Raw genomic sequence first — 135248 nt, forward strand, 5'->3', positions numbered from 1 at the left:
CACTCATAAACATCCTGGGCAGAAACGGCCAGCCCCAAAAATGTGATTAACCTTTAACAAATAGTCCTGCAGCACAGCCTGGCCCAACGCATATAGAAAAATCAGATCAAAGGAGCCATCTCCACACCTACTGAAAACCATTTAGGATGGAGGGGAAAAAAAACATCATCCATAACCAGTCACATTATACCAAGAATAAAGGTTGAAGGAACGAAAGAGGAGACCAGAAGCCTTGAAGGCTGCGTGCCAGGTAAATTCTGACCTGCAGGAAAATGAACATTTCATTGGCTTGTTCAGAAAAGCAAGTTACCCCCTCATCTCATTTACCAGCCTGGGACGTTCAAAACGGGGGGTAGGCCCGGGGCTGCTCTGTGCTCCCACAGTCAGCTTCAGCCAGAGTGAGGAAGATGAATGACTTGGAGACCTCATGGGTTATGGGGACCTGTCTGGAACAGAATGCTAAAGGGGCAAGGAGATAAAGTGCCATGCACTTCTCATCCCCTAGAGAAGCAGGCGTAGTGGTCTGAGGGATGACATAAATGTGGAGGTGTTCACAGCAGCTTTCTCAAGAGGCCTCAGGTCAGATATCAGGGGCTTGCTTTCTCACCTTTTTACAGCCTCTGCACAGCAGAACAGGAACTACTGGCAATTACCCAGTGAGTTTTGGCCGTGAAGACAGTATTTCCAGCCAAAAGCTCTTGGGTCTGATGTTTTCAGATAATTCCAGCCATGTAGATGTGTATAAAGGCTACCTCTGCGTCTCCCTCCTTCCTCTCCACCTCCTCTAAAGGCCCTAGCCCCTAGACCTTGTGAACAGAGAGAAAGGCTACATTGGAGTGTATGTATTGTTAACACGTAGCTTTATTTCATCAGTGCTCCATTTTTAATGAGTATTGGACTCAGTTCCTAGGGATGGTCTGACCTGGCAGTCTTCTGTTCGAAGAGGAGAAAGCTTTATTTAAAAACAAAACCCAAAACACTTCAGATTAGAAAATATGAAAAATCATGGGGGTAGGGAGGTCATCCCTTGAAATGATTATAAGCAGTACAGTGTGGAAATAATGCCACATTGGGAATCAGGAGACTTGGGGACTAGTCTGGGCTCTGCCACATATTAGCAATGACCTTGGGCATGTCACTCACCTCTGGGCCCTCACTTCCCCCCCTGAAGCATTTAGCATGGTTATCCTACAAGGCACCTGGCAGGGACAAAGACCTAACAGATGTCCCCAACGTTTGCCATCAAGTCCATTCTGTAGACATATTTGGTGTCCTCTCCATTTGTGATGGAAACTTTAAGAATGTCCAGGAAGAAAGACCAGGAATATATTTTAGGCAAGTCCAGCATCTCTGGCCATCCCATAGAAGATGCCTCTGGCTGCAATGAGGTTGGTTGGAGAATCAAATTCAACTATCGTCCCTTTGTCCAGGACCAGGACCCTAGCCAAAGAAAAGAAGTGGTCAGGTCTCCATCAGCTCAGATCTGGCTTCGTGGTCCAACCCTGCCCTTCTGAGTACAGCTCAGATCCCTCAGTGACATGCCAACCCTTCCACTTCAGTCAACCCGCCCAACACAAGCACCATGCCACATGTGCACACTTGCAAGACTGGTTATTTTAGCCACTCCATTTGCTGTTCTGGCAGATGAGGCAGTTTCTAGGATCAAACACAAGGTCCTATTCATCTCTGCTAGTCAGGGCTCTGAAAACCTTCCTTAATGAGCCCTTCCCCTCACCAGGGTCACAGGGGTGTGCACAGGGAGCCACGGGCCTGTATGTATCCATCTGCTTTGTGCCAACTCACAAAGGCACACGGTGGGAACGGCTGCAGTGAGGCCTGACGCTGGAATCTGGCTACAAATCTGGCCGCTGCTGATGGGTGGATCTCCCCCCGCCCACACATACATAGTCAGGCCTGGGCCTGGGCTTAGACTCTCTTGCCAACTAAACACAGGGTACACCTAGTGCAGAGCTGACAAGCTGGCTCCCAGGGTGAGGTGGAAGCAGAAGGGGCTCCCCCACGTCCTAGGAGATGCTCCCCAGTAGGAGGGCCTGGACTGCATGCAGTCGACCCACCTGTGGGGCTCCTGGAAGAGCCCCTTGGGAAGAGGTGTGTCTGTGAACATCACTGCCTAGCCACTGCCCACTCACTTCAGTGGCTTCCCTTTGCTCTTGGGGTGAGGACTAAATGCTTTCCCATGGTCCCCAGTGCAGCAGAGTGAGGCCTAGCTTTCTTCCCCTCCTCTTGGTTCTATTGCCCCTTCTCCCTTTCAACTCTTGTGCCCTCTTACCTCCAGGCCTTTGCACATGCTACAGCCTTTTCCCGAAATTTCCAGCTCCCTCCCTATCACGTCTCCTTGCTACTCAACTTTTACTCGTCCTTTAGGGCTTGGCTGGTGCCCTGAAGGATGAGAATTCAAGCCTGGGCCTGGGCTTAGAATCTCTTGCTAACTAAACACAGGGTGCTCTTAATGCTGGGCTGACAAGCTGCCTCCCAGGGTGAGGCGGGAGCAGGATTCTAAGCCCAGGCCCTTGGCTCCTCCACTGCCTGTATGGATTGGCTCCTCTGCCTACACATGTGGACCCTTGCTTCCTTCCTGCAGGCTCTAATTACATGTTCAGTAGCGTGATTATGTCATTAATTTCTGCCTGATCCACTCAAATGACTGAACTCCCAACCTCCAAGGTCAATTTGAGGTTTTGCCCCTCAGGGCTGCTGGTAAAAACCATTTTCAGTTAGGCATGGGAAGAGATCCTGTTGGTCTGGCCCTTTCCCTTGTGTGGACCCAGGGCTCAAGCCTTCCTACCCACTCTTCTCCCAGTGGGTCTCGGATAGGAGTGGAGAGGGGGTATATGGTGGGGATGGAACAGACAGTAGCATCAGGCATTCTCAGCTTGGTTTCCGAGCCCCTGGGACCTGTGTGGGGACACTTGAGAGAGGGACAAGGTCTGCCCATTGCCCTGTCCGTGTGTTTCCCCTGCTCCCCACACCCTACAGGTGTTTGTTTTGGGAATGAAACCTTGTCGAGGTACTCCCACCATACTACCTCAGCATAGATTCTTTGCAGCCTCCTGCCTCTTCCTCACCCTGAGCTCCTGTGCCTCCAAAGGAGCTAGCCTGGCAATCCAGTACCAGCTCACTTCCATCAGGCTTCTGAGTCCCCCAACCCCTATCCTGTCCTCCAGAGCTACACCTTGACATTAGGCACAATGAGAGAATAGACCACATTTTTTCCTTTTGGCTGAATGAGCTGACTCCCCAGGGAAGCTGTAAGATACCAAGAGCAAGGCTTCTTCCCTAATTCTTTGAGAAGCTGGTTCTAGGGAGAATTACAACAAGGGGTTAGGGAGGAAATGAACATATTCTAGGATCACCTGCACTTTTAATACTTCATTTCACTGATTACTTACAACAACCTCAAGAGACAGTTTCATGAAGGTTTTGCAAATTGCCCAAGGTCACACAGCAGCAGAGCCAGGCTTGGGACTCCACCCTCTGCTTTCCCACAACAAAGCATCTACTGTGTATGACGGTGTGTCTGGCTCACCGAGGCAGGGACCCAAGAATCGTATACCTTTCCTCAGTGGCTTCCTGGTCTATATGTCCACAGGGTGGGAATGAGGAGCAAATGAAGCCATGGGCAAGGTGCTCAGGAAGTGACAGGATTTAGCATGAAGGATCTGGTTCCCCTCATCTCAGCATTAAGGGCTGGGGTAGGGGAGTGAACCGAGCCTCAGGGAGCCCCAACATGTCGATTCCCGACATTTTTACCTCCAAAGTGTCCCTGTGTCTCAGAAACCATCACTGTGCACCCAGTGCCCAGGTGAGCCATGCTGTTATCCCCTTCCACACCGCAGATAATCCCCTAAGGCTCCCACATCCACATATCCAGATGATCTGCCTGTCCCTTCGCCTGCCCCTCCCTGCTCGGGTCCCAGCGCGCTACCTGGTATAGTCCATGATGGTGTTCAGCCTGTGCGCGATGGTCAGCACTGTGCAGGTCTCAAACTGGGTGCGGATGGTGGCCTGGATGAGGTCGTCAGTCTCCAGGTCAATGGCGGCCGTGGCCTCGTCTAACACCAGGATTCGACTCTTGCGAAGCAGGGCTCTGGCCAGGCACACGAGCTGCCGCTGGCCCACACTGGGAGTAGGGAAAGCAAGGAAGTCTCCAGCTGGGTGCCCCCAACCTGCCCCCCAGGCTTTCCTCCCCAAGCTGTTTGTCTCCGCTCCTTTTCATTAGCCTCGGGCTGGCTCTCTGTCTAACCTCTCCCATTTCTGCCTTAGCCCAGTACTCCTGGAACACAGAGCTGAGGTCTGGACACCACCGGGATAATGAGGGGCCTTGAGGTAGAGCCAGTACTTAACAATGTGAAATCCCCAGTCTCTCCGTGGCACCCCCGGCTCCCTCCTTCTGTGCTTCTTCCCCCGTCTCTCTCTTTAGCTAGTGCCACCATGCCTCTGTTTCACTCTGTTAGTCATTTACACCTTAGTAATCACACACTAGAATGACTCCTCCTGGTATTTGCATACATCATGCTATCTTGCTGAGCCTAATACCACACAATTCAGCCATCTCCTGCCCCCATAGGGAATACAGATCAGGGCTCTATGGTGGGAACTCAGAAGGGGCAGGGCAGAGGAGGATCTAGGGGGCTCCCCATGTCTAGTCACTGGAGAGGTGGAGGAGGGGTGAAATGCATATCTTCAACCCCTGCCTTGGAAGCCAGAGCTAAGGAACAAAGCAAGGCGGTGTTCCCAACTACAGAGGCTACAGCACCCCCACACCCAAGGAGAAATACCTCAGCCCTTCCCAAAGGGGTGAGTCACTCCAGCCCAAGTGAAGACCAGGCTCTCTTTCAGCCCATTCCCGCAACTAATGAAGGTTTTGGCAGCAGAATGAGCTGCCAGATAGAATTTAGGGCTGATTTATGGTGGGACTGGCACAGGATACAGGTTATGCTTAAAGTGACTACAAGCTCAGGGAGGGAGGAGGGGAGACAGTACATTTCTGTCTCAGGTCCTGGTTGATGTGGGGATGGAGGGGTGATCTGGTGAGACGTGCTGATGACAAGCAGGGATTGGAGAATGGGCCAAAAAACAGCTATGGGGCATAGGGTCTGGTAGCCTAGGCTTGTCTGCCAGCCACCCTCAACCTGGTTGTGTAAGTGAGATCCAGGGACTGGACACATTCATTCTTACAAGGCTGACTCTGGAGGTGGGGGCATCCCACCAGTGGCTATGATGCAGCAAGTAAAGGCTTGGGGCAAAACCTCCCACTTCCCTGAGTCCTTGCCCCACCCCTTGCTAGCTAAGTGGCTTTGGGCAAATCATTTTATACTTTGGAGCCTCATTTCTAGCCCACAGGACTGCAGTAAAGATTAAAGGAGATAGCGGAGGCCAACATGCCTTGAACACTATTAAGTTTTTCCAGTATTCATGTATGGATGTGAGAGTTGGACTATAAAGAAAGCTGAGCGCCAAAGAATTGATGCTTTTGAACTGTGGTGTTGGAAAAGACTCTTGAGAGTCCCTTGGACTGCAAGGAGATCCAACCAGTCCATCCTAAAGAAAATCAGTCCTGAATGTTCATTGGAAGGACTGATGTTGAAGCTGAAACTCCAATACTTTGGCCACCCGATGCGAAGAGCTGACTCATTTGAAAAGACCCGGATGCTGGGAAAGATTGAAAGCAGGAGGAGAAGGGGACGACAGAGGATGAGATGGTTGGATGGAATCACCGACTCAATGGACACGAGGTTGAGTAAACTCCGGGAGTTGGTGATGGACAGGGAGGCCTGGCGTGCTGCGATTCATGGGATCACAAAGAGAGTCGGACACGACTGAGTGATTGAACTGAACTGAACTGAACTGAAATGTACAAGTTTTTGTTTTTGTTTTGTCTGGAGAGAGTCCACACAGGTATGGACTGAGTAGAAAAATAAGAATAGCTAAATTTCTCAGGAGTGTATCCAGTCTAAGTGCTTTCCATTTCATCACAAAACCCATAAAACCACCCTGTCCAAATGATGGCCACTAGCCACACATGACTGTGGGCTACCTGAAATGAGGCAAATCTGAATCGAGATGTGCCGCTGCTGCTGAGTCGCTTCAGTCGTGTCTGACTCTGTGCGACCCCACAGACGGCAGCCCACCAGGCTCCCCCATCCCTGGGATTCTCCAGGCAAGAACACCGGAGTGGGTTGCCATTTCCTTCTCCAATGCATGAAAGTGAAAAGTGAAAGTGCTGTAAGTGTAAAAATACACACAGGATTTTATACTTAATATGAAAAAATGCAAGATATCCATAACAGCTTTTATATCAATTACATGTTGAAGTGATTTGAAATATCTAATATTTTAAAATATCTAATATTTTAGATATTTTGGGCTAAATAAAATACATAATTCCAAAATTTAATTCATCCGTTTCTGTTTTCAGTGTGGCTGTTAGGCAGCACGGTGCTAAAGGAATGGAACTGTTGTCCCATACTCCTTTTAGAGTTAAGAAAACGAAGGCACAGAGAGGTTAAGCAACTTGCCCCAAACCACACAGTTAACACAGGCACATGTATCTCAAGCTTTTAGACTCAGTGAGAAGTGACTCTGAGTCTCTCTGATACATGACCCAGTGGCTGGGGATATAAAATCTGGGGCTATAAGGAAGCAAAGAAAGGCCTGGAGAGCTCACTTTGCCCACTTCTAAACCAGAGACAAAATTGAAACCAACTCGGAAAAAATAAAAGACTTCCCTAAAGTTCTGTATGTTTCCTCTGGTCTTCTCAACATTCGGTCCACAGCCCCCTCATCAGGCCAAGCACAGCACTGACAACCTCACAAGAGGAAACTGACTGGGGCCTTGGAGTCTCCCAGACCTAGCTGAAAGCCCAGGCATGTCTTCTCCCAGCTGTGCCCCTTTGGCCCTAGCTCAGTCTCTCTGGGGCTTGTGTGAGGAGTCAGTGAGAAGCCTGGCACACAGATATGCTCAATACAGTAGAGTGCCCCGAGTTCAAATCACTAGGCCATTCAAATATGACCTAAATCGAATCCCTTATGATTCTACAGTAGATGTGGCAAATAGAGTCAAGGGATTAGATCTGGTAGACAGAATGCCTGAAGAACTATGGACAGAAGTTAGTAACACTGTACAGGAGGCAAGGACCAAAACCATCCCCAAGAAAAACAAACACAAAAAAAGGCAAAGTGGTTGTCTGAGGAGGCTGTACAAACAGCGGAGAAAAGAAGTGAAAGGTGAAGGACAAAGGGAAAGATACACTTTTCACTCACCTAGAGCCAGACATCCTGGAGTGTGAAGTCAAGTGGGCCTTAGGAAACATGACTACAAACAAAGCTAGTGGAGGTGATGGAATTCCAGCTGAGCTATTTCAAATCCTAAAAGATGATGCTGTGGAAGTGCTACACTAAACTTGCCAGCAAATTTGGAAAACTCAGCAGTGGCCACGGGACTGGAAAAGGTGTTTTCATTCCAATCCCAAAGATGGGCAATGCCAAAGAATGTTCAAACTATGGTACAGTTGCACTCATTTCACATGCTAGCAAGGTAATGCTCAAAATCCTTCAAGCTAGGCTTCAACAGTATATGAACTGAGAAATTCCAGATGTACAATCTGGATTTAGAAAAGGCAGAGGAACCAGAGATCAAATTGTCAACATTGGTTGGGTCATAGAAAATGCAAGGGAATTAAAAAAAAACAAAAACCCACTTCTGCTTCATTGACTATGCTAAAGCCTTTAACTGTGTGGATCACAACAAACTGTGGAAAATTCTTAAAGAGATGGGAATACCAGATCACCTGACCTGTCTCTTGAGAAACCTGTATGCAGGACAAGAATCAACAGAACTGGTCATGGAACAATGGACTGGTTCCAAATTGGGAAAGAATTATGTTAAGACTGTATATTGTCACCCTGCTTATTTAATTTATATGTAGAGTACATCATGCAAAATGCTGGGCTGCATGACTCACAAGCTGGAATCAAGATTGCCGGGAGAAATACTAACAACCTCAGATATGCATGTGATACAACTCCAACGGCATAAAGTAAGGAGGAACTAAAGAGCCTCTTGTTGAAGGTGAAAGAGGAAAATGAAAAGGCTGGCCTAAAATTCAACATTCAAAAAATGAACATCATGGCATCCAGTTCCATCACTTCATGGCAGATAGATGGGGAAAAAATGGAAATAACGGCAGATTTTATTTTCTTGGACTCCAAAATCACTGTAGACAGTGACTGCAGCCATGAAATTAAAAGATGCTTGTTCTTTGGAAGAAAAGCTATGACAAACCTAGACAGCATATTAAAAAGCAGAGACGTCACTTTGCTGACAAAGGTCCATATAATCAAAGCTATGGTTTTTCCAGTAGTCATATACAGAGGTGAGAGTTGGACCCTAGATAAGGCTGAGTGCTGAAGAATTGATACTTTGGAATCCTGGTGCTGGAGAAAACTCTTGAGTCCTTTGGACAGCAAGGAGACCAAACCAGTTAATCCTAAAGGAAATCAACCCTGAGTAGTCACTAGAAGGACTGGTGGTGAAGCTGAAGCTCCAATACTTTGGCCACCTGCTGTGAAGAGCCAAATTTCTGGAAAAGACCCTGATGCTGGGAAAGACTGAGGGCAGGAAGAGAAGGGGGCGACAGAGGACGAGATGGTTGGATTGCATCACCGACTCAATGGACGTAAATTTGAGCAAACTCTGGGAGATAGTGAAGGACAGGGAAGCCTTATGTGCTGCAGTCAGTGGGGTTGCAGAGTCTGACACGATTTAGTGACTCAACAACAAGATGGGAGTGGGAGGGCAGGAGAGGGCTGGCCTGGTATCATTTGATGCTACATCCTCTAATGCAGCGGAGTGCTATTCCTGACCCACCCACTCCCAGCTGTTACCTGAGATTCTCCCCACCCTCGGAGCACTGGAAGTCCAGGCCTGCGGGCTGGGAGCTCACGAATGTGTGCAGGTGGGACAGCTCCAAAGCTTGCCACATGTCTTCCTCCGAGTAACAGCCAAAGGGGTCCAGGTTCATGCGCAGGGTCCCCGAGAACAAGATGGGGTCCTGGGGACAAAGCAAGTCCTCAGAGGGAGGCAGCTCAGGCCCCAGAGGGAGCCATGGGCCCCGAGGCCAGGGAACAAGAAAGGGATTGAGGTGGCAGCATTTCCACTGTGTCCCCAACCCTCCAGGAGGGAGGCAATGGCCAAGGAGATAGAAAAATGCCTGTGGAGACATGATAAACCTCAGCTTTGCCAACCCAAAGTCCTCTGCTAAAGTAGAAACCTTGAGCTGCTAATCTGACTCCAAAGTGTCCAGTCGGCAGAAAAATACTCCAGAGAAGCCAGAAAAAGTGAAACGTAATTCAGAGCTGTGAAACCAGGAGAGCAGGATAGAACACCTCTGGTGTGGGCCGTATGGAAGAGTCTGTGGTTCTGTTGGTCTAGGAGGTCAGAGGACAGGGTGATATTGAGCAGGATACATCTGTCCCTTCCAGACTCATCACACGTGGTCCCTCTGTGGCTCTGCTCCTGCTGTCCTGCTCCCCAGCTTCCCAGATAGAGGTCCCAGTCTTGAACCTCAAGCTACAGGACAAGCGTGGAGCCTGCCCCCAGGGTCACTGGTCAGTGTGACCAGACAAAGCCAGACTGGTACCTGGGGGATGATGGTCAGCTTAGAACGCAGGTCATGGAGCCCGATGTCAGCCACATTGAGGCCATCGATGTAGATTTCGCCCTCAGCCGCCTCCAGGATGCGGAACAGGCAGAGAGTCATGGATGATTTGCCAGCCCCAGTGCGGCCCACGATCCCCACCTGGAGAGGGTAGGAGGCTGTCAGGCAAAGGCTGGGGAGTTGGTGGGTCTGTCTCCAGGACTCCCCTGGAAGGCTAAGCAGACCTCTAGGCTGGGTACCTGCCATCCCACAGACCCACATTCCCCAGGCACAAACCTGCCCCACACGCACCTTCTCGCCACCATGCACTCGCAGACTCAGGTCCTTCAGCACCAGCTCCAGGCCTGGCCGGTAGCGCACGGAATAATTTCGGAACTCCACCTCGCCCTTCAGTGGCCAGCCTGCTGGCGGACGGCTGCCCTCCACCACCCAGGGGGCCTGGTCACCAGGGGAGGACAGGCTCTGCATCAGGGGGCCATCTCTTCCCCAGCCCAGCCCTCTTCCGTCTTCAGTCTGCCTCTCTTCCCAGGCCCCTGCCATCCTCACCTACCAGGGAGCCTGGCGGGGAGCCCCTGGCACTTGTGTGGCCCAACCTTGTGGTTCAATGACTCTATCCATCTGACATTATTCCCCATAGAACTTTGCCCTCCTCTACTCCCCTCATGCCCAAGATCCCCGAGCAGCCCCTTCCACATGCCCCGACTCCCCCTTTCACCATTCTTTATTATTGGGTGGCTACTCCATGACAGGTGGTGGCGTAACAATGGCAAACTAGACAAAGTCCTTGTCCCTGTGAGGCTCACATCCTAATCTAAGGAGGCATACAGGTAACAAATAAGTAAGTCTATATAATGTCAGATGGTGATGAGTATGAAGAAGTGCCTGGAGAAGTCCCTGCTGTTTCGTACAGGGTGGTCAGGGAAGGCTTCCTGGAGGAGGTGATATTTAAATAAAGACCTGCAGGAAGTAAAGGAACCAAACAAGTAGCTATCTAAGGGAAAGGCATGCCAGGCAGAGGAAACAGCAAGGATAAATACCTCCAGGTGTGCTCTGGAGCACAGTGACAAAGGTGAGAGGTAGGAGACAGGTAGTGGAAGACCCCACCATGTAGGGCTTGGCAGGGCAGTTTAAGGACTGTTTTTTTGTTTTTTTACCTTGAGTAAGATGTAGGGCCATGCACAGAATAATAATGTGATTTGGTATGTTTTTAAGGGATCTCTCTGCTGCTACTTGGGGAGGCAGAGGGTAGGATGTTTTGAAATAGGGGAGTCAGAGCGTCAGCAATCAGTAAACAAAACGGCCAGTACAGATAATCTGCTCTCCTGCTCCTGCTGCTGCTGCTGCTAAGTCGCTTCAGTCGTGTCCGACTCTGTGCGGCCCCATAGATGGCAGCCCACAGGCTCCTCTGTCCCTGGTATTCTCCAGGCAAGAACACTGGAGTGGGTTGCCATTTCCTTCTCCAATGCATGAAAGTGAAAAGTGAAAGTGAAGTCACTCAGTCATGTCTGACTCTTTGCGACCCCATGGACTGTAGCCCACCAGGCTCCTCTGTCCATGAGATTTTCCAGGCAAGAGTATTGGAGTGGGGTTGCCATGCTCTCTTGAGGAGGTATCAAAACAATGGGTAGGATTGGGGGCAGAATTTTTGAGGCTGTGGAGAAAGGATCATGTATGTAGACAGGGGAAATTGTAATGCTAGGCATGAAGAGAGAATTTGAAGATACCAGAGAATGGGGGGAGGAGAGGGTGATAAGAGAAGCTGGGAGAAGACAGGGACAGATGGGGGCCCCAGGGGCAGGAGAGGCCAGGTTGGGAGGAACAGACGGGGTGGGGGCTCAGCGGGGGCTGACAGGGCAGGAGCTCAGGTCACAGAAACCATGAAGTGCCTTCAAGAAGCAGCGAGGGCTATTTTGTCCAAATAATGCCGAGAGGTCGAACTAGAGGAGAACAGCGAAGCCTCCTTACCTCTGGAACCAAGGAAGTCACTGCTGAGTGCATCCAGCGGAGCGATAGGGCCAGAAACCAGGCTGCAGGAGGCAGACAAGCCACCAGGTGACGAGGCAGGGGGAGAGCACCTATTTCAAAGCTAGTTTCATGACAAAGGAGAGCAGAGAAATGAGATTCAGGATACACAGGAAAGGGAGGGTTGGCTTGAGAGTCTAGAATGGAAGGCACCAGTGCATATTTTTGCATGTGGATGGGAATCATCCAACAGAGGGAGCAAGAAGGATGATGCAGCAGGTAATTAAGGACGTGACGTCCTCGGGTGGCCACGCGAACAAGTAGAGGGAGTGCACTTTGAAATGAGAAGAGACGTTTCCTGTTAAAAGAGGAAAAAGGTGAAGGGACGCAGGCAGGTTTGAAAGTCCAGAGGCAGGAAGGCTGAGGGAGTTCACATCTCATAACCTATTTCCTCATTGAACTGTTAGGCAAGGTCGACGGCTGAGCACAGCGAGTGGGAGCTTAACGAAAGGGAATGGCCAAAACAAATCTTTCTGAAACTGGAAACACATGCTTCCTGGAGAAGCAAGATGGGAATACCCTGCAGCGGCGTGTGGTTATAAACTTGAAGTAAAATCAGTGATTTTCTCCAGCAACATTTTAGCAGCCGAGCACCCGCATGTAGAAGGTAGACAGATGGGCTCAACTGGAGAGAGGATGACAGAGAGGAGCGCAAGGGAGTTGAGAGTGTTGGCACTGGGGGAGCACAGAATCCAGGCTGGATGAACTCATGGACCGAGGGACAGAGGCAGGTCACCGGACCGGGGGTCCCAGGGAGGACAAAGTACTGTGACTGAGGAGGGCCTGAAACACGGGAGCTGTTATCTACTCATCAGGAATTGTCTTGTCCAACTCTGAACCCTCTACACCTCCTCACATAGACCTCTGGTTGACTCTCTTTAAGGACTGAATGAAGAGCCACCAGAAGAGCTGGCCTAGGGGGATGTAGGGATGGATGGTGGGCCATCAAGCACCCCTACCCCCTATTCTCAACTCTCCCTGCCCCAGGCTGATTCCGTACCCACCTCCATCTCCGTCTTGGAGTACTCCTTGACTCTCTCCACAGCCACAATATTAGACTCCAAGTCTGACATCGTTCGTATCATCCAGTTCAGAGCCAACGTCACCTAGCCAGAGGGACTGGGTCATAAGTGGGGCAATCTGTACTCCCTTGACATGGCTATGGGAGGAGCTCAGACTCCTTCTTTATGCTCCTATCCCAACTATGACCCAGGTGGGCCTGGGCAAATCCATAGCTATGCCACCTGGGGCTCTAATCACAATTGTACCTCAGGCAGTGACAATGGCCCCCCATCCCAGTGTTTCTCAAACAAAAGGCTCCCCATCCCAGTGTTTCTCAAACTTTAACATGCGCAAGAAAGATTTCCCAGGGAATCTTCTTAAAATGTAGCTTCCGATGCAGTAGGTTTGTGGCAGGACTAGAGCATCTACATTTCTAACAAGCTCACAGATGATGTAACTGGTCCTCAGACCACACTTCGTGAATCAAGAAGTTTTGATAGACATGCAAAAGCCAGAGCCCCAGGCCTATTGTATCAGAATCTACAGTTTAAGATCTCCAGGTGATTCATCGGCATACTGAATAGTTTGAGAAGACTGACCTGTCTGGATTGTCCTTTATTTATCAAAACTCAAAGACTTGAGTCACCTGAGGCATTGCAAATATGATCTGCTTCACAAAAATTCTATTTGCAGCTGTTTAACCTTTTGACAATATCAGCTGATATCAGGGTGACCTGCTCAGGCTCTAGTTACCTGCTCCAGGTACTTTCTCTGCAGGCTTGTGAAATAAGGTGTAGCCTAGCTCTCCATGTCCCTGCCCCAGGACCCCTGTCAAGGTTAACCTCTAGATCTTGTGCAGGCACAGCAAATTTCTATTTGTCTCTTGGGGCCAAGCTCCAAGGTCATTTCTCCAACACACCCAGGTAGAGACCTCCTCTGGGTTCTTACCTTTTGTCCTTCCTCCACTAAGACCTGCACACCCCGAAGTATCATCCCCTGCTGGTGGGAGTGACTCTCCATGCTTGACTGGGAGCTCACAGTTTGGGAGATCAAAATCTGTGGCTGGTCCCCATTTTGGGTAGAGTGGGGTACTCAGGAGATGCTTATGAAACCTGGCCTCTGCCCCGGGGTGGCCCTACTCTGGGGCTGAGACCTCTGTGTACCTGTAGGGCATAGGACACAGACAGGCCCACCAGTCCTGGGCTCAGGCTGCTTCTTCCAGTCACAGCGAAGAGTGCAGCAAAGAGCACAACACAGTTGCCCACGAACTCCACTCGGATCCCCAGCCACCTGTAGAGATCAGGCAAGAAGGAAATGGGGCAGATGCAAGAAGGGGGCTGTTTAGGGGAAAGGAGGGGCTTGGACCCGGAACACCAGGCTCTCTCCTGCAAAGACCCTGGCGGAAACTCATGGAAGGAGCAGGGGCTGACGGAGTGCTTTCTGACCTATTGGAGGCAATGTAGGGGTAGCAGCTCTTCTGGTTGGTGTCCACCTTAGCATCACTGATGGTCTCAAAGTCCTGGCTGCGGCCGTAGGCCCGGATGACGCTGGAGCCAGTCACCGTCTCCGAAAAGTGGGAATAAATGGGCGAGCGGCTGACAGATTCCAGCCGCTTCAGCTGCCGTGAGGTAGCCACATAGAAGCGCTGACAGAGGTTGGAGAAAGAACTTAGAGTCAGGACCCTGGAATCCCAGCTCAGTCCGGCGTGTCCTCTGGGCCCATCTGCGCCACCTCCCCCTCTGTCCCACTGCCCCATAAGACCTCACTCCCTTCCCTTGCCCGAAAGAACCCGAGACTTGGGGTCCTGATATGGTTCCATGAACTCCCCCCACTCTCTCCCCTCTGGTCAGCTCTGCTCAGTCCTTTAGGCCACTTTGTCCACAAAGCCTTTCCCAATTCCCTCTCAGCTCCTGGCCACTCACTCTGCAGGCCTGAATTATCGCACTAACTTCATTTTGCCTCCCAAGTCAGTGACAATGCCTGTCTCCACTTAGGGGCCTGGCAATGTGTTCACACAATCAAAATTTTGCCAGATTTGCAAAAATAAGATAATTTCATATTCTTTTTCTTAAAGAACCTCTCCCCACTCCACCCCTCGGTTGTTTAAATGTCAGCCCCACAAAACCACAGTCTGCCTCCGTCTGCCATCCTCTACCCTGTGGGCCCCAAGATGGCCAGGCCCATGCAGGATGTACAGCTGAAAGTCCCTGTCCCAGGACAGAGTGCAGCCCAGGTCACAGTCTTCACACACAGGCCTGAGCTTCTGCCACCTGTGGGTTACCTTCATCAACTGATTAATGGCAGGACAGAGGATCAGCAACACAAATGCCTTTTACAGTTAGCTGTATCTGAATATTCTCACTCATCTATGTTAAAAACCATGTAAGTTTACAAGATATGCATCACATATCATATATGCATCATATGATATGGCATGTAAGTTTAGATGATACCTAAAAGCAAGGGAAGGATAATGTGTCTTAAACTGTTGACAAATAGCCAGCAGGAAGGAGTTCCAGGGCCAGTCATAATTTACAAGGATTTAATTTTATCCTATTGATAACTCTATGAGGTGGGATCTAAGATTCTATTTTACAGGTGAGGAAAATGAGTTTCAAAAAGGTGTTTACTGAATCAAATCCAGCTGTGAAGGTGAAGGGGGTGTGCCCTTCCTACATCTGCCACAGGTGGCCCCCAAGAGAGCCCGGCCCACACAACAGCCACGCTCATGCTAAGTCATGCCCACTCACTCAGGGCACACCTGGACAAAGAGGTAGAGGACAGCCAAAGGCAGAATGACCACGGCAAAGAGCGGCGTGCTGGCCACGATGACCACAAGGGTGGAGATGGAGTTGTAAAAGGAATTCAGCAGCATGAGGATGGTGGGAGCCAGAATCTCATCAATGACGTAGACGTCCTTGGAGAAGCGGTTGAGGATGCGGCCTGAGGGCGTCGTATCAAAGAAGGACTGTGGCGAGCGCATCTTGTTGTGCAGCAGCGCCTGGTGAAGCAAGCGGGCAGCTTGGACACCACCCACCGCCATCGTGATAGCAGACAGCATGACCAGGAGCCCTGATGGAGGAGGCAGAGGGGCACTTGTTCACCTGGGCCAGGTGGCAGAATGCAGGGCGAGTTCCAAGATGAGGGATCTCCTCAGTGAACTAGGCAGACTCAAAAGCAGGGCGTAGCTAGGATGAGCTAGACAGGTCTAGAGGCAGGTAGACTGCGAGGGCGGGTCAGGGAGTCACTAGGGTTGTGACGGTAGAGAGAGATTCAGAGGCAAGGGCATGCTTTGGGGGACCCAGAAGCACAGAGATGAGGAAGGGAACACTGGCGCCCCTTCTAAGTATCTCTGCAGGCTTACCTTGCAGAATTCCCAAGGCGGCGTAGACACCTAGTCTGTAGGAGGTGCTGTTCTGCTGGTTGTCCGCTGCAGCCTCATCGGTCCAGGCACTGAGCCACACGTTGGCCCCAATGGCAGCTGCGCTTTGACCCCCATACAGCAGACAGATGACCAGAGTGGTCCAGAATCCCACAGCCTTGGCGTAATCCCAGTACACGCTCAGCTTCACCTGTGTGGCCACAGCGGTCAAACAGAGGACTCCCATGAGCCCCAGAGTGCTAGGGGCCTGCTAGCCTCTCCAGCCTTCCTCGCCCACCCTACTCACAGTGCCCATCTCGGTCTTCTCCTCCTGGGTCAGCACATGGCTCGCCTTTGCCTCGGTTGCCGGCACGGCCTTTTCTGCCGCACCTAGGCGCCTCCTAGGCACAGACCGACCCTGGCCCTCTCCTTCCGAGGACATGGCACTCATCTGTCTGTGGAGGCAACGGGTCAGGCCCAGAGAGGTGGCCTCCAGCACAACCACAGACAGACCCCCACCTGGATCCTCGGGGACTGTCAGGGAGAACACCCACCTGCCCCACTCCACAGCAGGGCGTGGGGGCCCTGCCACCATCTCCCGGGGGTGGACAGTTCTCAGGAGCTCACCTCATAAACTGCTTCTGGACCTCGTATGTCACGGGCTCATTATCTGTTAGGTCTGTGTGATTGCTGAGCGTGTCTTCAATCATCAACACTCCCTCATCCTCTTTGTCCTCCAAGGCTGCAGTGGGGAGGCAGAAAGGAGAGGTTGGCAAGCTCACCCTGCAAAGCCCTGCTATCCCCCAGTCCCACTCCAATAAAGAGGCCTGAATGGATAAGCAAAAGAGAAGATGAGAGGGACTGAGAGGGCAGCAAGAACAACAATAAAAATAAATGACCAATTTTGTGTTGAGAAAAAAAAAAAGAGGCAGCAAGAAAGACTTATGTTAGACAGGAAGAAAAGCTTCCCATCAGGGACTATGTGGAAGAGGATTCAAATATAAGGGTCAGGAGCTTGGGCTCCGGAGTCAGCCTGGCTGAGCTTAAATCCCACTTCCTCACCACATGACTTTAGGCGGGCATGTAAAGTGGGGATAATAATAGTACCTACTTCATCGTGCCATTGTGAGGATTAAAGGAAAGAATGTGTGTCAAGAGCTTGCAACAGGCACAGCCCTTAGTAAATGCTCGAGACATGGTAACTGCATATACAGAAGCAGACAAGAAAGCCCAGGAGAAGGTCTGAGAGCCAGCCCGGAGCCTGAGGTTGAAGAGCCAGGACTGAACAACAAGGGGGTCTCAATGTCTCAATATGCTCCACAAGAAGGGAATTTTTCTGTTTGTTCATTGCTGTCTCTGTAGTACTATCAAGACTGCTGTCTCACTATTGCTGGAATAGTGCCTGGACAAAGTTAGCTGCTCAATAAATAAATATTTGTTGATAAATAAATGACTTTTCTAAGTATTTCCATAGTCAAAGGTATGGTTTTTCCAGTAGTCATGTATGGATGTGAGAACTGGACTATATATAAAACTGAGCTCCGAAGAATGGATGCTCTTGAACTGTGGAGTTGGAGAAGACTCTTGAGAGTCCCTTGGGCTGCAAGGAGATCAAACCAGTCAATCCTAGAGGAAATCAGTCCTGAATATTCACTGGAAGGACTGATGTTGAAGCGGAAGCTCCAATACTTTGGCCCCCTGATGCAAAGAACTGACTCACTGGTAAAGACCATGATGCTGGGAAAGATTAAAGGCAGGAGGAGAAGGGGACGATACAGAATGAGATGGTTGGATGGCATCACCAACTCAATGGACATGAGTTTGAGCAAGCTCTGGGAGACGGTGAAGGACAGGGAAGCCTGGCTGCAGCCCATGGGGTCACAAAGAGTTGGACACGACTGAGCGACTGAACAAGCAAAAGCACTTGCATGTTTATTCAGCAATTCATCTGTAAAACAGCCTTGCTGTACAAGCTGGGCCTGGGCCCATAGGCCCTTTCAACACATAGGAAGACTGAGGGAAGAGGAGGAGGAGGAGGGATTCGACGTCATCCAGTTTACTTTCCCTCTTGCTGATGTCTGACATCACACGGGTGATCCAAGTACTCCAGAACCTTCCTGCATAACACCAGGGCTGTCCAGAGACGCTCAGATGCCCCAGGACAGGGAAGATGCAGGGAGGGGAGGGGAATATGAAGAGCCAGGAATGGCAGATACCTGGACTGTTGTTGGCTTCCTGGTGCTCCTTGTCCTCATCAGGTGCATAGTTGCGGAGGAAGTTGGCAAAGGAGCCATCCCGCTGCAGCAGGGCCGAGTAGGTGCCCATCTCAGACACGTGCCCGTCAGATAGCACTATGACAAAGTCCGTCTGGGGCAGGAAGCTGATGCCGTGAGTCACCAGCACCCGGGTCTGGGGAGAAGGCAGCAGGCTATCACGCCTACTGTCCTCAGCACACACCCTTGGCACGTGCGGGGCCACGGAGCAAGCGTGAGGTGCTTGAGTGCCAGCAGCAGGAGCAGGCACATCAGGGACTCAACCTGTGCTCTCCAAAGGCAACTCAGCGCCCGAGGGGCACTGCCTACCCTGCCCCAGGTTTCCCCGGTTGCCCAGCCTGTTCCATAGGCACTCCATATGTCCAGGTATCACTAAACCCCTTGGCTTCCCACCAGTCCTCTCCTGTGGCCATAGACTTCATTTTAGCCCGCTTAGCCTCTGGGAACCTCACCTTTCCTGCCAGCACACCTTCTGGCCCAATGACTTGGTCAAAGATATGTTTGGCCACATGGGAGTCCACGGCTGACAGTGGGTCATCCAGCAAAAAAATGTCGGCATCACTATAAACAGCTCGGGCCACACTGACACGCTGACGCTGGCCCCCAGACAGGTTAATGCCCTGATGGAGAAGGGAGGTGAGAAGTGTGTATTGGGTGGAAGAGAGCCAGGCCATCACAAGGGGGACAAAGGCCCTGTCAATTATCATTCAGCAAGGCAGACCTCTAAATTCACATTTCATATGCCTGGTCCTGTCCCTGGGAGGCTCTAAGGTCATGGATGAAGGGGTGGTAGCTCTCAGAGTCCCCCCAGAGCAGCTGAGGACAACTTGCTCCCTGCCCAGCTGGTTTCCCTACCTTCCACCGTCTTACTCTAGGAGGCTGGAAATCCCCAGGAGGTAATAGACCTTTTAGTCTCCCATTGCCCATATGGTCTGCAGATGACTTTTGTAACAATTATCACTTCTGGTCCTCATGTCAGTCTTTCCAGGGAGGTATCATTAGCCCCACTTTCTAGATGAAGAAACTAGAGCCCAAGATGTTAATGACTTCATCCGAAGTCCAAACTATTAAAGGCAAAAGCAAGAATGGAAATCCAGCATCCACCCCAGAGTTCATCAACCCTGAGATCATTCACATACCAGAGGGAAAGTAAGATCATTCTTAAACCCATTATGCAGAAAGTCAGACATATAGCAGCAAGGCAGACCCCAGTGGGCAGACCCCAGAGGCACACCTTGCTTTCCTGCCACCAGCTCTCCTCGTTCCCTCTGGAACAGGCTCAGCTCTTTAGGTGTACCCTGAGAAACTGACCCCTGGGGACAGCAAATGTGGGGTGGGAGCTGCAGCTGCCGAGAAACGAGGGGTGGCCACAGCAGCTATAGTGACTGAGACGTGTGAACATGTCTGCATTCGACCAACCAGGCTTCCTTCAGTGCTACTATGCTCTGGGCACAAATCAGGCTTGTGAGGTCAGTGTGGGTCCAGGAGAGACAGGAAGGAGGAGTGAGACTGTAGATGGGGAGGTCTGCTCTGGGTTCCTATCATCTCAGACTCCTACTTAAAAGTTTCTCATCCCCACTGCCAGACTCAGGCCCAGATCATTTCCCCAGACCAACACGAGAGCCTCGCCACTGGTTCCTATGCCCCTGGGCCCCTTCACACTGCAGCCAGGGCAGCTTTTCAAAATGCAATTCATGTCCCTGCTTAAAACTCTTTGCTGACAAATTGAACATCCAAATAAAAAATGATGGTAATGGATTATAATCCACCGAATCACATAAGCAAACATGAGCCCGCACTGATAGAAAGAAACTAAAGAATAAACAAAAAGGGAGGAGAGGAAAGCTCTTTCTTAGAGTAAAATGCCAACTAATAATCATAGAAAGAATGGAGTTACAAAATCAACATTTGGCTCACATCATAGTAACATTGACTCAGGCAAAAATCAATGAAGGTTATAAAATGAAATCATCGATGGACGATATCATCTCAAGCAAGAGATCAAAGTTAACATTAGTCAGTAAGACATGAACTGACATCATGTGCCTCCCGATAGGACGCACCAAGGATACAACATTACTTTGGTTTCCCAACCCCCTGCAAAAAAAAAAAAAAAAACAAACAAACAACTAATGGTGTTCAAATTGAGAAACTTTTTGCCAAACATCTGGCCTGTACTCTTCAAAAGTGTTGATATTCTAAAAGACAGACTGGGACTCCCCTGGTGGTCTACTGGTTGAGAATCTGCTTTCCAGTGCAGAAGAAGCAGGTTCAACCCCTGGTTGGGGAACTAAGATCCCACATGCTGTGGAGCAACTAAGCCCTCGCCCTGTAACTACTGAGCCTGCCCCCTTCAACTCGAGAGCCCACGTGCTCTGGAGCCTGCGCGCCGCAATTAGAGAGAAACCTGCGTGGCGTAAGGAAGAGCCCAGAGAAAGAGCTCTTAGGCCACGACAAAGAGCCTGCACGATGCAACAAAGGCCCCACACAGCCAAAAGTAAATACATAAATACTTAAAAATAAAAGACAGAGACTGAGAAACTATCCAGTTTGACAGAGAATGAAGAGATATGACAACTAAATGCAACTCATGATCCTGGATTGAATTCTAGACCAGGGAAGAAAACAACGAAAAAAGACTGGGATAAACGATGACATTTCAAAGGTCAGACAGTGATTTTTAGATAGTAGCACTGTATTAATGATAAATTTCTTGATTTTGATAACCATAGATCCGTAAGAGAATGTCTTTGTTTTGAGGGAATATACGTTGAAATCTTTAGTATCTAAAAAAAAGAGGTGAAACTCTAAAACTCTTAGAAGAAAACACAGGAAAAAAGTTTCATGACATTGGACTTGGCAATGACTTTATGAATATAACATCAAAAGCACAAGCAACAAAGGTAAAAATAGAAAAACTGGATTACATTAAAACTGAAACCTTCAGTGCAATCAAAGGACACAGTCAGCAAAGTGAAAAGGCAGCCTTCAGAATAGAAGACAATATTTGCAACTCATGTATCTGATAGGGGGTTACTATCTAGTCTATATAAAGAACTCCTACAATTCAACAACAAAAAACTAAACAACTTGATTAAAATGTGGACAAAGGACTTTAATAGACATTTCTCCAAGGAAGATATACAAACTGCCAACAAACACATGTAAAGGTGTTCTGAACATTACTCTTACTTATCTCATACTTATATTACCTTACTTATGTAAAGGTGTTTCGACATTACTAATGACTGGGAAATGCAAATTGAAAGGTCAATGAAATATCACCTCACATCCATTAGGATGGTTATTATCAGAAAACAAAACCAAAATAACAAACAACCACTCCAGAAAACAACAAGTGTTGTCCAGGATGTGTGCAAGTTGTAGCCTTTGGGCACTGTTGGTGAGAATATAACATGGTGCAGCCATCATAGAAACCAGTTATGGCAGTTCCTCAAAGAATAAAAACATAGAATTGATTTACAAATTCCGCTTTAGGGTATCTAGGGTCTTAAAAAGACCTTTGCCCACCCACATTCATAGTAGTATTAGTCACAATATATGAAAGGTGGAAGCAACCCAAGTGTCCATTGAGGGGTGAATGGATAAGTAAAAGCTGTTGTTTAATGGGTACAGAGTTTTAGTTTTGTAAGATAAAAAGAGTTCTGGAGATGGGTTGCACAACAGTGTGAATGAACTTAACATTACTGATCTATATACTTCTAAAGATTTTTAAGTTAAAGATTTATGCTATGGGGACTTTCTTCATAGTCCAGTGGTTAAGAATCTGCCTTCCAATGCAGGGGACAGGAGTCCAACCCTCGCTTGGTCGGGGAACTAAGAGCCCACATGCCATGGGGCAACTAAGCCTTTATGCCACAGCTAATGCCACCACACTCTAGAGCCCACGCACTGCAACTGAAGAACCCTCCACCACAGCCAAGCCCCGGCACAGCCAAAAAAGATCCACGTCATGTATATTTTGCAGCAGCCAAAAACTAATAAATTAATACAAAAATAAAACCTTTCATTGATATCCCAAGGTTTTTAGGGTACAGATCAAAACCTTTACTAAAGTCATCAAAGCTCTGCATATTACCCTGCATCTTTTGCACCTTGCTAACCTCCAGTCACAGCAAATTGCATCGAATGCCCTCCATCCTTAACCCTAACACTAACCCTCAAAGAAGCAACAGTTAGAACCGGAGATGGAACAACGGACTGGTTCCAAACTGGGAAAGGCGTACGTCAAGGCTGTGTATTGTCACCCTGTTCATCTAACTTATATGCCGAGTACATCATGTGAAATGCCGGGCTGGATGAAGCACAAGCTGGAATCAAGATTGCTGGGAGAAATATCAATAACCTCAGATGTGCAGATGACACCACCCTTATGGCAGAAAGTGAAGAAGAACTGAAGAGCCTCTTGATCAAAGTGAAAGAGGGGAGGAAAAAGCTGGCTTAAAAACTCAACATTCAAAAAACTAAGATCATGGCATCCAGTCCTACTACTTCATGGCAAATAGATGGGGAAACAAGGGAAACAGTGACAGACTTTATTTTCTTGGGCTCCAAAATCACTGCAGATGGTGACTGCAGCCATGAAATCAAAAGATGCTTGCTCCTTGAAAGAAAAGCTATGACCAACCTAGGTACCATGTTAAAAAGTAGAGACATTACTTTGCCAACAAAGGTCCATCTAGTCAATGCTATGGTTTTTCCAGTAGTCATGTATGGATGTGGGAACTGGACTATAAAGAAAACTGAGCTGCGAAGAATTGATGCTTTTGAACTGTGGTGTTGGAGAAGACTCTTGAGAGTCTCCTGGACTGCAAGGAGATCAAACCAGTCAATCCTAAAGGAAATCAGTCCTGAATATTCATTGGAAGAACTGATGTTGAAGTTGAAGCTCCAATACTTTGGCCACCTGATGCGAAGAGCTGACTCATTGGAAAAGACCCTGATGCTGGGAAAGATTGAAGGCAGGAGGAGAAGGGGATGACAGAGGATGAAATGGTTGGATGGCATCACTGACTCGATGGACATGCGTCTGAACAAGCTCCGGGAGTTGGTGATGGACAGGGAAGCCTGGGGTGCTGTCATGGGGTGGCAAAGAGTTGGACACGACTGAGGGACAGAACTGAACTGAACTGAACCCTTAAAGGTTTTCCATCACCCTTGGTAAAAGCCGTAGTCCTTACAGTAGACTTAAGGCTTTATGTCTGCTGCCTGGATACCTCACTGACTTCACTTCCTCCTCCTCATCCCTGCTCATTTCATTCCAGCCACACTGTTCTTCTCGCTGGTCCTTAAATGCCCCAGTCACACTCCTGCCTCAGAGCCTTTGCACTTACCGCTCTCTCTGCCTTAAATGTCCCAGACAGGGCTTCATGTTCCCAGATACAGACCACTCCTTCACTTTGTTCGAGTCTCCAGTTCTCAGTGAGGCTTTCACAAAGCATACTGATAATACAACCTTGCACATCCTTTCCTCTTAGCATCCACTTAATATTATACATTTTACTGATTTACCTTGCTAACATATCTTTCCCCACTAGAACGTAAGCTATATGAAGGCAGAGATTTTAGTCTGGTGTTGGTACTAACGTATGGGCTGCCCATGTGGTGCTAGTGGCAAAGAACCCACCCGGCAATGCAGGAGACATAAGAGATGTGGGTTTGATCCCTGGGTCAGGAAGATCCCCTGGAGGAGGGCATGGCAACCCACTCCAGCATTCTTACCTAGAGAATGTCATGGACAGAGGAGCCTGGAGGAATCAGTCCATGAGGTCACAAGGAGCTGTACACGACTGAAGTGACTCAGCATGGACACACATTTACTAATATATAATATTGCCTGGTATGCCATATAGTAGGTATGTCATAAAATCTGATACATGATAAGAGCTTCTTCCTTAGCTGTTAAGATTCAGCTCAAAAGTGATACTTTTCCTTATGCAGACTATCTCCTTTACTCCTTCCCAGTACCTTGAACAGGCCTTCAGCCTGGCCTCCAGGACATTGTACAGCCCCTACCCATTTCTAAGTCACCTTCCCCCAGTAATAGATCTGCTTTACCAGTGCCTTGCACAGAGCTAGGCATGACATCATTAATAGATGAATGCGTGAATGAACAAATGCTTATTTGGATCTGAGCTGGACTGAGGCTGACCGCTGTGCGTGCTAACTCCCCCAGAGAGTGAGATAAGAGACTGTACCTTCTCTCCAATCTCTGTCTGGTCCCCACCAGGCAGAACCTCCAGATCAGCTAGCAGGGCACAGGCCTCCAGAGCCTTCTGGTACCGCTTGGGGTCCAGGGCTCGACCAAAGAGCACGTTTTCCTGAAGAGTGCAGTTCTGGATCCATGCCTGCTGGGGCACGTAGGCCACGGAACCCTGGCCAAAGGAATTTACCTCAGGGTTTGCCCAAGGCCTGGCCAAGCTTCCCTTCCCAGTAATCCCTGCCCCTCTCACCTTCATATACACCTTGCCTTCCAGCTTCTCCATCTCTCCCAGCAGGGCAGACAACAGGGAGGATTTCCCGCAACCCACAGGCCCCACCACGGCCACTAGTGCCCCTTTTGGCACCTGGATATCAAGGCTGGGGGTAAGGAGACAAGTAGCCCAGTCAGAGGAGGAATTGAGGTTTTGTCCTCCACCTTCCACCTGAAGACCCAAGCTCTCCTCCCTTTCAGACAGCACCCTGGCAAGCTGAGGCTCTTCCTGTTTCCCAGGTCAAAAGCTGATGAGTGGGAGCAGGAGGGGGGGCGGTCCCGCTACGATCTGAACTGCGGTCCACTTTAGGCAGCTAAGAAGGGAAGGAGAAGCTGGTACCTGTGCAGGGTGGGTGGCAGGTCCTGGGCCCAGGTAAAGGTGCCATTGTGTATGATGACAGCGTAGCCTGGGAAGACAGAGGTGCACAGGGTCAGGGGGCCCAGGGCAAGGGGGAGAGGGTCCCTGGGTGGAAGAGCCCTACGGAAAGGAACCAACGGGAGCACAGGAAAGCTTGGGGGTGGGGGTGGGGGTGGCGGGGAGGAGTAAGAAGCGCCCTAGAGGAGGAAGGTGATGGCGGGCCCTGGGGAGGGGTAACAGAGTGAGAGCAGATGGGAAAGGAGGATGAAGCAAAGGAGGCCACAAGAGAAAGGTTAAAAGTTTGAAACAGAATTTTCTGGAGAAGTGGCTGGGTTAAGGGAAGCCCAGGTAGAGGCTGTCTGGACCTGGGGTGATGGTCTTTCTTTCCACACACTGAGGGTCAAGTTCATCTTGGCTCAGGAAATGCTGGATCCGTTTCAAAGACACACTGGTCTGCATGCAGAAGGGTGTGAGTCAGCCCTGGAAGCTATGCCTTTCTTACACCCATCTCCTCTTACCCTTGCTGGCCCCCACCTTCCTGGGTGAGGCTGGGCCCCCTGAGGGCCCAGATGCTGGTGCTGGGTCCCTTCTCATGCCTGATTCTTGGCTGGCTCCCACTGCCAAAGATAGGGTCCATGTTGGTAAGAGGAGGCTGTCTCCAGAACTTGGGTTTCCAGAAACCCTACCTAAATGACTCCAAATGGCCCATGAGTCTGCTGACCAAACAATTCTTCATAATGCCAAATGGCCCTCCCCTGATTCCAATAACTTTATCCCCGACCCTAAATAGCCCCAACCTGCCCAAACTCCACTAGAACCCCAGCCCTACCCAGGCTTACCTGGGCCAGGTTGCTGATTAACTGGGGCAGCATGTTGAGGGGAATTTTTAAGATGTTGAAAAGGGACACGGACACAAAGGCCTTTTCAGCATCCAGCACGTTGTTCTTGTCCACGGATACGTATACTCCGAGGGTGGTCAGGGTCACCTGGGCAGCGGTGGGGATGGGTGTCAGGGTGGAGTCTGCTGGGTTCAGAGGCCCAGGCTGACCAAGCAGAAGACGGGACACCAGCCCAGGTATGGGCGCCTCACCAGGAAGGGGGTGCAGACCCAGATGAAGGTGGATATGGCGTGGAGGTAGGCGACCTGGCGCATCAGCCGGAGCTCATCCTGCCGGATGCCCTCCACCTGCTTCAAGAAGCTGGGCTCCCAGGCGTATAGCTTCAGCACCTTGATGCCACCCAGGATCTCGCTCATCAGCTTGATGCGCGAGTCCTTGAACTTCATTTGCTCTACCTACGGAAAGTGTGGCAAGGGCGTCCCTGAGCCCCTCCCCAGACCTCTACCAATAGGGGCACACATCTTCTCTGCACTCACACACACACGGCAGCTAGACTACCCACCACTCCTCCCTGCCAGCCTGTACTGTACCCCAGCCTGGAATGCCCAAGCCAAGCTCCCTTCCTCTCTGCTGGACAAAATCCTGCTCCAGCCTCAGTGCCCATCACTGACCATCCCAGGCCCCTTCCCTGGGTTTCTAAGGCATGTTCTTATAGGGCACCCTGAACATGTATGCCGTCTCAAATCCATGTGAGCCTGAGGGAATAGATCCCTTACTTCTCTTTTTTACCCAGTCCCCAACCCAAGGTGTAGCAGGCCACACTAATTTATTCATTCAGCCCCAATTTATTGAGTACCTACTATGTGCCAGGCCACGTGCTAGATGTAGGGCAGATAATGATAAACAACTGAAGGCCCCAGCCATCATAAAGCTGGCAGTCTGATAGGAGAAGTAGCTAGGATGCAAACAATCACCTGAATAAATGCTTACGCTAAATCAGTATGCATACCCCAATGGGAGTAGCAGGATTCTGGGAGAGAATAATTTGGGTGGGAACTGGGAAATCAAAGTTTACGCTGGGGTGAAGGAAGGGAAGGAACTGGGCAAGCAAGGAAGGCTGAAGCACATTTCAGGGAACAGTATGTATGGTAGCCCGGAGGCATGCCGAGCTTGGTGATTTGGAGGAAAGAACGGCCAGACTGGCTGAAATTTAGCCATATTCCAGGAGGGGAGGGTTTGAAAGGTGAGCAGGGGCCTAGTGGGTGGTAGTGGAAATTTGTCATTTATTTTGTGTACAGTGGGAAGCTAGGGAAGGCTTCAATAAATGTTTGCCAATAAAGGACTGAATGACTGGCTATTTACACTAAGTGCAATGTGGTGGAGAAACTCTCGTTAGACCAGAAGAGGCAAGTTCTGTCTGATTCTGGATTGCTGTAATCTCTCTGGGCCTTGGTTCCTTAGTTGCAAAATGAGAATGTTTCTAAAGCCTCTCAGGGTTGTAAGGCAAGAGTAAGCTAAGGTTTGTGAAAGTGGCTTAGAGCCATCTGTACTCAGTAAGCAAGGTAGTGGGTAAGGCCCAGGTTAGTGACTGCACTCCTCCAGGCACCTGGCCAGGGCTCCAGGCAGGAATAGCTCAGTCTGTTAGCACCCACCTGGAAGGCACGCATCTTCACAGCCACAGCTCCGTTGAGTGGGATTAGCAAGATCATGAGAGCAACTCCAGCCAGGACGGAGGGACCCAGGTTCTGAGGATGCACGATGCATAGATTAGACAGACAGACAGACCAACATACAGAGTATATATAGACAGAGCCCAACAGACAGAAGCCTATTGACCTGAAATGCGGGGATGGGCCCGAAGCAAAAGTTAGTGGTCAGCCAAACAGATGGACAGTGAAAAGAAGACATACAGATGAAGCCAAAATTGCAAAAACATTTGCAGAAACAGCCAGCCATCAGATAATGACAACAGACAGGGACAATCAGGCAGCCACTGAAGGGCATCCAGACACACAGAGAGGCAAATACAGATAGACAGGCAATGACAACCTGAGTCACACCCACCTTGTCTCCAAGGCCCTCTTCCCTCCCCTAGGTTCTGTGAGAGGGACAATCTCACAGGCTGGAAAGACTTGATTGCAGACACCAGCATCCTCACAGTTCTGTCCCCTACCCCTCTGCTGACCCAGAATAACTCTCTCTTGTCCCATCTGAAGGAAGGAGAAGTCAGAGGAAGGAGGCAGAGATCAGGGTTCAAGAGTCACCTGCCAGAGGAAGTACACTGCCAGGATGATCTGCAGGGGGGCTGACCACAGCAGGTTGATGAAGGGGACAACGTCCATGAAGCGCTGCGCATCCACTGACATGAGGTTGACAATTTCTCCTACAGTGGACTCACGTTTGACTGAATTGCTGATGACCAGAGCCTGCAGGTGGACAGTTGGCTGATGGACTGGTCACGCGAGTCTCTTCAAAGTTCCCCAGGGCTGGCCTCCCCAGCCCCTCATTTGCTGCTCCAGCTGACCTTCCTATAGATGACACCTATGATGCCCGTGCGAAACCTCAACCCCATCACAAAAATGCAGTGGTAATACTGGTGTAAGATCAGGGTCTGCATCACGGAGCACACGAACATCAGCCCGGCCACCAGGAAGCCCCACCAGGTGGGGGCCGTGGGGTTTGAAATAAATCTGATCAGGATGCTGCAAATGGAGGAGAGAACAATAAGCGTGGGGAATCTCCCCTAGGCTCTTCCCCCTACTGCTGCTCTCTTCTTGCCCCTCAGCCTCCACTCTCTCAAGCCTCTCATTTGGAGGCTGCTGGCCCTCCACAGCCCCAACCCAGACCACGAGAATCAGCCCAGAGCTGGCGCAAGACTCTGTCTCCTCACTCCTCTCTTCCTCCACCTCCTTTCCCATCTCCCACGGCTTCCCTCCGCCTACCTCGTTATTACGCTCTGGCCGCCAACCTCACTGGCCTGCCTGTTTTGCCTCCTTGGACCATGTGGCAGGAAGCAATGCCACATGTCTGTTGATTAGACTTTCCTGCACCTTTTCTTGGACTGCTGAGGGCTCTGAAGTCCAGCGCATGACTACACAGGCTCTCGCCACTGAAACCTATCCTCTTCAGTATCAGCAGCCCCCAGAGCTGCCCAGTGACCTTCTCCAGGACCCTAATCTAATTCCTCTCCCACAGTCCTCTTCACCTCTTACCTTCTGATCTATCCTCACTCCCCACCTCTCTCAGCAGTGGCCCACTTACTTGTTCCCATTGAGAACTCCCTGCCAACTACAAACTTCCCTGCAAACATTCACCCTCTTCCATCTGCCTCAGGACAGGAGGCGTCCTTCTGACTTTCCATGCTGGATTTTGCCCCCTAAGCCCCAGATCCCACCCACCTCTTCAGGAGCATGCTTTATCATTGGCCCCCTTTCGCCTTATCCCCAGGAACCTCCTCTCCACTGGCAGCTCTGTGCCTTGGCCGACTAACATGATCAAGTCTCTTCCATGTTAGGACAAACCTCCCCTTGGCCCCATGGAGCTTCCTCCACAGTCATGGCCAGGCCTCTTCTGCTGTGGGTTGGGTGTGACTCCCCCAAAGACATGCTTAAGTCCTAACCCCTGGTACCTATGCTACTGCTGCTGCTGCTAAGTCGCGTCAGTCATGTCCGACTCTGTGAGACCCCATAGACGGCAGCCCACCAGGCTCCCCCGTCCCTGGGATTCTCCAGGCAAGAACACTGGAGTGGGTTGCCATTTCCTTCTCCAATGCATGCAAGTGAAAAGTGAAAGTGAAGTCATTCAGTCGTGTCCAACTCTTAGCAACCCAATGGACTGCAGCCCACCAGGCTCCTCCGTCCGTGGGATTTTCTAGGCAAGAGTACTGGAGTGGGGTGCCATTGCCTTCTCCGCTGGTACCTATGAATGTGACCTTATAGAGTCTTTACAGATGTAGTCAAGTTAAGATAAGGTTGTACTGGAATAGTCTGGCCCTGATCCAGTGACTGGCATCTTTATAAAAGAAAAGCGAGGGAGATGTGCACACAGAGACACAAATGCAGACAGACAGACAGACAGACACACACACACGGGAAGATGCCGTGCAAAGACGGAGGCAGAGATTGGAGCGATGAGTCTCAAGCCAAAGAAGTCAAGTCTGCCAGCACCACCAGAAACTGAACAGATCTCGCTCAGAGCCTCTCGAAGGAACCAACCCACTGACACTTTGATTTCAGACCGTGCTTCCAGAACCATGAAAGAATACATTCCTGTTTTCAGCCACCCAGTTTGTGGGACTCTGTTACCCTAGGAAACTGAAACCTTTAATAGGAAGTTTCTAGACCTTCATCGGCCCTGTCTCCGCTGCAGACACCCTTCTCTCAGGCCCTCCCCTTTGCTTCAGCCTCTGTTTTTGGCAAAGTCGCCAACAAGCTCCATGTTGTCTTCCTCAGGCTCTATTTTCCTGGTCAACTCGCTTCACTGGGGGCCATGGCCTCCCCTGGATGCATCCTCTGTGCCCTGGTCCACAATCTGGATTCTTTTCCCAACTTTGGCCCCTCCAGGTTAGTCTTCTGCTCCCCCATACCTGTCAGAATGCCCTAGGACTCCGTCTGGGGCCTTCACATGAAGGCCCCTCTCGGGATGGGGTCAGCCAAAGAGATGGAGCCCTGGGCTTCCATGATGACTCTGAAAACTCTCTGACTTCCCTCTAGCTGGGAGTCTCCCTTGGGGGCCACCAGCACCTCAGGCCTGACATGGCGAAGACACAGCTCACCACCGTGCCCCGTGCCCCGTGCCCAGGTCTCTCTTCCTGCTGAGTTCACTATCTCAGCCAAAAAAAAAAAAAAAAATCCCTCATTCTCTAGCTATCCAAGAGCCCAGGTCACCTTTGTCCCCACCCTTTCCCTGACACAGGCACCCATTTCCAGAGTAGCTCCTGAACCCAGCTCATTCCTGACCTGGACTTTCCTCAGACCTAGTTGGCCCACTTCCATCTGGCTACACTGCCTTACGCCACCCACACTACCAGCAGGGGATCCTTCCAGATGCAAGCCAGATGCCCTCCCTGGCTTCAAATCTTTCAAGGATTTTCTTAGCTTTCCCTCTCTCTCTTTGCTGTTCTGCCCCTCCCTCCAGTTACCTTCCCTCTAGCATTCGTAAGTGCTTGGAATTCCTGAGTCATGCTGTCTCAGGCCTTTGTGACTCTGAACCTTCACCTCCTTCTTCACCTAGTTAGTTAGCTGCGGGTCCTTCCAAACTAAACAACTTCCCTGGCTGGCAAGAGAACCCTGCCCCTTCCCAGGGTAACTCTGAGGGCTTTTTCAGACACCTGAGTACACCTATGCCCACACGGTGCTCTAACAGATTTACACACTGGTTTCTCCCACAAGACTTTAAGACCATATCTTATTTATCTTTGTATACCTAGGGTCTGGCACTATTCTGAGACCCTGGAGGCTCAAAAAATGTTCATTGAATGAACAAATGCACAAATTCATGAATGGAGGAGCAATGGAGTGAGGGCTCCTTCCCATTCCCTCACTTGAGAGCTGCTTCTAGCCCAAGCTACTCAGGGGACAATTGGAAAGGGCACCATAGCTGGAGTTCAGAACTCTGAACTCAAATCCATCTCCACCAGCTGCGTGCCCTTGGTCAAATCACTTCATTTCTCTGAGTTCTTATTTCCTCATTTTTTGTTGTTGTTTTTTGTTTTTCTGCTTCCTCATTTGTAAAATGGGAAATCCTCTGTAGGACTGTTGGGAGGATTTAAAGAGAGTATGTTTGCTAAAGTATACATCGGGGTGCCTGGCAGCTGTACTTTGGCCAGGGAAGTTGGATGCGAATGGGGAAAGGAGGTGCAGAGGCTCTGCCACTTGCCAAGGGTCCCACAGAAAATGGGGATGGCCCCCCAGTTCCTGGACTGGGGCTCTTTCCCCACTCTTCGTCCCCCAGGCCAGCCCCTTGTCCCAGGAAGGGCTGTGCGGGAGGGAGCGTGGACAGACCTGAGCAGCTGTGGGTTGATAAAGGACAGCAGATCCTGGATCAGCTTGAAGCCCATGCTGAGGAGGAAGCTGGAGCTGAAGGTGGCCATCAGGGCCCGCAGGAAGGAGGCCTCCCGAGCCTGGGGTCGGCCCTCAAGCAGCATCTCACCCTCGCTGGACGGTTTCTTCCCAGAAGCCTCTGCAGCCTGGCGTCTGGTCCGAGGAGGAAGGAACAGTGAGTCGGAATGGGTACAAAGGCCCCATGAAGCCAAGGGCCACCAGGGCTGTTGAAGAGCAGGTAAGGGGGGAAGCTGCTTTTTTGGCTCTCAGGATTGGGATAGACAATGCAACTTTCCAGCTGAGAGTCCCCAAGTGATTCTGTCTTCAGGTTCTAGAGGATATACAAAGAGGTGTCTTAACTGCTCCCCAAGAACTATACACCCAGCAATTTCCAGCATCTGCCTCTCCAGGGCTGCTGGCTCCAGGGAGAATGCTATGAGAAAGGAGACTTGGGCAGGGCTGGCTAGTGGCCTAGTCACTGGGGGGCTGAGCAGGGAGGGAGTGGAGGTGTCATGAAGGGACAGAGATGGGGTGCAGCAGGCTGACTGGAGGCCGTTAGGTCTCAGAGGCTCCAAGCCATGAACCCAAGACGCGGATGACCAAGTCCAGGTCCCTGGTTCCTCCATAGCCAGTTGGCCATCAGGGGCTCAGACAGAACCAGCATGGGACTTCTGGGACCCAGACTGTGGCTGGAAGGCAAAAGGGTTTGGTCCTGGGGGGGATGTGGGTGAAGAAGGAGGACTCAGAGTCTCAGATTTTTTGTCTGAGTAGTCAGCCAGAGACAGACTCCTGGGTCAGTGGGAAGGCCCTCAGTCAGACGGTAATCTCCTCCAGCTGCTGGCTCCACATAAAAGGCAGGATTAAGCGGGGATGCTGGCCCTAACCTTCTCCCCCTGGTCCTTGCCCCTCCTGAGGGAAGTCTCTGGAATCCACCCTTCAAGTCAGTCAGGGCAGTTCAGGAGTGGCTGCAGGGGGCCAGACAGTTGGGTGTGGATTCTGCCCGTGCCACCACCAACTAGGGCACCTTGGGTGTGTCATCAAACCTCAGCGCTTCAGTGATGGCATCTGCCACACAAAGACATTAGAGCTTGTGCAGTAGGGCTGTCAGAGACCGACTGGGTTAATCTTAGAACCGTCCCTCAGACAGAGTGTTAGTCGCTTTGTTGTGTCCAATTCTTTGCGATCCCATGGACTGTAGCTATCAGACTCCTTTGTCCGTGGAATTCTCCAGGCAAGAATACTGGAGTGGGTAGTCATTCCCTTCTCCAGGGGATCTTCCCAACCCAGGGATTGAACCCAGGTCTCCCACACTGCAGGCAGATTCTTTACTGTCGAAGCCACCAGGGAAGCCCCTTGGACAAAGTGTTGTGAAAGTGTCAGCCATTCTCCAGCTGGACCCACACAGGCCTAAACTGCACACCCCAGGACCACTTGCACCTGTTTTTCCCTCCACCCCCAGCCATGTGATCTACCAACCTCGCTTGCAGGAGACCCGGGCTGTGTGAAGGGTCTGGGGTGGAGGGGTGCAGGGACTGGGGGAAGGGGAGCCTCACCGCGCTGCCTGATCTTGTTGCTTCTTCCACTCCTCCAGCAGCCTCTGCATCACCATCTGGGAGCGGTCCTCCTTGTTTAGGGACCAGAGGTCTCGCTCCTCCAGGGGCCGCCTATAGCCGAGGATGGCCAACCTGGAGTGGGCAGGCAGCACTACACTGGGTCAGAGTTTAGGAGCCTGGGGACAAGGGTCTCCAGACAAGAGGATGTCCCTGGGGAACAGTAGCCAAGAAGAGTGTCTCTTTTATTCCTACAGTGAGCAAGATGGGGGTCACTGACTCCCACTCCAAGTTCCAGCCCTTTCTCCCTGCTTCTCAGATGCCCCACTGACTCCTGGGCCCTGGTGATGAAATTGATGCTGACTGGGGCCCTGAGTGATGACAAGACCCACTGGATGGAGCCCTAGCCCAGGCGCTTCCTCAGTGCAGTATGGCTAATGAGCTGTCACCAAGGTCACAGACATAATTCTCCTGCTTCAGCTACTCTGAGAGATGCCCAAGGAAATGACAGCTGCAAGCTTATCCCTGACCAAAGAGCTGGGAACTAATTCTCCCTCTAGAACCCTGGGCCTGTCCTCATAGCCTGCCCTGGGATCAGAACTGGACTAGGCCTGGCTTCTGTACTCAGTCCCCAGCCCAAACAGACAGGTTTCCCCACCCTTGCCTGCCCCATGCTCACTGGGGTGCACAGTTCCTCAAGCTCCTGAATTCTTGGCCTGCTCCCATTCCTCTCTCTAACTCCCCAACTATCCATCCCCACCCCCCAGATTCCCAGGCTTAGGAAAGAGAAAACTTACTTTGTAAACCACCAGAAAGACAGGCGGGAGAGGAAGCCAGCTCCAGCCTCTGGGCAGGGGTTCTAGAAGGTGAAAGAGTGAGACAGGGGAAATCAGGATCCTTCCTCTCAAGGCAGAGCAGAGGGAGGAGGGTGCCTCACTCCCTTCTGCTCCAAGCCCCAGTTTGCACACTCTGGAAGTGACAAGAAGATCAAATGAACCGGAAGGACTGGGCTGAGCAATGGGCTGTGGAACCACCTTTACCACCCAACTCCATTAAAACTTACAGGGTCCATATTCTTGGGGGAGAAAAACGGTGGCTTCTCTCTGAAGCAGGAGAGGATGAGGGCAGACAGCACCAGAGCAAAGTAGGTGTAGAAGGTCGCGAAGCGGAAAGGGTCTGAGATCTTGCCCTGGGGGAGAAAGCGGAGCAACACCATAGCTTGGGGACCCCTGGGCCTGTAGTCCAAAGGACTTCTTGGGGCACCAGATCCCTCTGTGTAGGAGTCAGCCCCTGGGGGTCCCGGGGTCGCCCACCCAGAGGGCTCTGAGAGAAGGGAAAGATCATAGAGGTCTGCTATTTGGTGGAGACTTTCCCCGCTCACCTACATCCCCTGTGTAATTGAAAGAATGAGGCTTCAGATGGCTCAGGAACTTGCCCAAGATCACAAAGTAATTGGACTGTTCCCAGCCTGTGCTCTTCTAAATACACTTGACTGATTTCTCTTGAGATAGAGAAATAGGGAGACACTAGATTGATCCCTGGTGCTTCTACACCACATCACCTTCCCCCCACTGCCACTGAAAATCAAGAGGAAGACCAGGGACTGCGGGAGGTGCGAGAACGGGGGAGAACAAGATAATGGGATTCCAGGGAAGCCAAAATTGTTCATGGGTGCACACACGTTCTCACTGCACAAACACTGCACTGGACGGTGGCGGCAACCACGGCAGCAGCTACATTACACGAGCAGCCAACAAAGGGCGCATCTTGCTGCATTTCCCTGGGTACACTGACTCTCACCCTGCTCACCAGCCTGCTTCTCAGCAGAGATGCCACAAGCAAGAAATGACACAAAAGGGACTGAATAGCGGAGGAGGTCCTGGGAGCTGAGGAGGGGCAGAGAGGAGGAGCCTGGGAGCCAACCATGCCTTGAGCTCTGGGGCCAATCCCTAGACAGCGGTGGGACCTGGCGGGTTTCTCTTTTCCCCTTACCTGTGTCAAAGCTGAAAGGATCTTGGAGCGGAAGGGGATGATGCCACAGACCACACACAGGAACCAGAAGATGATGAGAACACCCGAGGACCGAACCCCCTGCAGCCGCTCATACTGGATCAGCAGGGTGGCCAGCAGCTGCACGGGGGGAGCAGCAGGCGCTGGGCCAGAGCACACGTCTGGACCTGACTCCACTCCTCCCCACGCCCCATGGCTAGATGTTTCTGGGGTTACCCTCTTCCAGGGTGTCCAGCCTTCTCCTCAGAGCCCATGGTTCCCCCATCAGCATCCCACAACCCACCCAGATCCTCCACCCAGATCCCCTGGTCCCACACTGACCATGGTGACCCCCACCACCAAGGGGGTGACAAAGAAGATGGGGGCAGGGGCCCAGCCGTGGACCAGGCCATGGAAGGAGTAGAAGAGGTCAGCCCAGGAGACACACCACAGCAAGACGCCCAAGGCCTATGAACAGGGCATAGGTTGGAGCCTCCACCCTCAAAGAATCAGAGACCCCCCCCTGGGGAGGGGCCTTTGGTCCTGAAATAGATCTGCCCAGGCCTGCCTTCAAGGGCCGGGCTGGGCACTGGCTGGAAGCTTCTCCAGAGTGGGGAGAGCATTGTTGGAGACCTTGACTGAACTTCCCCAGAGATTATCTCTTTGGGCTGTAGACCCAGCTGGCAGGCCCTGAGCACAGGGCGGGTGAGGCTGGGGAACCCTGTCCAGTCACTGAGGGTGGGAGAAGGGACTCATTCACGTTCCGGTCCCACCCACAGGAGAGCCCCGAGCCTCTGACCGTCTTGAGCCTGGAGAGGCGCGAGAGGACGATATAGCCCTCGTGGTGGCGCCGCAGGTGGAACAGATAGCAGGGCAGGGCGGCCCACAGGTAGGCGCAGGGGACCCAGGCCAGCACGGAGTTCTGGAAGCAGGGAGTGAAGTCCGGGTTGTCCGTGTGCAGGGACAGGTTAGAGTCCTGGGAAAGGAGATGGGAATTCAGGGGCAGCAGTGGGCTCACGCTCCAGGAAGGGGGCTGGGCCAGAGAGCTGCTCCATGCCCCCTAGCAGGTGGAAGGCGTGTGACCTTGAAAGGCTAAGTGTGCAAATGAGCAGGCATTGTCCCAAGTGTGAGCTCTCCCAGGAGGCTAAGGGTGCTAGTTTCCTCATTTCCTCATATTTTCTCTCTAACTGACGTATAATTCAAGCACAATAAACTGCACCCATTTAAAGTGCACAATCCAATGAATGACAGTTGTACACACCTGCAAAACTGCTACTCACAATAAAGATATCAAATATCCCACCATTATCCGAGTTCCTTTGTGCCCCTCTGCAGCCCATCCCTCTCGGGGCAACCACTGATCTGCTTTCTGTCATTCGAGATTTCCACTCTTTTTTTAAAAATTAATTTACTTTATCAAAGCAGTATATGCACATGGTTGAAGAGTCCACTTCCCCTCTAAGTCTCCCAGGGAAGGGATAGGGAGCCTCTTTCAGCTTTAGTTGCCTCTCTGTTAAAATAAGGGAGGCCATCCCCCACCCTGCCTACCTCCCTCAGTGGGAGTGAACTCAAAGGAACAAAGTGATGTGGAGAGAGCTTTGTAAAACAAAGCCCTGGTGACCCATTGTCTCATTTTGCATAGGACTGTCCTGGTTCTAGCACTGAAAGTCTTGTGTCCTTGGGAACCACTGAGTCCAGACAAGATCCCCACCCTCCGTTTTGTCTTTGCACCTAAGAATTTTTTTGGAAATGGATGGGGGAAACTATTCAAACATATATTTTACTAAAATTGGTTTCCCCCAAGGCCACCAATGAACTAATCTTTTTTTCCCTTCTTGCAAAGTATTAGACATTCTTTATGAGCTTTCTAGCTCATAAGATATAAACAAATAAAAAACAGGCCTCACCCACAAGCCCATCCACCTAGAGACAACACCAAAGGACAGAACCTCCTACCTTCTAATTGCCAGTTTAAAGAACTAGCATTTTTATTTTTCTCAAAGTTATAACACGCATATAATTTTAAAAGTCTAACTGTGGAAAGGAAAATGTTACCCTGCTTCATTATTCCCCACCCCTAGCTCCATTTTCCTGGGGTAAATATGTTCAAACATGCTAACATTGTTCCGGGAGCTACCTTCATGTTTTTAAGTAATTTGCTTTCATTATTATTACATGATCTACCACTATTTGGTAATTGCTATTTTCTTTTGCCATTTTCTTCTCACTGGAAGGTAAGGCTTTTATCTCCCTCTCCACTTGAACTCCCTTAGCCTTCCAGTGTAGAAACATCACAGGCTATTGCTAAATAAACTTCAGAGTTCACATATTTTAGACTATGTAAATATTGTTCACTGCTAAATTCATTGCTACTGACTCTACTTCTTTCAAATAGTTTGACCTTAGGCAAGATGCTTGAGCTTTACCTCTCTGGGCCTTAGTTTCTTCGAGGGTAACGCTGGGATGATAACATCTCCTACAGGGCCCCTCCCACCTGGCCCCTCAGCCATCAGTCTAGCCCAAGCTCTCATCTCTTCTTGAGCAGTTTCCATGGGATTCTCTTCCTTCCTATGCCCTATGGGCCCAGATCCCTGCCCACACTCTCCTGGTCTTCCCCTTCCTTCCCGGTCTTTCTTTCCTTCTAATCCTCCTTGTTGGTTCCCTCTCTTGGCATCAGAGTGCCCCTAAGCTCAGTCCTTTCCTCTTCTCCATCCCCTTTTCCATCTGCACTCAACCCCAGGGCAATCTCATCCAGTCTCATCGACGTGCTGATGGTTCCCAAGTTTATCTCTTCCCACGCGCGCATGCATGCTAAGTCGTTTCAGTCGTGTCCAGCTCTTTGGGACCCTATGGACTGTAACCCACCAGGCTCCTCTGTCATGGGATTCTCCAGGAAAGAATACTGGAGTGGGTTGCCATGCGCTCCTCCAGGGCATCTTTCTGATCCAGGGATTGAACCCACATCTCTTATGTCTCTTGCGTTGGCAGGCAGGTTCTTTACTATTAGCCCCAACTTTACCCCACCGCTCTCCAAATCCTCAAGTCTATATCCAGCTGCCTACTGGACATCTCCACTTTACACATCGTACAAGAGCCTACAAGGCCTCCACAGCGCACCTTCCTGCCAACCTGTGGCCTCTCTTGCTGCTTCTCCCTCCATCACTCCAGCCAGTGGCCTCAGTACTACTTCCGAACACACCAGGTATGTTCCTGCCTCAAGGCCTTTGCACTTGCTGCTCTCTGTCTGGAATACTCCTCGCTTAGACATCCTTGCGTCTTTATTTCTCTTTGAGGCCTACCTTGACCACTCTGTTTATTACTGTCTCTTGCTGAGGGCAGGAGGAGAAGGGGACAACAGAGGATGAGATGGTTGGATGGCATCACCGACTCAATGGACATGGGTTTGGGTGGGCTCCAGGAGTTGGTGATGGACAGGGAGGCCTGGCGTGCTGCGGTTCATGGGGTCACAAAGAGTCAGACACGACTGAGCGACTGAACTGAACTGAACTGGACTTGCACCCTATCTCCGGCATTCCGTTAACCTTTCCCTGCTTTTTCTTTTCCCTATACCTTCCACCTTCTAACATGCTATATAATTTAGTAGTTTAATATGTTTTCCTTCATTTCTTCCTGCTGGCATATGTGTTTCTTGAAGGAAAGAATCTTTATTTCATTTACTGATGTATCCTAACTACCCAGAGCAATGCCCAGCACATACTAAGTGCGCACCAAAAATTTGCTTTAAACAGATTAAACATTTGTTGAATAAATGAATAAACAAAAGGATAACCTTATACCCTCCCTCTAAACCTTCAGTGGGTTCATACTGACCAGAAGACGAAGCCCAAGCATGGCATTCAAGTCCCACAGCTGGCCTTGAATTTTCTATCTAGCTAGCTATCTAAACTGGAGAAGGATATGGCACCCCACTCCAGTGTTCTTGCCTGGAGAATCCCATGGACGGAGGAGCCTGGTGGGCTGCAGTCCATGGGGTTGCGAAGAGTCGGACACGACTGAGCGACTTCACTTTCACTTTTCACTTTCATGCATTGGAGAAGGAAATAGCAACCCACTCCAGTGTTCTTGCCTGGAGAATCCCAGGGACGGGGGAGCCTGGTGGGAGGCCATCTATGGGGTCGCACAGAGTCGGACACGACTGAAGCGACTTAGCAGCAGCAGCAGCAATGCTGTCTATGGGGTCGCACAGAGTCGGACATGACTGAAGTGAACTAGCAGCAGCAGTAGCAGCAGCAGCAGCTATCTAAACTATTAAACATATGCCTGAGTTCTATCATCTTAAGAAAACAGTTCGTGGAGTGGTCTGCACACCCTGCTTCCCCTTCCTCAGCCTGTCCCCACTCTTTAATTCCATCTGGGTCAGCACTCTGCCTCTAATGCACCTGCCTACAGTCGCAAGATTTCTGAAATGCAGTTTTGTGCCCCTTGCCTCATGTCCCCAGACCCGCTCCTGGAGCCAAGTCCAAGCACCCCTCCTGCCTTCCCACTGCTCCTTTCCCCCAACGCCAAACTCACTTCACTCTAAATCGCACTCCTACACCTCTTTTCAGTCGGGTCCCTCTTTCCACTTGTCAAAATCCCAGTGATGACAGGGCAGGGTGGCGGGCCTAGCTTAGGACCCACCTCTCCCAGCTTGAGCATCCTTCCAGCTCTGAACTCAGCACTTAAAGACCTAAAGAACCACCTTCTAGAATATGTATTCCACTCGACGATGCTCTGGTAAAGGCCTGCTATGGGCTTGGTGGGGAGGTTGGGGAGGTGGGGTGGTGGGTAGAAGTACACTTGGGACAAATGGTTCCTGCCTCTAGGGAGCATGAAGTCCACCAACACCTGCTTTGGGGGCGTTTCACTCAAACCCTGGAAAGCAGAGGCTGTGCCACATACATCTTGTATTCTAGAACCCAGTACTCAGTAGTCACTCAAGCAATGCAAGCCAAGGACCAGCAACTCTTGCTGGGCACTGGCACTCAGCCCAGGGCTGAGGGCTGGATCATAGAGCGGGATTATACTGTAGGCCTGGTCGGGCTCTTCCAAGGTGGGGGAGGCAGACACCCCGGCCTGCCTGGCTTTCCTCTTTAAGACATTTCTCACCCAAGTATAATATCCTTACAGAGAAGCACACACAGCTTAAGTATACACCTCAGTGAGTTTTCACACACTGAACATGCTTGTGTAGCTAGAACCCAAATCAAGAAACAGGACATGGCTGATGCCCGGAAGCTCCTCTTGGGCTTCCTCTTGGCCACTCCTCATCCCGGGGGAATTCTGTTCTGCGTTCCAAACACATGTGATTTTGTCCACGTGGGACCTTCCTATAAAGGAAATCACACAGCCTAGATCTCTCATGTCTAGCTTCTTCACTCTGCACTGCATTTGAGGGGTCTCACCCTCGGTGTTGCGTGTGAGGATTCTTCCTCCCCATTTTTACACGTGGTCCATTGTATGAAAGGACCATGTACTGATCCCTGCCACCCTCAAGTGGCAGCCACACCCTGTTTAACCCATCACAAGCCCATTAATCCCATCCCCTTCGTTACCAGTCCGATAGCTGGCCCAAGGCCATCTCCAACTCTATCACCTGGTCTTTGGGCCTGGAGGGAGGGAACTACTGACCTCTCTGGGCCCAACTCGAGCTACACCTTCTAGAGAAAGCATTTCTGGGGTGCCCCAGCCTCCAAGCGGCTTTGCTTTGCTTTGTTTTGTATGGTCTTGGCACTCAGGCAAATTACTCATTACCTGAGTGATCGAGGCCCTTTATGTTTCAGCAGCATTTTATTATAGCACTTAAGAGGTCATTATTCCAAAAGAAAAGAAGAGAAACAGTATTAGGCCTGGTTTGCAAAAGAAAAAACAGGTTCCACTTGCTCTGGTAACAGGTCCAAGGACACCTGGCAGTCAGGAGCTGGGAGGAGCACCCAGGCCTTGTTAACACCAAGCCACTCCCATCTCGTGCTGCTTGGGCCTGCACCTGTGAATATATATTCAGGGTGGACACTGGGCCTTACTGTTACTCCTCTCCTCTCCTGCCCCACACCTTCCAACTCCCAGCACGGGGTCAGGTACGAGGAGCAGCCCAGATTGACCCTGTCAGTCAAGGTCTATTCATCCACTGACGAGGGAGAGTGTGTGGGGGGGATCGGAGCCCGAGTTCAAAGGCACAACCAGGACTCACGCTTATGATGGGTCAAGGGCAAGGCTCTTTGAGGCAGGCAGGGAGTGGCTATGAGAACAGACCCTGATGTAAGGACCCAGTGTGGGTCCTCACTGGAGGAGCTGTGGAATCGTGGGTGAGCTGTGGAATCATAGGTGAGCTGCCTCATTGGAGCTGTGGAATGGTGGGTGAGCTGTGGAATCGTAGGTGAGCTGCCTCATTGGAGCTGTGGAATCGTGGGTGAGCACCTTCATCCCTCTGAACCTGTCTGTGCGCGTGAGTAATGGCAGTCGGGATAGCATCCCAGCCAGCTCACTTTGGGGGGAGAATGAACAGCAAGGCGCCTTGACTCAAATAGGGCAATACTGGAGGAAGCAGGTGACAGAGCAGAAGCTGCTGGGACCTTGTTGTGGTTTCATAAACTTCCATTGTGGCAACAATCAAGAGATCTTAGGAGGACCAGATGAGCGTTTTGATCCACGGGGAGATCCGGCCTGGGCTCAGCTGGGCAGAGCCCTCTCCAGGAGATAGCATACCAGACCATGCCTCTGTCCCCAGACATCTATTTACCTCAGACATTCTGCTAAGACCTGAGGACTTCCCAGATGGCTCAGGGGTAAAGAACTGACCTGCAAATGCAGGAGACACAAGAGACCTGGGTTCAATCCCTGGGTCAGGAAGATCCCCTGGAGGAGGAAATGGCAACCCACTCTTGTATCCTTGCCTGGAAAATTCCATGGACAGAGGAGCCTGAGGGGCTACAGCCCGTGGGGTCGCAGAGTCGGACACGACTAAGCATAGCACAGCACAGCAGCCTGCTAAGACAATGACAGGAACCAGCACATACATGTCCAGAGCAGGACTCCTGCCTGTCCCTCCTCCAAACTGCCCGCCTTGACGCAGGGCAATGCTTTCCTTCTCTCAGGCTGGAATCCTCCAAGTCATCCTTGGTTTTTTCTCTTTCTCTCACAATTCACACCCAACTTTTCAGCAAATCCTGTCTGTTCTACCTTCAAATTATTAGGTTGAACTACATGAAAGGATTATATCCAATGCTTTTTATCTATAAAAAGGCATCTTCACCTGGATCTCCCTGATAGATCCAGGATCTAACTGCTTCTCTCCACCCCATTCTCTCGCTTGATTTGTGGCATCACCCCCTCTCTCGTCTCCCTGCTTCTGCTCCTGCCGCTCACCCAGGAGTCTCCTTCAGTACAGCAGTTAGAGGCACGTCTTCATGAAACCTAAGCTGGACGTCTTAGTGACACACCATGTCACTGCTCTGGTTACAACCTGTCAAGGGCTCCCCATTTCACTCAGAGTAAAAGTCCAGGGTGCCCTTGAAACCCACATGATCTGCTCCCCTGTCTCTCTGACCTCAGCTTCCCCACTCCCCTCTCTCACCTGCCTCCCGCCCGCTGTGCAGTCTCCAAACGTCAGGCCTGCGCTTGTCTCCAGGCAGTGGTGCTGCTTCATGCCCTCATCACCTGCAAGCTTGTGCTCAGATCTCAGATCTTAAGGACGCCCACCCTGACCTTTCTAATTAAAGCTGGAATTGTAACCCCCACCTGGCTCCTGCATCCCCAGCCCTGGTAGCCTGTCCTCTTTTCCCATAGCCCTCCCCATTATCCAGGATACCATAACTATCTAGCATAGTATATAACTGAGTTATTTGTTATGTTTATAATTTTTCTGTCTTCTTCCACTGGAATATGTGTTCCGTGAGGACCAGTTTGTTAGTTCTGCTGGGTCAGCTAGGCAGTCCCACTGCCTAGAAGAGTTCCTGGCACAGAGACCACACTCTATGCATTTGTGGAACAAAAGAAAGAAAGAATAAATGGACAAATAAGTTAAAGTTACCCTCCAAAACCCATATGTGCTGCTGAATGCCCAGGAGCTCAGACTGTTGTCTCCTTGACACCAAGGCACTCGAGAGGGTCTCTGACCCAAACAAAGCTAAGTGTAAAGGACAGGGTTAGTGGAGGTCATGGACCCCATACGACTCCTTGCAACCCCACAGGGTCGGATGGGTGATCCCTTCTCAAACCACCAGCCCCCAGTCCCCATTCTGAAGAACACCAGCTGGGCTGGGAGCCAAGACCACAGCCCTCCCCCACTGCCACCCACACAGTTTTCACGGCAACAACAGCTACCTTAACAATGTGATTAAACAGCTGGATGGGACTGATAAGGTCTGGCACCCAGAGTGGACCACATACCGGGGAGCCCCTTCACGGGCACCAAGACTGAAATCCCTACAGACCCCTACCCAGCAGGGGACAGGTGGCAGTAAGGACCCAAGAGCCCTCTGCCACAGAGCCTTTAGGGACTTTCCAGTCCCCGGGAGCCCCAGGCTTTTTGATAGCCTCTGTCAAGAGAAGAGTAATTACTTCCTTAATCCTGTGTTGTGGGGAGAAGGGATCAACTGACAAGTTCATTATCTCAGCAGAAATGGAGGTACAGAAAAAGGGCATGGGCCTGTTCACACGCACTAACTGTAGCCTTTGGAAGGGTCTGGGTCTGGAGGCAAAAGTCTGTGGCTCACAGCCTGGCTGGCCCTTCTGCTTCTGAATGGGCCTTGGCAACCAGCAAGAACTTCAGGTACTTAAGCACCACTGTGTTCCAAGATTATTTTTTAATGTCCACAACAGCTGAGACTCATGGCTGAAAAGTGACCAGCCCCGGTTTGCATGGACCTGAACCCAAGCCGTGCAGCTCCAGAGTCTCAGTCCCCGTCAGGGCTCCAACATGACAAACCACCCTGGGGATAGAACATGTTGTGTCCAGATCACCTGAAACATTAAAAATCTCCTTTCAGCCACACAGCCTGCCCTCAAACCACCTCCTTGCTGTGGCTCTTCTCACAGGGCAGAGGGAAAGGGGCTGCCGTCACCGGGTAACAGACTAGCTGGCGCTCTGGGAGCCGCGGGACTAGAAACCTGACTATCCAGTTAGAAGGAGAAATCCAGTCCACGGATTAGCCCCCATGAGCCCCCACCCCAGCCCAGGAACGCCTCCTGGATCCAGCCCTGGAAAAGGAACAGCTCCAGGTGGGGGAGGGGAGGTTCCCCCCACCCCACCCCGCCCGCAGCAGTGACACATCCAAGCCTCACGGCCCCACCCCAACAGGGATCCTGCTGCATCTGTGCCCCTGGGTCAGCCGCACCAGGGCGGGGTGGACACCACCCAGGTGGTCTGACCCTGCCTCCTCGGCCAGTCAGCTGGCAGGCCCCACTGGGGCCTCCCTCCCTGGGGGCTGGTCCCGGGCTCCAAGGTCATTTCCTGGTGAGAGGACCAGCAGGCGGGCTTGGCAAAGTTCCCTCCCAAGTGCCACTTCCTTGACTCATTTCCTGCCCTAAGTCTCCAGCTCTCCAGACCAGGTCCGGGACATCAGGGCTTGGGAGAGGCCAGCCTGGGGACCTAATCTTTCTACCAGGAGCCAGAAGTTCAGAGGCTCTGTATTGGTGCCCCAGGTGGGATGGAGAGAGGGATTCTAGAGCCCCTAGCTTGGCAGGGAGGACTGGGTTCCTGGTGGGGGTGGCGTTTGGTGTCCAGTAGGCTGAGGGGTGTCTACCTCCTATCTACCTGCCTAAGCCATCCCTGCCTCTGCCAGTTTCCCAAATCTTTGGGGGTTACTATCTTCATTTGAGAATCAAAATACATTGAAATCAGAGCCTTTTCTGTTACTCATATGTTATGGTGGCCGCCTATTCCGACTGTGCAGTGACCCAGGAGGAGGCTGGGGAAGACCCTGACATCCCAGAGCCCTAAAGTCCACAGAAGCCTAGTCATAACCCCACCCCCCTACCCCCGAGTCTGAGGCTCAGGTCCTCAGAATCAGAACGGAGCAACTAGACCTGAAGGAGGTCCCAGCTGGAACTCAGAGAGGGTGAGCAATTTGCCTAAAGTCACACAGCTAGTGAATAACAGAATGGCACTAGCTGGAACAGAGCGGGAGACACAGGGAGTGTCTAGGGACTAGAGCCCTGCCCCTCCCTAGGGTGAGTAAACAGCCAAGGGAACAGTGAAAGTGAACAATGGTGCCTGACCAGCAGGAGACCCTCAGGACTCTGCCAACAGCTGCTACTAGAGTATAGCACGTGTAGAGTGTGGAGAGGGTCAGGGAAAGAGGTCTGAAAATCTCAGAGGAGGAACTGGTGAGCTTCCTATTGACCACACATTCTCTCTTCCCAGCTGGTCGCAGAATTTCAGGGCAGGACTCCGTCTCCTTCCTCCTTCCACCGCCCCCACCAAGTGGTTACTAATCCTGTGCTTGAGCCCCCCAGTGATGGGGAGCTCACTATTGCTCAGGCAGTCAGTGCCATCTTTGAACAGCTCTCCTGGTTAGGACCGTTGGATTTCTAAGCCTGCATCAGCCTCCCAGGAACTCCCTGGAGCCATCAGATGAAAGCTAATTCTGCAAATAGGTCAAGACCTCCTTAGGGCAAACAGCTGAAGGCCCTTGCTCTGTGCACCCTCATCACCACGTGGGTGTTCCCCTAATCCTCCAGGCAGGAGGCAACATGGTGCATCAAACGGACACTTCCACCTTCTTTGTTCTAGAGGCATCTCTGGATCCATGATCCCTGGGCCACTTGGCCACAGTTCATTCTCTTGCAGTTTATTTCCACACACTCCCAAACATGATCAGAGGATGCTGGTAATACATCGCAAGGCGGGTAGAGGTAAGAGAGAGTCAAAGAAAGGATGAATCACTCATCCAGTGCACAGTGTGTGAGAGTACAAAGCATGCATGCACATGTCCAGCGGGGTTAGGAGTCCCCTTGGGCTTCCTACTCTCACCTTTAGCTGGGGCTAAGGCAGATGGATTTATCCACAAATTACCCAGGAAACAGCCAGTGGGAGCCCCTGGCCCAATGGCCTTGCCAGCCCCTTTTTTGTAGGTCTTCCCAAATCTAGACCTGCTAACCTCATCTCTTTTCCTCGTTATTCCTCTTCCCAGGGATATCATGACCCATGAACATCTTACCAACAGGGAGTTTTAAGTTCTCAAATCATTTCACATTCTGTTTCTAATTTGATCTCCATATGTCTTGTGAAATAGTTAGGAGATGGGTTATTTCCCCATTTCACGGGTGGAAAAACAGGCTGGGAGGATAAGCTAGCAAAAAGGCTGGGTAGAATAAACAAGTGGCCCAGAGGGACCTAAACCATGTCTCTCGCCCCTGCTTTACACCCTTGGCTCATGTATTTTCTGGCTGCCCTGAACCAACTTCCAACAAAGTGGGTCATCCATAGGCCTCAAAGATAAAAGGTTCAGGGACAAGTATACCTGACACACGATGAGTATGAGCTGCAAACTAGCACAGCATCAATGAGGAACCCTGAGCTCCACGTCTTGTGGGTAACTGAGCTAGAGCTGAGGTTGTAGCTCCAGCCTCCAGGCCTCAGACCCTGCTCCCCTTCTCTCAGCTCTGCAAACACTCAGAGGATGAGCGGGGAACCTTCCTGCTTTTTCTTCACCCCACCTCCAGTCACCAGCCACACTGGGTACAGCCTGGAACAGCTTTCAGGAGCCAAGAAGATAATATGGAAGATGGAAGGTGCTTAGACATTGAAATCAGGAAGAGGAGTGGTCAGTTCCCTTGTCATTTGAGGTATCCACTCAGAGACCTCAAAGGAGTCACCTCTTGGACCTAACATAGATGCACTGACTCCCATGGACCCTGGGGTTCTCAGAGGAGGCGCACATAGCTCATAAGCAACAGGAAATTCAGGGACCAGGGAGTCCAGAAGCCCAAAGGTTCACAGTCAGGCAATGGCAAAGTTAGAACCATATCTCCGGGTCCTGTTTTCCAGCCCAGCAATTCGTAGCTGACTGTCCTATGACCTTGAAAAATCCCTTCCTTCAGTTACCCCAGCTCTGTAATGAGGGGCTGAGCCAGCTGCTCCAAGCCCACAAGCTCTGATACTTGGATTCCACAGCATCATGGAAGGCCTGAGAACAGGAAAGGAGTCCTGAGTTCCCCAACTCCTGGTCCCTTAAAGCCTGTTCCTGGGAGAGTCCTAAGCTCTTAGGGTTAACAGTCTACCCAGGAACAAGGGGCCCTTGCACTTGAGGCTTGGGCACATCTGCCCCCTTGATGTACAAGTCCTCTGCTGGGCCACCTCAGATACTGTAATCTGCCATGGCCACATCAGCCAGGCTTAAGTGGCAGTGAGAGGAAGCCTACTCCTGAGCCAAAGGAGCAATCTCTGGAATCTGGTAACAAGTGACCAGATCAGACTGGATGACAGATGGGGTTCCAGTGGGGCTGGGCAAGGAGAGCCACAGAGAATTCACACCATCTCTGATGAACCAATTAGTGACCCAGAGAAAAAGAGTGATCCCCCCAAATCGTTTTTTACAGGTATTCCAATGCCCCACATTTAAAAAAATCCATGTAACTCCCCTCAGCCCAGCCCAAGCACAGACCAAGGGTAGGGTTCCTGACTGTATACACACACTTGTGTACACAGAGGTGCACACACAGGCACACACAGACACACAAGCACCCACCCATGGACAACACACACGTTACATGTAACACCAAGTACACCTGTACGAACACCAAAATGGGAGAAAGATTTAGAGACTGGGGTTCTGAGGCCCTGGATCTGAGGCTGGCCTATGCTGGGCAGGCCCAGATAACCACCTGGAGCTGAGTTCATCAGTCAAATGGAGACGCAGCACCACTTGGCCTCCCAGAGCGGCAATGGTGACCAAGGGAGCTGCCGGGAGCAGGTTTTGAAAACTGTCAGGAAGCTCGGGCTGTCTACACGGACTGCACCTGAGCTAGCGGGGAGCGGACTAATGTCTCAGAAAGAGATCTGGTGTGTGAAGCGGAAGGCCTGCTTTTCTGTCCCAGCTCTACGCTGCTCTAACCGACTGATTTTGAGCAAGTCTCTAGGCCTCCCTTTCCCCATCTGTAAAACGAGAGGGCGGACCAGGAAAGCCTGATACGCTGTACCTGGAAGGCCCTGCCTCCAGAGTGAGGTCTGCCTCTCACTCCTGTGGCTGGGGCAGTGAGGATCGCCTGCTCTCTGGTGCCTCTTGCCCAGAGAAAAGAAGGAACTCTTTCCAAGAAGCAGGAACCCTTGAAGGAGAGGAAAGCCCAGTGCAGCCAGCCTCCCAAAGCACCTGGTCAACCAGGGTCTGGGGGTGGGGGTGGCATCCAAGTCCTAGTCCATGGGGCAGGTGCTGAAGGGTTATCAGCATCTGGGGATGGGGACATGCCTCTTCTGCCCCCTGCAGTCAGCCTCAGAGAGGGACTAGGGTGAGGGGGCAAGCGGGGACACCTTCTGAATTCAGGATGCCACCCACCGAGCCCTGGAGGAGCCTGGTATTTGACTTTCCCAGACTCTGCCATGCGGCTGGGGAGGACAGGGAGGCCACCAGGACCGGGCTTTGGGCGGTGCCACCCAGGCCTCCTCCCCGCACCACATCGCCGTCTCCCCGGGGCTGTGTAAGGGCTAGCCAGTTCGCGCCCTCAGTCCGGGGACACCTCCTTACCCAGAACTTGGAGCCGAGCTCCCCGGAACCGCACAGAGCGTCCATGAGGTCCGGGCGCGGCGGCGAGGAGGGCGAGCACTATCGCCTACCAGCCCCAGACAGACCTAGCGACCGCCTGGAGCCGCCTCCGCCCGGCGTTCCGCCCAGGCCCGCCCCCGCAAGCCCTTCCCCCGGGCCCTTAGGGTCGAATTGCGACAGCGCCTCCCCGAAACTTTGGCTCCAGGAAGGTTTTGGGGACAGGAGCGGAGGCCATTGACACAGTGACAACTCCTTCAGGCGGCCCCGGCGCCGCGTTGAGAAGTCCCAGAGAGATGAAGCTGCTAGGGCCGGAGCTGGGTCTGTTTGCAAGAGGGACACACCCAACCCGCCCCCGGACTCTGCTGGGGGAGGGGCCCCCAGGAGTCAAGGAACGTGGAAAGGGACTTAACAGGACTCTCTCCATGGATAAACCCCTGTCACGTTCATCTCTGAATGTCAGTCTCCTCATCTGTGAAATGGGAAGAGCTTGTGAGTTACCTGGGAACTGGCAGAGACCGACACACAGTGTGCACGTGTGTGTGTGTGTGTGTGTGTGTGTGTCGCGCATGTGTGTACACCCAAGGAGAGAGAATTGGGGGGGGGGGGTCCCAGGATAGTCCAGATGGCGGCTTCTTCCCATGATTTTCTTGAACAGTTGCCCACCTGAGGTTCTGCCCCTCCCTGATTTTCCACCAGCTGCTTCAGCCTCCACTTCTACTTCTGTAAAACAAGGATAATCCAGGTACCTATGTCACAGGATTACTGTGAGGATTAAATGTGAAAGGTATGTAAAGCATGGAGCGTATCTCCTGGCACATTAAGTAGGCTCCACTTCAGCCTGGTAAGGGTGGGAGATGGGCAGGTGAGGCTCCAGGAAGGGCCGCACATTAGCACATCCCTCCTAAAACCGAGTCACCACATTCCCCATCTGTACTATGTGTTGGGGGGTCAGTGGCCTCCTTCTCCTGCTTACCACAGCTTGGCCCATGCTGGACCCCTCCCTCCCTCAATTTTTCACTCCCCCAGTCATCCTCTCTTCCCTAATGTGACCCCGGAAGCCAGTTCATCACCCCTCTTGAGGTTGAGAAAGAATCTCCCGTTCCACCAGCACCTCTTCTCTGCTTTTGCCTCCCAACCTTGTTCCTGTCTGTAGGATCTGCCCGGATGATCCCTTCCCTGCACTTGTTGAAAGAAAGTGTTTTCTTGTTTGGCTGCTCAGCAACAGGTGTAGATGGGTGCCAGCAAGATAGCACAGAAGCTACAGCCGCCTCCTATCCCTCTGGGCAGGCAGGAAGTCTCCAGAAGGAAGTCTTTTCAGCCATGGGCTATCAGAACAGAGATCTGAGCCAGCATGAGAGGGGTGGAGGTGGGAGCAGGGTGGACAAGACTCCCCTTTCCCCAGGCAGGAGACTGGGGCCTCTCCCCTGCCACTGGGCAAGTCCTCTTAGCCCTTTGTCTGTCCCCCGCCCCCACTCACCCAGTCTCCCAGCCCCCTCCATCTCTGGGCAGGTCTCTGCAGAGTTTTCACACTCCTGTCACAGTCTGTCTTGGGTTATATTTAGTTGTGAAGAATCAGTCTTCTTTGCCAGTCTGAGAGGTTCCCAAGGGCAGAGATTGACGGTATTACCTCCACCCCCTGCCGCACCTTGGGTAGAATCTTTAGTATACTGTGTGACAAGCCCCTTGATATCCCTGGGACTCAGTTTCTTGGGCAACTTGGACAAGATGCCATCTAGAGTGTCTTTCCATCCTGCTGATCTAGGCTTCTACGTGGAGCAGCTGGGAATCCTCCACCAACCCTTCCTCTAGTTTAGACTGGGACGCTTGCGTCCTGCCTTCAGCGTTGTGGCTGCAGCACCATCCCTTCCGGCCCCAGCCTTCCCATTTTGCTACTGGAGAGCCTTTCCCTAGCCTGTGGCATTGGGTGGGAGCCTCCAAGATTGAGATCATAGTGGGACACCTAGCAATCCTTGCTTCCTCCCCTCTCGTGAGGCATTCATTGGGAGTTTGCCCTTCCTGGCCTCTCATGAAGTGTGGCTCCTTTCACAAAACCAGTGAATAACAGCCACAATATTCCTAGGCATTAAGCAGCTGGTCATTCTCACCAAAGCAAGAAAACTGAGGCCCTCCTTTTGTCCTGCAGAGTCAGGATGAGCTCCATGTCTCCTGAATGCTGGGCTATTTCCATGCATCCTCTGGGCAGGATAAATTTCCTGTGTCCTTCACTGTTGTATCCCCCTCAAGACTGCTTGGCATACTCTCCTCCCTATGTCTCACTTCCCTTTCTGCACCTGACAAATTCTACTCATCCCTAAAGATTTTACTCAAGCCCTATTCCCTCATGCCTTCCTTGAACCTCCCCCGCCCCAGTCTTGAGTAGGGATCCTTTCTCTGCACAGCCCTCCCTCCCTGTACTCTATACTGATTGTCTTGCTTATCTCCCCCAAAAGACTGTGAACATCTTAAAGATAATGTTGTTTGTTTTTTGTTTGTTTTTGGCCACATGGCATGCAGGGTCTTAGTTCCCTGACCAGGGATTAAGCACTGTCCCTCCTACAGTGGTAGTATGGAGTCCTAACGATTGGATTGCCAGGGGCTTCCCAAGGATAATCTTGTTTATCACTATATCCTCAGCACCCAGGACAGTGCCTGGCAAAGTTGGTCTTTAGGAAATACTTGTCGACTGACCAAACAGTAATCCTGTGTCCTTAGAAGAGGTCATCAGTAGCAAGGCTGCTGTAGCATTAGCTGCAGTCCCAGCAGTGAACACTGCCTGCTCTTCTTCGGAGTTTTCAGACCCAAGATGTTTCCAGCTTGAGGCTCCTGAGAGGAGCAGTAAAGACCTATGGGTTGAGCGGCAGCATAGAGCGGGACTGAACCTCCCCCAGCTTGAATGGCTCCAGCCCCATCCCCTCTCCCCAGCTGACTGCAGCTCCAGGCAGGATGCACAGAGAGTATGCTTCGTCTCCCTTGCCAGCGAGCATCCCAGGGGAACGCAGCATCGGGAATTTCCTGGCAGAAAGATGGAAAGATAAGATAATTGCAAGGTATAGCTTTGAGCAGCAGTGACAGCAGAGAGAAGAAAGCAGAGCAAGTGGGTGTCAGGGAGACCCAGAGACAGGAAATCCTGCAAACAGGGAGCGTCAGTAGGAACTGATGGGACGGGGGAAGGCGTTAGAGCAGGAAAGCTGCCAGTTCTCCCCTCCACTCACTGCTTGTTTTCTTTACCCCCCATGACTTCTTGAAGGCTTGGAGCACCCCCAAACCCCAAACCAACCTCCAACTCTCAAACTGCAGCTTTCTTTTCCTGTGTGTGGGGGGCGGGGCCTCATTCCTCCAGACCCCAGCCTGGTGGGGCCTACATTGGCCCTACTTGTGGAGTCTGCAAGGAGGCCTCGTGCTCCCACTCTGCACTTTGCTCTGATTTGGCAGGTGTGTGAGCCCTGGCTGCTGTGCCCGCTTCAGGAGTTTTCAAAGCAAGAAGAATTAATTAGCTCCGTGAGCCACAGTCAGCAGCTTCCACACCTGGCCCAGGGCTAAGACACACAGAATTGCAACATTTCTTAGCAGAATCCCCTCCTGGGTTTTCACTGGAGCCACCACCTCCTTGATCTTCCTTGCTGTGTCCTCAGAGCAGGGCACCCATTGACACCTAAACTCGCTTTTGAGAATTAATTCCCCTCCTGGAAACCATTATCTTGGGTTAGTCCTGGGTCCGCTGGCTGTGGGCTGGGATCACAGGGCACCGTGGGCTCAGCACTCCGAAGGCTGCGATTCCCCAGGCACAGGCGAGTCCTTCACTGGCCCGCAAGCCTGTTTGCTCCCATGGCGGGTGTGCACAGCCCCTGTTTGGAGACGGTGACCATCAGTGTTGGTGTCCTCTTCCTGGCCAGGTGCCTCTACAGAAGGGGCACCAAGGTGCCACAGGCGAAGGTGCTCACTGCCCTGCTGTCGACAGCCCTTCACCCAGCTCCCCCCCGCCCCCCCAGGAAAGGTGAGAGGAAGAGAGGAGGTCATGGGGCACTGGGCTCTGATGGGTGGGGATTAAGGGTGACATGGAGGTGACAATGTTTGGAAAGTGGGAGAGGTCTGGGTGGGGCAGGGGAGAGGGCAGGAGGAGACAAAGGAGAGGGTGGGAGGAGGAGGAGGGAGCAGGCGCCTTGAGCTTCAAGAGCAACATCACACTAGGGAAAGGCGGCGCTTGGGAAACTGCGAAATCGCAGAGCCAGCCTTGGCCAGCTCTTGGCCAGGCACCTGGAGCTGAGGGACACGTTCCCTTGTGGTCAGGCCTCTCTCCACACAAGGTGGAGGGCTATGGGCTTCTCTAAGCCTCAGTTCAGTCGCTCAGTCGTGTCTGATTCTTTGCGACCCCATGAATCGCAGCACGCCAAGCCTCCCTGTTCATCACCATCTCCCGGAGTTCACTCAGACTCACGTCCATCGAGTCCGTGATGCCATCCAGCCATCTCATCCTCGGTCGTCCCCTTCTCCTCCTGCCCCCAATACCCCCCAGCATCAGAGTTTTTTCCAGTGAGTCAGCTCTTCTCATGAGGTGGCCAAAGTACTGGAGTTTCAGCTTTAACATCAGTCCCTCCAAAGAAATCCCAGGGCTGATCTCCTTCAGAATGGACTGGTTGGATCTCCTGGCAGTCCAAGGGATTCTCAGGAGTCTTCTCCAACACCACAGTTCAAAAGCATCAATTCTTTGGCGCTCAGCCTTCTTCACAGTCCAACTCTCACATCCATACATGACCACTGGAAAAACCATAGCCTTGACTAGATGGACCCTAGTCGGCAAAGTAATGTCTCTGCTTTTGAATATGCTATCTAGGTTGGTCATAACTTTTCTTCCAAGGAGTAAGCGTCTTTTAATTTCATGGCTGCAGTGATTCTGGAGCCCCCCAAAATAAAGTCTGACACTGTTTCCCCATCTATTTCCCATGAAGTGATGGGACCGGATGCCATGATCTTCGTTTTCTGAATGTTGAGCTTTAGGCCAACTTTTTCACTCTCCTCTTTCACTTTCATCAAGAGGCTTTTTAGCTCCTCTTCACTTTCTGCCATAAGGGTGGTGTCATCTGCATATCTGAGGTTATTGATATTTCTTTTTTTTTTTTTTAGGTTATTGATATTTCTCCCGGCAATCTTGATTCCAGCTTGTGCTTCTTCCAGTCCAGCGTTTCTCATGATGTGCTCTGCATACAAATTAAACAAGCAGGGTGACAATATACAGCCTTGACGTACTCCTTTTCTTATTTGGAACCAGTCTGTTGTTCCATGTCCAGTTCTAACTGTTGCTTCCTGACCTGCATACAGATTTCTCTAGAGGCAGGTCAGGTGGTCTGGTATCCCCATCTCTTTCAGAACTCTCCACAGTTTACTGTGAGGACACCAAACTGGGAGTGCAGGAGTACATTTTCATGAACACAAACGTGACTGCTTTGGGAAAGTCCTCCCTGGCAAGTCATTTTTTGATTAGGACACCTCACACCATGTCCCATACCTTCCGCACTGGGACAGAGGCTGGGGTAGTGTGAAGTCAGTGGTCTAGAGGTTGGCCAGATAAAGATTCAGACCTCAGTTCCGCCATCCCCTGGCTGCGTGATCTTGGGCAAGTCACTGAAACCTTTCTGAACCCATTGCCTCATGGGAAAACGATAGCGGTGGTCCTTTGCTTGCTAGGGTGTTGTGAGAAGTAGGTGAGAGGCTACAGATGAGTCTCGGATTCATTTTTAGCGCTCACTCTGCTTGCTCTTCCTTGTCCTCCCGCCCCTAGATAGACCTTTCCCTGGACCTTGAGGTGGAGGAAAAAGAGGCAGCCAAGCCTGAGATGGGGGCCTGCAGCTGTTAACACAATTTCTTCTGAACCCACAAGGAGAAGGCTGGAAGTAGAAGTGCCAGAAGTAGATTTCTTACCTCCCAAAGCCCTCACATCCCCGAAGCTCCTGGCCATTCTAACCCTGTCCTGGAGGCCCTAGTCCAAGGCCTGCTGCCTCCACCAGCCCCTCATCCTAGCCTCCTTCAGACTCCTCCACTCCCCACCCCCGATGTACCCTAGAGCAGAATCAAATAACCATCCAGACAAGCATCATGCGATTAGCATCCTTGTTGTTAAGATTGTTAATAACATACTGTTAATAAGATTCAGCCGTGTCATTATTTCTACTTCAGAACCCTTTTAATGAGACACAACAGCTTTCATCGCTGATAAAGATTTTACATTTTTGGCAGGGAGGCCACAATTCTCTCCCCTGAAATATTCACTCTGACTCTGAGGGGCCCTGGGGGCAGGGGATGGTTGGGAAGTCTGGGATTGAGGGGAGGGAGAAGCAGCCCAATTCTCTGGCTTCACCTTGACCCAGATTCCAATACCCATTAGAAGAAAAAAAGACCCCAGAACATCCTCCCCAAATCGCCTACCCTCATTAAGGAATAGACAGCTACAGAATGCTACCAAAATATAAAAGCTTAATCTACAGACCTAGGTGACAAAACTCTAGGAATTTTGTGTAGATTTGCTTTTTTTTTTTTTTTCTAAAAAAAGGCAGTTCCTACATGCAACCCCCATCTCCCCATCCCCAGAGCCCAGAGGAAAAAGGGTTTTATGCTACTGCACACCCTAAGAGGATGAAACCAGGTGTTTGCGTCAAGGAGTGGTATTATTTCTGCCCAAAAGAGCAGTTAGAAAAACTTTCACCCGCTTAGAAAATACTGGGTTGGACAAAACTTCCGGGTCCAACCATCCAGCAGCCTCCCCCACCTCACCGGGACCCCAGGTTCCGATGCGGGATGTGGGTGAGTGCTGCCAAGCCCGAGCTGCCTTTCAGGTTTCAAGAGTCCTGGGGTTTGAAGGTGCTGGGGTAAAGGGTTAGGGGTATTCAAGGGATTGGGGTTGGGGCAGATGTTTGGAGGTGGCTGGCAGGGACAGCCTGGGTAAGCCTGTGATTAGTGCCCTTGGCACGATGACACTATTTTGTTTCAGACAAAAGAATATTGCCTATGGTAGTACCAGAAAGGAGGTTCTGGGCTATCTGCTGGCACCTCCTCCTCCCCACCTCTTCCCGCAGACTGCCTGGCTGCCTTCAGCCCCCCGGCCCCCCCAGCTCCCCACCCCGCCTCCTCAAGGGTTCCCACTGGGCAGGCAGCAGCAGCCAGTGTAAACACCTTGACGTGCTCATTTATCACCCCCCAGGGGGCCATCTCCCTATCATCTCCACTGAGGTCCCAGCCCTGGCCCCTCATCTTAGGAGGGAGTAGCTCACTGTTTATATAGCTTAATCCCATTGCCAGCCCTGATGGGGCAGTGCCTGCAGTGCCAGGGCCCTGTTGGTGACCCCACAACCCCCTCAGGGCAACAGGCTGAAGCCCAGACCACTCAGATCACCCTGGCTGAAGCCTGAGGAAGGAAAACTCAGAAGCACTTGCCTCCTCCCTGAAAGCACCCCTTGAATCCCCATTACAGCAGCTGAGACACCTCCCCCAGCCTCCGTCAGCCTCATTAAACAAAAACAGCTTCATTATGCCAATTTCCAGCTTTCAATGTGGGGCTGGTAGCTGTCAGCAGAAAGAAGAGTTAATCTGGCATCACTCACATTCACAGAGCTGCCTGGCTAAAAGGAAGCGATAAAGCTTTGATAGAAGCAGGAGTATACCCTGCTTGTCCAGCCTGCCACCAACAGAGGGGCTTCTCTCTTCCCTCACCCCTAGGCGGCCAGGCTGTATCCTCTCTCTCTCTCTCTCTCTCTCTGGGTACTGTGTGTGCATGCGTGCACACACACACACACACACACACACACGCAGCTCTGACCCCTTCCCTCCCCACCACCCACTCCCCATCTCCAGGAATCTTTGTCCAGTGCCATCTGGAAATACCTAACTCTGTCTCTTTGGCTTTTACTCTGGACCGTGATTAACTTTTTATTTTGGAAAATTACTTTATTATAGATATAGATATGTATGTATGTATATATAAAAAGGTTCCATTTCATTTGTAAAATTTTTTCTTTTTTTTCCCTACAGAAAATGATGACAAGATTAAAGGAAAAAAATAAGTTACATTACAGTTTCCAAAATGGTTCTTGCTCTCCACTGAAGATGGGCCCCCGTCAAGGCTGTAGTGCACTCTCGATCCCAGCTTGTGCTTTGCAAGAAGAGGGAACATAACTAGACTAGTTATTTTAGGTTAAAATAGCCAAGAGACAGACGCCTTCGCCTCAAAAATATTCTGAGACACATAAAAGCAGAAGGGAAGGAATCTCTTCAGTCACAAAATGTCGTACATCCCGCAAATACTAGATTCAATTAATTTAATAAAATAGAATATACATAGAGATTCTGCACAAACGTATTGCTTTCTCCCAACAGCTCCTGGTGTCGGGAACCTCAGCTCTGCTGGGCCTCTCTCTCCACTTGGAGCCAAGGGGGCCAGGGCTGTCCAGAGCCGGGGCTGCGGCTGCTAACTCTGGAAACTGCTTGCTGGTGCCCAGCGTCGCCGAGGCAAGGAGGAGCACCTCCTCGGTGTCCATTTGGAAACTTTCAGGAATACAGCCCAGGAGGAGGAGCTGGGATTTGGCACCCAGTGGAGAGAGGTGAGTGGGAGAGTAGGGCAGGACTCAGGGGTCCAGGTCTGCTGGGTCACAGGATAAACCAGAGAGACTCAGCACGTCTTTCTTTGGGGAGGGTGAGGCAGCCATGCTGTCGGGAGGGCCAGAGGCCAAGGGATCCTTGGAGTCGCTGGACGGAGCCCTCCGGCGGAGGCAGACACCAGGACTGGGTGGGGGCCGAGGGCCCTGGCTCTGGCTCTCTGGGGGGTCTATGGAGATGCTGGGTGGGCTGAGCTTCTTCTTGGGCCGGCTCCCAGCTCCCCCTAGAGGCTGACCTCCAAGGCTAGAGGGATCGGGGCCCAGGGTGGGCTGGGAGCCACTGTCCAGGCAGCTGACCGCGATGGAGTGCCTCCTCTGTTCATCCAGCCAGGACGCCGGCCGGCGCGGGCAGCTCTGCGCCTCCACGCTGTAGCACTTCTTCAGGTCCCGTGCGGACGGGGCTTCCTCCTGACTGTCCATGGGCAGGAGGTCTCCTGAAATCCAGCTCAGCTCCGTGTCCAGCTCTAAGCTGCTTCTGGTCTCTGGTGGGCCCTTGCCCCACTTGGGTTCTGGGCCTGGGCAGGGGGCTGACGGGGGCACGTGCTTCAAGACCTTGCTCTGGCTGCGGGAATGCTGCTGAGCCTGGGTGCTGGAGCGGCCCCAAAAGGAGGAGGCCCGGGCCAGCGGCGGGGAGGGCCCACTCACCTCTGACAGCAGGTCTTCCCTGCTGCCCAGGCCCTGAATGTCCAACGAATCCGTCCTTATTGCTGCCTGTATGGGGTGGGGGGAGGGCTCAGCCCGCAGGCTTCCTCTCCCCCATGAACTGCCCCACCTGGCAGGTCAGACAACCCCTCCTTCCCCTCCATGGAGCTGCAGGACCACCCTAAGCAGGGGTTCTCAGTGTCTGCTCTTCCTGGGAGATAGGGGTCATGCACTGTTTGCTCTCTGTTGTCCATTGTGTCCCCACCCCAGGCCTGCAGGAATTGCTCCAGGCAGCTCCCAACCCATGTGATCCCAGAAAGCGCTGGGCCAGCCCTGCTCCCTCGCTGTTTCCTTCACACCTCCTAGCCTCTGCACAGGCTATTTCTTTGGCCTTACATACGCTTCCCAAATGGCAAGCATCCTTTGACTTTACGGGCTCAAGTACCCTGTGATGTAATATCTGACCATCTTTACCCCAAAGTAAAACTGACTCCTTCCTCTTCTGCTCTCTGCTGCACCACACGCGTGCGCACCCTGCTGCTGCAGTGACCTGATGGGGTATTTGTCTCTGCTATTGTACCATGGGCTCCAGAGGGCAGGCGTTGTCTCATTTGTCCCCAGTGCCCAGACATGGGGGCTGCTCAGGGAATACTTGCGAAGCCGCTGAGGACTGTGCCTGCTCCCAAAGGTGACGGATTAAAGCAGATGCTCACGTAGCTATCCTCACACATGGGACACAGAGCATGAGCAGCGGCCTTGTCACAGGGGGGGCAGACAGGCCTCACCTGGCTACCCGAGCCTTTGTTCTGTGCTCCTTTGTTCTGTGGGATCTGGAAGCTGGGCCCTGGGGGTCACCAAAAGTGGAGACACCCAAAACATGCCTTGTGCCCCTTAGCTAGGTCTACAAGGACAGAGACTTGCTGGGCAGCTCTGCCCATGGACAGGGAATCCAGAGACCCAGGTTCTATCTCCAACCTGACATGTGTCTGGACAACCATGACCCCCTCTGGTCTCTGGCTTCTTCTGCGTCCCCAAGGGGACACAGACCACTTTGCTTTGCCTAGAATTGTGTCCCCAGCATCTAGAACTCAGTCTGGCACATCACTGGCACACAATAAATGTTTGCTGGGAGAATGGAAGTGGCAAGCCTCATCATCACCAACAGCCTAGGATTCCCAGCAGAGAGGCCAGCCCCAGCCCCTGCCCACCCACTGTACCAGCTCACCTGGCGCCTGAGTGGCCTCTGAGCCAAAGGGGAGCGGCCTGGTGGGGGCAATTTGGGGATGGTGCCCCAGGTGGGAGCACCATGGGGCTGGAGCAGATGGGGTGCATCTTTGGGAAGCTGCGGGATGTAGCTGGTGTCTGCTGGCTGGGAGTGGACGGACAAGATGGAGCCTGTGAGGGGAGGTGGTGGGGGGAGAAAAGACCTGGACAGTCAATGTGCTGGCCCCCACCTGAGCCCCTCCCACCCCCTGTCCACTCTCCCCCAGCTGGTGCTTTCACCACCCCATCCCCACCCTGGACTGAAAGCCGCTCCCCTCAGGCTGGGAGCTTCCTCAGGCAGGGGCAGCTGACCCCTCCAGGCTGGGGGCTCCTCAGAGGTAGGAGAGGCCTCTTTGGCTGCCTCAGTACCCCTCCTTCCAGAGGGCAGGACTGAGTTTAGGCAAGGACGGATCTCCCAGTGTGAGCCAAGTGGGCCTGCCCCCAGCCTTGGTACCTGACTGAGCTCTGGGGAGCCCCCAGCCCCTGTGTCCCAGGGACCCCTCGGCAGTGCTCCCATCCCGGCACATGTAGCTGTCATTGGGCAGAGAGTGCGTTCGGCTGACCCCAGACTTCCGCACAGTCAGCAGATCTGGTCCCAGCATGACGGGCACCTCCTCAGGGTGGGACTCCATCTGCAAAAGGAACAGTGCGGGGGGCGGAGGGGGAAGTAGGAGGAAGAGGGGCATCAGATTGGGTGGCTGAGGCAGAGCTCGGCGATGGGACTCAGAAGCCCACCGCCCCATCCAGACCCTGGCCCCCATCCCCTCCCTGGACAAGGTGGGGATGGGAAGGATGTGGTTGGGGAGAAGGACCAGACACATGGATGAGCCTTCCAAACACAGAGGAAGTGGGTAGGAGGATGCCCTGCCCCCAGAAAACTATTCATATTACATCTTGGAGCTTCCCACTGGGGATGACGGAGAGGTGAGGAGGTGTTCAAAGGAAGGAGAGCAGCCCCCAGCCCCCAGCCCTGCAGGCAGCCCAAGAGCTCATACTCAAGGCCTCACTGAGAGGCTCTGAAGCTGCACAGTGAAGAGTTAAAAGCTGACAGCACCAGCCGCCCTCAGCATCCCACCTGGAGATTGCCTGGAGAATCCCGTGGACAGAGGAGCCTGGCAGGCTACAGTCCATAGGGTCACAAAGAGTCGTACATGACTGAAGCGACTTAACACGCACGTACTCCCTATCTCAATTACTGTGCTGGGGCTGTGGGGGGATTGATGAGTCGGGGAGGACCTTCCCAATGAGCAGAAGAGGAGGCAGCCAGAGACTCCCTGCAGAACAGAGGCTGTTTGATCATCCAGTTCTTAACGCAGCCGCAGCACCCAGCACTAGACAAGGGCTGGGTTAATGTGAGCTGAATGATGGATGAACACTAAGGGGATGGGTCACAGCTGGTTTACCCACCGCCCCACCTCTCTTTAATTAAACAATGACTCTGGCAGGTGGTGGGTGGTGAGCAAGGCCTGGATACCATGGTCTCAGGTCCTCCCTTAGTGGACAGACTAGAATGAGAGTGGATTTTTTTAAATCGAATTTCAAAGAAAGGCAGTCATCAGCTTTTGACCCCAGACGGAGGGAAACAAAATTTGTTCCCAAGAGATTTCTCCATCTCTAGTTCTCATGTCCACTCCTAGTTCTCAGAGAGGCCATAGATTCCTGCCCCCTTGCAGACTCAGCCAGGTAAGTAGTCCCAGCAGGCCTGAGAATGACTGTCAGAAAACAGTCTGGATCCTCTGCTTCCTCTCTCAGCCCCAGGCTCCACTTCTGCCAACCACTCCAAGACCCCCAGGGACCCCGAATCAGTGGTCAACAGAGCCCTGCTGTGAGAAATGGGCCCCTGTCCCTCCTTAAGTCCCAAGAGGAGGGGAAGGTAGGGAGGAGGGGGCTGCTCACTGTTAGATGTGGATGGGAGAGCCAGGTAAAAGTGGAGAAGCTGTCAGAACACAAAGAAGCCCCTTTGGACGTGGGGACACCCAGGGACAGTGACAGGGGAGACAGGAACACACCCTCCCCCCCACTGGGTGGAGAAGGGCATAATGGTAGCAGCAGAGATGTGCCTCTCACCCACTGTGTGGTGGTGAATGGCTCATGTTGGGGGGAGGTGGGAAGGGGAGGTGGGAAGGAGGGGTGCAGGGACGGGGAGGGCTGGCCTGCACGGGGCTCCAAATTCAAAAACCAACTCTGTGGCCAGACAGGCACGTTGGTCAGCTGTCTGATAACACCTCTGTTTTGAGCTCTGTCCCTCTTGGGTATCCGGATTAACCCTTTCACAACTGCTGCCCCTGGGCCCTCTGGGCAAGGCCCCAGTTGAATCTTACTTAATTTCTTTGTCCACAGTGGGGGACCTTAGTAAAGCCTGGGGCACTAAGTGCTGCCTCTGGGTAGGGCTGGCGGCAGAGTGAGGGGGAAGGGATCCGGAGCCCCTGCAGTCAGCCCGCCCCTGGGGGGCTGGGGAGCAGTGGGGGCTGTGTGTATGTACATTGCTCGCCAGGGCACTAAGTAAGAGTGTGTGAGTGTCATCAGGCAAACAGTCATCCGTCAGAGCTAGAGAGCAGGACAGTTCAGACACAATCTCTGACGTCAAAGACAGAGCCTCCATCTCAGCTAGAGGGATCTAGACAGGGAGAGAGATGATCAGGCATAAGAAACCAGGACAGTGCGCACTCTCACATGTGCACACACACACACGCACACACACACACAGAGTCCCTCTTCCCGTTGTTCACAGAGCATAAGGAGAAGGTCCCTCCTTTCTCTCTTCCCACCCCCTTCCCAAGTAAACTGAGAGCACCCCCCCTCCCCCCATTTCAAACCCCTGCTCTGATCAGAGAGGCTGCACAGGCAGGAAAGAGCTGGAGCAACTGACAAAGCGAGGAGACAGGGAAACGCGCTCTAAAGATGCTGCAGGAATCTTGACAGCCCCTCCCACATTACCACCATCCAGGGAGGGAGCAGGGAGCTGGGAGGGCTTCTGACTCTTATAAAGAAGATACCAGAAAAAAAAAAAAGAAGAAGAAGAAAGGCCCGCAAAGCGCCTCTCTGCTCCCAGCAAGACAGAGCAGCGTAGGGCGTGCTGGGGACAAAGCTGCCAGCCTGACGGCCGCTTTCTGCCTATTCCCTCTGCTTCCAAAAGCCTGGCAGGACTTGGCCTGCCCTCGAATTCTGGCATCTCCCCTCCTGGGCCCTCCTCCACCTGCCCTCTCCAGCCTGGGTTCTGGGAGGGCTCTCCTGTCGCTGGCCTGAATTGGGCACACTCAGTTGGGCTAGTACCCCATCTGGCTGGCTCACCTGGGATCTGCAGCTGGGCTTCAGTGCCTGCAGGACCCTGGAGGAGAGTGGGGCCATGCCTCCCAGATGAGCTGACTGCCTGGTCACCTTCTCAACATCTTCTTCTCCCCCAGCACCTTTCCCCATGACCTTCCTTCAGGATGAGAGGACTCAAGAATGGACTTGATCTCTCAGGGATCATTCTAGGTCACTGCCAGGTTCAGGACCCTATAGTCTATCTGAGCCTGAATCCAAGAAGAGGTCAGGAACCCTAGAGCAAGGTCTCTTCCTATTTAAGGATCAACGTCCATTTCTTTGATCAGGCTAACAGGTGTCCCAGGTACTGGGAACCTGGTTGCCCAGCCCATCATCCATCATGGCCCATGGAACACTAGGCTTTCAGCTGAAACTTGTCTCCTTGCTTCCACTCTGGGTCTACCAGGGACTTTCCTGCAGTCCGTGACTTAGGAGGAGGGCTTTAGGGTGCACCTCCAAGTGGAGGGGGTCAAAGGTGGCGAGACGGGTCCCAGGAGGAGAAGGAAGAGGACCCCAGGAAGCAGAAGACTGCACTGAGATGGGATTGGAGGAGAAAAGCATGTGCTGCTGTGGGAAGATGCAAGGCTTGGGGAAGAAGCCAAGTCTTATTTCAAACAAGGTCCTTGAACCCACTCCTGACTGGAGCCTTCCATCCCCTCTCAGGGCCAGGTCAGAAGCCATAGGCTACAGATAGCATCCACCATGCCCAGCGGTTTCCATAGCTTAAAAGGCTGCCACACAGAACTAGTGGGGAGGGCAGTGGGTACAGAAAAGAAGCAGACTGTGGCCTAAGACATGTCCCTCAGTGGGCCCCCTGGCCACCTGCACTCACCCCCAGAGCACCTCTCTCCTGGATCTTGTTCATCACTCTGACCATCTGCTAACCCACTGACAACTTGTCTTCTGCTCCTCTTTTCTTCCAGGTTCTTTCTTAAGATTGCCCTCTCCAAACCCCTCCTCCATCTATTCTTCTCCCTCAGAAGTGTTATCTCGGCATCCCTACCTTCCAACTATGTGTTCCAGAGGTGGATCTCAGCCTGAAGAACCCCTGGCCACCTCCTGCCAGGCCCAGTTCAGCTGAAGTAAAGCTGTCCTTTCCCCAGACACCCAGTGGGCAGGAAAGAGCCCCACCTCCCCAGAAGCATGGCGCAGCATGGCACAGCCCAGCACAGTCAGGGGAAGGGGCACAGCACAGGGACACAGTAACCTGTGGGTCGGAGCCGCCTGGGCTGCGGGCAGGAGGGAAGGCAGAGGGCTGGCCCCCTGGGCCTGCCAGCTCGTCCATCAGCTTCAGCTCCCCATCCAGGGAGCCCTGGATCAGCAGGGATATGGTGTCAAACAGCTGTCTGTCCTGGGGAGGACCAGCCCATAAGGGGAGCCAAAGAGTCAGGGGAGTGAGGGTCACAGGAGCAGTGATGGGAAGTGTCATGGCAGGGGTTGAGAAGAGACAGAGAAAAAGAGGAGGTCACATATATGTACACACATGCACGCACACACGTAACAGTAACAACAGAGAGAGAGAAAGGGGGCAGTGGGGAAGGTGGGCAAGAGACAGGTGTGGGAGGAGGACGGAGAGATAGGAGACGGAAAACAGGGGCGCCCAGAGGGAGAGAAAGGGAAAGAAAGAAAAGATCAGGAAGAAAGATTGAGAGATGGCCTCAGGCAGGTTGAGGGTCAGGGAGGAAGGAAGTTTGGCAGAATCAGGGCAAGGGTAAGAGAGAAACATGTAGGAAACAGAAAATGACCTTGAACCTAAAAGCCAGGAAGGGAAGTCCCAGCCAAGCTGGAGGCACCGGGACAGATGAGCCAGCAAGTGTGCCAGTGGCTTGCTGGGGCGGCCCCACGCTGCAAGTGTGGGCAGCCATCTCTGGGGACAGGCTAGGGCCTGCTTACCTCTCCACATCGAGGCAGGAGGGTCAGATGATTCAGGAGGAGCCCTAGGGTCTGCTTGCTGCCCACTCCCTGTATGCCACCCACCAACTGAGCACCCACAGCACCTGTCTCTAGAGGCGGAGGGGGGATCTCTGCTCACCATGGGGTGCTCCAGAGAGAAGTGGGAGGCTGTTCCAGTGTGGGGTGTGGCATGTGGGGCCCCCTGTTTGGGGCTGCCAGGGCTACCGGGGCCCTCGACCCCAGGCCAGAGGAAGGGGCTGCCCAGTGGTGAGGGGGCCTGTGGGCTGAGCGTCTTCATCTCTAGCTCCAGTTCAGCCTCCAGCTCGGCCTCCTCCTTGGCCTCCTTGTTGCTCTCCTCCAGATGCTTCATCAGCACGGCAATGACCACGTTGACCAGCACAAACTGGGCTGTCAGCACGAAGGACACGAAGTAGATGGGGGAGATGACCGTGTTGTAGCAGGTGGACTCCTGGTCACAGTCCCGGAGGGTGTCCTGGGGAGGCAGGTTGGGAGAGTGAGGTTGGGAAGACAGTGCACAGAGCTTTCACAGGAAGTCAGGTCTCCAGTGTCACAGAGCTTTGCAGGGGACAAGGAAGGGCAGGAGGAGGGAGAGCTGGTGTCTGAGGGGCAGGAGAGCATTAGCCACTGTCCTGGGAGGTGTGAGTTAGAGGATGTCCTGGGGAGAGGGAGTCCCGGAGTGTTCCAGCATGGAGGCTAGAAGGTTACATGCTTTTGTTGACATCGAGTTCAACCTGAGCCAAGAAGTGGGGCCATCTCCTCGAGGCCAGAGCCAGCCCTGGGAGGGGCCTCACTGTGGGGGCTCTCACCTTCATGATGCCGTTCCAGTTGTCACCTGTGGAGACTCGGAAGAGGGTCAAGAAGGCCATGCCAAAGTTCCGAAAGGTGGCATGCCGGCCCAGGCCCTCGCAGGGGTGTGTCTCATCACACTCTGAGGAGGAAGGAAGGGGAGAGAGGCTTGAGTTAGCCCAGGAGTCCCTGAGTCCCCAACCCTGGCTCCTCTGCCCTCCCTACCCCAACTCACCCAGATCTCCAAAGAGCTCCACGCCCAGAGCTGCAAAGATGAAAAACAACAACATGAAGAGAAGTCCCAAGTTCCCCACCTGGAAAAGAGGAAGAGCAATGGAAAAGGCGCCACTAGATCTCCGAGCCAGCTTCCCCCACCCCTTTGGAGAGCACCCTCTCCTTCCCGAGAGGACCCTTCCCACCCACTCCCACCTCCCAGCTACCTGGGGCAGGGCCTGCATCACTGTGTCCAGCAGTGCCCGCATGCCCACAGCCATCTTCAGTAGCTTTAGCACTGCAGAACAGGACAATGTCATGAGCTAGCCCCTCTAGGTCCCAGGCCACGCAGCTGGTGGAGCCAGGGCCAGGGCCAGGGCCGGGGCTGGTGGGACAGCCAGCCCCAGCCAGCCAAGCTGCCATGGCTTCACCCCCACCCTTCCCCTCTGGCAGAGGCTAGAAGAAAGGCTCATGGAACCCACACCCACCTCCTCCCTAGCCAGTCAGAGCTGCCCTCTGCTGTCTCCCCTGGAGCAGGTCACCCTGGAAGAGTGGCCATGGTGGGCAGGCAGCCGGCACTGACCTCGGGCAATACGCAGCACCCTCATGATGCGGATGATGGTGGGGTTGATGGGCAGCGAGGCATTGACCTCAATCTCCTCCAGTGTGATGCCCATGATGGACAGCAGCACAATGGCCAGGTCCAGTTGGTTCCACCTGAAAGCCCAGGACACAGCTCCCTGAAGGGGGCACTGCAGAGGAGGGGGTAGTTGTGGCAACATGAGTGGCACATTCTCAGCCACAGAAAGGAGAGTGGAGGTCAGCCTGTCCAGCCTTCCCATCCTGCAGAGAAGGCGTGGTTTAGCTACGGTCACACAGCCAGTTGGCACCACAGCAGGGTTAGGACTTCAGCTCTAGGCCCTCTGCGTTTCCTTTTTACTCATTTGCCTCTTTATCTAGTCCGTTTACGGTATTTGCTCTGTGTCAAGTGCTATTTGATAGACTTTACAAATAGGGACTCAAAATCTTCACAACTCTGTGATGTAGATGCAGTTATTATACCCCATTCTATGGCTGAAGAAACTGAGAGAGATTAAGTGACTTAAGTAACTTACCCAAAGTTACCAGCTTCTAAGTGGTAGAGCCAGGATTCAGATCTGGTCCAGGCAGTCTGGCTCCAGTCTAGGCCACCCTGATTTTTGCTGTCCCCAGGCCCTTTCTTGGCAGGCTCCCTCTCTCCCCTCCCATCTCCCAGGCCCTGGATATCCCCCCGCCCACACTGCACCATCAGCCCTGCATAGGTCCTGGAGTGGAGTCTGAACCCGAAGAGTCAAGAAAGGCCTTCAGGCACTAGATCCCCTGGGGCATCTCCCTGGGAAACATGTGCCCACTCCTCAATCCCTCACCCCCCACTCCCCTTTACCTGTCCTGGAAGAACCGTCGAAAGCCAAAGGCCACCAGTTTGAAAACTGACTCCAAGACAAAGATGACAGTGAAGATATAGTTGCAGATCTTCAGAGCCTCATCCAGGATCTGGCAGGGATGGGGGCAAGACACAAGGTCTCTTAAGGCCCAGGGAAGATGCCCGTCCTGATCCTTCTATCATTCCTCCCAGATCCGGGAGGCAGTGTGAGCCTAAGGGGAACTTCCCTCCCTTCTCACCATGATGGCTGGTCATTGGCCACCACTCTAGGATAGAGCAGGTTCTCATTCACATGTATGATCCCAACTGTGTGTTGAAAGATCTCTCTCCTTGAGGGATGGTGAAGAGATCACATGAGAATGTGCTGGAAGGCACGGAATGCTAGAAGTGAAAGGGGTCTTTGCATTGTCAATTCAGCGTCCCTATTTTACCGATGGGAAAACTAAGATGTGGAAGGCAGATGACGGAAGCTGATTTGAGAAGTAGCAAGATCACAGGTGAGGTCTGGAGCTGGATACTGACTAGGATCTAAATTCCAAAAGGGTAGGCACAGATCTGCCTTCTTTATCCTCACAGGTCAAGAACACGGAACATCTTTATTTATTTAAGGTAACAAGTATCTGCTGGGTGAAGAATCTAGGTCCTTCACTTCCCAGTTAGTTGGTCACGTCAACTAACCTCTCTGAGCCTCAGTGTCCTCACCTGTCAGACCAAGACAAGACTGACCTTTGCAAGTCCCTGCAAGTGGTGCAAGAGGGTCCCCTGTAGGGGCCAAGCACTGGCCTGAGGCGCCCTGCCTCGGGCTGGGCCAGCTTCACCCCCAGGCTCATGATGAGGTGGGGCCCAGACGGCCAGTCGCTCAGTCCTACCTGGGGCTGCTGGTAGTGCTCCATGGCCATAGTGACCACGTTCAGCCCAATGACACCCGTGATGAAGAGATCCAGGTAGTGGCTGGTACACAGGTGGTGGACGAGGAGCCGGAAGCGGGAGTAGTCTGAGTAGTAGGGTTTGCACTGGGCTTCTGGTGGGGCAGCAGGGAGAACAGAGCAGCCATTGGGCCCTGCCCACTGTGCCCCTCCACCCACAGTCCCTGACAGCCACCAGCCTCTAATGCCAGAGCTGAAACATTCCAGCGTCATCAGCATCCTTGCGCTCCACGCACTGCTCTTTTGGGCAGGAGCCCCTCTCTTGGTGTTTCCCCTTCAAGCATTTGTTCTACTGGCTGTGGTTGGGCACAGAAGGGGTCACGACATGCGGGGCTCCCCGCCCACAGTAGACACCGGGTGAGCCCCCTCCCCGAGGCAGCCTCCAAAATCCAGCAGCCCCTCGTAGCACCCTCGACTTGGCGTTCTGCAGTGAGGTCCGATCAACAGACGAAAAACAACTGATCTTATTGGCTTCAGAGGAAGCTCCATCAATGGAGAGGTGAAGGCTCTTACTCCTTTACCAAGCTTAGACTCTTGAGGGGAGCAGAGGAGATTACAACAGAGCTGGGATTTGGAGATAAAACCGGAGATTGGAAATTGGACGTCTTCTTGGCTGACTGCACCGACCCTCTCAGAGGGCCTCCCACGATGGGGGCAGGGCCTGGGACTCCTGAACCCTCATTCAGGAGAGGGCAGAGGGGAGGCCACAGGGCTCACCCAGTTTCTAATGAGGCAGTGCCCAGTCTGCTCCTGGGGACCAGGGCAGCTTCCCCTGCAGGCTGGGCTGGAAGCAGGAAGCACTGTCTGAGATCTGTCAGAGGCATCATATTTCTCTTGTAATTAGTGAACCACATAGTTATAAAAATTATCATACCAGGTTGACCTACTAAGCAGGCAGAACAAATCTGGGGGCAGGAGATTACAGGGGGCCCCTCCTCCAGGTGTGAAGAAAGGCCACACCAAGTTGGGGATACATGTCATCAGAGGCAGCCACAAAGAAAGAAGAGGCACCGCATGGGGGCCTTGGGGGGCAACCTCAGGTCCCAGACAGCTCTTCCCCCTCAGGAAGTCTACGGCGGAAGCCAGCCAGGGCTGTAGCCTCTGAGGACTGTGCCAGGGCGGCAGGAAGCTTTGGCTCAGGCAGCTTGGTTATAACTGTTCTTTCCCATGCAGGACTATTAAACAGAGAGGTAAACTGAGGCAAGGAGTGGCCTGGGTGGGCCCCCACCAAAGGCCGAAGGAAGAAGAGTGCCCAAGAGCTGCCCATTCAGCCTCACCAGCTGCCGCGCTCCAGCATCAGCCTTGAGGTGTGGATAACCGAGAGGCAGAAAGTCCCAGTGATCTGGTGCACCGTCGGATGCATTAGGCCATATTTTTGTTTCCAGAGATGGGCCAGCCAACCATGACTTTGTTTGCTCAGGCGGCCCTCTGGGCCCCCAGGAAGATGGGGTGAAGAGGCCAGGGACAGGGGACAACATAAGGCCACAGGTCATCCACACAACGATGCGATCACGGCAGGTAGACCCGGTGAGCCAGCCTCTTCCTTCCTTCCTTCAGTACCCACAGAACAAGAGGGCGCTAGTCGCCCAGCGTTGCCTTAGCAGCTGGAGCTCTTTCTCTGCATTAATCTCCATAAGTGCCGAGAGCACTCGATCCCATTATGCTAAAATATGAATGGAGAATTAACTAAAATGTTTGAATACAATTAGGTTAGAAAAAGCGGCTCCTTATTAGCCCTGTTATTAGCTGAGACCAGCAGAGGACAGGTTAGAGAGTCCCCCCTACCCTGTCACCCCCGTCTGTCTGTGTAGGCAGCCCCAGGCCAGATGGAGCTGCTGCGGCCTCCTCCTGGCCTTGCTCTAGGAGCCCAAGGAGCGGGTGGAGGCCCAGAGGGAAGGTGGGGCAGGACGACTGAGGCAGGGCATCTGTTCACAGAGACCAGTCGCAGGCCCTTGAGGTGCGTACAGAACCCCTCCACCCTCAGCCCTGACCCCAGACCAGCAGGTGCCAAGGCTGCCAGAAATCCCTCCATTAGAGCCCAGGTCCAAAGTGCACCAGGGCCAACCTGGTAAGCATCTCCTGGGCCAATCCCTTTGTTTTACAAAGAGAGAGGAGGCCTATCAAAAAGTTATGTGTGAGGCAGCGACCAAGCCAGTACCTGAAAAGTCCCTCACCAGCTGCCAGGTGGGTTTAGACACAAAGCCTCGGGGCTTTGGCCCAGAGGGTGCCCTCGAAGTTTGTCCAAAGGCTCTCACTATTGCGCTCTGGATGATGTCACCTGTTGTGTCCCTGGCCCTCGGTTCTGCAGGCAAGAACCAGGGCTCAGAGAAGAAACTGAGACCCCCGGGGCAAGCCTTGGGGGGGTCTGCTGCTGCTCTGACAGCTCCAGCTGTAGCCCAGGAGGGGGTCTTGACCAGTGGTCACTGGCATTTCGGCTGCCCTGGCCCTGTCTCCCTGCCTCCTACCTGTATGAGTTACCTCAGGCAGAGAAAATACCAGAGTGAGACAGTGAGGAGAAGAGCACCCCCGGGACTGCCCAGCCTCCAGTCAGGGGCAGAAGTAGAGGAGAGGCGCAGGAGGGGGTGCAAGGCTGTGAGTGAGAGCCATAGGCACAGTGAGTTAGTGGGGGTCACTGGGAGCCCGAGGCACAGCCAGGGCAGAGGTTTGCAAAGGGGAGCGGTGGAATAGGAGGAAGGCAGGGGTAACTCCCAGGGACACAGGCCCCCAAGACAGAGGCCAACTTCAGCTGCTGTAGCCAGGCCTGATCAGTGGGTCCTGGTGAAAGGAGAGAGGGCAAGTTGGAGGCAGGTGCCACAGGAGGCCGAGGGGAGCTGATCTGGTGCTGGAGGCAGCCCTGTTTTCGCCCTCCACCTGGAAGCTGGGCTGGACCAGGTCTTTTTCCTGATAAGCAGACTCTTCCCTTCAGCCTTTCCCTGGGATCTGGCTACTCTGCTCCTGCTGGGGGCAGCACAGGGTGGCAGAGGTGCTGGCAGGGAAGTATGGTGCACATGTTTGATTCCTAGCAACTCCAGACTAGTGGGTGTGACTTCGTCCCCATCACACCATTGGGTACCCTGATGCACCAGCATTGCCATGCCTTGTAAGCTGACTGGAGATGCAGACGCTCAGGTCCTACCCTGGACCACTGTGAGAGTTTTTAAGGTGAGGCTCAGTTATGTCCTCTGGGGGATTCTTAGGCACAGGAAAGTTTGAAAAACTCTAGTATAGACCACGCGGAACAACAGGTATAGGTAAGAGGCATAGGGGTGGTCTGAGCCCTTGTTTGGGGTCTCTGAGTCTTCATCACCAGCGGGAAAGGTGAGACACTGTTGTGACCAGTATATATACCTGCCTGGGCCCACAGGAGCATGGCGGAATGTCCCAGGAAGGGGGTGCGGTATTGAGACACTGTTGTGATCAGTGTATAGACCTGCCTGGGCCCACAGGAGCATGGCAGAATGTCCCAGGAAGGGGGTGCAGTATGAGAGTCAAGAGAGCACTTATCATTTAGTGGGTGAGTCAGAAGATGGTCTCGGGGGCCATGGAGATCTGCGTGGTTGACTCTTGGGGGAGAAGCCTCTGAGGCCAGACCCATGGTGTTCTGGTGTGAGTGTGTTTGTGTGGACACATCAGCGTACAGACCAGGTGAACCCATAAGGGAGAAGCTGAAGGCCATGTCCCCTCACCCTCCTTTCATTGCTTAACATCAGGAACTCACAGTAGAGCCCAGTTCAGAGATGTGGGCCCAGGCAATCCAGATACAAAGCGGCTGGAGCCTCCTCAGCCCCCAGGTGGTCTCTCAATGCCAAACATCATCACTCCACCCAGGGCCCCAGGCATGACGTCTCGAATGGCGGCTCAGGGGGTCCTCTTTGATCAGGCAGCCCAGCACCCACAGGGTAGTGTCTGCAGGAGGCTGGCTTCTGAGCGAATTTGGAAAAGTAGAGAAAGGTACAGCCCATGGTTCCCAGTCTGGAGTCCCAAGCCCTCAACAGCCTGAGGAGGCAGTCACATGGGGGTCCTGAGGTTCTTTTCAATATTTTTAAAAGCTTAAATGCAATCATACACATGCCTGTGCTAAGACCCCCACAGACTAATTTAACGGCAAAATGGTCTTTGCTGTTGTTCAACGTGAAAGATTCTGCAGCTCATAAGTCCTGATTAGCAATTAGATGTGCCTTTGATTAGTAAAACCAGTGAAACAAAGTCATTACTGACATGCTCTCAACTTCAGAGAAGGTCTTTTACATTGTGGGGTCTGTTGTAGAAGATGACAGGGGGGCCCTTAGGGACAATCAGGTTGGGAACCACAGGGTGGAGACATCGGAGGCTGTAATGAGGCCCCACAACACTTCACAGATTCTCAAAACCTCTGAACCGCTGTCTGGGGGCCGTGTTGGGAGAGCAGGGGCCAGAGGACTGGTGGGGGGTGTTGGGGGAGGGTGCAGGCAAAACCAGGAGGGCCCTCCCAGAGACACAGCTCTCAAAGAAAATGACCCAACTCACTCCCAAATCTTTGGCTTTTGGGGGAGAAGCTTGTGGCTAACTCAGATCTTCCAGTCCCAATTCCTGCTGTTTGTAGCAATGATGTGGCCACTGTGATTACTTAACTATTAATGAGTCTGTTCAATTATTCATTGTTACATTTTTAAAACAAATCCTTTCCCTCTCTGCTCCTCTCATCCTGCTTGCTTGGATCAAAGTCTCCCGTTCAGACAAAAGGAGGCGGGAGAGATTTGCAGCTCTAATAATCGAACTGTGTGACCCAGGAGGAGGAACCGGAACGGGAAGAGGTGGCAGAGGACTGGGAGCAGGGCCTCAAAAGCCTGGCCAGACAAGGAGGGTCCACCAAGAGAAGCTGGCTGGAGGGGAGGGAGAAGGCCCTCACCTCCTGTCCACCTAGCACAGGCCTACGGGATGCCACAGAACCCAGAACCCCTCACCCTGAGAAGGCAGAATCAGTGAGCCATGGAGAGGGAGCAAAGAGGACGCCCGCACACATGACGTGGGCCTGACCGCCCGGGGCCATACCCTGGAACCCACAACCCCAGACGCAGTACCTGGCGCCGCGCTGGCTGAGCTGCCGGAAGCAATTACATCGTCCAGCATTAGATCTAAAAGAATGAAACACGACATTGGTCACTGACCGGACCAGGTGGGCTGGGCAGGGCCCCCTCAGCAGCTCACTCCCCCTGGGCTGTGACCTTCACTCTGCCTATGAATAGGGCATGCTGAGCAAGGGTGGCGGGTCCTAAGTACCAGCCCCAAGCTCGGACACAGGGCACTTGAGGAAGCTGAGCAATTTGGCCAGCTCATCAGGGTCACAGGGGCAGGGAGTTGGAGGCATGAGGAGAGGAGGAAGCCTGTCCTCCGAACAGATGTCCACTCCCCAAGCTGCGGCCTCAGCTGCACCTGAGAAGGCAGCAGACCCCAGAAGGGGAGCCAGCTGGTCAGGCAGGGCCACAGGCGCCTCCTGCCAAAAGAGTTCCATCTGCAGATGTCCTGCCGAGAAGACAGACTGCAAGGAGGGGCAGGCGGGGCAGGCGTGGGAGCACGCTGCTGGGGGCAGTACGCCTGCTCAGCCTCAGTCGTCCACCAGGAGCAAAGATGCAACCCCTGTCCCAGAGCTGCTGCCTAGAGGTCAGTGTCCTAACCCTGGAGCAACCCCTCTCACAGGGAGCATGCACTCTATCCCGCCCGCTTCCATTTCACAGCCCCCAACAGCCCCTCCCCGGCTCCAGATGCCCTAGAGCCAGGGGCTGGGGGCACCGCAGCCCTCCACCTGCTTGATAGTGCTCACATTGTAACAAACCAAAGGGAAAACGCGGAGCACCACGTACATCTTATCAGCGTAAGGAAGACGGCTTGTGAAAGGGTGGAGAGAAGAGGGCAAACCCGCAGACGAAACAGAGACAGACACACAAAAGCTTGGGAAAACCCACACATAAAGACACTTAGAGAGACGTGGGCGACTGAAAGAGAGTTACACTGATTGATTGTTGCGTACGAGACAGACAGGCAGGAGCCCTGAGATTGGGAGGTGACTCAAGTGCAGACACGCCTGGAGACACACGGGGACACAACAGGACCCGCACTCACGCCTCGTGTCCTGGAATCTGCAGTCTTTCGCTTAGTCTCGGCCACCCATAGTAGGAGTGTGAGGAGGCCTGGGGTAGGGGCCTCACCCGGTCAATGGCAAGAGGTGTTGGAGGTCGTAGATGAAGGGCTAAAGGGTCTAAGGCCAGAGCGTCATGAGTTTAGAGTTCCTGTGACCTCAGACCCTCCCTGAGCTGGGTGGGTATTTTTGAACAGCTTAGCAAAAAAAAAAAAAAAAAAAAGACAGTCGGGAAGCCAGGGAGTTTTGCTGGAAACAGGGAGAAAGGAGCGGTCTGGGGTTTGCACGCCATGGTCCATCTGCACAGTCTGCCAAGGCCTTGCCCATCAGCTACAGACACTGGGCAGCCACAGGTTGAAGATGTTTGCTCGCCAACCGTGGGGTGGGTAAGGTGCCAAGTGCCAAGGTCAGGGTCCCTGGATACCGGCACAGGGCAATGAAACGGGGTTTTCTTCCCATGAGGCTCCTCTCAGAGTCAGGCTGGGAGGGACTGTGCATCAGCTCCCACTGGCATCACCTGGGGAGCACGATGCTGAGACCGGGAGGTCTTCAGAGGGGAGCTCCCCTACCCCACAGGGCTGAACTGGTCTGCTTCATGCAGGCTCTAAAGGCTGACATGCTCTTGAGGGGAAGGAGGTGGGGAGGGGGTGGGAGCATCTTCTCCCTGCCCCAGCCCCAGCCCCTGGCCCCCTACAGTCGCAAGGCCAAGGTCAAGTATGACTCAGAGAGATGTGGAAAGACTACCGACCAGCCATCTGCTTCTCCTTACTCCTTCTCTTTTTCTCCAGTCTCCGTAGACGCTTCTCCTCCCGCCGCCGGGCCTCCTCTTCCTCCTGGTGCTGCCGACACTTGTGGAAGTTCTCCACCACCACGCCAACGAACATGTTCAGGACAAAGAAGGCCACGATGAGCAGGAACGAGATGAAGTACAGCAGCATCCAGGGGTTGTGGTTCATGATGGGCTGGTGGGGAGCGGGAAGGACAAGTGAAGATATCAGCCTGAGGATGACTGTCACAGGTGCTGCCCCCCAGCCTGGGTTCCTTAAGACAGGGCCTGCATACTCAGTTATACACAGATCCATCAGGTGATGTCAATGAATGGTGTGCATTTGGTGTTAGCCGGTAGAGAGGTTTGGGGACTGTGGCAAAGAAGACCGCGGATGTTTTATCCAAAATGGGGGAGTTGCTTCTTTGTTTCAGTTGACTCCTGCCCTTAGGGAATGCAAGTCCAGTGTCTCCAGATCTTTGGACTTGAGCAGACCCAAATCTGGATTTTTCATGTGAAACTTGTCAATTTTTAATTGTTTAGTGGCAGTGTTAGTCACTCAGCCATGTCCGACTCTTTGTGACTCCATGGACTGTAGCCCGCCAGGTTCCTCTGTCCATGGAATTCTCCAGGCAAGAATACTGGAGTAGGTTGCCATGCCCTTCTCCAGGGGATCTTCCCAACCTAGGGATTAAACCTGGGTCTCTCGCATGGTGGGCAGATCCTTCACCATATAAGCTACCAGGGAAGCTGTTTAATTGTTTATCACTAATTTAAAAATTTAAATATGTTGCAAGCCAATAAAGCAAGCCCACATTTGTCCTCAGGCCACCAGTTACAGCCTCTGATATTAAGATGTAATACCTCTCGGATGGCATTTTGCCAACCTGCTTTGCTGTCTTTCTATCCACTGCCTGCATGCATCACACCTGGAGCTGGCCCATCGTGAGTGACCTGAGTCCAAAGATGGATACTGCCCACCTCAGCCCTACCTGCTGGTCCACACCGACAGCATCCAGCCCATCATACATGATATCCACCCAGCCATCCTTAGAGGCCAGCACGAACAGGGACATTAGGGCCTGGGGGGAAGGGGAGGAAAGGACCATTTGAAACCTAGGATGTATAGCCAAGACACCCACCAGTGACCCCCAAAGCACCTCCTGGCAATAGCTCAGGGGACCCTAGGCCTTCAGAGGCTAGCCCGGAGTCACACTCCAGGCTCCATGAGAGTTCTATGCCCCAAGGCTCAATATGGCTGCTATGAAGCCAGAAGAACCATAGGAGATGACCTCAGCCAGGTAGAGCAACGGGCCCCAGAGTTCTGGAAATCCAGACACCAAACCCAGAATGGGGCAGGGAAATAAACCAGCAAAACTGAGCGAGCTATTTCATTCTCTACATTTCTATTTCTATGAATGTGGAATGAGAAAAAGAATCATCTTGACAATACACCTGCACCTTGTACCGTGCTAAAGAAATACACCATCTCACTGCATGGAGATCCCACTAGGACCCATTCACTAATGATGAAACAGAGGTGAGCAAACTGCCCCGCATGCATCATTAAGCATGGACTTGCATCCTCCCCAGACTCCTGCCCCTTCTCCCACCTCCACCTTAGAGCCTGGGACTCACCTGGCCGAGGTTGTCAAAGTTGTATTTATGCCGGACCCACCGGTAACTGGCCTCAGCACAGTCAGACTTGTTAGTGATGTTCCTGGTGTCCTCGCCCTGGCACACAAAGAACTTCCCTTTGAAGAGCTGAACACACACATAACCAGAGACACAGAAAGAAGTGAGCTGTGAGCACAGGAAGCCCAGACCAGCCCTGGGGCCTAAGAGCTCCAGGTGCACCCTAGGTGAGGGCCAGGTGCTCAGTCAAGTCAGAGACACACTGACAGTAACCTCCCCTGTAGGCACCCCTTCCTCCAGGCTCCTTGGAGCAGAGTCCCTGGAGAGGAAGGAAAGGTCCTAGGGGAGGGGACTGGGAAAGGGTGGAAGGAGGGGAACAGTCATTCATTTCCTACAAAGAGGGAGGCCAGTGAGTCTCCAGGTGGGGTCCCTGGACAGCAGCAACAGCATCATTCAGGAACGTGCTGGAAATACAAATTCTCAGGACCAGCCCAGACCCACTGAATCAGACACACTGCAGGAGGGCCAAGAGATCTGGTTTAGAGGTGGGGGTGGGCAAGGTATATGGATTCCACTCAACAGATGAGGAAAACTGAGGCTCAGAGAAGCAAATTCACTCACTAAGTTTACACAACCAGAAGGTGGCAAAAAGGGGGCTCAGGCTCAGGTCCTTCTGATTGGAAAGCTCACCCTCACTCTAGAACGGACCAGGCTATGACTGTGGGGAAGGGACTGAGGGACAGGAGGACCAGGGGCCTAAGTAGGCCAGAAGTAAGAAGTGGAAGGGGCACCGCGTGTGCAGAGAGGCACCACACAGTCTTAGCAAATGTATTCTGGCCTGGTCTCTGGAGCCAGAGAATTTGAGGAAACCCAAGTATACCTCCCCTGCCCAAGGCAGAGTGGAGACCCCAGGAAGCCAAAGGAGGGGATAGGGAGGCGGGCAGCCAACCAGAAGCTCCCTCTGGCCCCACAGCCAGCCGTCTATGCTGCAGCTGAAATGTCTGGAGCCTGGAGCGAGGAGGGGTACTCTGGAGGAGAGGGATGAACGGGCTCCCCTGGCTCCTGGAGGTGCCTGCTAAATCCTGCAGGCAGCTCCCTTTCTTTTTCCTCCAAAGCCAAGTTCCCTCCCTGGGCCAGAGGCCAAGTTTCCCCAGCAGCCCCCACTTACTGCCTCGTCTGGGGTCTGCACCAGCCTGCCTGCCAGCTCACTGCTAACCTGGCCCAGCTGTCTGGGCCCTGGATCCCCAGGCCTGGCCTGCAGCCCACTGGCTCCAGTAGGGAAGGAAGGGAGGGGACCCCTGAGCAGACTGCAGGCCAAGGCCAGCGTCTGCACTCAGAGCAGTGCACGAGGGGGCAGAACGGCAGCCTTTGCGGCACTGGTCAGAAGCCCCTCAAGGCCCTCTCCCCTTGCGGGCCGCTTCCCGGCTCCCAGTTTTCTGCAAAATGCCCAGGAGGCGAAGGAGCCTGAGGGCCTTTGGCTTCAAGGCTTTTCTAGGATAAAGGTGGCAGCAGCTCCTGGAGCCACAGCATCCAGGCCACGAGGAAGGCCACTGCTCAGGTCTCTGCTGATAGCTGGCCCTGGACCCCCACAAACCTGCACCCCCAGGATGCCAAATATGATGAAAAAGGCACAACAGATGACCACAATGTTGCCAATGGGCTTCAGCGAGGACATCAGCGTTTCCACCACCAGCTTCAGCCCCTGTGCCCGGCTGATTACCCTGGGGAGAAAGGGAGGCGGGTAAGAGGGGTTCCCGGCTCAGACATTCCCTTGCCCTGCTTGCCACCCCCTCCCATCTTGGCTCACCGGTCCCCATCCTGGGCTCTAGTGGAGGGAAGAGGTTGGCTTTCTGGGCTCACTGTGCAGAGACTCCCACCCACCCCCACACCTAGACCTCTAGGATGGAGTCTGGGTGATGACTCAACCCAGGGATGCAGAATGTTGCGGGGATGGGGAGATAAACTTGTGTGGAGCATGTAGAGGGCAGGCAGGCAGACGGATTATCACAGCCAGGAAAACCTCACTGGTCAGTCGATATCTGCCTCATCCATGTCCCCACCCATGGCAACTTCTGACTCTCAGCTGGGGTTCAGGGTGACTGTCTGATTGGGGAGGGTCTCCTAACAGTGCAGACCCACTGCTAGAAGTGTTTCCTGGTGGGTAGTCCCTGGGATGCGGGAGAAAGCGCGGACGCAGGAAACAGTCTGTCACTTCACAGGGACACTCAAGTTTCGCCCCTGAGGGTTCCACACAGGGAGAGCTGCAGCTGAAGGGCATGAGGCCCTGCCTAGGGGCCCCTGTATGGTGTGCCCTGTTGGAGTGCGTCACGTGAGGGGGTCCCTGAGTGGGGTGCCTGTGGAGGGAGACCACCGGGGCCACAGCTAAAGCAAGTGAGAAGTGATGCCGGGAGTGGGGGGCAGGGTTCCCGGTGGAGTCACAGGCCGGAAGCAGGGGCAGATGGGGTGCTGGCCATGAGGGTGTGCCTGCACCTGAGGGGGCGCAGGGTCCGCAGCAGCCGCAGCACCCTCAGCATGCCTAGGATCTTGGTGCCGCTGTCGGAGACCATGGACACCAGGATGTCGATGATGGAGATGAGCACCAGCAGCCCGTCCAGCACGTTCCAGCTGCTACGCAGGTAGGCCTGCTCCCCAAAGCACCAGCCCAGCGCCACCACCTGGGGATGCCCCTGCGTCACCAGCACTGCCTCCTCCCTGCAGTCAGTCCCCAGCCTTGCCCCCTCTGTGGCCCAGCCTCTCCCCTGCCCTCCCCCCAACAGCCGGGAACCAGATGGCTTCCATCCAATGCTGACCGCCCCCCGCCCCCCACATCACCTTCACTGTCATCTCAGCCAGAAAGACTGCGGTGAAGATGTAATTGGAGAGGGTCAGGAAAATTCGTTCCTGTAAAAGAGAGCAGGCAGGTATTGCCAGCGGGACCCCCTCTGTGGGCCAGGTCTGCTCTGCGCGCAGAAGCCAGGAGCTGCCTTCAGTGTTTAACTCGGAACAACCACCCCCCACTCTCCTCAACATGCAATCTCCTCCCTGCTCTCCCATTGTCCCTCAAACACACACGCGCACACACACACACACACACACGGAGCCAGCGTCAAGCCCCTTGACTCGCTCAGAGCTCTGAGCACAGTCCCACTCCTGCCCCCTGCCTCCTGGAGTTGCCTTGAGGGAAAGTGATTCCCACCACAGTGCTGTCTTCTGAGCCCCAGCGCTCAGGCCCTATTCACTGATTCCTTTCTTAAAACTGGAGCAGCGTTTAGCTTGATCTCTCGATGCTCCATCCTACTCGTCCCTGCTCCACGTACTTGCTCTCCTGCTGTGTGCCCCAGAAATGGAGCCGCAGGGCAAGATGGGGGCCTGAGTACAGGCTGTGCATCCCCAGGCACCACATTTATGCCAAGCATAGCGGGAGGCTGGGCAGGAAAGAAGGCGGCCCAATCCCCTGATATCTGTGAGCTGATTCCATCGTTGTGTGGCCAAGAGAGGGGTGTAGAGAGCTGGAGAGGCAGCGGGTAAAGTGTGTCAGAGGGAGTGAGAAACAGGGAAAGGGGGAGAGGGAGAAGCATGTGACGGAGCTGGAGATGGAGGGGCTGAGTGGGAGGGTGGGGGAGAGACCCGCCACGGCGAGCTCTGAGGCAGGAGGCAGACGAGGGGGTCTGTGTGGCTGGCCGCCCTTACTGCACGCATACAGGCTCTCACCTATTCCCAGGCTGGCCCCTCCATTGCCCATTTCCCTCTGCCACCATCACCCCTTCCCACCGACCTGGCTGGAGCCCACCCTAATGGAAAACAGAAGCTCTGTAACGTTGAAATCCGAACAATGGTGTGGGAGGCCGCAAGGAGGACAGGGTCTACCTCCAAGTTGGTGGTTCAAGATGTCATGAGGGGGAAACAGAGCTCCCCACCTTTCTAGGCCTCATATCATTGCTGAGGGGGACAGGCTGTGATGCCAGCCGGGGGAGAGAGCTCCCAGGACTAGCCAGGCCCATCCTAAAGAAGCCAGGCCTGAAGGAGTGTGTCCACACACTCTGACCCGTGGCCTCTCCTCTCCTGAGGAGGCCTGGCAGGTGCAAAGCCAAGCATAACTGACCAACGCTCCCCAGAAGGCCCCTAAAATGCTACTTGTTTGTAACTTGGCAAGACCCAGAGGAGCAACGGACAGCTTCCCTCCCCTCTGGGGCACCACCCACAGGGCGGGCTGGGCAGGGTGCCTCCCCATCAGTGCACAGGTCCTGGTGAGAAGGAGACCCTTGACCAGTCAGACCAGCTAGGGCCAGGCTCACTGTTGGCATCACTGCAATACTCACTGACTCACGTACAGGCCTCACAAGCCCTGGCGCACAAGAAGGCAAACAGCAGCGGCAACAAAGCTTACTTTTGCCCAGGCTAGGAGCAAGCCCCCCAGCTGGCTGCTTTTCCACAGCAGGGAAACAGGTGAGGATACAGGAGGCATCCTGGGGTACCAGTTGCAAGGGTCAGAATCAGGGAGATTCCTGGCTCCTTGCTTCCGCATCTCTCTGGGCCTCCCTGCCTGCCTGGCTCGCTGCATGGGTACAAATCCTCTAACCTGGGAGGACAGGGCACCAAGCAGGCACTCAGCAACTGCCGCCAGCCCCAGTGACTCACAGCACTGTGGGGGTCGATCTTGGGGCGCTCCATGGCGATGGTGATACAGTTCAGGAAGATGATGACGAGGACCACGTGGTCGAACATCTTGTGGGTGATGATTCGGTGACACAGGAGGCGGAACCTGCTCCAAGACAGAGGCAAAGGCTGAGTGGGGGTAAAGCGGGATGGCAATGAGGGGCACTGCCCAGCCCCTACCCATCCTGGGCCCTCCCGGCCCGAGGCCCTGCTCTCACCCACCCCCATGTCAAGGGACACTTCTAGCATCCCTGGGACAGAGTCACAGGAGAATTACCCATGAGAAGGAGAGATCGGGGTGCTGACCTTGACTGAGGAGGGAAGATGTAGGCAGACCAAGAGTCTCGCTCCAGGCAGCAGGCAGGGAGCCGGGTTCGGACCCACGCCCTTATCCGTTCTGCTTTGCTCTGTGGAAGGATGGCCCGGGGAGTGAGCAGAGCCAGGTCTCCAAGGTCCTGATCCCTCACTCCTCAGTAGCTCCGTGGCCCTCACTCCTAGTCTGCTCTCTCCACTCCGGCCCAGCCCCCTTCCTGCCTTCCCTCCTTCCCTCCCCACTGCTTGGAATTATCAAACATTGTCCCCATCACAGCTGTCTGTTCAAAGACACACCTGGGATGAGGAGACACTCGCCCCTTCTCATGTGCTAACCCTGAGGTCCCAGGTCCCTGAGCCCCATCCCCGGGGTTAAAGGTGGTGGTGAGAGGGCTGGGGAAAAGGTGAATGGATAAAAGTGGTGTGAAATCAAGGCTTGTGATGAGGTCGATATAAGAGAGGGGACAGAGGAGGGCATCAGTTTGGAGAGATGAGTGATGGGTCTTTCTGAGTCACGGGGGAGGGCCATGAAAGATTCATACACATCTGCCTGAAGTCATTCTTATCCAACAAGGACGCAGAGCTGCAGCCCCAGGCATGATGAGGATCTGGGGCTTGGTGGGGTGGGCGGAGGGACAAAGGGGCTGCTTGGAGCTTGGCTTCAGAGCGGATACCCCTTGAGATCCCTTGAGCGTGATGGTAACTGCCTGAATGCCAAACAACTGGGAGGGAGCTGTCCAGTCCTGCACCAGGTCAGGCACAGCTCCCCTCACTCAAAGTCAGGGGTGAGAGGTCACTGTGCCCACAGGGGCCTCACCAAGTTGCCCTCGTCATCACCATCGTCTCCATCCAGTGGGGGGTCATCGGGCCGCACAGCCTGACTCAGGCGTCCCAGGGCCGAATTGCCGTTGCAGTCCTGGTGCTCAGAGGCTGAGCTGCGGCCGCTGGCTGTGCGGTACAGCCCGGGAACCTGCAGTGTGTCCGGTAGGTCAAAGGAGCTCTTAGCTTCCCTCTCCAGGGAGCCCCTGTGGCGGCGGTCACTGCCCGCTGGGCTAGTGCGCTCCTCTTCCGAGCTCTCCTCCTCATCCTGGCTCTCCCGGCCCTCACCCGACAACAAGGACCTCCGCTCCCCACTTGGGCTCCTTCGCTTCAGGCTGGGGGCACGGCCCAGGCTGTTCCTGCTGGAGCGCCTGCTCGTCCAGCTGCTTGCTGCACTCCAGGGACTGTGTGGGGAACTGCGGACACTTGGCTGAGGAGTGAACAGACGAGAGATTGGTCTGAGCCACAGCTTCGTGGCCCCACACCCCCTCACATTCATCCTGGCTCCTGTGAGCCTCTTGGCATCACATTGCTATAGAAGTGTGAGCAGGGGCCCCAGACCTGGATGCCGGGATTCACACCAGCTGTGTGACCTTAGGCAAGTCACTAAACCTTTCTGTGCCTCAGTTGCTCATCTGTGAAAGACATGACCTTAGCACCTATCCCTCGTTTAGTTGTGTGGCAGGATAAAATCACAGTAACAGCTTGGGCCCTGACACCGACCGCCCGGACTGAAATGCTGGCTCTGTCCTCTGCTCATTGTGGCGCTCCCCACAGTTCACCCTGGTAATCTGAGACTCAGGTCCCCATCTGTAAAATGGGGCTAATATTGGTACCTACCAGAGGGTTGCTGTGAGGATTACATGCTTTTATTAATAGAACACTTATAAGCAATGTCTAGAACAGTGTCTGGCACAGAATCAGTATCTGGATGGGCTTTGCGGTTATTAAGATGAGGTCTTGAGGAGGTATGCTATGCTCTGCTACGCTGAGTGGCTGCAGTCATGTCCGACTCTTTGTGACCTTAGGGACTTAGAGAGGTAAGGACCTCCCATTTTACGGAGGAGTCTCAGAGGCTGAGTCTTACCCCCAAGGACACTTGGGAAACAGAAGTAGAGCTAGAACACCGCTCCTTGGTCCTCAAGGTCAGGGCTCTGGCGTCCGCCTAGATGTCCAGCCCTACTAACACCCAGGGCCTCGTCTAGCCCGTGATCCAGAGGCTGTCCCCCTGGGCCCGCCAGTTCCACCTCTTTTCCCTCCTGACCCCTGTACAACTCCCACTGCACCCCCTACCGGTGACTTCATCTCGTGGGGTGCTCCTGGCTCAGCCGACCCACTGCTGCTGGTGCGGCGGGAGGGAGGGCCCAGAACCTCGGCCAGGCCACTGCTGGAGCTTTTGGGCAATGACATGGGCGTGGCAGCCGTGTGGATGATGAGCGGTGGTAACAAGCTCCTCCGCAGCTCCGGGTGCTCTCCCAGAGACACCACTGCAGGGGAGAGAGGGTGAGACCCTGAGTCCACTCAAGGCTGGCCAAGAACCAGGGCCTGTACCTGCAGAGAGATACTCACAGGCCAAGCGCTTCTTCCTGTCCCCATCACCATCCAGGCTGGGTGAGAAGAAATCAGGCTCCGACTCCGACTTGGTGGCATCTCCCTAGAGTGGGAGAGCAGCAGGCTATTAGGAACCTGGCCCGGAAGCGGTTAGTGGGATGGACCAAGGTCTCCCTGTCTTCACACACACACACCACAGAGAGGCCACAAGGAACCAGCCACCACGGCACGAGGCATGCACTGGCTCAGACCAGACCCCCCAGGCGCGGGGCCTAGGCCTCCCAAGGGCCCCTGTCACCCCAGAGAAGGCTGGGCTGTCTCCAGAACCCACAGCACAGCTCTCCTGGCTCGGACTGGCTCAAGAAGGGCCGAGGGGACAGGGGATAGTCCAGCGGGTGGGTGGCACAGGTCAGAGGGAGCTGGGAGCCTGAGTGAAGTGGTCACAAGGGCCTCAATTCCAAAGGCCACTGTGCCCTCTGCTTTCCCTCCATGACTGCCCTCCCCTGAGCCTCAGACCCGAGGACCCCAGAGAGAAATCGAAGGACCCCAGACAGAGCCGTTCAGCCCAAGGGATGTTCTCTACTTCTTTCCTCCTTCTTCCCAAAGACCCACCTCCTACCCTGGCCCCATTTTTACCTCTCTCCCTGTCTCTGGGACAGTTTTTTTCTTCCTCCTTAGCAGGTCAGTAGGTTCCCCAGTAATTACACATTTCTCCTTAAGAAGTTATTAAGAAATACTTGATTGCTACTTTTGATAAGGACATAAATATTGCGTAATTGGCATCTCAGGGGATCATTTTCATTAACTCAGTTTACATCCCTAACGAGGCCTTTAATTATCAAGTGGGATCTCCAGGGGGCTGCTCAGCATGCACAGTACCGTGGAGTCCCATGGGAACCCTGGCTTTGCCCCGAATTCTGGTGCCAGCGCAGGAGACAGCAGGGCACAGGCTCAGTGTGGCCAGAGGAGGAGGTGCCCCTGAGCACCTGCTGGCCCTCCCGGGCGGCCACCGGGCCAGAGACACAGAAGTCGATTGAAAATCCTGGTACATTCTGGCAAGAGGCACATTCACCACCACCCCCATCCTCCAAAGACTTCTCCTAAGATGTGGCAACTTGTGGGGTCTCCAACAGGAGCTTAAGGCAAGGAGGAGGAGAGAGATGGGGGCACTCGGTCTACGGCAGAGATCCTGACTCCACCGAGGCCCGACGACTCAGACTCTTCGGGGACCATGGCAGAGGCACGCACACGCGGTGCACCACGCACGTGCACACAGAGGATTCTAAGTCCCTTCCTTCTCCACTGGTCTGACGGGATGGATTGTGCCCTTTGCTGGTGAACAGGGCAGAGGCAAGGAGGCCCTCCCTTCAGTGTCCTCAAGGGGGAAGGGACTTAAAATCAAAGCAAACCTCACGACACCAAGGACCACCACAGCCACCACAGGTTGCACAGCAGCTGAGCGTGAACACAAGCACAGACACGGAGGCAGAGTGGGGGGCACAGGGCACCGGGGGCATGCCGACTCATGATCGCATACCTACCCCCTGGGAGTCGACAGGCAGCTGAATACAGCTTAACTGTCCACTCGCATCTTCCCGTTTGCTGATTTCCTACAGGGAGAGGGGAGGCAGGGGACGGGCACTGGTCACAGGCGCCCGGCTTTCAAACAGCAGCAGTGTTGAAAGAGGAGGAGGAAACGGATGGGTGGAAACCCAGCAGTGGGGGAAATGAGACATGGGGCAAGAGAGGAGAAGAAAGGGGACAGAAGGGTCTTCCGGAATTCAACCACAGGCCCTGGAGCCAGAATGAATCTGAAGGGTGAGGGCAGAGGCCACAGAGATGGGAACAAGGAAAGGGAAGGAGACTGAGCCCCCAGTAACCCTAATAATAACAGCTACCATTCACTGGGGGTGTGCCAGGCATCACGAAACTGCTCCATTAACACTAGCTTACCCAGGTGAGAAGGAGGTACAGCTAGCACCATCTCACAGGAAGCATCTGAGGTTTAGAGAAGTCAAAAAAATCTGCCCCACATGATACAGAGAATAAGAGATGCATCTGGGCCTTTTACCTGAGTCTCTAGCTCACCTCTCACTGGCTCTGAAGCAGCAGGCATGGAGGGCGGGAAGGAGGAGTGGATGGAACGCAGAGGTGGGGGAGGAGCCCAAAGACCAGGCGCAAGGACAGGCCTCCTAACTGTAACTCTGCCCCCTGCATCAGCATGCTCCTACTGAGAGGGCACGTGGCAGACAACACTAGGATGATGGCTACGAGGTTGTTTGATATCAATTAATGGCCTCACACAGGGCCTGCTGTCTGTTCATTCAATTAAGTGTGCAGATGATAAATACTCAGGGATTCAGGGCGCTGCCCCCTGCAAGTTGGAAAGTCAACAACCCAGCTGGCTCAGACTCCTAGGCTACTTTCTCCTACGTCTTGGCAGGGTGGCAAGCCCAGCAAGGGGTGACCCTTGAGGCCTCTTGCTGATGACGGCCAACAAAATGGGGGTGGCCACTGCCTCCACTGAGGTAGGTTGCCTCCTTGGTAAAAAAAACAGGTCATTGCAATAGCAAAAGCCAACCTCTTCTGCCAGATTTTGGGGTGCCCTCAGAGCCACAAGTGTGCCTCTGAAAATTCCATGCAGTTGAGGGCAGGTGTCTCTGCAGGTGTCCAGGTCACTGGCATTGAGTGTCCAACCTCCGCACTGACCCAGGGGTTTATAGGATAGACAGTGAGTAGCTGACTTAGCTCCTCACATGGGCATTTCAGGGCCATGCTGCTGCCCACCCCCACGAAGAGGTTGATCTTGAAATCCTTTCTCCATCCCACCCCAGACCCAAAGCATTACACCCTGAGTAAGACCCTCTCCTAGGCACTTGTGGAGGAGGGTATGGCCCCAGACCCTGGGGAAACCCTCATGCTGGGACAGCCACAAGCCCTCAGGAGGGCCAGAGTGACTAGGCCAGGCCCCAAGGCCAGACTGCTCTCCATTCCCACAGGCAGACTTTGTTGCTGCCTAGCAACCAGGCCAGTTCCACAGCTCTCAGTTTAACAAGGTGTCTGCTGGAAGGACTAGGAATGGGGAGGGGTGCCTGTACCAGGCATCTCCAGGACTGCCAAGACGGCTGAATGGCCACTTGAAGGAGGGAAATAGGCTTGGGATGTTTTCTATTTCCATAGAGTTCCACAGGAATTTTTCTGAAGGAATCTTAGCTGTCAGGAGCTGCGGTTTGGAAGACACTGAAGGACCACTGTCCCCACTCAGCTCCTCCACCCACAGGCCAAAAGCAGTGGCCAAGTGGTGGGTCTCCATGTAGACCTTGACTCATAAGGAACACATTGACATCCTTAACCCTTTAGGCCACAGAGGGTTAATAAAGGTCCCATCCAAGGGAGAGTACCAATGTCCCTCCCTCCCATCAAGAGGCCCAGGCATCACCAAGGGTGGGGAGGAAATGCAACAACGGTTAACTATGGAACTCCAATGGGAGGACGCCGGCATGGGAGAGGCATACCCACACCTACATCCAGCCCAGCCCACAGGGAACAGCCCTCCCTCGCAAGGCTGGGAAGGAGTCAGAAAATAGACTTTTGTTTTTCCACCGTGTGCTGGATATTTATAGACCAGGCCGCAGCGGGAGCTTCCATCCGGGTCACCCGGAGAGAAATGGACCAAGAGCTTCTCCACACCCAACCTGGAGCATTTCTAGGTTGAGTCGACCTGCCCTGTGCAAGGTGCTGGGAAGCTGGGCTGGGCCTGGGGCTCGGGTAGGAAGAGCGGCTGAGCTGAGGGAGCAGAATGGTATGCAGCCCTTCAGGTGGAGACTGCGTCCTGGCAGGGCGAGGGTGGGATCAATGTAAATCAATATTAATTGATGATGCTGCCTATGACGAAAGTGATGGAGCCTGGGCTGGAAATAGGACGCTCATCTCTGCCATGCCCGCAGCTAATTGGGCTCATTTCTCAACCAGGGCAGCTCAGTTCTGCCCAGGCGCTGGTGCCATCTTCACCAGCTCAGCCAAAGCCCAGATGATTTGCATGCAAACTTCCCCCACCCTTCAGCTCAGATGGGTTCCTTCCAGATGTCGCCAAGCACACCTGTGCTCAGGGATCCAGCTGTCTGTGTGCCGACACTCATCTTGTCCAGCTCCCTGGGGTAGAGTCTAGCCAACTTTGTCGGGGAAGCCCACTCAGTAGCTCACCTGGGATCCAGGGATACTCCCCCCAACAACCACCCTGTCTCTCAAGTGCCAAGGGGCTGCCTGAAACTCAGAACCCCCCAGTCCTAGTCCCCCAGCCTGTCTGAAGGGCACTTCCTGCAGAACCTCCCAGGACACCGCCACTCCAGCAGTGCAGCCAATTCCTCCTGGAAGTGGACTGCTGCAGGCAGGGGGTTACCTCCGTTTGGAAGCCCTCCACTAGAATGGCAACGAGCAGGTTGAAGAGCACATAGTTGCCAAAGGTCATGAGGGCGATGAAGTAAAGGGCAGCCCAGGATGACGTGGAGGCCATTCCATTGTAGAGCACCTTGTTCCAGTCCTCCTGAGTCAGGATCTGTGGGCCGAGGAAGGGAGTCAGGGCCTTTACCGGGGCACCCCCACCACCCTGCCCACCCTCTCCTGTTGCCCTTGCACCTGAAAGACAGTGACTATGGCCCAGAGCAGGGAGTCAAAATTCTTCCGGTCCGGCAGCGTGTCCCCATCCCGCTCAGATGCAAATTTGCAGCCGAAGAGATGCATACCCAGGATGCTGAAGACACAGGAGCCGCAGGATGGGGGTCAGGGCCCCAGAAACCCCTGCCCCTCAGGCCCTCACCCCACTGGCACGGATGCCGCACCTGCCCTCACCTGAAGATGAAGATGAAGAGCATAAGCAGCATGCAGAAGGTGGCCACGTTGTCCATGGTCTTCATGAGCACCACGAGCTGCCGCTGCAGCGCCGGCAAGAAGCGCACCAGCTTCAGCACCCGCATCAGGCGGAAGGTCCGCAGCACCGACAGGCCGCCCCCCTGCTGGCCCACGATCTCCCACACGCTGCAAGGGGCGGGGGTGGGGCAGGAGCCAGAGCCTGAGCCTGAGGCCTCTGCATGCTCACCTCCCCCCCCCCACCCCACCCACTGGGAGGGCGCAGAAGCACCTGAGGGTCTGGCCTGGCCAGCACTGAGAAAGTGGGCTCTGAGGGAAACTTGGGTCTCTAGGCAGGAGCTCCAAGAGGCAAGGGTCAGGGTGACAGCTCCCTCCCTCCTGCTCTCCCCTCCGGGCCAGTCCTCTCCCTCCTTCAGCCAAAGCAACAGCCTCAAGTTATGGAATGTTTGCTTTGTTCTCTTCTAATGAAATCTAAAGCCAGTTCCAAAAAGCAATAAAGCAGTTCTTCTGGCCCAGGGCCTGAGGCAGGGGGGAACAGTGGAACACTTTCCCAAGGTCTTGGAAACCCTAAAGCAAGTTGCCAGCGTGTGCGACAGTCTCCAAGCACTTTGTAAGCAGGGACAGCTGGCTGGGCCTTACACCTCCTCCAACTCTGCTCCAAAGCCAACTCCCCAATCTTTGCCCACCCCAGACCTGCATGGGGTCAAGGACAAGGAGTGGAAATGAGAGCAGAGATTTCAGAGGAGCCTGGCCAAAGCAGATGGAAGACCACATTCTGTGCGAGCAAGGGAGGGCTGAGAAAGAGTGTGGTATGCACTGCGAGGGGCACAGAGAATCCCCAGCTAGGGGAGCAGGGGGCCTCTGGGTCAGTGGGGCCTGATTCCAGGCCCAGAGGAGCAGGGTGTGTGGCTCCTCACCCCAAGCTACCCTAAGGGCATTCCTCAGGCAAGAGAGAGCAGAGGGGCAGTCATACCTGATGACAACAATGACGCCGTCAAAGATGTTGTAGGGGTTCTTAATGTAGCCAAAGGGGCCATATACTAGCAGCTTCAGCAGCATCTCCAGGGCAAAGAGGCTGGTGAAGACGATGTTGCTGATTTCCAGGGCATTGGTGAGCTCCTCAGGCTAGAAGACAGGGTGGACCGTGAAGGAGCAGAGGCTTGTCCCTGAGCCCCTTGTCCCCATCCTCAAAAACATCTGGCCTTCCTACACATCCGGGAGCAGGGACAGCAAGCTAGGGGCTGAATGCTCGGGATAATGGGAGGACGCCCCCCAAAAGCATCCATAAGAAAATGCACTCGGGGTGGCCAGGGCACAAAGCCCCCAGCCCCTAGTTATTTTCAGCTGAGTCTCCGATCCTGGGGCCACAGGCTCGCTGGAGGCCTGTGCTGTGGGTTCCACCCACTTCCTACTGGGTGCTCCGAGACCCAGCCTGTCCTGTGCTGTCACGTCAGCTCAGCAGGCCCAGGCCAGCTGTGCACTGATGCTGGTGGACACCAGAAGGTGATTGCCAAGGCCTCATACACATATCCAGTCACACAGCCATACGCGAAGTCACATGTTCTCCACAATTACTCTGTGGACTTGGCAGCATTTTCTTGGACAACTGTTGGCAACATTATTTCCTTCCAGACACACACACACTGCATACACGTACACACAAAGACACACAAATGCATACATGCGCGCACACACACGTGCACACAAACAAGCATGTACATACAAACACACCAATGAGCAGATGGGAGATCCCCAAGAAAGATGTCACACATGATGAGGCACCTGGAGCTGCTCCCCGAGACTGGGACACCTGGGTTCATTCTCAGTCTATCCTGTCAAATCACTGTGTGACCTTTAGCAAGATCCTTAATCTCTCTGGTCAAATGCAAAACACCGGAAGTAATTAATACTCCTACCCAGGGTCTGGGATTAGGACAGCGAACACGTACTAGAGAGGTCATCAGACTTAATGACAAACTCTACTTCATCTGCTCTTCTAGCACAGAATATTAAGTGCCTCCTCCCTCTTAATATGGTGGCTCAGCGGCAAAGACTCTGCCTGCCATTGTAGGTGCCCCAGGAGTGCAGGGTCAATCCCCGGGTTGGGAAGATCCCCTGGAGGAGGAAATGGCAACCCACTCCAGTACTGCTGCTGAGATGATCCCATGGACAGAGGAGCCTGGCAGGCTATAGTCCATGGGGTCACAAAGAATCGGACATGACTGAGTGACTGAGCATCCCTCTTAATATTAAGTCCCTACCATATAATCCACCAGGCAGGCAAAAACATGCCAGCAATGCTCCCTGCCTGCGGGGAGTTCAGAGTCTAGCTGGAAACAAATCATACACACACGAAACAGTTGAATAACCACGAGAGGCCTTAGATGCTTTGGTGCCAAAATAAATTATCCAGATAGTAAATCCAGGAGTTCGGAGGAGAGAAGGTGACTGAGGAACACACTGGGAAAGCCTTAGCTGGGAGACAGCTCTTGAAATGAACTCTGAGGGTGAATGGGGTCTCTCCAGGCAGAGAGGAGGGGAAGGCATCACAGGGCTGAGGACAGGGAACGAGCCATGTCAGGGGAGAAAGGGAGGCTCAATCTGGTTGATGACTGAAGCTCCAGGGTGAAATATGATTGGCTCAGTGGAGCCTACTGCCCACCTGATGAGGTGTTTTGATCACCCTCAAAGCCCAAGGTGCATACTAGCTACCCTAGAAGTTTGAATAAATAACCAGTGAAGTCCTTAGTCCATCAGATACCTCCCCCTGTTTACCCAGCTGCCTCATCTGGCCAGCTGCCCAGGTAGATCACCCAAGCATGGAGTCAGGCCCTGGGTACCACCAAATATATCTTCATAATCCAAATCTACGCAGCCAGCCTGGGTGAGAAGTGGGAGAGGTGGTAGGCTGGGCCTTCTGATTGGCAGGTGAGGGGCATTTGAGAGGTCAGTGGCTTCTCAGAAGGAGAGAAGTTTTCAGCCCACGCATGGATTCTCTCCAGAGAGGTCTGGGGAGCTGAGCCAGGGTCAGCTGGCAGGGCCGAGAGCCAGCTGTCCAGAGACAGATTAAGTGTCACGTTGCCCCAGCAGATCTCAGGTGAGAGTTTGCCCCCCAGACTGTGGGTGGGGGCAGTGCCACCTGACTTAGCCAGTGGGGTCACAGAGGACCACAGCACAGGGAAAGGGGCCACAGTCAGGACAGCTAAAGCCCAGGGCTCAGGCCCCCCTGGGACTAAGTGGATCGCCCACCTTCTGCTCCCAAGTCCAGTCTGTCGGGAAGCTGTGGTCAGCGAACCTGCCTCTCTGTCACTCTGCCACCTACCCAGTTGTCCATTCTTGGATTTGATAAAGATGGTAAGCGCAGGCCACATGGGTACGACGCTCTGTGGGTCTCACCTTGTACCATGCACACAACAACCTTCCCTTCCACATCTTGCAGATAAGCGCAAGAGGCCAAAAGATGATGCACGGCCAGTGCAAAGTCACAGGATGGGGAGAGTGGGAGTGGGATCCATTCCCACCCTACTCTGACTCCAACAAGAGTAGACAGACAGGATCCAGAGGTGACAGTGAGGGGCTCATGAATCCAGACACATGGACGGACTGAATACGTAAAGTGTCTTCTTTGGTATATAAGTTATATTCCACATGAATGCAGAGGCATTAATAAAGAACAAGTCTGAAAGTATAACTGAGGCACACACATATAATGGGTATAGTTTAGAGCATATAAGTTAACCACAAAAAAAAGCCACCGAAGACAAAACTTACTAAAATGGTGAAAACATGATAGCTTTTGGTATTATGTATTTACTTCATTAGTGAATCTGTGAAGTACAACCAGGTGTGTAGGGAGAGGGATGTTCTCACTGTTTCTTGATGTTGTCTACAGGGCTGGCGGCAGTCTGTACCTGAGGGCTCACAGATAACGCACAGACACACACACTCCTGCCAGCACCCCAACCTAGAGCCTCATCAGAAGGGTGGTGCAGGCTCCCCAAAGGCCTGTGTCACCGCTCTCCTCGAGGGGTGGTGGCAAAGGCGGGAGCTCCAGCCTGCCCAGCCAGGAGGCTCCAGGACTGAAGGGGCAGGTAGGAAGGAGGGCCTGGTTGGCACCCTCCCCTGGCCTAAACTTGTTCTCCTCCGTGCACAAACTTATGGGCAACGCCCATTCCCTCCCAGGGCACCGAATTCCCTGTGACCCATGGGAAAAAGCGCTCTTTTCTCAGACAGCCAGGTCTGCCCAAGTTACTAAATCAGAAGCTGGGAATGTTCTGCAAATGCAGGACGAGGACGCAGAGACACAATCTTAGCAACACCGTTGCCCCAGGGACCAGAGCCGTGATCACAGTCACTGCAGCTGCAAAGGGACAGAGAGGAAGCCAACTCTGACTAGTGCCCTGCACCGCTAAGCCCTTCCTCCCGGAGGTCCGTTTCCTCCCTGCTCACACCAGAAAAGGGAGGGATGTAGGCTTCCTTGACGGCAAGGAGGCTGAGGTTCCGAGATGTGGTGCCTTGATGGAGGTCACATCGTGCGCTTAGAAAGGCCCACCTGCACTTGCCTCCACATCTCTCCAGGCTGCCGCCCCGCACACACCCAGACCACCGGCACAAACTCATACAAGCCCCTCTGGCTGCCAGGAAGTCCTTTTTCTGCTCTAGACTGCATCCTCCCTCCTGTTTAAGGAGGTCAAGGCCCAGTGGGGGTTTCTGCACAGGGAGGCCAGGCAGCTTGAGGTTCTCACCCAGAGGCCCCAGGCTCTTCTCTATGTGGCGCTAACTGTATATCTCCCATCTCCCAGTGCTTCCCCTCCCCTTAGCCTGTCAGCCTGGAGTAACTGGACCCCAGGTAAGCTGCTCAATACTTCCCAGCACCAGGACTCCCCTGAAACCCAGAGCACCTTTATCCACTAACCCTTAAAGTCCCCATGGTGTGTGCAACCCTGCTAAGAGGTGGGGCTAAACCTGAATGCAGGAGGCCTGCCAACTCGGAGACTTTCCACTTGGGTGACCCAGGCAAGTCCTTAACCTTGCTGGTTCCCAGTGGCCTCTTCTATTAAACAGGGTAACACCCCTTTGTGGCAAGGCTGCTCCGCCCTGTGGAAACACCCAGGCCAGAATCCTGCTCTACTGGCCCCATGGGCACTGACAGCAGTCCTCACATGTGGTAGAACAGAGTGCCTGCAGTCTGAAGCTAAGCACCATGTGGAGGCAGACACCAGAAGGGCCCCAGGAACTCAAGCCAGCTGAGGTCAGTGGGCCAGTGGGGAGAAGGCAGTGGGAGGAGAACTCCCATGGAAGGTATCCCCGGCTGCCAGGGGGCGTGAGCAAAGGAGCAGAGGAAGGAATGTGCAGGGCATCCTCCAGGACAGAGGATCCAGTGTCTGCCCTGGTCAGAGGGTGGGAGGGGCCTCTGGGCATCAAGGCTGCCAGGTGGGCAGGGCCAGCCAGAATGGCCTTGACTCTGCTCCATGACTTGCCTCAGGCTGGACTTGCCTCTGCCCATGATCTTCTGGGGGGAGGGAGGAGGTGTGCAAAATGGTATATTAAGAAGATTAGGCCACTGCAGCAGTGGCAGCCTGCGGATGGCTTGGAGTGACGAAGAGGCTGCGAGCGATTAGGGGATACTGCAGCGGTCCAGGCGGGAGGCCTGAAAGCCGGCTCTGACAGACAGGGATGTGCCTTTCGCAGGGAGGGTGCAGGCAGGGACAAGCCCAACCAGAACTGAGGGGAGTCACTCTGGCCCTGCCAGATCCTCATCCCCTGCCTCCTCTGAGGCCACCTGTTCCCGGGACCCTGGAGTCTCTGCTCCCCAGGTCTGGCTCCTCGGCTCACCTCACCTCTGTTTTTGACAGTTCTGTGCCACTTTCACAGTCAAAAGAGGTGGTGCAGGTGGGCCGCAGCGACGGGGCAAGGGCCACTGGGTCAGCGGGACCTCACCCCTTCTCCTCCTCCAAGGAGGTGTGGGAAGTCAGGGGACGCCTGGGCAGCAGGAGGTTGCTAGGAGACCTCACAGGCCTCATCACACAGATCACGGCCTTGCTCGTCATCGTCCCCCTGGGGGGGCCTCCCAGCATGCTTTCTAGCCCTTCTAGGCCCCCTTGTTAGGTGGCATTGTGGTTCAGCACCTCACAACCTGAGACGACTTCAGTCTCTCCCCATGGTCTCCTGTCAGCTCCCCAGAGCCACCCCAGGGGGACACTCAAGCTAAGCAGGCACAGGACACCCACAGTGCTCACTCGGCCTGAGAGTCAGCCCGAGCTTCTGTGACTTAAACTTTTGAAGCTATGGTCCCTGCCCCTCATTCGGCTGTGCCACCGCTCTATCCAGTTGTGGTGGGCCATCTAAAGGCTGCCCTCAGGCCACAGATCTCAGACGGTTCCTGTCCAGTCCAGGTTATCCCCCCTCCCCCAAGCCCACCTCTTTGCTGCAACTGTCAAATTGCTGAGCTTTGCTATTTATGAACCCGTGCCGACTGGACAGGGAAATACCCTACTGGGGCCCCCGGGTTGCTCTGCGCCTGTATGCGCGGTCCTCATCGTTGGGTCTCCATCTTTCACCCCAAGAGCTGCTTCAGATCCTCCTCCCCTGGGCCTCCATCCCACTTCCAACCTGGCCTCCTGCCTCCTGGGGCTTCACTTCCCCCCAGACAGCTCTGCATCCCGCAACCTACTGGTCTCTCTTCCCACCCGGAAAGGAGCCAGGGCCTCCTCCACCTGGACCGTCACCCACCCCCTGGCTCCCCTGGCTCCATCTCATTCCATCAGCTGCCCCTGTTTCCTCACGTCTCCAGTATCCCTTCCCCTGCCTAAAAGCTGAAACCTTCACCTGGATCCAGGCCTGTTCACCCTTGAACCCCGGGCCCCACCACCCCAGCTCTCTCCAAGGACCCTCTTCCCAGTCTTCAACTTCTGGATGCCCGAACAATGCCTGGGCCTGCACTCGCCTCCCTGCCTGTGGCCACCTCCCTCTACTTCCCTGACTCTCTGCTGGCCATTTCCTGCCCTCTTCTCTCTCTCCCCTGCCATTCTGCCCTCAGGCCAACATTCCTCAGGGTTCAGCAGAGCCCACTTCCTTCCCTGGGCTCTCCCGCTTCATCTCCCGCATTCCCGCCTTTCCGGCTGTCACCAGGGTATGGACCACACAAACCAATCTCCCTCCAAGCCTTGGCTCCTCACCCAGAGAGCCAACCCGCCCGACAGCCTTCCTAGGATGGCCCCCAGCCAGCTCAGATGCAGCACGGCCAAAACAAGCCCTCTCACCCCCTCTCCCAAACCTGTTCCTTCCCCAGCTTCCCTGCTCCATGGACTTCCCTCTCCAGGATTCCATCTTGCAACCTAGGAGTTATCACGGACTTATGCCTGCTCTTCATCCCTCTAGCAGCAGGTGCCTGGGCCCACAGACCTTGCCAATGGAATGGCTGTGCCCCACCCACTAGCTCTGTTTCCCCTCCACCATCCTGGGGGCCCTCCTTGCCTCTGATCTGGATGATAGAAATAGTCTCTGGGTCCCACCCCCAAACCAGCCCACACCTCCTGGAAGCTCCAGCTTCAAGAGCACTGCTGGATTCATTTCGCCCCTGCTCAGATAACTTGGGGTGGAGTGGGGGAGGCTATATGATGGTCCTTCAGAGCATCCCATGCCTCCCTGTGCATTCCCAGGCCAGGCTGCCAGAACTCTCCCCAATCCCTCCACCAGACCCCTCTGCTCCTGGCCTCAGCTGCCAGTGACACTTTTCTTTCAAGGCCACTCTCACAAGACACCTCCTTCAGAAAGCCCTCCAAAATCCCCGACCTGGGTGTGAACATCTCTCCTCTGTCCCCAGAAATCTCCTTTACAGCATTTGGCATAATCAAGCAGAATGCCTTTTCTGCTGGAACCTAAGTTTCTTTGGAGCTCCTGGCACTTCCCATACCCCCAGTCTATTATTCTCTTCAAATGTGCTGTGCACAGGACGCACTCCCCCTGTTTGATGAATAGAGGGAGCCGTAGAGCCAGAGGATGCCCCCTTCAGCAGGCCACCTCCAGAAAAGCACCCTTCTCCCTCCCACGTGTGGAGAGCCTTTGAAAGTCTGGGGCCAGGGCAACTGTAAGAGATTGTCCTCCAAAGTCTTATTTGGCCTGTAGTCCCAGCTCCTCTGCAGGCCAAGGGCTCCTGGGAGGCCCAAGGAACAGGACAGGTGTCTGTAAACTCCTGTCCTCGAAGTCTGCACTGGGGTATCCATGCGTGTGTCTATCTTTTAGAGAGATGGCCCTAGCTTTAAACAGAATCCAAAAGGAGTTTGTGAATCCCCTCCAAGTTAAGACCTACCACATCTGGTCTCCTCCTCACCCTACCCCACCCAGCTTCCCTTGCCTTGAACAGCTGACCTCACTCATTTATAAATAGAAACCCTCCCTGAACATGTATCTAGAGTGACAGGAAGGGCCCAGAGTCTGAGAAATGAGCAGAAGCATCACCTGCCCTGTCCTCTCGGGCCTGAAAGACTGTCTATTCTGGACCCTCCCTCCCTCTTCTCTGCAGCCCAGGATACCAGTGGGCTGTGTGCTCCCCCCGCCCCCAAACCTGCTGTTGTCTCTCTTCTAGAGCATGAGGTTGGCTCCAACTCTCAGCAATCCAGAACTAGGAAGGAAGGTGATTACGAAGTTCCTGTGTCCTGAAGACCTCATCCTCCTGGAAGGCCTTGCCCACATGCATACCCAGCCAGACAGGTTCCAGGGGACACCTCTCTTCTGCACTCCAGAGACACCCTGGGCATCCCACAGGCAGTTTGTAAGCAATGCCCTCCAGCCCCAATATGCGCAAGCCCCAGTGCTCCTCCCAGAAGCAGAAACCTGGATGTCATCCTTGCTGCCACCTCACAAATATCCAACTGGAGTTGAGTTCTGCAGATTCAGCCACTGCCAGCTCTTCCCAGCATGCTTCTCTCTGTCTCCATCTTCCCAGCATGCTTCTCTCTGTCACCAGGGACACAGTATACGAACTGGCTGGGTTATGGCAGTAGCCCTCTCGCTGGCCTCCCTGCCTCCTGTCTCTCACTCCCTTCTGCTCCCCACAGGGCTTCTGGTACAATACAAACACATACCGTGGACTTGCTCAAAACCTTTGTTGGCACCTATCACCTTCAGGGTAGAATCCAAAGTCCGTCCTATTCCTCTCAGGACCTGGCTCTGAGGTTTTTCCAAGCTTATCTCTTGTTGTTTGCCATCCCAGCCCTAATCCAGCGCCCAATTCACTCTGAACTCCTTATAAATCTCTCTGTTTGGGGGTCTGGTGCTTCCGGTCCTCCCCTATGCTATGTGCTATTCTCCACCCTTTGCTAGCTACATCCCACTTTCCATTCAAACTCAGCTTCCAGGTCATATCCTGCGGAAGCCCTTCTTGAATCCTTTCCCCAGGCTGGGTCACGGGTGACTCCTCTGAGCATCCTTTCCCAGCAGGCACTACATCGAGTAAGTGTGACTGCTTATTTGTCATGGGGTCTTTGAGAGGAAGGACGGAGTGCCTTGGCCCGGTGTTGTACTGGAGCATCTGGTTATGCACGTCTCTTCCCAACTCCACATGCAGTGACATCACATTAGGAGTTAGAAACCGGCCACAGTGGGAGCATTTGCACCATGGAAATTGGTGAACACTGCAAATACCACTAATCAGTACCTTTTTTCCTTTTAAAGGGCTGGTTATTAAACATTTAGTAGCATGCCATTGCTTAGGCCCAACTCTGATGCCCAGAAAACGTGTGTGGAATGGATGGATGGACAGATGGGTAGTTCACAATTCCCCTGTTCCAGGTTCTGCCCCCTGGTGGGCAGGGCGCACACATGCCTACCCTCTATCAGATTATATTTCCGACCTCAAGTCCTAGTCCTGCTCCCTTCTCAGAGTCCTGTGTCTGTCCTCCTCACCAGTCTCTCTGTATAAACCAGCCCTGCCACTTTGCCACCAGCTGTGGGGTTAAGGGGTGGGGAAAGCAGGACGGTGTGAACAGCATAGGGTCCACCTTGGGGAGGGTGGGGTATGACAGAATGAGTGCTTCCTCAGTCAAGGGCTTGGTAGAGCGCAGCTAGAGTATCTCTGTTCTTGACAGGAAAACTGAAAGAAGGGTAAAGTTGGTGACGGTGGGAGAGGACAGGGCTGGAAAGAGGGTTGGGCTCCTCTTCCAGGGAAGCACCAGCAACACCCTCTCCAGTGCCCCTCAGTCTGATCAATACCAGGGTCGATGGACACACCTGCCTCATTACGAGCGCCGCGGGGAAACCATGAGCCTCTGGCGTCGCCTCTGTCGGCAGCTGCAGACGCTCTTCCTCGCTGTGTCTCTCAGCTCTCTTGCTCAGCTGGCTCCTCCTCTCCTCCGTTTGAGGCTCCATCAGAGCCTCTGTCTCCCGGTCACTGCCCGGGCTGTTCCTGTTTGCACCCAGGTCTTAGCCTGTCTTTGGCTTCCTGTCCGTGACGGTCTCTGTCACCCCTACATCTCTGTGCCTCCGCTTGTCTCTGCCTCCTCCCCTGAGTCTCCATCTCCCTCTCTATATCTCTGACCGTCTCATCTCTGTGCCCCCCACCCCCTCGCCCCCTGCCCAGGCCTCCATCCTGCTCTCTCTGCCCTCATCTCCCCATCTGTCTCTCCCTTTCTCTTTCTGTGTCCCTCTGTGTCTCTGTCTTTTGGCCTCCATGCCTCCTTGCACTTTTCCCTGCCCCCACCCCCCAAGCCTGCTCAGGCTCCAGGACCCAGATGGCGGGACATTCACGCCACAGTGCCTGTAAGCACAGGGCCGTGGCTGCTTCTGGGATTTTCTCCCACCCCCGGCCCCTGAGCCTGCTGGGCCGCAGTCAGTCATCTGCCTGGCCTGCTGGGGACTCCCACTCACCCCATGGGGCCCTTAGCAACCAGGTACCGGGACAAACTCCTCCCTGGAGCAGACACTGTGCCCCCACTGAGTAGGACTCCCTGCTGCTGAAGGCTTCAGAGGCTGTCCCCCGCTCTCCTCAGGAACTTGGGTAAGGAGATGCTGCAGTCGTCCCTGACTTATTGCTATTATTTCTTCCCCAAGGGGGTGTCTTTCTTGATGTCTAACTGAAAGCCCTCTTGCTGCAGCTTCATCTGGCCTCTGTCTCTGTGACTCAGCTTCTTTCCAGCCTAGTCAAATCCTCCATCAGCAGCGGAGGAGGCACCCCCTGGGAAAGGGGCATCTGACCATGGCGAGAACTGGGGTGAGGGAGAGGAGGCTGAGGTTCAGGCCTGGGAGCTGGCATAATGGGAGATTAGGAGCTGCCGTTACCTGGATCATGCCCCAGCCAGCCTAGCAGAGCAGAGCACCCCTTCCCCAGAGGTTGGCTGAGCAGGCGTGAGCACACACACACACGTCCCATGCAGCCAGATACAACACACCCACCAAAATGCCACTGCTGACCCTGCAGCCAGTGTCCGGCCCCACCTCCACTTCCCCCCACCTTACCCAAGGTGGGACCCAAGTCGCCCACACTCTCTGCTTTCGCTACCCCAGGAAAGGAACAGGGTATAGCCAGTTGGGTGGGAGTCACTGACACAAAAGGAAGGGGTGTCAACATGGTATGATGGTGATGGGGAAAGGGTTGGGGCTGGGGTGCACTCGGCTGGACAGGGCAATCGGGGTAGGAGCTGAGTGGGGTGGATGGTAAGGGGATTCAGAACCCCCTGGAAAGTGAACCTCACATGTTTGCTCCAGCCTGGGTTTCGGCCTAGGATGCCCCACCTCAGCTGAGACTGAGTGCATTCCCTGACTCCTCGGTGGGCACTCCTCCCCGTGGCTACCCCGCCCCTGCCACAGCGTGCGTGCATGCACACACGTGTGCGCCCAGTCCACACCTCTGGCTCCCACATGCTCTGCCCAGGAGTTGAGGGGTTGGGGCAGTGCCTGGCTTCCGTCTACACCGGGTTCTGGCAGCCCTGACTCTCCCCCAGCCCCAGAACAGTGAGAACACACAAAGGAGAAGAGCACAGAAGGACCTGGGAACCACAGCGCCTGCTTGCTGGCCTCCCTCCTTCCTCAAGAATCCACCAAGGGGGTGACCTCGAAGGCCAAACCAGGGGAAGGGCTGACTTCTGAAAGATATCCTGTGGGGGATGCAGCCACAGCCAGTTGTGAGGCCCTATGATACCTGCTCCCATCTCCAGTGTGGGAGTGGGGGGGTCAGTGGGGTTCCCCAGGACACCCCTTCTGTTTCTGCACAGCTCTGAGAGAGAAAACAGCCTCTTCCCCGCCTCAGCCCAAATCACATTGCTTGCAGCTATCGGCCCCACAAAATAAGCCTGCTCCCTCTTCCACATGACAGCCCTTCAAATATTTGAAGACAGCTCGCCTGTCCCTGCTGAGCCTCCTCTTCTCCTGACTAAACATCCTGGTTCTTAGAATGATTCCTCAAACGCAAAGGTTTCAAGTCCCCTCACCATGCTGGGAGCTCTCCTCTACCCAGCAGCGCCCTCCCCACTCGCAGCAGGGCTCCCAGAACAGAGGCCCGAAGCAGATGGCCACCCTCTCTACCCTCCCCAGGCGCCGGCTCCAGGCGTCCACTCCTCACCTCTACCTGCACAGCCCCCTCCTGCCACCAGCCAATCACACCCCTAATTACTGAGTCAGGTGAATGCCAGCGGGCCCCACCCACCCCCCATCTATGACTTGTCCTTCCAAAAAGGTCTTGCCCGCATCTGATGCTCACCACTCATTTACATCCTTTAAAGCCCACCTCTTCTCAGAACCGTTCCGATAAAACACACCCAGCTCAGACCCTGCCCCTGGGCAACCTCCACACTCCGAGACTGCGTGACATTCACTGGCTTTCATCCTCCAAAGAGTTCCCACGCATTGGTGCAGCTTCCTTTTGTCCTCCTCCTGGCCATGCAGGCTGACAGCACAGAGAGGAAACTGAACCCGGGGTGGGAGGAGAGGAAGACAGAGGATCCCCAGCCCCGAGAACCACACCTTGCCCATGCCCCTACCTGCTCGTGGTATTCGATGCCCATGCTGAGCGTGTTGACCAGAATAGCAATCATGATTCCCCGACCAAAGTACTTGCTGTCCACAATCTTCCGGAAGGTGTCACAGATCAGCCTCCAGAAGGCCAGCACAGAGTTGGGCTCCACATCCAGCCCCAGGCTCCGTCGACGCCGACTGTGGGGATCCCGCAGGTCGCCATGCTGAGCATCTTGCGTGAACTCATAAACCGCCTCACTGTCTGAGTCAGGCAGCTCGTGGCCAGCGAGCCCCACCTCCCCTGCCCCGGTCCGGGCACAGTAGGGACAGCTGTCTGGGCCACAGGCTCCGCTGGCCGCCCTCAAGCAAGGGCTGGAGATCTTGCAAGAGCTTTGGCAGGTGCCTGGGACAGGAAGGTAGAGGTTAGAGGCTCCAGGCTTTCCTACTTGGGGTGACCTACCCTCAGCATGTATATAAAATGAGTGGGGGAGTTTGGAGTTCTTTTAGTGGTGGTACTAGGCACTTGGTGAGCAAGGGTACTGAATGACCTGCAATGTGGATGATCCTGAGCAATAGAACGCCCCCAAATGCCAATAGCATCCCACTGATAGTCACTGCTGGTTGTCCTCAGGTTTGGACAGCCTTACATATTCATGTATGTTCTCACGCCAGACACTTGCACTTGTGCAGTAGAGACATACTTGCACACACACATGTACTGTGTACACACACATACCATTTACAAGTCATATATACATGTAGAGCCAAACACAGGTATACACAGATCCACACACATCACACAGTACATGTGTGCCAGGCATGTGCACACACAGGTGTGCGTACACACTAAACAAGAGCACCACCCTGTGCGTGCACACACGCACCTACACACAGCAGACGTGTGGACACATGCATACATGAATACCCGACATGTGCATGTAGATGGCACAGACACACAGTGGCCACCTTTACGCATACACGCACACACCAGACAGCACGTGCGCACGGACACAGTGACCTATCCCAAGACACCGATGTCCGTTTAAATCCAGCTTTGATCACCTCAGACACCACCCAGGTAAAGCACTGGTGTGAAGACGCCTGGCCTGGGACCCAGCCCTTCCGCCTGCGTGCAGGAGGACATCAGTAAGCACCACTCACAGCTGTGATGGTCCCGGCCCTGCCTTTTACACAGAGGGAAACAGAACCATACGTGTGTGTGGCTGGCTGGCGCCCCTTGGCAGGATAATAGAGGAGCTGGCATAAGAACCCTTCCCACTGTGTTCTGTGATGGCACCTTCCTGTCCAGCCCACATTCCCACATAACAGCCCACAAATATGCCACTTCTCCCACGTGCCACATTCTTCCTGAAGCACAGGCCCTGGGCTTTGGCTGCAGTGAGTCTCTAGAGGAGGGCTCGTCACCCCTGCCTGACTGGGGGACACCCCAAGGCACAAGCATTTCCCTTCCCCACAACAGTGGGTATTCTATCCATCAGTCTAGAGGCCTCTGAGGACTTGCTGCACCAAGCCCCACGTCTCTGCACGGGGACAGAGTGACATTTGTATTTACATGAGTCCCCTTCGCATGGGGCATGGGGCTCACCGTGGTCATACACCATTTCCCCTTCTGAACCTGCAACAAGGACTATAGCGCATGGACCTCAGAGTCAGAGGGCCCTGACTCCACCCCTCGCCAACGACAGCACCTTGGGCAAGTCACACAACCTCTCCAAGCTCCTCCTCATCATCAGTAAAACAAGGAAAGTTTACCACTTAAACTGGTAAGAGGACCCAGTGGGGTTTTGCCTGTGAAGCATGCGACAGGCACATAGCAATCGTCAACAATTGCAAACAGCATAGAGCAGAGCATAGGTGTTTGTTACACACAACTATTGCTATCGTTACAATGTAGGAATTACAACTCCCATTTCAAGAGATGGGAAAATAAGGGCTCAAAGAAGTGATGTGACTGGTTGAAGGCCCCAAGGCCGAGAGAGGCAGAATGGGAACCCAGGCCCCGTCCTTCTGACTCCAGATCCCCTCATCCTCCCTTGGATAGGACATCACCTGGTCCCCGATGAGGGGCACCAACATGCCTCCACCCAGAATTCTCACCTGTGCTCTGGGTCTCCAGCAGCTTGTGCATAGAGCTGTAGGGCCTGGGCGGGATGTTGAGGCTGGTGAGGGCGGTGGGTCCAGAGGCAGGAGCCACCTCCATTAGTGCCTTCTCTTTGAGCATCTCAGGTGGGGGGCTGGTGTGCACGGTGGGGTACACCTTCCCACCGTCCACAGTCCTGCCCGATGCCTCCGATGGCGACCTGGGAGGGGGTGCCTGGCAGCGGAGTGGCTCCAAGTGGCAATCAGCATGGTAGAAGCTGTGTACAGCCTCTGCGCCCCCGGGAGGGCCCCTGGAAAGGGCAGGTGTTGAGGGCGGCGGCAGCATGAGCCGGCGGGACCCACTGGCATCTCTGTCCTGGATCTGTGGGCTGGGCCGGGGGGCCCGCAGAGTCCCATTCCCCAAGTGGTAGTGGTGGTGGTGGTGGTGGTGATGGTGCACCAGGTGGTGGACAGACGGACGGCGGTAGGGGCGAGAGCAGCTGCCGCTGGGCTGGGGTTCCTGGCCCCCACGGGGCGCTGGGCTGCTCAGCAGGCCAACCCGCACGCCTGCTGCCCAGGAGACCTGGGCCAGCCTTCGGGCTGCTTTCCGGAGGATATACACGAGGTACTTAAGCAGCTCCTCGTAGCAGCTGCCGGGCTCAGAGAAGCTGGCCAGGGTGCTGGCGTTGGAAAGGAATCTCACGCGCTGCTCCCGCATCAGCTGGCTTTCCCGCTGCTTGGTCTCTGAGAACTGCGTCGCAATCACCACCAGGCACAGGTTGATCATGAAGAAAGAGCCCACCTATTGGGGTGGGGACAAAAAGAGGAGACAGCCTGAAGGAAAGGGAATCACAGCGCACGCTGCCAAGTACTGAGCACTTCCTAGGTGCCAGACACTAGGCTCATAATTGCACAAGCATCATCCTGTTTCATCCTCCTGACAGTCTGAAAAGGTGACACTTTATTTCTTTTAAGAGGCGACACTTTTATTATCTCTATCTGACAAGTGAGGAAACAGGTTCAGAGATGTTGAGGAATTTCCCCATGATCATTCAGCACAGTAAGGCTAAGACCTGAACCAACCTTTGTGGAATTCCAAGGAATTGCCATTGATCATGAGGTTACTGGCAAGGATATCTCCCAAATTCCCCGCCCCTAAACAATCCCATCGTCCGAGATCGTGAGCACCCTCCTTCTCACCTTCCGTTAGGAGTAGAGAAGGCTATGGAAATGAATGCTATCTGGGGGACATGGGTTTTCACACTGGATTGAGCTTTTGAAATTCTGGCAAAAACGCCATTTACAAAACTCTTACTTCTAGTCCCAAGTCCTACTGTGTGACCTTGAGTAAGACCTTTAACCCTGGGGCCTCAGTATCCTCATGGCCATTGGCCTTGCCTGTATCCCTTTTGCAAACCATGTCTGTCCTGTCCCCAAGCTGGGTGACAGGCTGACTCTGAACCCTGCAGACTAGCCAGGCTGCCACTCTGATTTGACCACACTGTCAATTCCACTTCCATACCTCAGACCGCACCCCCCCACCCCCACCCGGGCCTCTGGGATGCCAATTGCTTGGACAATGACCCAGAATGAAAGTAATGAATATTTATGGTGAAAGGCAAATTTTTTTTTTCTAGATTGTGTCCTAGTAATTATGATAATTAGCTTCACTAGTGTGATTCCGGAGAGCTGTTTGGAAAGATTTTTCATGGGGTGTGTGGGAGGGTGGAAACAAGGTCCTTTACCTCTCTGTCGGCTTCCCTCCCACTCCCCAGGCTCAGAGAGAGCCGAATGGGGGGAAAGATCACAGACCACTTCCCAGAGGTGCTAACCTTGCTGCCCGTGTGACGGTGGGGAGAAGGGAACAGGCCTCAAGCCTGGCTACTTTTCCCCAACAGGGACGATGGGGGGCGGGGCCGCTGTTCTTTCTCAGGGACCCCTCTCACTCACTAACAGGTCTTTATTCTGTCTCCACCTCTCTCTGAAGCCTAAGTCCTGAGTAGATCTTCAGCTCTTTCTCTCATCTTTCTCTTATCTGTCTTTCTGTCTGGCTATGTCACTGGCCTCTTGGTGACGTGGGAAAAGGGTTGGATTTGGAGGCAATAGCCCGGGGCTGAATGCTCAGCTCCAGCAAGCCTGCCCTCTGGAGCTCAGAGTTCTTGTTTAGAAGATGAGGCCCACAGTCCCTACACCTGCCACCTCACAGGGAATCTGAGGACGAAGCGGCAGCAGATGTTACAGCACCCTGCAGCGGCAGCGCTCAGCCCAGCGAGGCTGAGCCAAAGCACATTCAAAGCGCATGCCTGGATCAGGCAGATGAGGAAACATCAGTTTCCTCATCTGTAAAATGGAGATAATGACAGGACCTTAGTGAGGATTAAACGCACCAGCACATAGAAAAGCACTCCGAGCAGGGGCTGGCACATAGTAAGTGCTCAATAAATATTAGCTATAAGTGGTAGCAATTAAATTATTAATCATGGTAGTGATTAAAACCACTAAATATTGCTACTTTTGCCTCTGTCTTCTGGCCTCATAACATCTTGGAACTTCTGAGCTGGAACAACAGATCACACAGTGTTTCTCAACACCAAATGATGGGAATTTGGAGTGGAACAATTCCTTGTTTGTAGGACTGTCATTTCAAGGTGTCTATTATTTACCCCCTGCCTCCCAGCAAAATGCCAAAAGCGCTCCCCCAGTCCTCATAAAAAACAGAACCACCCTTTGCATTTCCAAGTAGCCCCTAGGAGAGGTGGCATCACCCTGGGTTGAGAACCACCCATTTTACTGATGAAGAAACAAATGCCCAGGGTAGGGCTGGGGGCTTCATGGGGAATGACTTGCTCAAGATTTTAAGTGGTGATGAGTGGCAGGCCTTGACTTTGGATTTCCTCCTAAACTTCCCATAACAGGCGCCCTCTGCCTGCATCTCTCTGAGACTTGCACTGAGAGCTAGAACTTCAGACCAAGTCCCCTCTCTGGACTCGCCCTACCGATTTCCCCAGTACCCTCCTTCCCCACAGGAGCTTGAGCAATCACTCACAATGATGAGAAGGATGAAGTAGATGAAGTTGTAGAAGGAGTGAGCGTCCATGACAAAGTACATGATGTCGACCCAGCCCTCCAGCGTGATGACCTGGGGAGGTTGCAAAGGGCAGGTTATTTCCGGGCCCCCTAGAGTGGCCAGCAGTCTCCTCTAGAGGCCCTGATCCCAACTCAAGCCTGAGGATGACTACTCCAAGCCGGGACTGTGTCCTAGCACTTGGGCTCTGGGAACTCTCCCAATGCCCAGGCTACCCCACCTGGAAGATGGCGATCCAGGCATAGCCAATGTTATCGAAGTTGATGGCACCCTTGAAGGGGTTGTGCTCGCCCGCAGAGCAGTTGGTGTAGTACTGGTTCCAGTTCACGCAGGTGGTGTTGCTGGAGCTGTTGTAGGCCTCGTAGTCCAGGCCGCAGGGCGGGCCGCCACCCCCGTCTCCGCGCAGCGTGGGCACGCTCCTGCAGGAGCGCATGCCGTTTTCCCGAGGCTGGGAGCAGATGAACGGGTTCTCATCCTCGTTCTCAGTCTGGTAGTAGCGCTCCAAGTCCACGCTCAGGGGGCTGAGGAGCAGACAGGAATGAGGCTGAGACCAGGGTTTTCAGGGGACAGGGCCCAGGAAGGGAGAGCTGGGTGGATGCACTGAGGCACACAGGGCAAGCACCAGGCAGGGGCAGGGGTTTGTGGGTGCGCATGAGGGGTGCCGGGAGCACGCAGACTGAGGGTGAAACTCCGGAGTCAGGATATGGGAAGGCTCCATTCAAGGGCAGTGGTTCTCAATGTGACTGCACTTTAGGCTCACTGAGGAGCTTTTAAAAATTCCCACACCCAGGCTGAACCCCATACAAATGATATCAGAATGGGGAGCCAGGGAACCCAGGCCTTAGCAGTTGTCTCAACTCCACAGGTGACTTCAGTGTGTAGCTAAGTTTGATCGGCAGACACATCATTAATAACAGAACAGGTATGTCACCAGCAACAGGGACTGAGGGAGGTCCCAGCCCCACAGTCACTCCCAGGTCACCTCCCCGCCCATGTGCCACTCACAGGCTGAAATTCTCAGGCAGGAAGCATCGGTTACGAAGCAGTCCTGCCCACAGCTGGACACCAACGATGCCGAAGATGAAGAAGACGAAGAAGCACAGCAGCAGGACGTTGCCCAGCATGGGCAGCGTGTCCAGGAGCAACGTGACGAGGATGCGCATGCCTGTAGGGGCAGAAGGCACGCTGGGGGTGCCAGGCTGGCCGGGCTAGGCTGGCTGCCACAGGCCTGGCAGCACTCCCAGAGAGGACCCACCGGGGCCTCCGAGGCTGGGGCAGCCCGGCTCAAGCTGGAGGGGGACCAACAGACACTGCCAACTCTGTAGGCATTCCTCACAGCCCCTAACCCCTACCCACTCTCCCTCTCGGCCCACCTACACCAGTCAGGGCACAGTACCACCAAGGAAGGGCAGAGTGGCCACAGTGTCCAAAACAGTCTCCAGCTCCACATCCTACCTAACTCTCTTAACATCATCACAGAGCCGATACCATCATCCTCAATTTGCAGATGAGGATCAAGGCTCAGAGGACTGGCACGACTTGTCCAATATCATAGAGCTGCCAAATACAGGTGCCAGGACTTAAAAACCAGGTTCTCTGCTTCCGCATCCCACTTCGCAGCACGCACACACACACACACACGCACAACACACACTCCCATCCAACTTCTTTCTCTCATCAGTCATAATCACCTGGCCCCAAAGTCACTGGGGAAACCAAGGCAGAGAACTCCAGCAGGGATGTTAGCTGGAGGAATTTCCCTCTGAGAAACAAGCCTTCAGCGGGGACCAAGATGACCTGCACTTCCCCACGGTTCTGAGCCCCCTTCCTGAGTCTAGTCTCTGCCTGGTCCAGTCTCTCACATCAGGACCTGAGCGACCTGAGGCTGTTTTCTCAGGTGGCCATTTGTTAACAACCTCTTCCACAGGGAAAGCCTCCACAAACCTGCCCCCTAAGATGCTGTTAGATATGGCCCACCTTCCCTACTCCAGATTTAGGATGTCAAAACCAGCTAACGGGCTTCCCTGGTGGCACAGACGGTAAAGAATCCACCTGCAGTGTGGGAGACCTGGGTTCGATCCCTGGGTTGGGAAGATCCCCTGGAGGATGGCATGGCAACCCGCTCCAGTATTCTTGCCTGGAAAATCCCCACGGACAGAGGAGCCTGGCAGGCTGCAGTCCATGGGGTCACAAAGAGTTGGACATGACTGAGCGGCTGAGTACACACAGCAAGCTATCCCCTAGGCCACCAAGCCCTTGTCAAACACACAGACCTCTAGTGACTAGTTTTGACCCCTAAAGTGCCACTCATGTGCCCTAAAGTGCCACCCCCTGACCCCTCCAGGGAAAAACCTTCTAAGCAGCTGCTAATTAACCCTCCTGATGACTACAGCAGCCCACCCACCCCACCCCTCCCAACCGACCAGCCCAGTTTTCTCACTCAGTCACTCTCCCTTCCCCCAACCCCAGCTCCCTTCAGCTTCTCTGTGCTCCAACTGAGATCAATTCCTCAGGGTTTGCATTAAGGGAATTACACTGGTAGTTAGAGGCCTATAAATCTGCCAGCCATCACCTGGAGTGGGAGAGAAGAGAAGGCATGCCTCTGTCTGGAGATCGCGTTAACACCAACATACCTCAATGCCTGGAAGACACACTGAGCACCTCTGCCCACCCCGACACACACACATATCCACACAGAGGCACGTGTGCACAAGCAGCAAAGGGGGCTACTGCTCCAACAGCCACAGAGCCCCAGAAGCATGCCCCCACCCACCCCACTGGGACGGCAGCAGAGACCATCTGCAGTTTGTGTAGGCTGGGGAGTTGCGATGGGGGCCTGAGCAAGGGTGGGGGGCGGGATGTGGGGGGAGCTGGAGCTGCCAAAGCCTGGCTGGCTCAGAAACCAATGCGGTTTAATTTAGATAATGGTCCCGGCAGTCAGTTGCTGCAGCGGCTTGGAAGGGGGTGGAAAGGGACATAGGCGGGAGGATGAGGCATGGAGCAGCCTTGTCTTGAGAGAAGCCATGCTCAGTGTGGCCACTGCGGTTCCAACGAGAACCAGACTGCATGAGATGTGGCTCTGGCTAGATAAGGCCGTCCCACTTTGCACCCATTTCTCCTGGCCTGCCAGCTCTCTACCCTGCTCCCACCCAGCCCTCTTCCACTGGAGGGAGGGTAGTGTAGCTGAAGGGAACAGGTCATCTGAGACCTCCTGAGACTAGGACCTAAAGTCAGGCTGAAATGAGGGGGAAGAGCCTTTCCAGGCAAATCTCACAGTGCCACAGCCGGTATGGGGGCTCCCTTTGGCTCCAGTGGCCCAGATTCCCACTGAGCCCTTCTCTGAGGGGGTCTGCCTCATTGTGCCAGACCCTGATGAGGCCTGAGTGGCCAGGAGGTAGGGGTGGGATCTGAGACTTCCATATTTCCTCTTGGGGTTCCCTGTTCAGGGGCCGAGGGCTGAGGGGTCACTCACTGGGCACCCGGTTAATAGCCCTGAGGGGTCGCAGCACACGGACTGTCCTGACAGCCGAGAAGCTGACGTTCTGCAGGTCCAGCGAATACTCCAGCATCCTGCAGGGAGGGGGCCAAAGGGAAGCCCTTTGAGTCTGAGGCCACCATGAGGGTCAAAAGAGGTCAATGAGGAATCCTGCTGTGATGGGACAGGAATCCTCCCCTTCCACCAAGGGACCCTGAAAGGCCAGCTCTCTCCCTAGGGGCAAGGCCACCCTCAATCCAAGGACGAACTCATCAGAGACTGAACAGAAAAGAGTGTGGATGGAGGGGACCCTGGAGTTCAGAGAAGCATGGGTTTGAGCACGATAGGCAGGGCAGCCCTGGACCCTCAGTGGACAGTGGGAGAAAGCAGTGCTGCAAGTGGGCAGGGGCTGGGGGCCAGGCCTAGAACCCTGGACCTGGGGAAGGGACTTATCTGATCCATCACTTCCACTCCAGGCCCTCACCCTGCAATGACGATGAAAAAGTCAAGCCGGTTCCAAGTGTCTCCCAGGTAACATTTTTTCCCAAAGATGCCCAAGGCCACCATCTTCACCACCATCTCCATGGCGAAGAAGGCAAAGATGAAGTCATCAAAGGCCTGATATGGGGACAAAAGGCTGCTGAAACTGAGAAAACGGTGGGCAAATCCCCCCCACCCCATCCCCACCCCCACCTCTGGGCTCAGGGCCTCTTGCAGAGTCAGGGTTAGAAAGATCAGGAACTGCCCTCTCGCTCACCACACACGTGCTCACCTGCAGAATCCGGCAGCGCTGGGAGTCACAGGCGATGTCTTCACACGGCCGGAACATGCCCAAGGTCACACAGTTGAGAAGGATGACCAACATACTGATGCGCTCAAACCAGGTACCGAGTGGTCAAGGAAACAGCTGGCCAGGTGAAACCTGATCACCATCGTGTCCAAGCACCTCCTGCCCTGGGCCTCTCAACCCCATCTGAGATGTAGCCAGGCATGCTGGGAGGATGCTGGCCTACATATCATATTGGTCCCCAGGCCCAGACCCACCTTGGTCATCTCACCTCTCTGGACCCAGCTTCCTCTTCTGTAAAGTAGGAAAAGCCACAAATATCCTGACTATTTGCACAAGCCATTTAGGGGATAAAATCAATAGTGCTTGTTGGAAATGCCAGGCACTAAGAGTTTGCTGCTGAATCTGAATCCTATTCTCCCTACCTCCCAGGGAAGATGTGAGAAGCAAATGAGAAAATGCATGTGAATGTGTTACACAAACCTAAAGTCGGATTATGCCTGCCTTACAGTTTACCAAGCACTTTCACGGCATGCCACACTGGATTTGCACAATAGCCTCAGGAAGTATCTGAGCTAGAATAGATCACCTTCTTCTGCAGAACTCAAGGAAACTGAGGCCCACACAGAGTCATGTGCTGAAGGTCACGGAAGAGACCCAGGCGAGACGGAGGTTTCTAAGTTTCTGATCTGGAATAGTAGCTCCCATCGCTGCTCAGGCTGCAAGGAAGCTGCTCAATGCTGTCACGACCACACTGGCACCAAACTGACAGGCTGAGGCAGACAAGTGCCACAGGACCAGAGGCACAGGCCGCCTCCTCCCCATCGGCCCCCTGGCCTCTCAAAAGCCCTCAGATGGCCTCCAGACACATTCACACGTCTAAGTAATGAGGACCCACTACATACCAGCCCCTGTACTGGACACAAGCCCTCAGCCTGGGCAGAGCGGACAGTACCATGTATACAGACCATGCCACCACCACTCCTTCTTAGGGTCTCGAGCAAAGCTCTGTTTTGCAGCAAAGGGGAGAGAGGTCTTTTTAAATGCTGAGTCTTTCCACATAGTGGATTTCATTCAGGGATTCACTTCTAGCCCCTCAGCAGGAGAACGTACAAAATGGCTTCCAGACCTTAGAAAGTTCTGGGGATCGAGCTCACATATAAATGATTGAGCATCCCATTTTCTCAAGGAAAACATGAGAGGGGTGGGAAAGAGTAAAGAGGCTAGAAGCAAGCAGAAGTGGGAGGCCAGAGGAAGAAGAAGGCCTCGAGGAGGAAGGTGCAGAGGGCGTCATGGCAGCCCACAGCGAGACCCAAGAAGCCCGACTCTCTGCAACAGTCAGGGCCCTGAGCAGACGCAACCTTCCCGTCATAACTGCACTTTCAGAGCTGAGAAGGCTTTGGCCGGGGACCCAAGAACTTTCCTTGAAGCTGGTTCCAGCCATACCCCGTCTCTGTCTTGAATCTCAGACCAGTCTCCCTCTCCGGGAGTCCACACTCAACCTCCTCCAAGCCCTCCTACCCCCTCCTATCACCCAGGCCCTTTTCCCTCAGACTCACGTCCCTTTCCACTGACAGGTACCCAAGCTTCCCAAAGCACTACAATTTCCCCAACCTTACATCCTCACAGGAATAAGAGTTAAAAAAAATTCCAGGCTTTTGGGGTAAGTAGATGGAATGGGGAAATCAAAGGAGTGCTCTGTTTCCATGGAGCTGTTTTCCTGAGTAGAGCTAGAGCCCGGTGGATCTCTCCCCAGAATGAGGGTCAGCCAGGGGTCACCCTGGAATAAAGGGGACAAGGAAGGGGCTCCCTTGGGACCATCATCTGGAAAAGGAAGGACACAATTACCTTCAAGAACTGGCCTGCTTTCCCCAAGATAGCCCCCTCCTCTCTTCTGTAGGGAAGAGGTTCTGGAAAGGACCCATATGAGCAGATGTCTCCACATGGGGGGGAGACGGGCAGTGCTCCTGGAAAGAGGAGCTCCTGGGACCCCTGTTTGGACCTCCCTAATGGCAGTGAGTCCATCACATCATCTGTGCCCTTGTTTCATCTCCCTCACTGAGGCAGGGGCACTCTGATACATCCAAGCCCCTACACAGCTTAGAGTAGTGCCTGCCCTGTAACAGATGATCAATGCCTGGGAAGAATGAATGAACGAATGAACAGATCAGTCAATCAATATCCCTGCCTCGAAGCCAGATGTATCTCCCATTCATGTTTTCCTACCTTAATTGCTTCAACAGCGATAAATTAATGATAACTGGGGGTGGGGTGAGGAGAAGTGACACTGTAAAGGATCTGTCCATCTTTCTATCCACACCGTACACATGCTCATACTGAGGCTTCTTATAGCCAGAGTCTGCCCGCAGATAACCCCACCTCCAGCTCTTAACAATGGAAGCCCCTTCTTAAAAGCCCCCATAGACAATTCACCTTACTCCTAGGTACATCCTGCAACTCTCACCTCTCCCCTTTCCCTATAGATAAACATAAATGGAAAGTGGAAACCCCAAGGCACAGGAAAACTTGGGACAATCTTAACTGAGGAATAATTAATGGGGATGGGGGTTTTTTCACCCTTGTCAGGGTAGGGCTCATTTCCTTGAGAATATAGCCGTATGTCACTGTGTGATGTTCCTCTGTTGCCATAGCAACAGGAGGATGTGTCACCAGGTGGTGTGGATTTGTTGCCATGGTAACGAAAAGGACCCTTTCACGTATGAACTCCCCTTACCCAGGCTTCTGTCTTATCCTCATGCAGGGAAGGGGAAGTGGGGAGACCCACAGGTTATCAGCTTCGGGAGGGGGGAACCATGTGACAAATCTCCATAGTAACCAGGGGAATGGGGGACACTGGTTGCCATAGTGACTGTGAGAGACCTGTGCAGTCACATGTCTACTGTTGCTATGGTGACTGTCCGGGCTGGAGTGGATCCCAAAGGGGGAGGTGGGTAGGAGAAGGGAGGATCTTTCTTCTCCCAACAACCCACCATCAAAAGCAGAGAAAAAGGAAGTGCAGGGTGAGGAACCCCACTCCCATCCCTCCCCGTCTTCTCCCTCCAAGAAAAAACTAGAGCGTGTTATCTGCACAACTGAGTCTTCTCTGTGGGGCTTTATCTAGAGCCCTTGCCTAGTCAGGCAGCTATAAGAGAGAGGAAGGCAGAGCTGGACCACCTCCAGGGGTATGGGGGCTCGGGCAAGGCATGATTGAGAAGGGGAGCAGCCCCCCAGCTGTCCCACTCCCTGCTAGGAGCCTGCAAATCTGAGACTAAGGAGCGCTAAAGAGGAAACTGGCCTGGACCCAGGAATCCTGGCCTCCTAGTACTCGTTGGGAAGGTGGGGTGCTTTTCTCATTTGGCCCTGGAGAGGCTGGTGTCTATGAGTTTCAGCATTCCCCAGGTGGGGTGAGACCTAGGGGCTCAGGAGCAGGGTTCCTGTTGGAAGGCTGAAAAGGGGATTCCCCCAGTCAACCCCCCCCTACACAAGCCTGTTTCACAGTGGTCTGCCCATCGCCTGTTCCAGAGTGTGGGTGTGTGGGGAGGGAGGTTTCCAGCTAAACTGAAAGCTGCAGCCCTGAGCAAGGCAGCCAGCCCCACCCAGAGACAGAGACGTGAGACACGGGGACACAAGAGAGCCGGCCCGCTGGAATCTTTGGGAGGGAAAATAGGCCAGAAATCTGATTCAAATGTCTGTGACTCTGTGTGTGTGTGTGTGTGTCTGCGTGCATGTGTGTGTGTGTGTGTGTGTGTGTGTGTGAGCAGTTGTGTCTGTCGCCATCCTGGCTGAGGCAGGCAGGGCGGGGTGAGAGCTCGGGCAGGAGCAGGCAAGGGTGAAGGGGGGCTGTGTGGTCGGGATAATCCCAGGAATGGCTCCAACTGGCACTCTGGGTGATGGGGAGTCCCCCAACAGTTCAGAGGAGCAGAGTGTGTGGCCTGGGACAAAAAGAGTGCGAGGGGGTGCTCTGGCCCTCTCAGCCTAGTTCAGTTCTCTAGCCCCAGTCCTTCTCCCCAGAACCCTCTCTGGAGGGCCTTGGGGTTGAAAATGAGAGGGGGGAGCTGGTGAGGAGATACGAAGAACACCTCCCTTCCATTTTCTCTGAGGACCAAAATGGAGACTTCTCCCTAGGGAAGAGAAGCGGGGGAACTTGGGACACTGGGATGGTGGCAAGGAGAGCTCCAGAGACTCCCGGTGCCCCCTCCCCTCCAGACACACACGCCCGCAGACACCCGCAGCTCACACACTCACACTCGCTTCTGGAAGCCATTAGGGCCTGCTGCCCAGGCCTCCCCCTTCTCCTCCCCCCACTCCCGGCAGGCTCCCTTCTCCCCCTCTGGCCCCCTTCCCACTCCCCCTCTCGGCATCCCAAATGCCAGCCTGTGATTTCCAAATGAGAAAAAGCTGTGCTGGGCTCTGAGCTTGGAGAAACTCCTACACAAACTTCCAGATGTGACACAACAGCCGAGAGGGAATGCTCAGGATCTCCTTCCCAGGAGGGGAAACGCACTCCCTCACACGTGAAGACACACATATGCAGAGCCCAACACACTCCCTTCCCTATAGCCTGGGAGGGGGGGCCTTTCTGACTGTCCATGAAGCCCTGGTCTCCCCAGTATCAAAATATGCACTCCCAAGCGCCTCCTTCCTTTACTGTCACCCCTCCCTCACCAACACACACACACACACACACGTACACACGCACACATTCACACATACACCATGTCCCACCTGGGTCTAGATCCCCTCTCTAGGAAACCTGGTTTCTTAAAGAGGCTGAGAAGAATGCCGAGAAGAACCTAGCGAGCTTCAGTTCGTTCAGGGGAGGTGTCCTGTCCCCCAGGCCCAGAGGTGCAGCCAAGGGAAGCCTCGAGAATACCAAAAGGACTGAGAGAAAGATCGAGGTCCAAGAGTCATTCCAGAGCCCCTCTGATGAGAAAACACAGGTTTCTTTTGATACAGGATGTGATGAATATGCTGAGGGCACATTTGAAGCAGCTCCCTTGCCAAGAAATTGTTCTCCACCCATCCTCAGCCAATCCAGGCTTAGGGGCTTGTCCAGACCTAGTAAAGCTGATGCCCCACACCCCAGACTCCCACCACTAGAGGTAAGCTTGCCCCCCTACTCCCAAGATGAGCACTGGGCCTCCACCTCTCTTTCCTCATTCCAGCCCTCTCCACTTGCCCTTTTCCAGACCTCCTCAAGGAAGAAACCTGATTCCAGACCATCCAATAGCACCTAAGATAGGGTAGATGGGGGAGATGCTGGCCAAGAGGTCTGCGGCTTTTTGGAGGGAAAGAGAAGATAAGATTTCTCTCTACACACATACCACCACCACCACACAACCCGGGGGCTCCTGAGAAGGAGGAGTTGGGTCTAGTGCTTTTTCACATTCGTGGAGAGGGTGGGTGATTAGGAATGGAGAGGAGGGAAGCCCCAACACTGTTCTTTTTTAGAGACATTTGTTCCCCAACTCTACCACTGAGAAAGGACTCTGGGGTGGGGGGTGGGGAGCCCAAATGTGCCAGTTCAGCAGGTCCACCTTTGAGGCAACCCCCTTTATCTGCAGCTCAGAGAGAAAGGAAAGGGCAGAGGATGGAGAGAGGGTATGATGAGGGGAGCTTCCTAAAGACTCACAGGGTGCACAGGATGGGGGTTGGGGGGGAGACCCAAGCTCACATCTCTGCTTTGCGCACTAGAGGCAGCAGAGCTGCAGAGAGAGAGGGCGGCACCAAGCTCTCCCCCTCCCCAAAGCAGAGTCCCAGTTGGGCTCTCAACTGGTTACAGGGGAGAACTGACATCTCTCACCCTGGGTCTAAAAGGGCCTCTGAGCTGGGAAGAAAGAGCCAGGAGAAGCTGTCAAGACCAGGGATGGCAGCCCATCCCACTCCCCATTCCTTCCGGCAGTGGTGGGACTCACCCAGGAGCCAGGAGCTGGGCATTAGTCAAGCAGACTAGGGGCTAAGGGGGAGAAGCCATGGGGGTAAGGGGGCTGGTGTCTCCCACACAATTCCAGACAGGGCACAGGAGAGAGGGCAGTGCTAAATCTATCCTCCTGGAATGTGGGGCTTGCCTTTCACAAAGCCATCCAAGGAGCAGACATGAGGTGGTGGCCCTGAGCTTTCCTCAGGGAACCAGCTCAGTCTTACTGTCCCCCGTGCCCCCCACTGCTTTCTCGGAAGGCTGTGGTCTCCTATACCTGCTCTGCAGTCAGGCAGGAGTGCCCCTATAGAAAGGGGGTGGGTAACTTGGACCTGCTTAATCCCATCCCCCACTTGCCAAAGCTCTTGCCACAGTCTTTCCCTCCACAAGAAAAAAATCTAGCACAAAACTCCCCAAGCCAACCTTAAGCACCCCGCATTGAATAAAGAACTGGGGAGAAGGGAGGCACTCGGAGCACTGGGTTCCTACTGAAAGGGTCTTTACTCTGACTCTGGGTGCAGATAGCTCTCCTCCACCACATCTTGTTCTCATTCTGCGCCCCTGACATCAGCCGCCGCCGGAATCTCCTTGTTGTGCCTCCAACCCGCGGGGTGGGGGTTGGGGGGAGGTTAGGACCTGGTCCCCACCCCCCAGCATCTCCCTCAGGGTCAGTGAAAACGTCAGTCTCAAGGACCAGGTCGGGGCGGGGGTGGGGTGGGGTGGAGGAATTAGACCCTAGAATCCACTGCAAACTTTGGAGCTGGGGCAGGAGGGAAACCCAGGAGATTGCGGTACCCCCTCCCCCGTCCCCGCAGCTTCCTCCCCACCCCACCCCCCAAACTCGGAAACCAAACCCAGCTCGCTAACTGGCGGCGGGAGGAATAGAGCTCCCGGGCTCCCGAAGCTTCCCACATCTGGAGGATGACGACCCTCCCTTGCCCACATCTGGAGAGCATCCAGCTGCCAACCAATGGGGGCACGTCGCCTCTCTTTTCCTGGCCTGGATCCCAACCCCTCAAGGAGGACTGAGGTGTGTGTACCGAGGTGGGGCTCGCCTGGGGTATCAGCCAAACCACTCTGACACCCCCTCCCCTCCGTAGCAGCCCCCCTCTCATCTGCCCATCTTTCAAGCTCACTTCTCCGACTCACCTGGCTTTTGGTTCCCTCAGGCGGTGGCCCGCCCCCCTGCGGACCCCCCAGCCCAGCCGTCGTGCCCCGGAGGATATGGGTTACAGACCGTGCGGAGACACCAGCTCCGCGGGCGGCTGTCCTGGCTCAAGTAGAAGAAAACCACCGGGGCCAGTGCAGGGTATGGCAGCCCCTCCGCCTCAGAGTCCGCGCTGCCGGGGTCCTTTTCCGCCGACCCCGGCCCCGGCCGGTCCCTGGCCCCCGACAGGTCGTTGAGCCGCATGAAGCTCCGGGGCTGTCCTGACTCCTCGGCGCCCGCTCCATCCTCCTCCTCGTCCATCCTCTGGCCAGCCGGGGCCCGGGAGGTTTCGAGAGGGGCTAGCGGCGCCCCTCAGAAAAGGTGTCCTCACGCAAGCGGGGGGCCCCGGCGGGGGCGCATCTGGGGGGCTCTAGGGTGCAGGCTGAGCCCCCGGGAGGGCCAGTTCAGCCCAGATCCCCCTGCCCGCAGGGGCATGCTGCCCGCCGGGCGCCGGGTCGAAGGGAAGCCCCGCCTGGCGCGAGTCCCGCTTCCCCAGTGCTTTTAGGGCCCCCCGGGCCAGCCGGCCGGCTCCCCCTCACTTTGTTCTGGCTTCTTCGCTTCGCGCCCAGGCTCCGGTCGCCAAATTCGGCGCTACCTTCGGCGAAGCGGCCCCAAGAGGGAGAGAGAGAAGAGGGCTGGAGCGGGGGTCCGAGGAGGGGCGCCCCCTCTTCCCGCGGCGCAGCTGGAGCAGGATCTAAGGGGTCAGCATCGTCCCGGCTCCGCGCCAGCGGCGGCGGGGGAGGGGAGGAGGAATCTCTTTGGGGGTGGGTTTGGAGGGGGTGGGGGGCGGCTCCTTCCTCCTCCCGGCGGCCGGCTCCGGGTCCAGGAGGGGCGGGGAGGTGACGAGGGGCCGTCCCAGGCGGGGGTGGAGGCGGAGATGCCGCCGCCGCAGCCGCCGCGGTGGCTGCTGCTGCCGTAGCTGTCGCCGGCGCCACTGCCTCCTCCTCCGGCCGAGACGCGGAGAGAGCAAGCGAAAGCGGCGGCGAGGAGCCGGGCGCACACCACAGCTGGATCCCTCACTCCAACTTCAAGCCTCGGCCCCGCCTCTCCCCAGCCAGCCTCGCAGCCAATGACCGCGCGCCGCCGGCCCCGAGCCGCACGTCCATTGGCCGGTCGGCGTGGCAGTGAGGGCGGGGGTGCCGGGGAGAGAGCCACAGCTGGAATCCGGTTCCCACCCCAAAGCCCGGGACCGCCCCTCTCCCCTCCTCTTGCCCCTGGTGTCAGCTCCAGAAGACCGGAGCCAATTAGACAGCCACCCAGACCGAACCCACTTTCCTATTGGCCGCTAAGGGCTCTGGGACTCTTCTGGAGGGAGCCCCAGGGACTCAAAAGTATTTGGAGTGGGGTCCTGGGATATCGTTGCGGGCCCCCGGGCATCCTTTGTCCAAGACCCCAGAATTGGACCGCAAAGGGAGGGCGGGGCTCAGCTCTGAGAGGGCCTGGTGCAGAAGGAAGCAGACGGCCCGGAGTGAGGGGTGTGACCAGGGTCCTAGAGCAAAACCTTGGTTAATCTCTCATCCTGGAGTTGAGCCTGGGAGCAGGACTGAGGGGCGAGCGGAGCGGGAAGTCGGGGGGATAGGACTTCAGTCTGGGGGGCGCTAGACAGGGAAACGGGCAGAGCCAAGGAGAGGTTGAAGCAGGCGAGGTCTGGGCGTGGTCTCTACCAACTTCTTGGGCTTGTTGGTCCTCCTCCCAGGCCCACTTTTGCTACTTTGACCCTGATCTCCTAACCCTAACCTGCTGACCTTGATCTCATGTTGACACTCCTAAGCTTCCGGAGAGGGCTTCGTGCTTGAACACATGGCCCCAGACAGGTCACAATGGACCCAGAGCCCAGATCTCTAAGAGCAACTGCAGAGAAAGGAGATGTTCCTGCCCAGGGACTTGCAGGGGTCTCCAGTGTGTGGGAGGCGGTGGAAGCATAGAACTGGGCTTTGCCGACTCTTAACCTGCAGTTTCACGAAGCCCCCATTCAGTGCCTCAGTTTCTCCTTCCCGAGTTCCAACATGCCTGTCTGCAGGAAAGCAGGTTAGCAGGGCTACTCTCCTCCCACATTTCCACCTTACCCCGAGCAGGTCCTCGAGGGTTTGCAGCTACTCACGCTCGCGCACACGGGAGCAGACCCCGGCCCTCACCCCGCCTCTCCCTCCTGAATCCTCCCGCTCTGTCGGCCCCAGGTCCCTCTCGCCCGCAGCGCTACCCCTAAAGGTGGTGTGTACTCTGGAGCGGGATTCTGGGGTGAAGTGGGGCGGAGAGGGCATTCAGGATTAAGACGTCGGGAAGCGCTTTCCCACCTCTGCTGGAGGTAGACACTGCGCAACCAAGCAGATCAGTTAGCTCTTCTCTGGAGACTTCAGGACCGCTTACGCGCCACCGCCGAGAGGCAGAGGAATGGACTGGATGACCTTCCTCCACCCGCCATCCCCCCACTCTCACCCCGACTCCCTGGCGTTTTTCCCTCTCCTAAGGCTGCGTCACCCACGCCTCCTGCCGAGCTGGGTGGGTGTCTCAGCTCCCTCCAGGGCGGGTTTCAGGGAATGCAGTGGGGAGGGCAGAGCGGTTGCTACCTCCTAGGTTGCCCTTTCGCCGAATCTGGCACCTAGTTGTGCAAATGAGGCCGGGCTTTTTGCATTTCATGCTAATGAGCAGGTCCCTGAAGAAGTGCCTTTCTCTCCTGGCGGGAGTCCCTGCTCTCATTCCGGCTTACGCCAGCGCCAGTGTTGAACTCTCAGTGGTCTTCTGGGAGAGGGGACTATTTATTACAGTATGCCCTCAGAGTCTGACACCTTTTTCCCTCTGGGCAGTTGGCAGTCTGCCTAGTTGGCTTGCCCTTCCCAGACAAGATCAGGGAAAGAGGCCCCACTCTAATCACCCCCTGCCCTTAACAAAGAAAATGAAGCCAAAGAGCCTTGCCCAGTCCAATGGTCAGGTTTCCTAAGGGTCAGCAGACCGCACACCTTTATCCATCACCATCCTCTAACCCCCACCTCTGGGTTGAACTTTGTTCTAGAACATACTCATAAAGGGGGGCAGATAACATGCGCCATCAGGGCAAAGCATCCCTGAGCTTGAGGCCACCTAAGGCATCCAGACTCCTCTGCAGGACACCAGGGGACTCTGACATCCCTATCAGAGACGCTCACTGTTGGTCTGAGTGCAGGAGGTAAGGAGGGAGGCAGGACCCACAAAGAAGGCAAAGGAAGCCGTGAAAGCATCTTTAACTCCAAGCCTCAGCTCTGACATTACCTCCTCAGGGTGGCCTTCTTTCAGCAAGTATTTAGTTAAGTATTACAGTACCTACTAAGTGCCAAAGTGCTGAGGACACCATACTGGGTCACACCAGGGTCTGTAATCTCAGAGGACTTGGCCCAGCCTGGGTTTATGTCTCTATTTATGGCAATGAAATGACTGTATTCCCCTCTAGGCTCTATGTTCCTTGAAGACAGAGGCTATGTCCATTTTGCTCATCAATTTGGCACATAGTAAGTAGGTGCTTAATAAATCTGTTAGCTGAATAAATAACCTCAGGTAGACAAGGGGAATGGGAGGGGTAAGAAATTCCTTTCTCTGGGTCTCAGCAGGTCTGTGTCTAAAACCTCCTCTGATTTTAGAGGTGAACCCCCATATAGACCCTGCTCCACCAGCCCTTTCAGCCCACTCCCGTTTACCCCTCCCTCAAGTCTGGACGGCTCCCTCAGGAACTGAGAGAATCCTCCCATTGGTGATGCTCTCTGCTCAGCAATGACACACTGTCCCATTTAGTCACTGCACAGCCTTGGGAGTTGGCGGCTGGGTGGGTGCTGGGAGCTGGGTGGTATTTTTTAGATAGGGAAACTGAGGCTCCAGGAAATGATGAAATTACTTAAGTGACTGCCCAAACTACGAGGCCCTGTCTCCAATGGCCCTGGCCCACAGCTCCTCCAGGACAGTCCTACCGGCACAACAAGGAGCGCACTCAAGAGGGACCAGAAAAGGGAAAGAGAGGCTGAAGACTTAAAACCCCACATTTGAGCAAGACTTATGCTCAGCTGTGCCCTCTTTAGAAAATGCAAGCACTTCTAAGAGAACTAACCCTCTGAGGCCCTAACTCTCCTCAGAACTCATTTACCAACTCCCACTGGCAGGTGTGGGATTCCCTGATCGCTCAGTTGGGAAAGAATCCGCCTGCAACGCAGGAGACCCTGGTTCGATTCCTGGGTCAGGAAGATCCCCTGGAGAAGGGATAGGCTACCCACTGCAGGATTCTTGGGCTTCCCTTGTGGCTGAGCTGGTAAAGAATCCGCCTGCAATGCAGGAGATCTGGGTTTGATCCGTGGTTTTGGAAGATCCCCTGGAGAAGGGAAAGGCTACCTACTCCAGTATTCTGGCCTGGAGAATTCCACGCATGGGGTCACAAAGAGTCAGACACAACTGAGCGACTTTCACTTTCACTTTCATTGTCAGCATGCCTGCTACCAGGGCAAGGAAAAGAGGTGAGACAGAGAAAGAAGACTGGCTGAAGGGCCACTGTTGTTGTTAGCGAGTTACTCAGGTGAGTCCAACTCTTTGAGGACCCCATGGACTGTAGCCAGCCAGGCTTCTCCATCCATGGGATTTCCCAGGCAAGAATACTGGAGTGGGTGGCCACTTCCTTCTCCAGGGGATCTTCCCAACCCAGGGATTGAACCTGAGTCTCCTGCATTGCAAGTGGATCCTCTACTGCCTATCCACCGCAGAAGTCTGGATGGAGGGGCAGAAAACACCAAATGACTCTCCTTCATAGCTGGACTTCCTGGGGGGAGAGGAAGCCTTAGTAGTCTTTATTGTATGCCAAAGACCCCAGAAAGAATGAGTTGTGTCAGATGCTTTCAGACCAGTTTTCTTACCCTCTCTGGGTCTTGAACATCTATTCATATGAAGCAGAAGGTACCTACCTTGCCATCTCATTCATGAGGGTCAGTGGGACAACTGAGTTAAGAGGGCTTTGCAAACTGCCTGGACATTTTCAAAGCCACACTGGGGCTGAAAAAAAAAGGCCACCTGGGCTTTACCATGCTCCACCCTCCCTCCTCGAGCTTCCTTTGTAGCTCAGTTGGTAAAGAATCCGCCTATAGTGCAGGAGACCCGGGTTTGATTCCTGGTGTGGGAAGATCCCCTGGAGAAGGAAATGGCAACCCACTCCAGTATTCTTGCCTGAAGAATCCCATGGACTGTAGCCTGCCAGGCTCCTCTTTCCTTGGGGTCGCAAGAGTCAGTCATGACTTAGAGACTAAACCACCAACCACCACCCTCCCTCCTCATTGCACCTCAGACCAGGTTCTGCTTATCCAGACTTCCTGGCCAGGGTGAACAGGCTTCAGCCAGAAAGGGCTAGCTGACCTTGTTGGCTGGAGCCCTAATCCTCTCCAGATCGGCCGGTGGCTTGCCACCGGCCCATCTGCCCATACGCAGGTCCCAGTGACCATTTGTGGCTGTAATTAACGGTGTGCACGGGGTGGCGATGGTCCTGAGCAGAACTTGAAGTGACTTACTTCAGTCTCCCAGCCCCTTCCAGCTCCACTCCTCCCCTCTGCTGACATCCCTACAAGCAGTGGCCCCATTCAGATCTTATCTCTAGCAGCCTCTCCTGGCTCTCTACTGCTTGGCTCTGGGGCTACAAGGGTACCTAGGCTCATCAGACCCCCAAAGGGCTCAGGGTTGAGGTGCAGCCCCATTACTGTGTACTTGCCCTTCCCAAAGAACGCTTCTAGTCCCCTCTTCCTGAAGGAAAACTAGATGGGGCTTCCAGGACCTGTGAAGATGTGGGTGCCAAGGATGAATCTTGTGAGCATCTCCCAACACTGAGGGAACAGGAGATCACAGGCAGGCAGCGGTTGTCCCTGCAACAGGAAGTACTCAGGTTTGCAGAAGGACTTCCAACCCAACTTTCCCTGGACTGACATATATGAAATCAGGGGGATGGACAATACGACTTCCTGTGGGAAGGCTGGGAGCTGGATAGATACCCCAAAAGAAATGTCCTTGGTCCTGATAAGAGCAGCTCCTATAATGGACCAGAAAATATACAAATTCCATGAAACATAAAAGCTCATATGAAGCATCCCACTTCCCCAGCTTAAAATTGGAGAAGACAATGGGAAGGACCAGAAAATACACAAATTCCATGAAAACTAAAAGCTCATATGAAGCATCCCAGCTTAAAATTGGAGGAAACAATGGGAAGAGAGGCAGGGACCTTTCTTAACCCTATCTGAGGGCGAGGACTGGCCTTTCTCCTCTTGTGCAAGTCCATACCCCACCCCCATCCCTGGTGACCATTACCAGTCCCCTGACCTCAGCTTCACTCAGGTTGTAATGACCATGGAGGGGGGCAGAGTCAGTCTGGTGTCCTTTGAAGGTAAAAGAGGAATCCAAGAATACAGGGGGATCATCTAGGGGCTCCCAGAAAAAGGGACCCTGGGCTGCTGGTTCCCATGCTGGAGCCCGAGGTCCCTCTCACAAGCAAGGCTGAGGCCCAGAGGTTACTGTGGGACGCTGTTAGGTTTATTCTAGGGTGAGCGGGTGCTCGGGGGGAGCAGCAGGGATGGCCGAGGTCACCTGTTGACATGGTGCCCAGGGGTGGCCAAAGGTTCTGCAGGGCCCTGCAGGGCCTGAGTCTCTGGTTGGTTGGGAAGCTCCACCTTCTGCCCCAGCCCAAGGTAGGGGAGGCAGTCACTGATGGAGCAGTTTCCGTAGTTCGCAGGGCTCGGTGATGGGCATCGAGCAGGCCTGATTCTCACAAACATAGGCGGTGGCCCGGTCTTCTATCCGCCGAAGGGTATTCAGGAAGGGCAGCTGGCGGGACAGGAAGCTCGAGGGGTCCCCATCAGCCAGAATCAGCACCTGGGAGAGCGGCAGAGAGAGTCACCCGGGGCCACCGAGACACCAGCAGGACCCACTGGTGGGTTTCTTCTCCAAGCCTTCAGAGGAGCCAGAGATACTGGGGAGCTGAGGAAGTGAGGGGAGGCTGAGAGTGGGGCTGGGCTCAGAGACCAAACCTTGTTAGGGATGTAGATGGAGTGGACACACTGCAACAGAGCCTTGGTATCCTTGGCCTGAGGGTCTCCACAGATCACAATCTAGCCAGAACAGAAAGGTTAACTCCAGTGACTGATGCCAAGAGGCTGGGTCCAGACCTAACAGGCCCTCCCCATCCTCCTGCCACCCATCCTATATGCCTAAGAAGAAATGGGGACTCAGCATCCCCCAGATCAGCGGCCAGGAGGCTGCATCAGATTCACTGCTCAGCAGGTGAGAGCACGTACACATACACACACACACAAATGAGAATACACTACGTGGCAGGGTCATATGTGCATGGGACATGCACACATGGGCAGAGACACCAGCACACATACATAAGACTTGATACACTGGAAGACACACAAACACACAGACAGCCACACACAGGGAGACACAGTCATCACATATACACAGAGCAGATGCCCACAGAGAGGCAGACACCAGACACATACATACACACATAAACACACACACACAGAGGCACAGATACACTGGCAAACACACATATATAAGCAGGCAAGCCTAAACGTGGGGCGTACACATACAACCAGGCAATCATGTACTGGTGAACACTCACCCCAGCACACACTGAAAGGCAGACACACAGTCACACACCTCCAGAGTTACACAAATCCAGACACGCACACACAGCAATAACACACATAGGGACACACACCCAGAGGCACATACCTGCACACACTACACCGCTGACCCAACTATAGCGACACACAGAGGCACGCAGACACACATTCCAGCAACCACAGGGATCCATGTTTAACCCTCTGCTCAGAGAACCCTACTCATAGGAACTCACAAGGGCACCTGCTCGTGAAGGAGACCTGCCTCAGACACATACAGACTCTTCTGCCTGAAAAAAGCAGCCTTACAGACATCCCCTCGGAGACACACATCACACAGGGCTACACACTCAGGGACCTGAGCTCTGGGGACAGCCCCAGGAACTCCACTCCATGCCTCCATTGCAACCCCAGCTTCCCTTCCACCCTGGGTCCCAGGTCAAGGGCCCCACCTGCTTGAGGGTCTGCTGGTGGGCTGAGAGGGCGCGGACCATCTCAGGCAATGCCACGGGCACACGGCGCATGCGCTCGGAGAAGGCGGTCAACAGGCACACACACTTGTCCATCCAGTCCTTGTGGCCCGTGAAACCGTGCAGCCGAAGCAGGTTGTGGGCCGACACGGAGTTGGCACTGGGCTCCGCACCATCCTGGTCTGCAGGGGACAGGGAGGGAGGGTCACTGGGTCCCAGGACCCTGGAACACGACTGCTGCCAGGATGGCAGGGGGATGGGGTGGAGGAGTCCCTGCCCACCAGTTCCTGCCCCAGGTCTGAGAATGAGTGCCAGGCCCAGCAGTGACTGGCCCTTTGCACCCTCACATGCATCCTCAACTCCACCTGCCCACACTGCGCTGTTGCTCCCCAGGGTCCTGCATCTCCCACCTGAAACCTCCACCCAGCCACCAACTGCCCTTCCTTCCGACTTCCTCACCTCCCACTTCTAATCTACTGTGAATCTGCAGGGTCTGTGACCAGAATAGATCCAACCTGGCTACTTTTCCCATCTTGTACTTCTGCCTTGTCTGGACCTTCGCCATCACTTGCCTGGACTGACCACCACTAATGGCTTCCTACCTAGCCTCCTTGTTTCCCCATCCCTTCTCTACTGTCGGTCAGAGTGACACTCTGAGATCTGAACCAGAGCAGATTGCAACCAACTCGAAACTCACCAGAGCCTTCTACTCCTTGCCACATTTGTAAGACCCTGCAGGGATCCAGCCCCCCAGGCATCCTCCCCTCATGCTGGCCTCTGCCCCTCTGTCCTCCAGGACACAAGCTGCCCATTCAGAGCCTCTCAGGGGCTGTTCCTTCCACCTGAAATCCCTCTCCTGCTCCTGCAGGACCACATGGCTCTGTCTTGCCCTCCAGTCCTTGGTTAAATGACACCTGTACAGGTTTAATTTGACTTCCCTGCTGAGTTGGGCCCTACCATTGTTCTGTCAGGGCCCTTTCAGTCATTCAGTTAACATTTATTGAGCACCTAATTACATACCAGATGTGCAGGAGATCCTGGGGATACAGGAGTGACAACATTCTGACCCCAAGACACTTAAGTCTGGGTGTCGTTAACAGACTAGATGCATCAGGTGATGCTCAATGCCACTGAGAAAGGTCAGGAATGGGGTACACAGTGGGCAGCTCCTACTTCTCCACGGCACCCTCAATTTCAACTATGCATCTGTGTGTGCGATTTTGCTTTAAATAATACGGTCTGTGCACTGGCTCCCTTACTACCTAGGAAGCCTTATGACAGTAGGGATGAAGCTGGCCTTGTTTAGTCTATCTAGGCATGTCAGTTACTGTCACTAAGCATGCTCACAGAACAGCTACATTAATCTCCGTGTCAACCATGTAAGGAAATGCCACCATTAGCTCCATTTAGCGTATTAAGAATCTGAGGCTCTGAAATGTAAAGAGACCAGTTCAAAGTCACTCAGTGCTAAAGATGTAAGCCCAAGAGGGCCTGGGTCCTGTCCTTGCCAGCTCTTCACCACCACACCGCACTTACTTCTCCCCCAGGAAAAACCAAGCCCAGTGGGGTCCAGTACCCCAGGCCAGCTCCACACCCTCACTGACCGTCCTTCAGACGCAGCGGCAGGCCAGCCCCCAGCTCGGCCTCACTGCAGAAGTAGCCGCCGCCCCGGGAGTCCCAGAAGAGCCTGTCCTGTGTGTCCTGCAGCCGCAGAGCCCACTCGAGCCATGCACTCTCCTGTGAGGCCTCGTATAAGTCCAGCAGGCCCCTCACCACGAAGGCGTAGTCCTCCAGGAAGCCCCAGCATGGCGGGTTGCTAGGGGGACAGGCATTGGGGACAGGCCAGGAAGAAAGGCACTTTCACAGAAGAGGCCCTTTTCACATGCTTTTATTTAACCCTCAAAACCTAGCTCTTGGGTAGGTCCTGTTAGCCCATTTCTCAGATGAGCAAATGGTCTCAAGGAGGGTAAGAGCTCACAGTGGGCAGTAAGCAGAACCAGGACTAGCACCTACCCAGAGGGGAGCAGAGGGGCAGAGAGAGGCCTGGGCTGCCTAGGGAGGCAGGCCTTCCCAGGCGGCCCGGTACCCTACCTGTGCTCCACAGTCCCACCAGCGCCTGCATAGCAGGTCCGCATCAGGCGGCCACTGGCCACGTCAAACATGTGCCGCTTCAGGAACTTGGCACCGTTGATGGCATAGCTGACCACCCTCTCCTGGCCCAGAACAGCCCCCGTCACAGCGAAGCCAGACACCATCAGTCCTGGAGAAAGGAGACACAGGGGGTTGTGATCCTGGCCGGGGCCCCCCCGGGATGTTTATCCCAACCCCCCAAGCTCTGACATCTCCCTGGAGCAACAGGGCAAGTGCATAAGAGTTTAAGCTCCAGAGCCAGGCAGGGCTGGGCTCCTGTCTCTGTGTGACCTTGGGTGGATTACTGTAGGCTTCAGTTGGCTCATTTGTAAATTAAGGACAGTAAACCTGACAAAGAAAAAATTAATATTCACCCTTGGGAAGGGGAATTCAATATATGGATCAGGCCTCAGACACACCACCTCACCGTTCCAGGCAGCCAGCATCTTGCTGTCCAAGTGCGGCTTCGGCCGATGTTTCCGGGCCTGGAAGAGCTTCTCGAGACCTGAATTGAGTAAGGTTCGTACGGCCTCCACGTCCAGGCCAAAGCGGGCGGCAGTCAGCTCCAGCGAATACCGGACGGTCAGCACATTCTGGCCCTGCAGCTCCCCCTTAGGGTCCTGAGAAAGACAGCTCCTGTCCAAGGGAGTCCACCGGCCTGTGTGGTTTCAAGACCTCTCCTGTGATCTCAGCAGTCCTCACCTGACTGGGGCTGATGTTGCCAGCCTCCGTGAGTCCATAGTGCTTCATGAGGAGCTGGCCTGAGGTCAGAGGCTCAGTGGCACCCAGAACAGGCTCAGGGAGGAGATGCTGGACCTCTTTGACAGTCCACACGTAGAAGGCGCCCTCTTTGGGCCGCATACCCCGCTCCGGTGGGGAGTCCGCGTCCTCTGCACTATAGAAGCCTCCAGACTGTAGGGAGGGGAGACTTGGCTGGCCCCTCCCTTCAAGGCAGTGGAGGCCCCGAGCCCTCCCACAGCCAGACCCGCCTGCCTCAGTGGACACACACCCGGTGACTCAGGTTCCGAGCAACATACTGCAGGATACCTTTGGCAACTTCGGAGTAGAACTCGTCACCAGAGATCTGAGTAGGGAGGAAGGAGGCTATAAGCAGAGGTCTTTAGGTACGAGGTGGGCAGTAAGTGTTCTCCCACGGGGGCAAGGAGGGAGGCTGGATAGTGAACATGAGACTGAATTAGGGGTGAAGTTAAGGGGGAGCCATAGGTCACCAGGAAGGCACTGGAAGGGGCAGCCAAGCGTAGGTGGACAGGCTGGGTCTCCGCTCAGGGCTGGGGTCAGGAGTCACCTGGAAGGCTTGTGAATAGGCCACCGTGAGCTGTGCCTGGTCATACAGCATCTTCTCAAAGTGGGGAACGTGCCACTGGCGGTCCGTGGAGTAGCGGTGGAAGCCCTGCGCCAGGAGGAACACAGGGCTGGAGGCGACCCCAGCCACTGCCCCCACCCCGCTGCCGCCTGCCCCCCCACCTCACCTGCCCCACGTGGTCTCGGATACCCCCGTTGGCCATCATCTTCAGGGTATGCAAAGCCATCTGCTGGGCCCGAGAGCCATCCTGGGTTAGCCGGTGGCTGAGCCAATAGGAGAACAGGAAACTCAGGATCACTGCGGACACCAAGAATACGCAGGTTAGAGAATAGGAAGGGCAGGGGGCCGAGATCTGGGTGATCAGGACTTTGGCCAGGCGAAGAGTTAGGGGTTTACTCAATAGGCAGTCTCTCTGGATAGGCTAGGTCAACCCAGAGGACAGATGATAATCACCAAGGTCAGCATCAGAGAGAGTCCCTGCTAAGACCAAAAGTCAGAGCTTCACTAGATAGCTACTGACAGGCAGGATGGGGTTAGGCGGTCACTGGCCAGACAGGAGAGTGGGAAGTTAATAACCAAGACAGGAGTCAGAAGAGATCATTGACTAGGGTCGGCTTCGGAAGGCCAGGCCAGGGCTGGAGTGGGCATGGGGCAGGGGGCATCGACCTGGTGTGGGGAACTTGGGGGCCTCGGCAAAGCCACCATACTCCTCATCATAGCCCTCATCCAGCTGCTGGAAGCAGCGGCTGTTCATGGTGGCAGCGGAAGGTGGCAGCTGGCGGTCACCCATGCTGATCGCCGACCGAGCCAGCAGAGCCGTGGTGACCCGCTGACTGTTCTCTAGCAGGGTGCTCTTGTTCTGTTTCCACTGCGGGAGGCAGGGGCAGACCTGGAGGTCAGCATGGGGTGAGGGCCCCTTGCTTCCCTCACCCTTGACCCCTGGCCCCCTCTATTCCCCAGTGCCTACCCACCTGGTCCCGTATCCTCATCAACACCGTGCGGAAGCCAACTCGGGTCAAGCCATCCTCAGGGGGAAAATAGGTGCCCCCCACAAAGGGCTGTAGGTTGGGAGTCAACCACACACTCATGGGCCAGCCCCCACCACTGCTGGTGGCCTGGCAGAGAGAGGGCAAGGGTGAGGGGAGCAGCCCCATGTACACGGTCAACCACCCAACCAAGGGAAGACCACTCACCTGCACAAAGGTCATATACACCTTGTCCACGTCAGGCCGCTCCTCCCGGTCCACCTTCACACTGACAAAGTCCTCACTGAGCAGGCGGCCAATCTCCTCATTCTGGAAGGACTCCTCTTCCATCATGTGGCACCAGTGGCAGGTGGAGTACCCCACTGGAATAGGGCCATGGGGGCCAGGGAGGACCAGTGGCTGGTCAGAGAGGGGCAGCCAAAGGACTCCAGCTGGGCCTATGATGCCCTAGCATCTAGTTTCCTGGAAGGCCCCAGGCCCAAAGGAGCCATCCCCTATCTACCACCAGTCCCCTGCACCCATCCCTGGAATGGTGGATGCAGTACCTGAAAGAAAAATTGGCTTGTTTTCTTTCTTGGCCTTGTCGAAGGCTTCCTGTCCCCAGGGGTACCTAAGGCCAGTAGAGTGGGGCATCACTCACTAGCTCCGGAGGGGGCCAGTAAGAAGATTGAGGATCTAGCTGCCCAGGAGGGCATCAGGAGAGGACTCACCAGTCCACAGGGTTGTAAGCATGTTGCAGGAGGTATGGTGACTTCTCATTGATCAGGCGGTTGGGGACCTTCTGGGGCGTGGACTGAGAGCAGTTAGTCCGGCTCCCCTTCCCTCCAGCAGGCATGGACACTGAACTACTGACCGTCACACTTCGGTCCTTGTCCCGGGAGGAGCTACCCCTGGTGTGGGCAGGTGGGTCAGGCAAGTCAGACCAGGAGTCTCCACTGCTTCCACCTATACCCAGCCCAGAGGCCCACCTGACCACCCCACCCCCCACCCCTCACGCCTCGTGGAACTCTCCTGGAACCCCCTGCTCCCAGCCCAACCCACCTTTCTGAACCACGGGGGAGACCGTGGCCTTTGTGCTCCCCCTTGTGTTTTTGGGGGGGTGAAGAAAGGTGGTTCATTGGGGGCTCCCTGCCAGGTTAGTCTCCCCCAACCTCTCCGACCTGGTGATGGGAACGATGATGACTGTGAAGTCAGGGCGAGTCACAATGGGTGGAATGGTCCTTCAGGCTCCATTCTCTCCCCTCACCGGGCCCCACCCAGGGTGACTGTGCTGGAGGTATTTCTGGCATGCCTGCCTGGGTATATGATCTGGGCAGGAAGGCTGCTGGCTGCTGTGTGTAGGACTGGGCCAGATGAGGGGCAAGGAGAAGAAATTCATTTGGCATCAGGGACTCCCTCACTCAACATCCATCCAGTGGGCACTTCTGGGGGGCCAGGTCCTGTGCCAGACCCGCATAACCCTCAAAGAATCAGTAGCTGGCTCTGATCTCAGGGAGCTCAGCCTGGGAGGGCAGCATGGGTGGGGCAGGCCTAAGTAATGACAAGCCCTTGCAGCATCGAGGGCTGTGACAAGCCAGCCCAGGGTGCTGTTGGACAAGGACCCTTGGCCCAGCACTGGGGTTCAAGGAAGGCTTCCTGGAGATGGTGTCAGAACAGAGTTCCTGGCGCAAGCCGAGCCCTGCAGCTGGAGGGGAGGGAGGGAGGAGAGGATTACTGTCTGAGCCCGGTCGGAGGAGCTGGCCCTAGTCTTGGGGGAAGGCAGGCATGGGGTGGGGAGGTGACCGGGCAGACACAGGGGACCAGCGCCAGGACAACTGACCGCAGGGCTCTGCAGGCACCGGATGCTGAAGCGTGCTCCTCGGCCGCCCGTACCTGCAGCTCAAGGCGAGGACTGGCCCGGCCCCGGGCAGCAGGAAGCCGCGGCACCGGCACCGTAAGGCCCGCGCGCCCAGCATGGCTGCTGGTGGCGGTCGGCCCGGACGCTGCGGACAGGAAGGGATGGCGGGAGGGAAGCTGCGACGGGCCGACCCAGGCGCCGAACCGGCCGCGGGAGTGTCTTCGCCGATAAGGCCGGCAGCAGGCTGGTCTCTGAGCGCCGCTCGGTGGCCGATCACAGGACTGCAGACCGTATACTGGGGCTTAGGCGGACACTGCTGCTGCTAAGTCGCTTCAGTCGTGTCCGAGTCTGTGCGACCCCATAGACGGCAGCCCATAGGAGGACACAGGTCTGTGCAAAAAACTGGGTGGACTCGATAGGACATAAATCAGGGCCTGCGGGGAGGTAACCCTCTTACGGAGAATATGGAGGCTGTAAGGATGCCAGGGCCATGGAAAGCCAGAGCCTCCGGTCATTTTGTCCAACTTTGTCCGTTTTACAAAGGAGAAATGAGGTGAGAGGCAAAGGCGTGGCTTTTCCAGGCCATCCAAACTGGGAGCTTCGCCTTTGCTCTGCCCCCTCACCTGAAGGTCCTGCTCAAACCCCACCCCCTCAGGAAGCCTTCCCTAAATAATAATACTGAACCAACTTTCAGGTGTTATCAGGTATTTTATGAGTCTCATTTACTACCCTTAGTCAACATTTATTGAGTGCCCATGAGACACTCTGCTAGGTACAACAGTGGGCAGAGAGAAACCAAGCCATCCCATCCTTGTGTTACTCACAGTCTGATGAGCAAGGCAAAAACTAATCCAACAGCTATACAGATTAATGTACAACCACCCACTGTGAGACGTGCCATGACTAGGTATCACAAGGAAACTGGTCTGGTGGGAGAGAGGATGGGGAGGGCCTTCCTAAGGAAATCACATTTGTGTAGCAGCCTTCGAAGAACAAGAGGATGCAATCTGGAAAGGACTTGGGGGACATGCTGGGGAAGCAGGGGGAACAGATGTGCAAAGACCCTGTGGCACAGCAGTGAGGCAGGGCTGAGGTGCTGCAGAAGCCAGCACAGAGAGGCGCCGATGAGGTGGTGACGTAGAGAGGGAGGAGGGCCGGGGCCAGGTTCTGAACTGTGAGCAGGAGTTTGGTTACTGATGAGAGCAGAAGAAAGCTGTGGAAGGGCTTTAGTCGAGGGAGTGACCTTGCATTTTGGAAAGGTCCCTCCAGCTTTCTGGTGGTGAATGGACTGTAAAGAGGCACGAGTGGAAGCAGAAGGGTTCAAAGGCCATAGCAGGACCCAGAGGAGAGCTCTGGGAGGTCTGCACTACGCCAAGGTAGAGATGGAGGGAAGGTGGTAGACTTGAGGTCAGCAGAAAAGGAAACATCATCAGGATTGCCTATGGGGGGCGGTGTCAAGAGTGAAGTGCAGAATGGGGCTGGTAGGGGGCACTGGGAGAGGGTCAGGTTGGGGGCTCAAGAGGTCCTGTTTGGATGTGTTGGTTTGAGATGACCTTGAGATGTATGTGTGAAGATGGCAGGCTCAGGAATGCAGAGAAGGAGCTGGTGGGAGAGAGGAAGCAAAGTGGGTGTTCAGTGCAGAGACGGTGTGGGCACAGAAGAGATCACCCAGGGTGACCGCAGGGAGAGGCTCGGGCTCATACTTGGCCTTGATGAACTCAAGACACAGAGGGTCGTGGGAAAACCAGGAGAGGGTGTTGTCTCAAAGGAACAGAGTGGCAGGGAGGGAGAGTCAGACTTCAGAGAAGCTGACTGGGACGGGACCAAAAAAGGTCCAGTAGCTTCAGCAACGTGGAGGCCATTGGTGGACATAGCAGATGTGTTCCAGGAGGTGAGGCTGACAGGAGCGGGCTCAGGAGGGAGGGGAAAGAGGACATAGAGATGATGGGCACTTGATGTGAGGGGAGAGATGGAAAGACACTCTCAAGAGGGATGAGATTAATTATGACAAATATCATGGGAAGGATTCAGTTGAGAGAAAGCTTTTGATGACCTGGAGGAGAGAGATCTCTGAGAAACTGGGATAGTGGGGTGATGGAAGTGTCCGCAGGTGGGAGACTCTGGTGTGCATGCTTCCTGGAAGGAATGAGGTCAAGATCAGAGAACAGGAAGTCTGCCTTTAATGTGGAGGAATCTGGGATGATGACAAGCCCCAAAATG

At 54.3% G+C, this 135248-nt stretch overlaps 3 protein-coding genes and 1 long non-coding RNA gene across 23 annotated transcripts; 1 reads left to right on the plus strand and 3 right to left on the minus strand.

Moving 5' to 3' along the window:
* ABCC3 (ATP binding cassette subfamily C member 3) lies at positions 842 to 49443 on the minus strand. 5 transcript variants are annotated; one of them, XM_018064856.1, is made up of 31 exons: positions 49291 to 49360; positions 36408 to 36584; positions 35951 to 36076; positions 35612 to 35749; positions 34683 to 34808; positions 34417 to 34478; positions 33623 to 33754; positions 32031 to 32222; positions 28553 to 28730; positions 28293 to 28454; positions 27681 to 27773; positions 26280 to 26483; positions 26029 to 26175; positions 25555 to 25642; positions 25172 to 25238; positions 24812 to 24938; positions 24557 to 24733; positions 18791 to 18958; positions 18282 to 18474; positions 16693 to 16807; positions 16373 to 16520; positions 16069 to 16276; positions 15466 to 15776; positions 14150 to 14349; positions 13868 to 13994; positions 12707 to 12808; positions 9972 to 10118; positions 9663 to 9821; positions 8908 to 9074; positions 3947 to 4141; positions 842 to 1440 (listed from the first exon to the last, which is right to left on the minus strand). In XM_018064856.1, the coding sequence occupies exons 1-31, from the start codon at positions 49333 to 49335 to the stop codon at positions 1332 to 1334; spliced, it is 4590 nt and encodes a 1529-aa protein (XP_017920345.1). In that variant the 5' UTR covers positions 49336 to 49360; the 3' UTR covers positions 842 to 1331. The 5 variants fall into 5 exon arrangements, 4 of the variants coding, with proteins under 4 accessions (XP_017920345.1, XP_017920346.1, XP_017920347.1 ...); XM_018064857.1 differs by lacking the exons at positions 35612 to 35749; positions 35951 to 36076; positions 36408 to 36584 and having other exon boundaries at positions 844 to 1440; positions 49291 to 49443; XM_018064858.1 differs by lacking the exons at positions 842 to 1440; positions 3947 to 4141; positions 8908 to 9074; positions 9663 to 9821; positions 9972 to 10118 and adding an exon at positions 11235 to 11766 and having other exon boundaries at positions 49291 to 49443.
* Positions 49686 to 54480, plus strand: LOC108638277. Its single transcript, XR_001919724.1, has 3 exons — positions 49686 to 49797; positions 50005 to 50092; positions 54430 to 54480. It is a non-coding gene; the product is annotated as an uncharacterized LOC108638277 (long non-coding RNA).
* CACNA1G (calcium voltage-gated channel subunit alpha1 G) lies at positions 57229 to 119752 on the minus strand. Of its 13 annotated transcripts, XM_018064873.1 has the most exons (39): positions 118682 to 119752; positions 111524 to 111635; positions 111236 to 111369; positions 110749 to 110846; positions 108282 to 108441; positions 107497 to 107797; positions 107238 to 107330; positions 104210 to 104993; positions 102118 to 102494; positions 90117 to 90268; positions 89126 to 89311; positions 88913 to 89027; positions 88677 to 88832; positions 85819 to 85887; positions 84296 to 84380; positions 84020 to 84213; positions 82725 to 83156; positions 81902 to 82002; positions 81578 to 81701; positions 79772 to 79840; positions 79430 to 79614; positions 78534 to 78660; positions 76943 to 77068; positions 76297 to 76386; positions 75308 to 75500; positions 73484 to 73537; positions 68367 to 68518; positions 67498 to 67607; positions 66658 to 66791; positions 66302 to 66372; positions 66097 to 66175; positions 65882 to 66003; positions 65194 to 65547; positions 64369 to 64512; positions 62338 to 62472; positions 60310 to 60487; positions 59818 to 59987; positions 58596 to 58661; positions 57229 to 58477 (listed from the first exon to the last, which is right to left on the minus strand). In XM_018064873.1, exons 1-39 carry the CDS (start codon positions 118921 to 118923, stop codon positions 58415 to 58417), a joined length of 6537 nt encoding a protein of 2178 aa, XP_017920362.1. In that variant the 5' UTR covers positions 118924 to 119752; the 3' UTR covers positions 57229 to 58414. The 13 variants fall into 13 exon arrangements, 12 of the variants coding, with proteins under 12 accessions (XP_017920362.1, XP_017920351.1, XP_017920353.1 ...); XM_018064862.1 differs by having other exon boundaries at positions 57229 to 58661; XM_018064864.1 differs by lacking the exon at positions 85819 to 85887 and having other exon boundaries at positions 57229 to 58661.
* On the minus strand, positions 125163 to 133208 carry SPATA20 (spermatogenesis associated 20). Of its 4 annotated transcripts, none has more exons than XM_018064874.1 (16): positions 133064 to 133208; positions 131902 to 132081; positions 131737 to 131801; positions 131399 to 131553; positions 131177 to 131320; positions 130872 to 131094; positions 130372 to 130502; positions 130188 to 130292; positions 129891 to 129965; positions 129584 to 129793; positions 129309 to 129501; positions 128843 to 129011; positions 128356 to 128567; positions 126734 to 126933; positions 125679 to 125759; positions 125163 to 125523 (listed from the first exon to the last, which is right to left on the minus strand). In XM_018064874.1, exons 1-16 carry the CDS (start codon positions 133144 to 133146, stop codon positions 125353 to 125355), a joined length of 2397 nt encoding a protein of 798 aa, XP_017920363.1. In that variant the 5' UTR covers positions 133147 to 133208; the 3' UTR covers positions 125163 to 125352. The 4 variants fall into 4 exon arrangements, with proteins under 4 accessions (XP_017920363.1, XP_005693721.2, XP_017920364.1 ...); XM_005693664.3 differs by having other exon boundaries at positions 125170 to 125523; positions 130872 to 131073; positions 133064 to 133172; XM_018064875.1 differs by having other exon boundaries at positions 125170 to 125523; positions 132233 to 133159.

Source organism: Capra hircus, chromosome 19 (genome assembly GCF_001704415.2).
Source record: "Capra hircus breed San Clemente chromosome 19, ASM170441v1, whole genome shotgun sequence".
Taxonomy (NCBI): Eukaryota; Metazoa; Chordata; class Mammalia; order Artiodactyla; family Bovidae; genus Capra; species Capra hircus.

Bases quoted from the DNA above. Each gene is read 5' to 3' on its own strand.
- ABCC3 (XM_018064856.1), bottom strand. From the start codon at position 49,335: ATGGACGCTCTGTGCGGTTCCGGGGAGCTCGGCTCCAAGTTCTGG. The intron at 26,484-27,680 runs GTGGGTGCTAAC...CACTTTCCGTAG, and splicing joins TGAAGATGCGTGCCTTCCAG to GTAGAGCAAATGAAGTTCAA. The intron at 26,176-26,279 runs GTGAGGCGCCCA...ACCGCTGCCCAG, and splicing joins GGGTCTGCACCCCCTTCCTG to GTGACCCTGACCACCCTCGG.
- CACNA1G (XM_018064862.1), bottom strand. From the start codon at position 118,923: ATGGACGAGGAGGAGGATGGAGCGGGCGCCGAGGAGTCAGGACAGCCC. The intron at 77,069-78,533 runs GTTTGTGGGGGT...GTGTGTGTTCAG, and splicing joins TTGGCATCCTGGGGGTGCAG to CTCTTCAAAGGGAAGTTCTT. The intron at 66,004-66,096 runs GTGAGTTGGGGT...CTTCCTCCTCAG, and splicing joins GGAGCTCTTTGGAGATCTGG to AGTGTGATGAGACACACCCC.
- SPATA20 (XM_018064874.1), bottom strand. From the start codon at position 133,146: ATGCTGGGCGCGCGGGCCTTACGGTGCCGGTGCCGCGGCTTCCTGCTG. The intron at 131,554-131,736 runs GTACTGCATCCA...GCCCTATTCCAG, and splicing joins CAAGCCAATTTTTCTTTCAG to TGGGGTACTCCACCTGCCAC. The intron at 126,934-128,355 runs GTCAGTGAGGGT...TGTCCCCTGCAG, and splicing joins GCCGCTGCGTCTGAAGGACG to ACCAGGATGGTGCGGAGCCC.